General features: G+C 42.5%; 1 protein-coding gene across 1 annotated transcript; it reads left to right on the top strand.

The window, feature by feature from the left end:
* Window positions 1-76,038: 76,038 nt before the first annotated feature.
* LOC122939663 lies at window positions 76,039-120,927 on the top strand. The gene is made up of 4 exons (XM_044295821.1): window positions 76,039-76,155; window positions 105,812-106,004; window positions 118,700-118,853; window positions 120,183-120,927. The coding sequence occupies exons 3-4, from the start codon at window positions 118,840-118,842 to the stop codon at window positions 120,856-120,858; spliced, it is 690 nt and encodes a 229-aa protein (XP_044151756.1). The 5' UTR covers window positions 76,039-76,155; window positions 105,812-106,004; window positions 118,700-118,839; the 3' UTR covers window positions 120,859-120,927.
* The last annotated feature ends 23,252 nt before the right edge of the window (window positions 120,928-144,179 follow it).

Raw genomic sequence — 144,179 nt, 5'->3', positions numbered from 1 at the left:
CAGGTATATCAATCCCTTTAATCAGTATTTGTGTAAGCAGGTGTATTGCAGGCCTCAATCAATTTTTGGTGGAAGCAGGTACATCAATCCCCTTCATCAGTATTTTGTGGAAGCAGGTATATAGAACCCCTCAATCAATATTTGGTGGAAGCAGGTATATCGCAACCCTCAATCTGTATTTTGTGGAAGCAGGTATATCAAACCCCTTATTCAGTATTTTGTGGTAGCAGGTATATCGTACCCCTCAATCAGCATTTTGGGAAGCAGGTATATCAAACCCCTTAATCAGTATTTTGTGGAAGCAGGTATATTAATCCTCTTAATCAGTATTTTGTGGAAGCAAGTATATAGAACCCCTTAATCAATATTTGGTGGAAGCAGGTATATCGCACTCCTCAATCTGTATTTTGTGGAAGCAGGTATATCAAACCCCTCAACTAATATTTTGTGGAGGCAGGTATGTCACACCCCTCAATCAGTATTTTGTGGAAGCAGGTATATCACACCCCTCAATCAGTATTATGTGGAAGCAGGTATATCGCACCCCTCAATCTGTATTATGTGGAAGCAGGTATATCAAGCCCCTTAATCAGTATTTTGCGAAGGCAGGTATATCGTAGGCCTCAATCAATATTTGGTGGAAGCTGGTATATCAATCCCCTTAATCAGTATTTTGTGAAAGCAGGTGTATCGCAGGCCTCAATCAACATTTGGTGGAAGCAGGTATATCAAACCCCTTATTCAGTATTTTGTGGAAGCAGGTATATAGCACAACTGAATCAGTGGTTTGTGGAAGCAGGTATATCAATCCCCTTGATCAGTATTTTGTGAAAGCAGGTATATAGAACCCCTTAATCAATTTTTGGTGGAAGCAGGTATATCGCACCTCTCATTCAGTATTTTGCAGTAGCAGGTATATCAAAACCCTTCATCAATATTTGGTGGAAGCAGGTATATCGCACCCCTCATTCTGTATTTTGTGGAAGCAGGTATATCAAACCCCTTAATCAATATTTTGTGGAAGCAGGTATATCACACCCCTCAATCAGTATTTTGCAGTAGCAGATATATCAAAGCCCTTAATCAATATTTGGTGGAAAAAGGTATATCAATCCCTTTAATCAGTATTTTGTGTAAGCAGGTGTATTGCAGGGCTCAATCAATATTTGGTGGAAGCAGGTATATCAATCCCCTTAATCAGTATTTTGAGGAAGCAGGTATATAGAACCCCTTAATCAATATTTTGTGGAAGCAGGTATATCGCACCCCTCAATCAGTATTTTGCAGTAGCAGGTATATCAAAACCCTTAATCAATATTTGGTGGAAGTAGGTATATCAATCCCTTTAATCAGTATTTTGTGTAAGCAGGTGTATTGCAGGCCTCAATCAATTTTTGGTGGAGGCAGGTACATCAATCCCCTTAATCAGTATTTTGTGGAAGCAGGTATATAGAACCCCTCAATCAATATTTGGTGGAAGCAGGTATATCGCAACCCTCAATCTGTATTTTGTGGAAGCAGGTATATCAAACCCCTTATTCAGTATTTTGTGGTAGCAGGTATATCGCACCCCTCAATCAGCATTTTGCGGAAGCAGGTATATCAAACCCCTTAATCAGTATTTTGTGGAAGCAGGTATATTAATCCTCTTAATCAGTATTTTGTGGAAGCAAGTATATAGAACCCTTTAATCAATATTTGGTGGAAGCAGGTATATCGCACTCCTCAATCTGTATTTTGTGGAAGCAGGTATATTAATCCTCTTAATCAGTATTTTGTGGAAGCAAGTATATAGAACCCCTTAATCAATATTTGGTGGAAGCAGGTATATCGCACTCCTCAATCTGTATTTTGTGGAAGCAGGTATATCAAACCCCTCAACTAATATTTTGTGGAGGCAGGTATATCACACCCCTCAATCAGTATTTTGTGGAAGCAGGTATATCGCACCCCTCAATCTGTATTTTGTGGAAGCAGGTATATCAAACCCCTCAATCAATATTTTGTGGAAGCAGGTATATCGCACCCCTCAATCAGTATTTTGTGGAAGCAGGTATATTGCACCCCTCAATCAGTATTATGTGGAAGCAGGAATTTTTCAGGTTTCAATCAATATTTGGTGAAAGCAGGTATATCAATCCACTAAATCAGTATTTTGTGGAAGCAGGTGTATCGCAGGCCTCAATCAATATTTGGTGGAAGCAGGTTTTTCAATCACCTTAATCAGTATTTTGTTGAAGCAGGTATATAGTACCCCTTAATCAATATTTGGTGGAAGCAGATACATCAATCCCCTAAATCAGTATTTTGTGGAAGCAGGTATATTGCAACCCTCAATCTGTATTTTGTGAAAGCAGGTATATCAAACCCCTTATTCAGTATTTTGTGGAAGCAGGTAGAAGCAGGTATACCAATTCCCTTAATCAGTATTTTGTGGAAGCAGGTGTATCGTAGGCCTCAATCAATATTTGGTGGAAGCAGGTATATCAATCCACTTAATAAGTATTTTGTGTAGGCAGGTATATTGCACCCCTCAATCCGAATTTTGTGGAAACAGGTATATAGAACCCCTTAATCAGTATTTTGTGGAAGCAGGTATCCCGCACCCCTCAATCAGTATTTTGTGGAAACGGGTATATCAAGCCCCTTAATCAGTATTTTGAGAAGGCAGGTATATCGTAGGCCTCAATCAATATTTGGTGGAAGCTGGTATATCAATCACCTTAATCAGTATTTTGTGAAAGCAGGTGTATCGCAGACCTCAATCAACATTTGGTGGAAGCAGGTATATCAAACCCCTTATTCAGTATTTTGTGGAAGCAGGTATATCGCACACCTCAATCAGTATTTTGTGGAAGTAGGTATATCAATCCCCTTGATCAGTATTTTGTGAAAGCAAGTATATAGAACCCCTTAATCAATTCTTGGTGGAAGCAGGTATATCGCACCTCTCATTCAGTATTTTGCAGTAGCAGGTATATCAAAACCCTTAATCAATATTTTGTGGAAGCAGGTATATCGCACCCCTCAATCAGTATTTTGCAGTAGCAGGTATATCAAAACCCTTAATCAATATTTGGTGGAAGCAGGTATATCAATCCCTTTAATCAGTATTTTGTGTAAGCAGGTGTATTGCAGGCCTCAATCAATTTTTGGTGGAAGCAGGTACATCAATCCCCTTCATCAGTATTTTGTGGAAGCAGGTATATAGAACCCCTCAATCAATATTTGGTGGAAGCAGGTATATCGCAACCCTCAATCTGTATTTTGTGGAAGCAGGTATATCAAACCCCTTATTCAGTATTTTGTGGTAGCAGGTATATCGTACCCCTCAATCAGCATTTTGGGAAGCAGGTATATCAAACCCCTTAATCAGTATTTTGTGGAAGCAGGTATATTAATCCTCTTAATCAGTATTTTGTGGAAGCAAGTATATAGAACCCCTTAATCAATATTTGGTGGAAGCAGGTATATCGCACTCCTCAATCTGTATTTTGTGGAAGCAGGTATATCAAACCCCTCAACTAATATTTTGTGGAGGCAGGTATGTCACACCCCTCAATCAGTATTTTGTGGAAGCAGGTATATCACACCCCTCAATCAGTATTATGTGGAAGCAGGTATATCGCACCCCTCAATCTGTATTATGTGGAAGCAGGTATATCAAGCCCCTTAATCAGTATTTTGCGAAGGCAGGTATATCGTAGGCCTCAATCAATATTTGGTGGAAGCTGGTATATCAATCCCCTTAATCAGTATTTTGTGAAAGCAGGTGTATCGCAGGCCTCAATCAACATTTGGTGGAAGCAGGTATATCAAACCCCTTATTCAGTATTTTGTGGAAGCAGGTATATAGCACAACTGAATCAGTGGTTTGTGGAAGCAGGTATATCAATCCCCTTGATCAGTATTTTGTGAAAGCAGGTATATAGAACCCCTTAATCAATTTTTGGTGGAAGCAGGTATATCGCACCTCTCATTCAGTATTTTGCAGTAGCAGGTATATCAAAACCCTTAATCAATATTTTGTGGAAGCAGGTATATCGCACCCCTCAATCAGTATTTTGCAGTAGCAGGTATATCAAAACCCTTAATCAATATTTGGTGGAAGCAGGTATATCAATCCCTTTAATCAGTATTTTGTTTAAGCAGGTGTATTGCAGGCCTCAATCAATATTTGGTGGAAGCAGGTATATCAATCCCCTTAATCAGTATTTTGTGGAAGCAGGTATATTAATCCTCTTAATCAGTATATTGTGGAAGCAAGTATGTAGAACCCCTTAATCAATATTTGGTGGAAGCAGGTATATCGCACTCCTCAATCTGTATTTTGTGGAAGCAGGTATATCAAACCCCTTAATCAGTATTTTGTAGAAGCAGGTATATTGCAGGCCTCAATCAATATTTTCTGGAAGCAGGTATATCAATCCCCTTAATCAGTATTTTGTGGAAGCAGGTGTATCGCAGGCCTCAATCAATATTTGGTGGAAGCAGGTATATCAATCCCCTTAATCAGTATTTTGTTGAAGCAGGTATATAGAACCCCTTAATGGGTATTTTGTGGAAGCAGGTATATAGTACCCCTTAATCAATATTTGGTGGAAGCAGGTATATCACACCCCTCAATCTGTATTTTGTGGAAGTAGGCATATCATGCCCCTTAATCAGTGTTTTGTAGAAGCAGGTATATCGCACCCATCAATCACTATTTTGCGGAAACAGGTATATAGAACCCCTTAATATTTGGTGGAAGCAGGTATATCAATCCCCTTAATCGGTATTTTGTGGAAGCAGGTATATAAAAAAACGTAATCAGTATTTTGTGGAAGCAGGTATATCGCACCCCTCAATCTGTATTTTGTGGAAGCAGGTATATAGAACCCCTTAATCAATATTTTGTGGAAGCAGGTATATCGCACCCCTCAATCAGTATTTTGTGGAAGCAGGTATATCAAACCCCATAATCAGTATTTTGTGGAAGCAGGTATATTGCACCCCTAAATCAGTTCTTTGGAGGGCAACATGTATACCACACCCATTGCAAATAGTTTTTCCAATAGCACTTGTCCCTCTATATACCTGCGGTATCGCAGCAGAACCGCATACAACTGCTGCACAATACAAATGCACTATATACTTTCTATGTTAGAAAGTATATTATAGGTATATCACACCCCTCAATCAGTTTTTTTGGGGGCAACAGGTGTATCACACCAGTTGCAATTAGTTATTCCAATAGCGTTTGTCCCTCTATATAGCTGCGGTATCGCAGCAGAACCGCACAATAACCGCACTGCTGCACAATAAAAATGCACTATAATATACTTTCTATGTTAGAAAGTATATTATAAGTATATCACACCTATCGATATTACACCTATACCAGTCCTTAAAAGGACTTTTGTGGCCCTATTAGCTAGCGTTTGGTGTCCCTAACAGTCTGGCTCTGCTCCACAAAGCAACCTCTCCATACACTGGCAAAACACAGAATGTAAAATGGCTGCCAGATCGGGTTCTGTTATAGGGTGGGGGGGTGTCCAGTTGCTGAAACGTCTCAATTGGCTGTCCTGTCTCACCTGATGGATACGTCATGGGTCAAAGTTCGGCGCAATGCAAAATAATATGGAGCATGTGAAAATCGCCATATGTGCGCATGTTCAGCGAATCGCAAATGCACAAAGTTCGCCGCGAAACGACCGCCGAGTGAACAGCAAGTCCATCTTTATCATCCATAATAGAGAACGGAATAGTAAAGAAATAGGAGCTAAGCCTGAGGAAGGAACTTGTCCTTTCTGAAACACGTAGGACTTTCATTAACACACGGCATTTTCCTACATGATACCTCTCTGAGTTAATTAAAACCTCAGCAACAATCACTAATTATGATTTTAAAAAAATGACCATGATAAAATGGTCCATCTTTATGGCTGCCTTGTCTGTCTGAAATCTGACCATTAAGAACAGTTTGATTTGTATGGGGGCTGTTAGTCCAAAATCGGACATGCCCTATTTTTTGATGGCCAGTATTCAAGGTCTGTTAACATAATGTATGTGTGAATATGCCCATAGACCTCCAGTTGTCCGGAAAACAGCCGTCAAATGGAAAATTTTCACTGTCATGTTAATAAGGCCTTAGTCCCCGCTTGTTCCAACGCCGCAGTTCTGGTTCTCTTTGTTGATGTTTGCATACAAGGCTGCAGTGGTGATTTAGCCATATACTGAGGTGACCATTGCAGCCTTGTCCCATATACCTCAGAGGACAGTGACTGGCTGCAGCAGTTATGTGAGGTATACAGGTGAGGAGGTGCTGTGCTGTGGTAAACAGAGTTGTGTCCGGTGTCTATGTACAACTCACCAAGAAGTAAGTACCATATACCACATTACCTATTAAAGGAGGTTTCCCCAATTAGAAAAACATGGCTGCTTTCTTCAGATAACAGGACCAACCCTGTCCATGGGTTACATCTTGTATTGCAGCTTGGCTCCATTGGAGTCAATGGGACAGAGCTCCAATACTGCATACGACTGTGAGCAGGTGTGGTGATATTTTTGGAAGATGGCAGCCATGTTTTTCTAATCCTACACAACTCCTTTAAAGAGGATCCAACATGTCTGTTTTACTAAATACATATATCCAGCATAAAATAATAATAATAAGCACCATACTAATAGCATCACATTGAGATGTTAGGGGAAGATTCTTAGGGTATGACCACATGGCGCAGTCATGAATTCTTAATGGCGGTCTGAATTCTGCTTCCCCTTCAATCCCACGCAGACATTAAGAATTCAGACCGTCTATTCAGTGCAGTCTTTATTAGTTAAATATCAGACAGCTGCAGCTTAATTGGTCGCACGGCTCTTGACTGCAGCTGGCCGTGACCTGACCGGATCACGACCGCGCCATGTGGTCGTACCCTTACCCTAAGTTCACACCTGAGCGTTTTACAGCGCGTTCCTACGCGCTGTAAAACGCTCAACAAGGAGAAACCAATGCTTCCCTATGGGAATGGTTCTCACCTGGGCGTTTTACAGCGCGTACGATCGCGCTGTAAAACGCCCGACGCTCAAAAAAGTTCTTGAGCTTCTTTGGGGCGTTTTGTCGCGCGTACCCGTACATAGACTTTCGGGAACGCGCGACAATGGGCGTTCGCATGTCTCTGTATGCGCGATTGTAAACGCCGGTACAATCGCGCATACAGAGCGCTCGTTTCAGAACACTCAGGTGTGAACCCAGGGTTAAAATGCAGAATGACAGTGACCAAGAAAGTCACTCTTCAGTCAAATAGACTTCATTCTCAGTATGACAGATTTGAATCATTACTTATTTCCAATACATTAAGTATTGTGCAGACAGCCAGAAATATCAGCATGATGAATCACCTTCACTTTTGTAACTGGGAGACTACTACTGAATGAGCTAATGTTTTACTGGCAGAAATGAAGGCTGAAAAATGAAATCATTGCTGGGGGGCATTAAAAACACTTGTTAAAACAGCAGAGACTTTCATTTTATTTGAAAAACATTTATGTATATAATCTCACCTGCATCTTTTGTCACAGCAGCTGTATAGCCATAGGTATAGATATACATTCCACAAGAGAGGGACTTACCACCCCTATGCCTGATGGCTATGTTACAGTAAGGCTGGGTTCAAACGGGCGTGATGGATTTGTTCAGGATGCGTCCCGGGTGTCTTGCGGCAAACCTGCGCGAGTAGGTACACAATTTCAGTCAGTTTTGACTGCGATTGTGTTCCGTTGTTCAGCTTTTATCGCGCGGGTGCAATGTGTTTTGCACGCGCGTGATAAAAAAATGAATGTGCTACCCAGACCCGAACTTCTTCACAGAAGTTCGGGTTTGGGTTAGGTGTTGTGTAGATTGTATTATTTTCCCTTATAACATGGTTATAAGGGAAAATAATAGCATTCTGAATACAGAATGCTAAGTAAAAAAGGGCTGGAGGGGTTAAATTATTTTTTAACCCCTCCAGCCCTATTTTACTTAGCATACTTAGCATTCTGTCGTGTCCTTGCAACCGTGCGTGAAAATCGCACCGCATCCGCACTTGCTTGCAGATGGTTGTGATTTTCACACAGCCCCATTCACTTTTATGGGGCCTGCGTTGCGTGTAAAACGCACAATATAGAGCCTGCTGCGATTTTCACACAACGCACAAGTGATGCGTGAAAATCACCACTCATGTGCGCAGCCCCATAGAAATTAATGGGTTTGGATTCAGTGCGGGTGCAATGCGTTCACCTCACGCATTGCACCCACACGGAAATCTCGCCTGTGTGAAGCCTAAGTGTCTTTTAGGGTGGGTTCACATCATGTTTTTCCCATCCGTATACAAAAAATGTATACGTTAAAAGGATGCCTCAGACTGATGCCATACAGTTCTATTGTAAAAAAAAAAAAAAAGTACTGTATACTTTCTTTTTCTATTCTAAAAAAAAGTATACTTTTTTTTTACCAGACTCTGCAGGATACAAGAACGTGGTTTGCTTAGTTTTTGTATCCTTTTTTTCTAATGTATACGTCAAACGGAGTTATAAAACGTGATGTGAACCTACCCTAACACAGTTAATATCTGTGCAGCCAATCAGCTTTCACACTCTTTACTATAGCGATAGCATAGAGACTTTTAGCTAACTATTGCTGCTTGGATTTCCTCTTCCAAACTATTTTTGATTATTCCAGATTAAAATATATGGTGACTGCTTATATCAGGCCGCTGGATTTAAGATAATCAGTGTTTTACTGTAAAATTATCCACGATTCATATGTTTAAACCTCTCCAATCAAGTGAGCTATACATTAAAGGGATTGTTCCACAAAAAATAGTCTGCAGTTTTCAAATCAGCACCTGGACTTAAATACTTGTAATTGCATGTTTTTTTTAAAAAAATAGCACAGTCATTCAATAAAATGTATCTGCATTGCGCCACCTGATGTTTGTTCTTATTTTCATTCCTCTGTCCACCTTGGATGCATGTGCTCAGTTCCATCCTTTGACTGCCTCCTGATCTGTAACAGGGAGAGTGCTGCAGCAGAAAGGATATGCCTCCTGAGCTGCAGCAGAAAGGACAACCCCGTGCTACAACAGAAAGGATACGTCCCCCTGAGCTGCCAGCTTGATACAAATCTGGTAGAGCAATTAGAACAATGAATGTGGAGATCTCTTGACCCATGTGAGGTACAGGGCAGGTTCTAGCTTTGTTAAGAGATTGTCATGTGTTATATGATGTCTGATCTTCATTTTTACTGTGTAAACCAGCGGTCCCCAACCGCCGGGCTGCGGCCCAGGACCGAGCACTGGAAGATGGCTTGCCGGGCCGCGGCAATCAGGGCCGTCTTTAACGCGTTACTAATGAAGCGCTTCCATTATGGAAGCGCTTCATTAGTACAGGGGGACCAAGAAGCTGTGAAGGATCTGTACTCACTGCTTCCTGGTCCTCGGCTGTCGGCTGTGCAGGGCTGGGGGCTGATAGATGGCTAAAGGTTGGGGGGTTGATCTGAGGCATTGGGGGTCTGATCTGAGGTCTGATTGACATTGGGGTCTGATTAGGGCTGTCAGCAGAGGTCTGATTAACATTGGGGTCTGATTGCTGGTCTGACCTGAGGTGTAATGGAAAATATTTTTTTCTTATTGTTCTCCTCTAAAACCTAGGTGCATCTTATAGGGCGAAAAATATGGTACAGTGCAGCAGAGACCAATGCAGCAGAGACCCTAGTCAGTTTATATAATTCATTATATAGTGTTATATATTTTATTATGCACCTTGTGTTTTGTTATGCGCGTGAATTGGTCAGCGCCGACTAGCACCCCCTAAGCCCCGCCCACCCCCTAAGCCCCGCCGAGAACCCACGTCCCCTTCCCCCCACCCCACCCGTTCCCCTGGAAAATTGTATGAAATTGCATGAAACTGGTCCTTGGTGCAAAAAAGGTTGGGGACCACTGGTCTAAACCATAGGCTAACAGAGTCCCTGATTTCAGAGAACTGTGTTTTAGTCTTTGACGCTGTGGCATTTCAGAGAAAACATACAGTGGCCGGGAATGGGGAAAATGTCCTCTGTGGAGAAATCTGTCAATCAGGCAGAGCCACAGACTGATAGATTTATCAACGTTCACGCCAAAAAATGATGTAAATAATAGCACAAATCTTCTCCACTTCATTCGCATTTCTGGAATATCTTTGCTCTTCTGGGGCATAAACTGCTAGAAAGATGTTTCAAATGTATTAAGAGGCCTGTGCTTCTTAATATAATTGGAGCATATAACTCCAGCACATATTTTTAAAGGAAACCTGTCACCATGATTTTGCGCATAGAGCTGGGGACATGGGCTGCTAGATGGCCGCTAGCACATCTGCAGTACCCAGGTCCCATAGCTCTGTGTGCTTTTATTGTGTTAAAAAAACTTTTGATTGATATGCAAATTACCTGATATGAGTCCTGTAGCCTGGAGATGAGTCAAGCGGAAAGGAGCCCAGCACCGCCCCGCGTCCTCCGAATCTCCTCCTTGCTGGCTGACGTCACAGAGCTGGAGCGCCGAAATCTCGCGATGCGCGAGCTAGCGCATGCGCAGTGTCGGCATCATGTTCATTCCCTGTACTGGCATCAGCACAGGGAACGAACTACGCATGCGCTAGCTCGCGCATCGCAAGATTTCGACGCTCCAGCTCTGTGACGTCAAACACAATAAAAGTGCAGAGAGCTATGGGACCTGGGTACTGCGGATGTGCTAGTGGCCATCTAGCAGCCCATGTCCCCAGCTCTATGCGCATAATCATGGTGACAGGTTTCCTTTAAAGTCTGGTGTATGAAACATCAGTTTTAATAAATTCCCTCTTTCCTTTTTCCTGGCATGTTGTAGCGTTTCAAGATAAAGCATAGTTCTCTGTACTGAGGAATAGGGTTGAGTGAATCGAAGTATCCGAAGTGGACTTGATCTGAATTTCAGGAAAAATTTGATTTGCCGCAAAGCCAAATTGCCTCATGCTTCGTGGTAACGAATCAATTTTTTCCCCCTGAAATGGCATTAAAAAAAATACATAGTCACCCCATCCATTTGAGCATGAAGAGGCAGCCGTGGCCATCTTGATCTAGTGCGTGGTGACGTATGACATCACCACACCAGCCAGTTTGATGACGTCATGATGACGTGACGCAACACGCAAGATTTTGCGTGGGATCTTCAATCAAGATGGTCACTGTGGCCTTTTTGTGCTCAAAATAGATAAGGTGAATATTTTTTTTAACTGATTAACCCCTGAAAGCCCTAATTTTTCATCTCTGATGTCGCGATTAGTGATGAACGCGGCTTCTGAGGGGTTCAATGATGGGGGGTGGCGCAATCGCCGTTCCCCATCATTGCGCCCACTACTTACTTGACAGTTGAGACGCATGAAACTGATGACAGATCCCCCTTTCCTCACTTTATACCCCTCTTCCGCTAGGTGAGGGGTATATTAAACTAGCTGACATTAGCGATGTGCTAATGTCAGCTGAACCTAACTAGCCTATTCCTACTTGTATCTATGCCCCCGTTACTCCAGAAATATAACTTTTATAATATGCTAATTAGCCTCTAGGAGCAGGGGGCGTTGCCCTTGCTCCTAGAGGCTTCGTTCTCCCACCTCTGGCCACGCCCCCTGCACTTGATTGACAGGGCCAGGCAGCCTTGGTCTCCTCCTGCTGGCCCTGTCTGCCATGTATCTCGCGCCGTCCCGTTCAGTGTTCGGTGCAGGCTCAGTGAGTGAAGGACGAGCGTCAGGAGGAGACCAAGGCTGCCTTGCCCTGTCAATCAAGTGCAGCGGGGCGCGTCCAGAGGTGGGAGAACGGAGCTTCTAGGAGCAGGGGCAACGCCCCCCTGCTCCTAGAGGCTAATTAGCATATTATAAGAGTTCGATTTCTGGCGTAAGGGGGGCATAGATACAAGTAGGAATAGGCTAGTTAGGTTCAGCTGACATTAGCGATGTGCCAATTTCAGCTAGTTTAATAGGGTTAATTCTGATGACAGAAACTCTTTAAAGTGTCTTGGACAGGATGTGCAGCCTCTGGCTGTCAGTGCAGGGATACATTTCTGTGTTCTGACAAGTAAAAACGCTATTAAGTTAGTTACTGTTAGTGACAATTGTCTGTGACAATTCCGGCTGCCTTTCGGTATGTTTGCCATGCTGCTGCGGGACCTCTGGCCTGCCCCCATTATAGTCATTGGCGCCGGAGAAGACTTCCGGCGGCACGGTGCACTAGCGGCAGCACAGATCAGGCAGGCTGTTCTCCTGCCGGAACAGCCTGCTGTAGAAGGCTGCCGCTAGTGTTAAAGTAGCCTAAGGTAGTCATAAAAGTGATTTTATTATAATGTCAGTTTAATTGCAGTACAAGGTAATCCAGTGTATTCATGCAACGTAGAAGATTATATAACATTGAAATGAATGAATTTGCTTAAAAGGGTTTTCTAAGATTTTTCTTTTTACTGATGACCTATCCTCTAGATACGTCGTCAATATCTGATCGTGGGGGTCCGACAACCACAAAGCACAGCGCCGTATATTGTATAGCGAGCGGCTGTACTTGGTATTGCAGCTCAGCCCTATTCACTTGAATGGGGCTGAGCTGCTCCCAGGCCACGTGACTGATGAATGTGAGGAAAAGCTGAGAGAAGGCCATGGTGCTCACAGGAGAACCGCTGCCTTCTCAAACAACTGATCGGCGGGGGTCCCGGGTGTTGGATCCCCACCGATCAGATACTGATAACCTATCCAGAGGATAGGTCATCAGTAAAAAAAATCTTAGAAAACCCCTTTAATGTAATAGGATATATTTTTAAAGCTACAGTATGCCTTGCATTAGAAAGATATCCCCCATGCTGTGTGATTTGTGTAATTTCTAGGACACTGGTAACAGGATACCTAACTTAATGGTAGCTTTGCATGCCCCTCAGGGCTAACAGATTGTTACCGGAAAGGAAGCTGGACAAAATGAAAAGGCAGGGATTGTAAGTGACATCAGCATTTTCCTCCCTGGTGCCGCTGAACGCGTCACTGCGTTCTCCATTTGTCTTTCTTATAAGAATAGTAAGGTGACTTTGACAATGTGAGGCATATGAATCCTAAATTTAGACTCACTTGCATCACTAATGTAATCAAATCCAAGTTTTGTGCCATCATTAGTGCGCTTTAAATACAAAGTCACAAGGGATGTCATGACCCACATTTTAAAGCAGTGAAGAAGAAACTTGTATGGTTATAGTGAGCTGGGAATGGTGTAGCATCGCCCTTGTGTGTGCATTCATTTAACCTGAAATCTGGTCAATACTAATTATAAGATAATACTAATTATAAGATGCCAATGTGTCGTCGTATGTTTTGGTAACACTTCAATTTTAATGTACCCATATTTTAACTAGAATACCACTGCATTGTAGTAAAAAGATTTCATTTAATATGTACTTTTCCAATGTAGAAATAATCCCACAGTTATCAGAACAGGTATGGGGACCACTATGTACAGAGAGGATTCATTTATTCATGTACAATGTAGGTACCGTTTATCTGTGCAGTGTGACATGATACATAAACAGAGACTTAGTGAAAATATGAATAACTAAATGCATTGTTTTAGTTTATATTTCTGGAACTATGACTTTACCATTAAACCTCTGAGGACATTTTCATTTTATTTTTATTTTTTCATTTTTTATTCCCTGTCTTCCCAGAGCGATAGCTTTTTTTTATTGTTTTGTTCACATAGAAAATGGGTTTGTTTTTTTGTGGTACAAGTTGCACTTTCCAAGTTCACCATTTAATATTGCATACGATGTAGTGGGAAGCTGGAAAAAAAATTCGGAATGGGGTAGAATTAAAAAAAAAATGCAACAGCGCATAAATTTAGTGGGTTTGATTTTTACAGCTTTCCCTATGCAGTAAAACTGACCTATTCCCTTTTTCTCCGGGTCAGTACGATTGCAGCCATACCACATTTTTATAGTTTTTCTTTAATACATTTATATAGTTTTTCTTTAACCCCTTCCCGACCACAATCCGTATATATACGTGATAGCTGCGCATACCCCGTGCAGCTACCACGTATATAAACGTTCTGGCAGCTCTTTAATCCAAGCGCTGCAAAGCGCTTGGATTAAAGCTTCTGCCCCTGCCCTGCTGCTGTCACGGACAGCATACAGTGCAGTAATGCCGGCAAGGGACCAATCAGAGTGGCCCCTTGCTGGCAATCGATCCGATTGGTTAGTCTGTGCAGACTAACCAATCGGATCGAGGCAGTGAAAAACTGCCGGTCTTAGGCTCTGATCTCCGATCTGTGCAGCCCCCCCGATCTGTGCAGCCCCCCCATCTGTGCCCCCTCGATCTACGCCCCACCTTGTGTCCACCTGTCTCCACAGTGCCCTGATGTCCGCCCCTCCTTGATTCCGCCCCCTCCCCGCCCCATACATTCCTCCTGCTGCCCCACCTCCCTCAATGCTGGCCGTGACACCCTCCCCCCCCCCTTTCCAGCGCTAGAGCATTGCAAGAGCATTGCAAAGTATAGTACAGCCATCAGCCCCACTGGATCTTCAAGATCCAAGAGGGACTTGATAAACAAATAAAAAATTTGAAAAAAATAAATAAAAGTAAAAAAATGAATTGCCTTTTCCTATAAAAAATGAAAAAAAAAAATACACATATTAGGTATCCGTGTCCGTAACGACCGTCTCTATAAAGATATCACATGATAGACCACGTCCAATAAACACCATAACAAAATAAAAGAAAAACTGTGTAAAAAAAAGCCATCACAAAAAGTGCAACAGCAAGTGTTTATAAAGGCGTATGACCCCCAAAATAGTACCAATCAAACCGTCACCTCATCCCTCAAAAAATGATATCCTATTTAAGACAATCGCCCAAAAAATAAAAAAGCTATGGCTCTCAGACTATGGAGACACTAAAACATAATTTTTTGGGTTTCAGAAATGCTATTATTGTGTAAAACTTAAATAAATAAGAAAAATTATACATATTAGGTATTGCCACGTCCGTAACGATCTGCTCTATAAAACTTTCACATGACCTAACCCCTCAGATAAACGCTGTAAAAATAAATAAATAAAAACAGTTTCAAAACAGCCAATTTTTGGGTCACCTTGCCCCATAAAGTGTAATAATGAATGATCAAAAAATCCTATGTACCCAAAAATGGTACCAATAAAAACCTCAACTCTTTCTGCAAAAAATGAGCCCCTGCACAAGACGATCGGCAGAAAAATAAAAAACATATGGCGTTCAGAAAATGGACACACAAAAACATAATTTGTTTTTCAAAATTGCCTTATTATGTAAAACTGAAACAAACAAAGAAAGTAGACATATTTGATATCATTGTGTTCGTAACAACCTGCTCTATAAAAATAGCACATGATCTACCCTGTCAGATGAATCTTGTAAAAAAAAAAAAAAAAAACTGTGCCAAAACAACTATTTTTCAGTTACCTTGCCTCGCAAAAAACTTAATATAGAGCAATTAAAAATCATATGTACCCCAAAATAGTACCAATAAAACTGGCACCTCATCCCCTAGTTTCCAAAATAGGGTCACTTTTTGGGAGTTTCTACTGTATAGGTGCATCAGGGGGGCATATATGGCATTCCTTTCCTTCTGCGCCCTGCCGCGCGCCCTTACATCAGTTTACGACCACATGTGGGGTGTTTCTGTAAACCGCAGAATCTGGGTAATAAATGTTGAGTTTTGTTTGGCTGTTAACCCTCAATGTGTTAATGAAAAATTTTTAATAAAATGGAAAATCTACCAAAAAAGTGAAATTTAGAAATTTCATCTCCATTTTCCTTTAATTCTTGTGGAACACCTAAAGGGTTAACAAAGTTTGTAAAAATCTGTTTTTAGTAACTTGAGGGGTGTAGTTTCTACAATGGGGTCATTTCTGGGCAGTTTCCACTATGTAATGCCTCACAAAGTGACTTCAGACCTTAAAAATTGGGATTTGGAAATGTTCTTAAAAATTTTAAGAATTGCTTCTAAACTTCTAAGCCTTCTAACATCCTAAAAAAATAAAATGACATTTCCAAAATGATGCCAACATAAAGTAGACATATGGGAAATGTTAAGTAATAAATATTTTTATTATGTATGACTTTCTGTTTTAGAAGCAGAGAAATTGAAATTTAGAAAATTGTGAATTTTTCAATATTTTTTTATAAATTTGGTATTTTTTCATAAATAAAGGTGAAATATATTGACTCAAATTTATAACTATCATGAAGTACAATGTGTCACGAGAAAACAATCTCAGAATTGCTTGGATAAATAAAAGTGTTCCAAAGCTATTACCACATAAAGTGACGCATGTTAGATTTGTAAATTTTGACCTGGACACACGGGCATCAATGACCCTTGGTCATGAAAGGGTTAATATTGAAAAAAATATAAAAAAAATGTCATTGCATCACCGTATTCTGACCACCACAGCTTTTTCATATTTCCATCTAAGGAGCTTTATGAGGGCTCATTTTTTGTTGGGTGGTCTGTAGTTTTAATTAATACCATTTTGTATGACTTTTTGTATGACTTTTTAATCAATTTTTTTTTAGGCCTTCATCTTAGAGAATAAATATGTTTCGATGTTAATAGTTTGGGCATTTTGGGACGTGGCATGAATATGGACTTTATTTTTTTATTGTTTATTTATTTTTATTATGGGGAAAGGGGGACATAATTTTTTTATATATTTTTATTTTTTTACTTTTTTAAGCCCCCTTAGGGAACCTGAACATGCAATCATTAGATTGTTTCTACCATACACTAATGTGATTTAATACATTCGTATTTGGGAAATTCAGGATATTCCAATGCAGTACTACCACCTGCAGGCCTACATTGGAATATACCTGTGATAAGACTCGTAGCCTCATACAGGCTCCAGCCTTAAACCACCAATGAATAGCTTTCCCAATATCAGCACAATAAAGCTGTGCGGACCATGGTAGAGTAGTGCTCCCAGCGAAAATCACCTCAGATGCCATGGTCACAATTGAGAACAGTATCCAAAGCGGTTAATTGTCTGAAATCGGCATTATCGCCAATCGCTCGGATGTCTGCTATGTGAAACAGCACCTGGCGGCTATAGTGGCCACTCCACTTTGGAGCAGATGCCTTCTTTAAAGAGACATCTGCCGTACATGTATAGTGCATGTATTTAAGTGGTTAAAGGTAACCTGTCACCTTCAAAGTCATATTTAACCTATGAGCAGTGTCTTACAGAGCTGAGGAGATTGATATATAGATTTGTGAGAAAAGTAACTGTATTTTTATAACTTGTATTTTATTAATTTAAATCTCTGCACTGTCTAAGATTAGGAGTCCAGTGGATGGTCCTACTTAGATATTGACAGCTATCTCATACAGGGAATACTAAACATTGTGTAGGACCACCCACTGAACTCCTAAGCATAGAAAGAGAAGAGTTGTAAATGAATAAAATATTTCTCCTGCAAAACGATGTATCAGTCTGCTCAGCTCCTCCTGCTCTATAACATGCTGTTCACCAATAGGACTGCCTGTTCATGTTGGCAAGTTCCCTTTAAACAGATTTGTTCACCTTGCCTTATTTAGTGTTGTAGTTACAGACCATATATGTCTTATTCTAGAACAGCCAAAATAAACTACTCAACCAGATGGTCTCAGTCCAAGAAGGTTTGGTCTGACTAACTTGAGGCCCAAAGTCTGACATAATAACTAGACCAAGCCACAGCAGTCTATGAGATTCAGCAGAGCATAATATGGTCTGTATGTGCAAAGATGACATCAGAGTTTACAATGTAATAAACCTTTTTGCTGACATTGATTTCTGGAGAATTTTCAAACGTTGACAGATACAAATAAAACCACACATTATAAAATAAAAATATCATATTATACCCTAATACTCAGATATTACCTGAAAGCCAGTACACTGTTGAAATGCCACGTACCACTTTATACTCATGTATGATTTCATATTATTTTAGCAACAAATTATGATGTTTCATAAAAAAAAAAAATAATCCTGTGTGTGACCAAAGCAGAGCCTGAGATGGACAAGATGTGCAGAATTCATGTATGTAAACTTCTTCTTATATCTCATCTGTGCTTAGATCTATAGCTTCACAAAATCATCAACGGAAGAGACCCCAAATCTCCATGATCCTGATGCTGGCAAACATATAATCATGGTAGCAACAAACGACCTAATTAGACACAGGGAAAGCTCATCTACTCACAACTGCTTAGCTTCTCACCGCATAAGGTTACCTATACACGATATAGTCCAGCAGGCAGAATCTGCATGTGGATCACCACTGATTGCTTGCCGGCACACGCCTCAACATGCTGTTTGCCAGTGCCGAACCTCACTGTCTACAGTCAGCCTTAAGGTGGATTTTCATGGGGCAAGGAGAAGCCGATTGTCGGGAAGGAAGCGTTCCTTCCTGACAGTCGGCTGCTCATTAAGTGTAGGTGAAGCGCTGCATTTACATGCTGTGATCATCTCCACAGTATGAGAAAGAATGATTGCTGCTGCTATTACTCATCCCCATACAAAATCACTGCTCCTGGGCAGCAGAGTGCTGTTTAGCACGATCTGCTGTCCGGGAACTATGAATGATGTGTCAACACCTCCGATCATTTCACCTAATGAACAAGCGTTTTGCGATCTGCTACACCTTTTAGGCAGATTATCGGGAACGAACATTGGGCAGTGTAAATCCACCTTTAGGAGTACAAAAAAGCCTCCCCCCTATTAGGAACAAAGAACATTTTCTAAACTGTAGAAATGTGGATTCTGATTGGTTGACTTTTAACCTAAATATTGGTTCTGGAGGCCCAATGTTCACCATCTACAGATAGGTTCACAAAGTTCACTTTTTTTTATACTGTTCTACTGTCAGTCCTCCTTACATCTGGATTTGGCTTAAAAAAGGCACCAAAGACCACCAATTTTTACTTATACAGACCTGGCCAACAGGAATTTTTTTAACGTATTTACAACAATTTTGTGGACTAAAAAAGTTGCACATTAAAGGGGTTGTCTCTCTCAGTCACTAAAGTGAGATGAGACACAGTCCTGGCTGCCAGCTGGCCAGGAAACATCAGAGCGCTCCTGCGCTCACTGTTTCAGTAGCTGTTTCAGTATTATGAGAGCTACGGAAACAGTGCAGAATAGCAAGCTATGCAGTTTCCCTAACTCTGAACCTGCATAGCTTGCTGTTAATAGCTATGCTGTTAATGGAGACATATGACAATGACAACCCCTTTAAGGCTTGCCATCTTTGTGGCATATTATGCGACTTTTTGAGCTTCTCCTTCCAGAGGGCGAGGCTTAGTAGGAGGACGCAGAGCCAGCCATGGCCCACCAGATTTATTTTAATTTATGCCAGAAACTGCCATAAATTGCAGTTGAAATCTATGCCAGCTCATATCTGGCACAGATTTGAATTTCTGGTAAACAGACTATCGGAAGACAAAATTTTGTTCGGAGGGGCCTCTGGACAAATGCGATGCATCTTACACCAATGGTCTTTTTACTAAGACCAGTTTTAGTAACTCTTACCCAGTGTCTTCTGGAAGTTCACAAGTCAAATATGGTCCAAGTACCAATTGGTAAGGGAGACCTATAAGTAAATTTTACTGTCATAACACATTGCACTTGCCTTGTTTCACAGAGTTATACATGGAAAAAAGAAATCTGAGAATGGTTTTGTTTTGATTGTTCTCACATTAAAGTACGCCAGTCTTAGTAAAAAGTCAGCTGGAGTAAAGACCCCCATACACATTAGTGTATTGTTGGCCAAACCCACTGAGAATGGCGGATTCAGTTGACACTCTAATGTGTATGGAGATCACCCAACTCTGTCCTGACGGATGATGTCAGCAAAGAGAAGGATTTGGTGAAATGACTATTTTTGCCCAATCCTTTGTTCTGAAGTGTCTGACAGCAGCTCTCTCCACCCTCCTCATAAAATACACATACACGTTCAGCTAAGCTGAAAGTGCATGTGTATCAGGAAGCCAGGAAAAATAGCTACAGTTTTCGAATGTGTATGGGGGTCTTAAGATGTGGCAATTTATCAAGAGGTGCATGGCCCTTAATAGATTTAACGCATCATGTGCTGTCCGTGCACCAGAAACTGAAAACTGTGCCAGTCCATTGTAAATTCAATTATAATTTATGCTCGTTTTCAGGCATACATTGTGTTAAACATGTTTGTCCAAAAGGGGTCAGGGCGGCCCCTTCCACTAAGCATGCCTACTTTTATTTTTTTCAAAAAGTGTGGTGAGCAGTGGAAACTTTTAAAAAGTCACACATTTCTGTATACCATAGGACGGCCATGAAACTTTGCTTTGGCTCTGAATGTCTATCTGATTCTGAATTCCATTATGTCAACAGAAAAAATGAATGTGTGACAGTGGATTGTAACACAATTTACTGCAATCTTTTATGGCATTACATATTCAGTTTACCCTAGCATTTTAGTATGTGGTTTCTTGGGCGATTTACAATTCTACTGTAATGATTGACATGCATATAATTATGTTTTTGTAGATCTTGTGTTTCAACATATGTTTTCGACATTGGTCTGCCAACTCAATAACCATCTATAAAAACAGCTACGTATGTGACGTGCATGCATCCCAGATAACCACAAGCATAACACGTCAATCAAGCTTAAACATGTAGTTGCATATTCCGGAGAAAAATAACTTATTTGCTGTATCCTCCCTCCCTTCCACCTCATTTGCTTGAGGCTGAAGTATTGGGTTTTATAAGTGAATTAATGCCATCATGACTCATATGCTGATCCTCCCACCACTGCTTTTAACTCAAGGAAACAGCACTGACTGAGCAAAGTAAAACAATGGTCTCACAACTGCTAAGGGAAATTCCATTATAACAAACTATTAAGTTGTGTTGTACTTAATACAAACACTGATATGAAGCACCATTTCCCAGTATCAAAGTATGCATGCACATACATGAAGGTGGTTGACGTCAACCTAGGGTATTGATAAATTACATCAGTTTCTTAGAGGAGAACATGACCCTTTAAGCACCTTCATGTTCAATATCATTTATACAGAATACATAGGCTATGAGGCTAAAGCACTGTTGGATGTTGTCTTTCATAAGGGAAGACAAACACGACTAGTTAGGGTTGTATTACACCAACAGATTATCTGACCAATTTCTGTCCAATCAGACCGATAGTTGATGTGTATAACAAAAGATCTGTGTGTGTAAATGGCCATCTGACCAATGATTGGTCAGAAAATCTGTCAAATAATCTGTTAGTGTAATACTTAGTCCCAGTTGTGCCTCTAATTTATGAATATCTAGAGAAAAGGGTATATTAGACAGGCAGATTTTCTGCCTGATAATCACTAACGAGTGCCCCTATTAACTCTCATTAACAATTATCTGGTAGTCTAATATTGCCTCAGCTTGCCCGATGAACGAGCAAATGCTCTGATTTTGCCGCCGGCAGATTGTGCTGTGTAATCGCGATCTGCCACCGGCACACCTCTGACCTGCATGGGGACGATGGCATAGTGTTTGCTCCTTCCCATGCTGCGGAGGACATCACTGCATGTAATAGCAACGGTGTCCTCTGCTAGCTATCTGGCGACTTCTGGGAGGGAACGCTTCCATCCCGACAATCGCTTGCAGCATCGGGGTGTCTAATAAACCCTAAAGATCAAGGGATGGAAATGTGAGTGCTGCTGTCATATAAAAGTACGGTCAAATTGATTATCCATCTGTTAGCCAGTAACCATCTCAAATCTATGTCTATCTCCTATATAGAGCTCACATATGTTAACACACTAAAGTCTAAAAGTAACCATTTGGATGTTAACTTAGGTTCACCACCAATGTTTGGCCTTACAGTAGACTGCATACCTCTGGCTTCTATTGGGAAAACAAAAACCTTCATTTTTATGATTTGTGTGCTTTGGCTCATTGTCTTGTTGCAATCTCTTCAGCTTGAGATCATAGACTGCTGCCCTTACATTCTCCTGTAAAATGTTTTGATACACCTTAGAATTCATTGTTCCTTCAATCATCACAAGGCAACCAGACCCTGAGGTATTTAAGCATCTTCAAACTATGATGTTCTGTCCACCATGTTTCACATTTGATATTAGATCTTGGTGTTGGTGCGCTGTGTTCATTTTCCTCCACAGATTGTGTTCTGCAGTTGTGCTAAAAAGTTTTGTCTCATCTGTCCACATCTCATCTGTTGCCAGAAGCACTGTGGAACATGCAGGTGGTCGTGGGCCAACTTGAGAGGGACTGTAATGTATTTTTCGATCAGCACCAACTTATTCTGTGTCGTCCTTTCATTACGCTAAGTTTGGAGGAAAAGGAACACACCAACACTAAAATCTCATCATAAATATGATGATAGAGGGGACATCATGGTTTGGGGCTCTTTGCTTCCTCAGGGCCTGAACGCCTTGCAATCATTAATAATTGGTAGAGTTAGTGCTTTGATATTAGCGTTGATCTGTCATCTCTGTTTCTGGTTCCTCCTGGACAGGAAGTTTGACATGCCATCTACATGTATGTCACTGTTGTCAGGCTATCAGTGACCATGTGCCCCGTCTGCATACTGTGGTCATGTACCCTGCCTGCAAACATCACTGCTGAAGTCATTTATTGGCTGGCATGTAAATAGAAAGTGACACTTTCAGTCCATCTGGGACCAGAAGCAGAGGAGAAGTAATCTTGGCACTGGAACCAAAGTACTGGTGACAGGTAAGTCATTTTTTTTAACCTGTGCACCCTACCTGGTCATATGAAAAAGTGATTCCCAGTCTCAGTGAACCCCTTTAAAAGGGTTGGCCGGGTTCAGAGCTGAACCCGGACATACTTCCATTTTCACGCAGGCAGCCCCCCTGACTTGAGCATCAGAGCAGTTCATGCATCGATGCTCTTCTTTGCCCTGTGCTAGATCGCGCAGGGCAAGGGCTCTTTTGTTTACAATAACACACTGCCGGGCGGAAGCTCTGATGGGCGGACTTTAGCGCCCGCTAGGGCAGCGCTATAGACCGCCCATCAGTGCCGGTGAAGTCACCGGGCTTGCTGGCAGCCCCATGGAGAGCCTGGTTCATCACCAGAACTTTTGAAAGTGCCTTTGCCCTGCGCGATTTAGCGCAGGGCAAAGGAGAGCATCGGAGCATGAACTGCTCCGATGCTCAAGTCAGGGGGGCTGCCTGGGTGAAAATGGAGGTATGTTCGGGTTCAGCTCGGAACCCGGACAACCCCTTTAACTAACATCGGGTTAGTGGTTTTCTTTGTTTTATTATATTTTATTACATTGGTGATTAAATATTATTTTAAGAGGTGAGCCTTGGGAGCGGGTATTTTTGTTCTCCATATTTTTTATAATTATTGGATTTATAAAGATTAGTGCACTCACCCATACTGACATGGTAATTGCAGGATTCTTGCTCTGCACTCACACTATGTACAAACCCCTGTGTAATGCTGGTTGGTGGTATTGTTCCTGTCAATTTAGCTTAGGTCAAGTAATCTTTAGAACGATTATCTAATTTGTACATTCATCTCCCTAAACCCACCTGTCTACATGTGCAAATATAATACCATCTGCTATTGTTATCACAGTATGAATGGAACAGTATATTTTAGTCAAAGCGTGCGGGTATAAGAATATTTTTACTGATTGATATTCCCCCTGAAGTAAAAAGCTAAATTAGCTTAAAAAACATATAAGTGGCTACATACATAATATTCTAGTTTATAATAATCTGAAACAAATATGTATTTACATGAAAAAGCATAACTTTGGTTCAGTTGAACAGTGGGATGTCCAGGTTCACAGCCCTCTGAAAGCAGCCTGAAACAGCACTACACACTTAATATGCATGATTCTTGGTCAATGGGTCAACTGTTAAAATAGTTCAAATGCATGCATATGTGTTTAAAATAAAGAAATTCGATTATGAGACCCAATGGTTTCCAGGACTGGTGAATGATTCCAATTTTTTTGTACAGTGCTGTACAATATGTTGGTGCTATATAACTGAGTGGAAATAAGTGAGTAAATAAGTAAAATACTATATCACTATAATTCACAAAATAATCCTGTACCCTCCTAATAGGGTTGGGTTTCCATTCAGGGAATAGGTCATAAATGGAGGAACACGTGTAAAGGAAAGTCTACTCGTGTTGAATCCACTCCTGTTTTGGGCTTTAAAAAGTGCATAAAAACCTGGATGTGGAAAACCAGCCTAAAACTTCCATTGTGACCTAATTTGAAAGTGATTAACTATATAAAAATAATATTTTACCAGCTTCATTAAAATTATGATCCTCTTGGGTCAGGGTCTCTAATTGAAAAGAGATAATTAGTCAAATCGCTTGTGCCTTTGAAGCATTATCTAATTAATAAGTTCCAGCAGAACATGACAAAACCTTTTCTAGTTCCAATAGTTATAGAAATCTTTCTGTGTGCTTTACTCCAATATTACAGAGATGGATACAAAATACATAGTTAGATTAAATGTGCATGGTATGTCCCAAGGTATGCAACTGTGTAATAGGCAGTATACGTTTTGTGTATATGCAGTTGTACTGAAATGCATGAAAGCATACTCACTTACTTCTCAATACAGTTGGGAGTGGGGATTCTCATGTACTCTTTTGACATATGTATGATGATTTATATATGTGCACACATTGGATATAATTGAACCCTGTACCACAGATGTGGATGTCATGTGAATTGAGATTTAGCCAGCACCAATGTGAAATACAGTAAATAGGCAGATGCTGAACTACTCTCACAGTAGTGCATAAACTATCAAATCCAACTGGTAGCAATGAGATATAGTTTCCGGTAGCTTGCTCAAGAACACAATGTGCCTTACATGTAGGGGATGGAATTGATGGTGTTGAGGTCAGAGCTCTGTGTGGACCAGTCAAGTTCTACCAAATTTTGTGCAATGGGGGACAGTCATGCAAAAAAGGGACAAACTGTCACCACAGTCAGGGGAATACAATTGTTCAAAATGTCTTGATATGCTGAAGTATTAAGCTTTCCCATCACTGGAACTAAGGAACATAGGCCAACCCCTGAAAAACAACACTATAGCACTATTCCTCTTCCATCAAACTTTATAGTTGGCACAATGCAGTCAGACAGGTATCATTCTCCTGGCATTCACTAAACCCAGACTCATCCATCAGGCTGCTAGAGAGAGGAGCAGGATTTGTCAGTCCACAGAACACATTTATACTGCTCCATGGTCCAGTGGTGGGATGCTTTACACCTGTCTATCTGATGCTTGGCATTGTGCTTCCATGAAGCTTCTTGTCCATAATTTTTGTGCTGATGTGAATTTCAGAGGAGATTTGGAACTCGGCAGCTATTGAGCCAGCAGAGTGTTGGCAAATTGTATGCACTATGCTCCTCTGCACCTGGCAACCCCTCTCTATAACTCGACTTTATCTGACACTTTGTGGCTTGATTTGCTGTGCGTCCACCTTGCAATAATACTACTCACAGTCCATCGTGGGATATTCAGGAAGCAAGACATTTTACAAAGTAACTTGTTGCAGTGATGGCATCCTATTACAGTACCACTATTGAATTCAGTGAACTCTTTAGAATGACCCATTCTTTCACATATGTTTGTAAAGGCGGACTGCATATCTAGGTGCTGAATTTTATACACCTGTGGCCATGGGACTGAATGAATCACCTGAATTCAATGATTAAGGGGTGTGCCACAATACTCTAGTCCACATAATATAGTAGAAGTAAAGGATTTTGATGGCGGCTTTGGGCCCCTAGCACAATTCTACAATTCTTACCAGTGACTGTATTTGTGAATTATAACCTCCCTACTGATCCTCAGCTGTGTCACATGACCAACACTCTGACTCTCCAAAACACACAGCATCTTATGTAGTTTCTCTATGTATTCCTATGGGACCTTCAATTTTAGTCTCATAAGAATGAACAGAGAAGTAACTGACTTATTGTCCCCTGTCAGTTGGAGATCAGAGAGCTGGTCACATGACACAGCTGAGGATCAGAAGGGAGGTTATAACTCATAAATAAAGCCACTGGTAAAAAGACTACCTTCACTACAATTTACATCATGCACCTTTCTAATGGGGCAGAGAATAAACATTTTTGTGGGAGTCCTTCTTTAAGGGTTGTAAAGCTGCTGAAATTCCATACAAGTCTAAAACCTGTATGGATAAATAGTAGCAAATAGTAGAAAATATTTTGCTACACTATATCTGTCACGGCTGTGTCACCGTATTGTTGTTGTTTGCCGTGATACGTTTGCTGTGCAAGCTGTTTGCCAGGGGCAAAGTTTTGTTGTTGCAGCATGTTTTTACCTTCCTCCCTTCTCCTGGTTATTTCCCTGTCTGGTACTGGTGGGGTTAACTACCTGGCTGGGTGTGGCCACTAGGGGTTTATATTGTCTGGCTTATAGGCTGGAGTCAGTTGTGCTCCAGCCTTTGTTGGTGCTGGAGCTTTGCTCCTTTCCTGGGTGTTCCGTCTTCCCAGTCCTTGAGGGCCACCTAGTGGGACATCAATGTCTTTCCGTTATCTTCCCATTGTCTCTTTCCTTTCACTATTCGTTTTGTGGTATGGTATTGTTTATGTATGGGTGGGTGTTGTGATGTCTTGTTTGGTGTTGCATGTCTGGTCTGTCTATGTTGTATGCTCAGTCCTGCATGGATGCTAGACATCTCCCTGTGTATCGGTGCCTTCGGTGAGAAGGCCCCAAGGTTCCCCGGAGGGGGAACTACAAATCAGTAAGCAGCTCTGCCTGGTGTCTTCATGCATCCTGCCCGCATGGGGGTCCAGGCAGTTACTGGTGTGCTGGTTCCTATGCTTGGTGTTTGTACTGTGTCCTGTTTGGTGTGTGGGCTCCAATACATGTGCTGGGGTTCCAGTTGTGTGGCTGCAGCAGGTAAGTATGTTGTTATGGTTCTTACCTGTCGATTTACTAGCTGTTCACAGTGTCCTCTTTTCCCTGCATCTAGGTCGGGTGAGACTCCTGTTCTTCTGTATCTTGGAGGAACAGGTCGTCTCACGCCCCTTTATTATCTGTAGGGCTGTTCAGAGATTCCAGGGTCCAAGGTTCCTGGGTATGAGTCGTCCTACCATCTGGGTCCGGTCATACGGTGTGAGGAGTCAGGGCCAGGATTAGGGTGGTTGTAGGAGGTGACCTGCTCCCTTTTCCCTGTGTCCAGGCCTAGTTGTCATCCCCATGGTGTTCGGTGGGGAGTTTCCCCCACTCCCCACCATGACAATATCCATCCGTATGCTAAACAGCTTGGATTTCTGATGATCAATACATTTTACCTATATATATGGTAGATACAGATGTACTTTTAAATACCAAGTCATGAGAATAAGAGAGTTTTGTGCACTACTGATGTTTTAGCACAAAAATGTCACATATGTTGTATATTGTGTAGCTAACTCACAGTTCTGAGATTAATTTGGTCAATAGAGGTTCTCAGCCTTAATGAGGTTGTCCCACGAAAAATATTCAACAATTTTCAAACCAGCATCTGGATTTGAATATTTTTGTAATTAAAAAATTAGCATAGCCACTAAGTTATTCAATAAAATGTATCTGTATAGCAATACCTGCTGTTAGTTTTTTCTTATTTCTTTGTACTGCTCACTAAGATGGCCGCACATGCTCAGTTTCATTCTTCAACTGCCTCCTGAGCTGTGATAGGGAGAGAGCTGAGCCACGCACCCTGTGCTGCAGCAGAGAATACTCTCCCCTTGAGCTACCAGCCTGATATAAATCTAGCAGAGCAATGAATGTGAAGATCTCTGGATCCATGTGAGGTACAGGGATGGTTCTAGCTTTGTTAGAAAAAGATTGGCATGTACTATATCATGTCTGATTGAAATTTTTTACATTACTCATGGGATAAATGATAAAATCAAGTATTCCCTGTTCACTGACAGCACACATCTTGAAAATGAAGAGGAACTGAAACAAAAGACCGAAGAACATGAAGAACATGTACAAAAGTAGTACACCTGTTTTCTGGAGTTCAAAAGTAGCACATTTTTGTGCATACAGGATTTTGGGCTCTGTGCTTTGTGCTCTGTGCATTTTTTAAGTTGTTGGAGCTTAGCTGAGGGGCAGATACACACATCCAGCATATGAAAACGTTGAATATATGAATTATTTTAAATTATATTGCACGTTCAGCAAATGTCAGTTTATTCAATAAAAAAAAAAGCCCAAACTCATTAGCTCAGTATTGGAAGCTTTCAGTCACAGCTCATACAGACTAGTTATACAGTATTCCGGAAAATAAAGCAACTCGATACAAAAACCTAATATGAAGATCCTATATTAGACTTTTTGCTGTGAACGTAAATAATATCTTCACTTGTTATCCTTCAAAAGTGAAGGAAAAAAAGGAGAAAACACGAGGAACAAACACTTTGCTGAGATTTACACACAGCTTTTGTACACATCTTTGGAAGCTCTGTTGCAGATGCCATCATAGTTAAAAGGAATGTGAAAATAGACCCTAAAGGCCCTTTTACACAGACCTGGCATGAATGTTTTTAAGAATGTTCATTTGGTCAATCATCAACCTGTCTAAACACCTCACCTGACAAATGAGCAAACACTTGTTTATCGTCTGACTTGATCTTTTATGCAGCCTTCAAATTCATTGTTTGTCAGCAGCACATCTCAGTACAAACATGCAATGTGCTGCCAACAATATGCAAATGTATGGATGATCGTTCTAACATGCAGTTGGCATCGGGCCATGTAAAGGCCCTTTAAATAAGAGCTGATCTGTTGTGTTGACAGTCACAGCTTATGGCCCCACATCAGGCCATGTAAACGGACCATTGTTCTGAATGATACTAGTGACATTTTATATAACATATAACAAGTCAGATTAAGAGCTCATTCAGACATTTCATTTTGTAGGTTTACCAATTACTCGAAAGCGCTGTGAACTATGTTGGCGCTGTACAAATAAATGATTATTATTATTGTACATGGTTGGGGTACAACCGCACGGTCAGGTTATCTGATGCAATTTGGAAGCCAAAATCAGGAGTGAATAAAAAAAATAAAAGAGAAGTTTTATCTATCCTGTGTACTTTCTCAGAAGTTCTGAACGGGAGAAAGGGGACTCGCGGCGCTACCTTAAAGGAGTTGTCTGGGTTCAGAGCTGAACTCGGACATAACCTCATCTTCACTCATTTACCGTGCATGAGTGGAGCATCGGAGCATTTCTTGCTACGATGCTCCCCCTTGCACTACGCTGCATTGCGCAGATATGAAGAAATGAAGAACTTCTACTGATGGCTATACTTCTGGCTTTGATTAAAAATAATAATAATACATTGAAAATACTGTGCATGAGACTACCCTTAAAGGGGTTGTCTCACTTCAGCAAATGCCATTTATCATATAAAGTTAATACAAGGCACTTATGTATTGTTGTTTTCCATATTGCCTCCTTTGCTGGCTTGATTCATTTTTCCATTGCATGATACATTGCTCATTTCCAGGGTTGCAGCCACCGCTGCACCCACGAGGTGGCTGGGACGGGCTCTAGTGCGCATGTGTGCCTAAGCGCACTACCACTGTCCCGGCCACTGGAGAGGAGGAGCTTTTTCCTATAGTGTGTAAGTACGGCCACTGCTGCTGGATTGCAGGGTGGTCATTACCCAGGATACGAGCAGTGTATAATGAATCAAACCAGCAAGGGAGGTAATATGGACAATCACAATACATTAGTAAGTGCCTTGTATTAACTTTCTCTATATGATAAATGCAATTTTTTTCTGAATCCCGACAACCCCTTTAATAATGATACATCATTTTGCTAAATGAATAGATTCCAGTATGGATATCATGTGTCATCTAAAAAAAAAGCTTAAAGTCACTGCCAATATTTTTTTTCACAAAATAGACAAATACACTTCTTGTCTAGACTTTCCCACACAGTGTTTGATCACACAGCCTCACCATACTTTAATTAAATGGGACTTTCCGGTGACACATGTATACGTGTCAAATATTGCCTATCACCTGCTGTATGTGTTTTATGTAGCCCTAAGCTATAAGCCACACTTTTTCTGTAATTCTCTCAGAAAAGAGAACTTTGCCCACCTACCCTTAACTTACTATCACTGTGCTGCAGTTTCACAGACATATCATATTATTGTAAGAATATACAATCATTTGTTTCATGATTTTTTCTTGTTTTAAATATTAAAACATTATGCCGAGTTTAGATAAGGCAGGCAAATAAAAGAACTAATAAAACAAATAAGAAAGCTGACATAATTGCATTACTATGCCCCAGTGTGTCTGACCGTAATACCAGATAATTATACAGGCTGCTCTCTTTCTCTTTTTTATATGGTGGGCAGCAATTACAGAGACATGCAGGAGGGTCTAGTGCAGGGATCAGCAACCTCTGGTACTCCAGCTGTTCTGAAACTACCACTCCCAGAATCCTCCTTTCACTTCTAAGGGAGTAACAAGAACAGCCAAGTGTGCATGCTGGGAGTTGTAGTTTCACAGCAGCTGGAGTGCCAAAGGTTGCTGATGCCTGGTCCAGTGGTTGGTAGCACTTCTTGACTTTGCATCATTTCTAATAATATGGAGTGGTGGTCACAAGTACAGTCAAATTACAGTAGTAGGTTTGCAACATATGTGGACAGCATAGTATGATTGTGCTGTATGTACACATTTGCTATAAAATGTTTTCTTGTACCTTATAGGGAATCTGCTCATTCTGGACTTTGAAGTCAAGGAGGCGGTCCTATCGGTGATTGACAGCTATATACAGAGCCATAGAGGGACGGCTGTCAATCACTGATACGATCACCTTCTTGTCTTCAAAGTCCAGAATGAGCAGCAATTTAAATTGAAGTTATACTGAATCTTTTTCCACACACCTATATATCAATCTGCCCAGCTTCTCCTGCTCTTTAACATGCTACTCAGACACCATGTTCAACTTGACAGATTCAGCTCCTCCTGCTCTAAAACATGCTGCCTGTAGATTTATTTGCATTTTCATTGTGACAGATTCCCTTTAAAGACAGATTTTTGAGGTCTTCAATATCTTACAAACCTAATACATGCATATATAATACACTATGTGGGTAATGGAATGCCTACATTATGATGATACCCTTCTCATAAATAAGTATTTAGTATTACAAACATTGAAATAAAGGGAAAAAGTGAGATTTTCCCAATTCATTGAAAACAAATGATTTGTCATTCATCATTGGATCCCTTCATGCTATTAACATGAGACAATAATTTCTCAAATTCGAAGGTTTGAACAAAAATTCACACCATAATCAGTTTGTTTAATAAGCATTTAACTCCATATGTAAGACCAACCATCTTCTATCACAAAAGATAAATCTCCTTTCCGTTTCCTCCCTGAAAAGATAAAGCTCCTTTCCTACCCCTTAAATACCTATTAGCTACTGCTAGCTGCTCAAGTTAGGCCAATATATAGGTTTGCGAAAAATCTCCCGCAGGGAATCCCATCAAAGGCATATTTTTCCTTCAAACTAGCTACCGTGGAAGGCCACTTATCAGTTGTGCCCAGCCACTTATTTCAGGCCGGGAGCTGGACACAACTGACATACGTGTACTGCACTTAAAGGGGTTGTCCGGGTTCAGAGCTAAACCCGGACATACCCATAATTTCACCCAGGCAGCCCCCCTAATGTTAGCACCGGAGCATTTCATGCTCCGATGCTCTCCTTTGCCCTGCGCTGGATCGCGCAGGGCAAAGGATCTTTTATTCAGAATAACACACTGCCGGGAGGAGGCTTCCGCCCAGCAGTGTGTTCGGTGACATCACTAGACATTTTACGCCCCAAAATGAGCAGGGGCGTGAACACTAGCAACCTCACCACCACCAGCATAATCCGCCCCATGGCATCAAAGCACCATAATAGGTGGGCATAATGCCTGAGTCCAAAACCAGTGTCTGCGGGTCACACCACTGCCTCCTCTTCCCCTGTGTTATGTGCTGTTCAATCCCCTGTCCAAGATGCAGGCCCGGATGCCTCCCGCCATGCATCTGGACCTTCGCAAGCACCATCAGCTAGCACATTTACTTCTGTGTCCCAGCGCAGCGTACAGATGTCCGTACCCCAGGCCTTTGAACGAAAGCGCAAATACCCAGCCACCCACCCACAGACCATAGTACTAAATGCGCACCTTTCCAAATTGCTGGCCCTGGAAATGTTGCCATTTAGGCTTGTGGACACTGAGGCTTTCCGCAACCTGATGGCGGTGGCCGTCCCGCAGTACTCTGTCCCCAGCCACCAATATTTTTCATGGTGTGCAGTCCCAGCCTTATACCAGCATGTGTCCCGTAACATCACCCTTGCCCTTACCAGCGCAGTTATTGGAAAGGTCCAGGGATGCTACTTTTCCCTGACAGCACACTGAGTGAACGTTGTGGAGGCCGGGAGCGAGTCGTACCCTGGGATGGCACAGGTGCTACCGATGCCAAGGATTCCGGGCCCTAATTTCATCAGGGTTTCTGCCACCACCTACGTTAGTGGCTCCAACCCCCACTTCTCCTCCTCCGCCTCCCCCTCTACTTCCACCTCAGAATTCTGCTCTTGCAGCACCAGTTAGACATCAGTCGGTAGCTGGAAGCAGTGTAGCACTGCAGTGGGGAAGCAGCAACAGGCCGTGTCTAAGCTGATTTGCTTAGGTGACAAACAGCATACCACCGCAGAGCTTTGGCAGGGGATAAGAGACCAGACTGAGCTGTGACTCTCGCCACTCAATCTAGAACCAGGCATGGTTGTGTCTGATAATAGCCGTAACTTGGTGGCAGCTTTGGAGCTCAGTAAGCTCACACACATACCATGCCTAGTCCACGTCTTCAACTTAGTGGTTTAGCGGTTTCTCAAGACCTACCCCAATTTGCCTGAGCTACTGTTGAAGGTGCGCTGCGTGTGTGCCCACTTCCGCAAGTCATCTAAAGATTCCGCCTGTCAACGCTGCAGCAGTGCTTACAATTGACAGCTCACCGACTGTTGTGCGATGTGAGCACCTTCTGGAACTCAACATTCCATATGTTGGCCAGGCTTTGTGAAAAGCAGAGGGCAGTAGTCCAAGATGCATCCAGACATCCTCCCCATGCTGTTCCTGAACCAATTTCTGACATTTTCCTATGAACCAGATACCCTCCCCTCGGGTTCTCCCATTGACTTCCATTTTCAACCCGAGCACCCAAACACTTTGGTGCTCGATCAACACTAATAGCATGCAGTATTTTTTGTCGAACAAACTGTGCTAGATCCCTGGAAGAAGCAATCAGCGTTCGGGCAGAGGGCAGCCTGTTTGGTCTGTATTTAGTGCTCTTTACTTTTCAGTAATATTTTCTGGTATTCTTGCTCAATTCAGGGCTGTGTACTATATAGCATATTGTTTACCAGTACTTTCACTGGTGTTATATATACTGGTGATGACCCATCTACCATGGCTCCCATCTTATATGTGGGTGGGTGCTATGTACTTTTTTTGTTATGTATTTTACTGGTAACTAATAAAGATGTATTCATGTATTCTCTATTTTGTGTACAGGGGTGCACCACCAGTAAGGCTAGGTGAGGCAATCGCCTCAGGCAGCACCAGGTAGGTGCAAGAGGGGGGTAATGGAAGGGCCATGCGCAATAAACCCTTTCATTGTGGCAAAAGGGTTAGGTTAAGAAATTGACATAGGGGGGCACCATTTCAGTTTTCGCCTCAGGCAGCAGAAAGGTTAGGTGCACCCCTGCTTGTGTATGGTATTATTTATGTAAGCATTGAAGATTTGAGTGGTTATATAACAACTACAGATATTTTTTTCAGATATTGAGCCCATTGTTGCTAAGGATACTAGTCTAAAAAAAATGTAGAATACTGTTCATTGGACAACCCCTTTAATTTTCATTCTGAGCTTACAGCCCAACATGAACAGTTTCTGTATTTTTTTACTTTTTAAGTTTATTATATTTTAACAAGTAAAGGAAGTGGATTGGCACTCACTTTTTGATGCTAATAAATCTTCACTTTATTGCCATAAACAAAATACAGGCAAATGTGACACTTTTAGGATAAACATCCTTTTTTCAAACAGGCACGTTTAGCCTAAACGCGTCACATTTGCCTATATTTTGTTTATGGCAATTAAGTGAAGGTTTATTATCATCAAAAAGTGAGTGCCGATTAACTTCTTCTACTTGGATGTATGGGCCTGCAACCCAGGATACAAGCACCACCTTCTTCCAGAGTGACGAATGATTATTTATACAAATTAGATTTTAATAAACAAAGTTGAGTTATGATAAAAATTCTCAGTTTGTATTTTCTTAGATATTTCTTATGTGAATGTCCATTCATGGCAGAAATGTTTATAAAATATGCCAGCCAAAAATGCTAACAGTACATTTCTTATAGATTCAAAAATAATGGCATTTTTAGCTGAACATTTAGCATTTACAGACTGTCCTTCTCGAGCTGACACGTTATGAACTTTCAGAATGAACAATTATCTCACTTTGACGGGGTCATCTTTCATTTCAAGTTGTTCTAGGTCAGTGAACTGGATAACACCTCATTTGGAAACTGCTTGGCTTAATCGATCATGTTCTTAATAACTGTAGACTTTGTATGTTTTTATACATACTTTATTCCTAATTTTATAGACTTTATTCCTATTTTTTCCACTAATTAATATGTAATCATTAAATGGAACAAATACACTTGTATTGTAAGTGGATAGAGACTAATGGGGATGTGTTTTTATATGAAGGCTCACAGACAACTTTCCAGGGTTAAAAGTGAAGACTGAAATGGAAGTGTTTGGCAAATGCTGGTGACCTTTGCATCACTCAGGAGCATCTTGTGATGGCCCGGACACTGTTTATGACAGAACTGCCTGTGACTAGCTCAGTCTTGTTGTTTAGGGTCTCACTGTCATGGTCTTACCTTCTCACTGTTCTCCTTCGTTTGACATGTGCTGGCGGCCATCTTGGTTTCTGGGTTTCTTGTAGCCTCCCACCCTGCGGCTCCTCCTCCTTCCCACTGGGAGGAGCTGGATGCCTAGCTCATATATATAGAAGGTCTGTGGCTTCAGTTCCTTGCTTGGTCCTCCTGTGTGCACATGCTTCAAAGACTGCTGCTGCTTCTGGTTCCTGATCCTGGCCTCGTCTGACTACCCCGTTGGTTCCCGATCCTGGCTTCGTCTGACTACCCCGTTGGTTCCTGATCCTGGCTACGTCTGACTACCCTCCTGGTTCCTGACCTCCGTCTACGCAAGACCCTGCTTCAGTTTAGCCATCCGTTTGGACTTTAGCTACGGCTTGATTTTCAATAAAGCCTTCTTATTCCACCTATCTCTGTTGTACGTCTGGTTCATGGTTCCATGACATTAGGACCAAGCCATGAATTCTGACGGTACAGGGCCATCCTCGCTACCTACGCTGGTTGCCAGACTTGATCAGCAGGATCACCTGTTGGGTCGGTTCGCTGTGGCGTTACAAACCCTGCTTGAACGCACGGCTCATTTAGCTTCCGTTGCCGATGGGTCGGTTGTCGCTCCTGGGCCCGCTCCTACTGCCGCTCCGGTTGTTGCGCCAGAGTCTACCCCGACACCTGTTGCTGCACCTGCGGTGTTTCGGGGTATGACCGGTTCTGCCCCCCTTCCACAGCGCTTTGGGGGAGAGCCAACTCAGTGCCGAGGTTTCCTCAACCAGGTGGCCATTTATTTCGAGTTGCTGCCACATGCCTTTCCTACTGAGAGATCAAAGGTGGGCTTCTTGATCTCGCTGCTCTCGGACAAGGCCTTGGCCTGGGCCAGCCCTTTATGGGAGAACAACAATCCGGTGGTTGCCGAGTTTTCCGGTTTTGTTGCTTCTCTTCGGAAGGTATTCGATGTGCCGGCTCGTGCTGCCTCTGCTGCGAAGCTCCTTATGTCCATCAGACAGGGTTCACGATCCGTAGCTGAATACGCCATTGAGTTTCGTACCCTGGCAGCAGAGGTGGGCTGGAATAATGAGGCTCTGGTCGCTGCTTTCTCTCATGGTCTCTCGGATGCCTTGAAGGATGAGATTGCAGCCAAGGACCTACCAGTGGAGCTCGAGTCCCTTATTTCTTTCCTGATTTTGATTGACACCAGACTCAGGGAGAGACCTTCCTTTAAGGAGAGCCTGCGGAGGCCTTCTAACAGATTGGCGCCTACGTTTGCTGTCCCACCCGTGCCTCCCTCTCCTCCCACGCCTCCTGGGGATGACTGGTCTGGGGGTCAACCCATGCAGCTGGGGGTTGCTCGCCTGTCCGAGGGGGAGAGGGTACTCCGGAGACGCGAGGGCCGATGCATGTACTGTGGTCTCGGTGGGCATTTTCGGTTGGCATGCCCGAACCGTCCGGGAAACGCTCGCACCTGAGATCCTGTCGGGGGCAGATCTTGGGTGGAGTCTCCTCGTCCCCGGTTTCCCGTGTTGACAAACCACTGATTACTGTTGTCCTCTCCTGGGTCGGGGGCTCGGTGACGACCCAGGCGTTGGTGGACTCTGGTGCTGGTGGCTTGTTCATTGATAGTGTGTTCGCCGCCGCCAATTCCATTCCTCTGCAGCCTCGAGGTTCCCCACTGGCTCTTGAGGCGATAGACGGCAGACCCCTTCTGCCGCCACACGTGACTCAGGAGACCCTTCCAGTGGGGATGGCCATTGGTGCCGTTCACAGAGAGTCGGTCTGTCTCCAGGTTATTTCGTCTCCACACTACTCGGTGGTCTTGGGGTACCCCTGGCTCCAGAAGCATAATCCGACTTTCGATTGGAGATCGGCCGAGATCCTCTCGTGGTCACCGCAGTGTGGGGCTAGTTGCATCCATGGGCCTGTCAAGTTGCTGTGTACTTCCTCGGACTCTCTGTTGCCTCCTGAATACGAGGAGTACCGGGATGTATTCGATAAGGTGCGTGCGGTTGCCCTACCTCCGCACCGCCCATACGATTGTGCCATAGAGTTACAATCTGGTGCCGTTCCTCCTCGTGGCAAAGTCTATCCACTGTCGGTAGCGGAGAATGAGGCCATGGAGGAGTACGTGAGGGAGGCGCTTTCACGCGGACACATTCGCAAATCCTCGTCCCCGGCAGGGGCTGGATTTTTCTTTGTGAAAAAGAAGGGCGGTGAGTTGAGGCCTTGCATCGACTACAGGGGTCTCAATCGCATCACGATCAAGAACGCTTACCCGATACCCTTGATTTCCGAGCTGTTCGATCGCCTCAAGGGGGCCACGGTCTTTACCAAACTCGACCTGAGGGCGGCATATAACCTGGTAAGGATCAAGGCGGGCGATGAGTGGAAGACCGCGTTTAACACCAGGACCGGTCATTATGAATCCTTGGTTATGCCCTTTGGGTTGTGCAATGCGCCCGCAGTCTTCCAGGAATTCATCAACGATGTTTTCCGTGACCTGTTGCAGCAGTGTGTGGTGGTCTATTTGGATGACATCTTGGTATATTCTGCATCCATGGAGGCCCACATTCTGGATGTCAGACGAGTGTTGCAACGCTTACGAGAGAACAAGCTGTTCGGTAAGCTTGAGAAATGCGAATTTCACCGATCCCAGGTAACCTTCTTAGGTTACATCATTTCCGCTGAGGGGTTCTCCATGGATCCTGAGAAGGTTTCGGCTGTCTTACAGTGGCCCCAGCCCAGTGGGCTTCGTGCCCTGCAGCGCTTTTTGGGCTTCGCCAATTATTATCGGAAGTTCATCAGGGACTTTTCCATGCTAGCCAAGCCTCTCACGGATCTGACCAGGAAGGGCAGTAATCCTCAGGTCTGGCCGCTCGAGGCCATCCGAGCCTTTGAGGCTCTAAAGTCCGCCTTTGTGTCGGCTCCGATTCTGTCGCATCCCAACCCTGGGTTGCCTTTTGTCCTCGAGGTGGACGCGTCTGAGACGGGAGTAGGCGCCCTCCTGTCTCAGCGTAGAACACCAGAGGGTCCTCTGCTTCCTTGTGGGTTTTACTCCCGGAAACTGTCTTCCGCGGAGTGCAACTATCAGATTGGTGACAGGGAGTTATTGGCCATCGTGCAGGCCCTTAAAGAATGGAGGCACTTGCTCGAGGGCTCGGTGGTTCCGGTTCTCATCCTGACGGACCACAAGAATCTGACCTACCTCTCTGAGGCCAAGAGATTGACACCACGTCAGGCCAGATGGGCTCTGTTCTTGTCACGTTTTAATTACGTGGTCTCCTACCTACCCGGCTCCAAGAACATCAGAGCGGATGCCTTATCACGGCAGTACTCCGAGCTGTCCGGGGAGGAGTCGATTCCGACTACGGTCATACCCCCGAATCAGATCCTGGCTGCTATTCGCACCAGCCTGACCTCTCCTCTGGGTGAGCAGATTTTGGCGGCTCAATCTGGTGCTCCCTCTGGGAGACCCAACGGCAGATGTTTTGTGCCTGAGGAGTTGCGCACTCGGTTGTTGCGAACCTACCATAACTCCAAGGCCGCGGGGCACCCTGGAAAGAATCAGCTGTCCTGGGCGGTTTCACGTCTGTTCTGGTGGCCTTCTCTACGTTCCGACATCGCCGCATATGTAGCGGCATGCTCCGTTTGTGCCCAGAGTAAGTCCCCTCGGCACCTTCCGTTGGGCCTTTTGCAACCCATAGCCACCGGGGAGCGTCCATGGTCACACCTGGGGATGGATTTCATTGTGGACCTTCCTGCATCCCGAGGCCATACGGTCATTCTCATGATTGTGGATCGGTTTTCCAAAATGTGCCACTGTGTTCCTCTCAAGAAGTTACCCTCTGCACAAGAGTTGGCCTCGATTTTTGCCAGGGAGGTCTTCCGGTTGCACGGTTTGCCCAAGGAGATTGTGTCGGATCGGGGGAGTCAGTTTGTGTCCAGGTTCTGGCGCGCCTTTTGCTCCCAGTTGGGGATTCATCTCTCTTTCTCCTCGGCCTACCACCCTCAGTCCAATGGGGCCGCAGAACGATCCAATCAGGCCTTGGAGCAATTCCTTCGTTGCTATGTCTCCGATCACCAAGACAATTGGGTTGACCTCCTGCCTTGGGCTGAGTTTGCCAGGAACACGGCGGTGAACTCTTCCTCTGGGACGTCTCCCTTCATGGCCAATTATGGGTTCCAACCTGCCGTGTTACCGGAGGTATTCTCTCCCCAGGATACTCCGGCTGTGGAGGATCACCTTTCCGTCCTACGTACTTCTTGGGTACAGATCCAGAGGTCCCTTGAGGTCTCTGCGCAACGCCAGAGACTCCAGGCTAATCGCAGACGAGCGCCCGCTCCTTCCTACCAGGTCGGAGACCGTGTATGGTTGTCCACCCGCAACCTCAACCTTCGAGTGCCCACTCCCAAGCTGGCGCCTCGCTTTGTTGGTCCCTTCCGAGTGCTTCACAGGGTAAACCCGGTAGCCTATGCCCTTGCGCTTCCTCCTGGCATGCGGATCTCCAACGTGTTTCATGTCTCCCTGTTGAAGCCATTGGTGTGTAATCGTTTCACTTCCTCGGTTCCTCGGCCCCGTCCGGTCCAAGTGGGCAATCGTGAGGAATATGAGGTGAGCAATATCCTGGACTCACGCCTGGTCCGCGGTCGGTTGCAGTTTTTGGTCCATTGGCGTGGTTATGGTCCAGAGGAGCGTTCCTGGGTTCCCTCCACAGATGTCCATGCTCCTGCGTTGCTCCGAGCCTTCCACGCACGCTTCCCTCTGAAACCGTTCCTTACTCCGCGGAGGAGGGGCCCTTGAGGGGGAGGTACTGTCATGGTCTTACCTTCTCACTGTTCTCCTTCGTTTGACATGTGCTGGCGGCCATCTTGGTTTCTGGGTTTCTTGTAGCCTCCCACCCTGCGGCTCCTCCTCCTTCCCACTGGGAGGAGCTGGATGCCTAGCTCATATATATAGAAGGTCTGTGGCTTCAGTTCCTTGCTTGGTCCTCCTGTGTGCACATGCTTCAAAGACTGCTGCTGCTTCTGGTTCCTGATCCTGGCCTCGTCTGACTACCCCGTTGGTTCCCGATCCTGGCTTCGTCTGACTACCCCATTGGTTCCTGATCCTGGCTACGTCTGACTACCCTCCTGGTTCCTGACCTCCGTCTACGCAAGACCCTGCTTCAGTTTAGCCATCCGTTTGGACTTTAGCTACGGCTTGATTTTCAATAAAGCCTTCTTATTCCACCTATCTCTGTTGTACGTCTGGTTCATGGTTCCATGACACTCACCCATCATAGCTAATGCATGTCATATGGGGTTATGTTCACATTATGTTCTTCTGTCATTATAATAATGTGACTATTTAAAGGTCTACTAAAAAAGTGCTTCATGAGATAAAAAAAAAAAGAACTGCTTTTAAACCAGGATAACCTTGTTTACTAGATAAGGCACAAAGCATAGTGAATTTTATTGATGTTTTGATTATTACAAATGATTTTTATTGTTCTTACTTTTCTTACTGCGGCCATGCTTACACAGAAATTTTAGAAGAAACAATGTGCTTTCCCACGAGATCTCCAAATAATACTTCTCAACAGCTTGTAAAAACATATGGAATATGATAGGTTCTTCAACCATCTCCTATCGGTCAGCCATTCAGTTCCTCTGCAAGTTACCACAAGCCCTAAGCACAACCAGGTGCTTTTTATCTGTGTTTGGTTCTTTAGAGATGAACATTCTGCAGAAGAACTGGAGTAGCAGAATTGTAGTTATTCATTCTGTTTAATAACAGACCTGAGATCAAAGTGATCACACTGAATCTTTAGTGAAATATTAATCAAATCCTAGGTTTGTGCTGCTAATATTACTTACACAATACTCAAAGCTTTTTGCCAGTTCTCAAATACACAGACTTGAAATTATATTGAAAATTACAGCTAAACTAATGTTGAAAATAGAATAATACACGTGGAAAATATTAGCACAATCAAAGAGTTGTGGAAAATGATAAACCTAGTACAGCAACTTTGAATAGCAGAGTTCGATTATATCTAAAGGAATGAAAGGAGTGTGATTCAAAGTGACTAACCCATTAGTATAAGGTATCACAGCTAGAACAACAGATAGCAAATGAAAATAAAGAACTTAATTTATGGATTAAAAGCATACACATACACATTTTATAATGGTCAGCTAAGCATGCAGTCGACAGACAGCAATCTTTTCTTCAACACATGCCTACTCAGCTCAGAATGTGCATGTGTCCTGACAGGGGAGAGGTGAGAAAGCTGGTGCTGCTCCTGCCCCCCCATTCCCCCCCCCCCCCCCACAGTCATGGCAGTGGAACGTGAGCTCAGAGGGTCTCCCCGGTTAGACTTTTGTGAAGATGGGCGATGGCGCATGTAGACAGCGACCAACTGACTACAAAGGATGTCTCGATAATAGTTGAGTTTTTCATCCCTCTCAGAGGGTGTTAAGAAGGCCCCCATTTTGGACCGGTAGTGAGGTTCTAACATTGTGGCGAGCCAGTAGTCATCCCTCTGTCGAATGGTGCTAATGCGTCTCTCACTAAGCAAACAAATCAGCATGCATCTGGCCATTTGCGCAAGGGACTCAGAGGGAATCCCTGCCTCCCTCTCCAATGCATACTGCCACGGTCTGTCAGGGTCATCTGCGTCGTCTTCTTTATCGCCCTCTAGCATCTTCTGCTTCTCTCCTGTCGCCTGGGCAGATACACCACCTAGTTTTGTATAGAATTCCTGGATGTTTATGTCCTTCTTTTTGTCCACCTCCTTCTGTGCTAGTTCAGCCTCCACAGGGCTCAGGTGGCCATGAGATGTATGTGCCTCGTCTTCTGTCCCCTTGCCAGTCAGATTTATCAGTATCCCCTCCAGGACATGAGGGAGTGGAATGACATAATTTATCCCGTACTCCTGGTGACTGACAAATAAAGTGGCCTCCTCAAAGGCCCTGAGCAAATGGCAGGTGTCACACATGAGCTGCCACTATCTAAAGTTACACTGGGGAGTAGTCCTGTCTGTCTGCATCATCAAGAAGTCAGTCAGATGTTTCTTCTGCTCATACAGACAGTCCAACATGTGGAGACATCACATATAAGTTAATGTTGGGGAACACTATTCTGGCTTTGCAGCTCAAGGAGGGCGTGTTGAGCACAGTAAGAGTGGCTGAAGTGCATGCACAGTTTCCCTGAAATTTTCAAGACAGGAAAAACGTGGGTAGATCCGGAACTCGAATAAACTCCTTTATTGACTCAGAACATAGAAAAATATTAAAACTACTGCCGCTGGAACTGGAGAGCAGAAGGGAGAGATAGTGTAGGGATTGAAATATTTTATTTTTTATACTTGTTATAGACCCAAAAGTCCTTTTAAGGACTATTGTGTGTGGCAGCAATATATATTTTTAGCGCAACCTGCACTAAATTGTTAAAACTTGTTAGAGACCCAAAAGTCCTTTTAAGGATTATTGTGTGTGGCAGCAATATATATTTTTAGTGCAACCTGCACTAAATTGCAAAAAATTGTTAGAGACCCAAAAGTCCTTTTAAGGACTATAGTTGTATCTGGCAGCAATATATATTTTTAGCGCAACCTGCGCTAAATTGCTTGCAATTGTTTGGCCGCTGCAGACAGTGACATTATCTGCGCTACATCTCCTGTATAACATTTGCGTATCCGAAATATCAGTGACATTCAGTCTAATTTATTTTCTGCTGGTGGCAGCGACATTACCTGCACCACATCTCCAGTATAACGTTAGCGCATCCGAAATATCAGTGACATTCAGTGCAATTTTTTTCGCCGCTGGTGACAGCGACATCATCTATCTGCACTACATCTCCTGTGCAACGTGTGCGCAGCCTAAAAATATCTGTGACATCCAGTGTACTTTTTCTGTAGACTGTGTCCACTGCGGTACATCTCCTAAGCTACATCTCCTGTATAATGCTTGCGTATCCGAAATATCAGAGATATTCAGTCAAACTTTTTTGCAGCTGGTGGCAGCGACATTACCTGCCCTACATCTCCTGTATAACGTTTGTGCATCCTAAATATCAGTGACATTATTCAGTGTAATTTTTTTATTAGCCGGTGGTGACAGCGACATTACTTGTGCTATACCTCCTGTTTAATGTGTGCACATTCTAAATATCAGTGACATTCATTCAGTGTAATTTTTTATTAAGCGGTGGTGACAGCGACATTACTTGCACTATACTTCCTGTTTAACGTGTGCGCATCCTGAATATCAGTAACATTCATTCAGTGTAATTTTTTATTAGGCAGTGGTGACAGCGACATTAATTATGCTATAACGTGTGCGTATCCTAAAAATATCTGTGACATTCTGTGTACTTACAAAACCTGTGCTACTGTATGTGTGACATACTTGCAAACATATATACCATTTAATATGCGCAAGGCGAGCAGTAAGGGACGGGGAAGTGGCCGTGCTGCTGATGGTGCACGCAGAGGCTGTGGCCCTGGGCGTGGTGAAACTGTGCCTGCCACCAGAGCACAAGAGACACACTCATCCACGATTACCTAGCTTCATGTCTGTCATGTATGCCAGTTTGTAGGGCGGCACAGGACACCACTCTCGAAGTCACATCAGTGCGACCAGGTGGTCGGTTGGATTGCAGCAGATAATGCTTCCAGTCGGTTAAGCACCACCCTGTCTTCCACAAAGTCCATTCTCAGTAGCCAAGAGTCTGGTCAACAGAATCCTCCGCCTGATACTCCTTCCACCCACCATGGAGAGTCTTGGCAAACAAGTGATCCCACACTTGGATATTCCGAGGAGCTGTTTTCATAGCCATTCCTTAATTTGGGCCTCTCGCCAAGCCCGCTTGAAGAGGGACATGAGGAGATCTTGTGCCCTGATTTCCAAACTCTGCAGCATCCACAGTCAGAAGAAGATGACGGTGGGGAACAGCAATTAGTGTTTCACAAGGTGGATGATGATGATGAGACACAGTTGCCAATAGGGCAAACGCAATTAGTGTCTCAAGAGGTTGATGATGAGGATGAGACACAGTTGTCAATAACTGAGGTTGTTGTTAGGTCAACAAGTCAGGAGGATGACCAGAGTGAGGTAGTGGAAGAGGAGGTGGTGGACGATGAAATCACTGACCCAACCTGGGAAGATGGCAAGCTGAGCGAGGAGAGCAGTACAGAGGGGAAGGGATCCGCAGCACCGCAACAGTCTGGAAGAGGCAGTGGGGTGGCAAAAGGGAGAAGGCAGGCCACACCAAACAGGCCCGCAACTGTTCCCCGGAGCACACCCTTGCGACAATCTGCCTTGCCAAGGGCTAGGTGCTCCACAGTCTGGCGCTTTTTTTAGGAAAGTGTGGACGATAAAAGAAATGTCATTTGCAACCTGTGCCGTACCAAAATCAGCAGGGGCGTGAATACTAGCAACCTAACTACCACCACCATGATCCGCCACATGGCATCAAAGCACCGTAAGAGGTGGGCAGAAAGCCTGGGTCCACAACCAGTGTCTGGGGGTCACACCACTGCCTCCTCTTCTCCTGTGCTGGCCAATCCCCTGTCCAAGACACAGGCCCAGATGCCTCCCGCCATGCACCTGGACCTTTGCAAGCACCATCAGCTAGCACATCCAGCACAGCGTACCGATATCTATACCCCAGGCCTTTGAACAAAAGCACAAATACCCAGCCACCCACCCACAGACCAAAGCACTAAATGCGCACCTTTCCAAATTGTTGGCCCTGGAAATGTTGCCATTTAGGCTTGTGGACACTAAGGCTTTCCGCAGCCTGTTGGCGGCAGCTGCCCCACGGTACTCTATCCCCAGCTGCCAATATTTTTCACGGTGTGCAGTCCCAGCCTTACACCAGCATGTGTCCCGTAACATCACCCGTGCCCTGACCAACGCAGTTATTGGGAAGGTCCACTTAACGACAGACACATGGACAAGTGCCTTTGGCCAGGGATGCTACATTTCCATGATGGCACACTGATTGAACGTTGTGGAGGCCGGGAGCGAGTCGTACCCTCAAATGGCACAGGTGCTACCGACGCCAACGATTGCGGGCCCTACTTCCATCAAGGTTTCCGCCGCCACCTATGTTAGTGACTGCAACCTCCCCTTCTCCTCCTCTGCCTCCTCATCCACTTCCACCTCTGAATTATCATCTTGCAGCACCAGTCAGCCATCAGTCGGTAGCTGGAAGCAGTGTAGCACTGCAGTGGGGAAGCGGCAACAGGCCGTGCTTAAACTGATCTGCTTAGGTGACAAACAGCACACCGCCGCACTGCTGTGGCAAGGGATAAGGGACCAGACTGAGCTGTGGCTCTCGCCACTCAACATACAACCAGGCATGGTTGTGTTAGAAAATCACCTTAACTTGGTGGCGGCTTTGGAGCTCGGCATGCTCACACACATACCATGCCTAGCCCACGTGTTCAACCTGGTGGTTTCTCAAAAGCTATCCAAATTTGCCTAAGCTACTGGTGAAGGTGTGACGCGTGTGTGCCCATTTCCGCAAGTCATCGACAGCTTCCACCGGTCTGGCTTCACTGTGGCAGCGCTTGAAATTGCCAGCTCACCGACTGTTGTGCGACGTGAGCACGCGATGGAACTCCATGTTCCACATGTTGGTCAGGCTTTGTGAGCAGCAGAGGGCAGTAGTGGAATACCAGCTGCAACATGGTCGTCGCATTCCCAGTCTTCTTCCGCTCTGCACAAGCGACGAGTGGGCATTGATGTCCGACCTCTGTGAGGTTTTACGCAACTTTGAGGAATCAACACAGATGGTGAGCGGCGATAACGCTATTATCAGCGTAACCATTTCCCACTTCTGAGTCTACTTAAACGCTCACTGCTCACAATTAAGGACGACACTTTCCATGTGGAAGAGGTGGAAATGGGGGGAAAAAAGTACTCAGACCACCCTGAGTTCACCTTCTCAGCGCAAATTGGATGATGATGAGGAGGAGGAGCAGGAGACGGTTGCCTCCACTACAGAGGGTAGTACCCATGGAAGTTTTATTCCATCTGTTCAGCATGGATGGGTAGAAGAGGAAGAAGAGGATGAGGAGATTGAGAGTCATCCTTATGATGAGGACAGCAAAGTCTTGTCTGTTGGGACTCTGGCAAACATGGCTTACTTTTTGTTAGGCTGTCTTTCCCGTGACCCTCGCGTTGACCTGGTTGTTCACCCTTCTCGACCCTCACTACATGGAGAACTTCTCATCTCTCATTCCTGTGGTGGAGAGGACGAGCAAAATGGTGCAATACCAGAAAGTCCTTGTGGAAAAATTGGTCCAAAAATTTCCAGCTGACAACGCTGGCTGCAGAGTACCTAGTTCCTTGGCCAACCGAGGAGGGGATACAAGGGGAACACACAGCAGTTCCAACATAGGGAGGGCAACACTAGCCAAGGCCTGGGACAGTTTCATGACATCCCGCCAGCACCCTCAACCTGATGCACGGCTTAGTGTCACAAGGAGGGAAACATTTTGGAAGATGGTAAAGGAGTACGTAGCAGACCGTGTCAGCGTCCTCAGTGATCCCTGTGTGCCTTACAACTATTGGGTGTCCAAGCTGTACACGTGGCACGAACTGTCGCTCTACGCCTTGGAGGTGCTGGCCTGCCCCGCCGCCAGCGTTTTATCAGAGCGTGTATTTAGTGCTGCTGGGGGCATAATAACTGATAAGCGCATCCGCCTGTCAACTGAAAATGCTGACCGGTTGACTCTTATAAAAATGAACAAGGCCTGGATTGCCCCTGACTTCTCTACTCCACCAGACAAAAGCGGCTGAACAAAGGCACTCTAAATGTGGCTTTTATCGTGTATTGAATTCACTGTATTCCCATGCACCCCTTCCATCACTAAAAAGTGTTTATGGTTCAATCTCCCTTTTCTCGTCCTCTTCCTTCATCATATCAACATGCTTATTAGGCTGCGCTCGCTCCTAATGTTTTAGAGGGTCACCAGCAGGCCCTCACCCATAATATTTTTGAGGGTCACCTGCAGGCCCCTAACTATAATGTTTTAGAGGGTCAGCTCAGCAGCAGACCCTCACCCCTACATTTTTAGATGGTCAGCTCAGCAGCAGGCCCTCGCCCACAAACATTTTTAGCTGGTAGCTGGTCAGCTTGGTCGCAGGCCCTTGCCCACAAAATCTTTTAGATGGTCAGCTCGACAGCAGGCCCTCGCCCATAATGTTTTAGATGGTCAGTTCGGCAGCAGGCCTTCGCCCACAATTTTTTTAGATGGTCAGCTCGGCAGCAAGCCCTCGCCCACAAAATGTATTAGATGGTCAGCTCGACAGCAGGCCCTCGCCCATAATGTTTTAGATGGTCAGTTCGGCAGCAGGCCCTCGTCCAAAATTTTTTTAGATGGTCAGCTCGGCAGGAAGCCCTCGCCCCTAATGTTTTAGATGGTCAGCTCAGCAGCAGACCCTTACCCCTAATGTTTTAGATGGTCAGATCAGCAGCAGGCCCTCACCCATAATGTTTTAGAGGGTCACCAGCAGGCCAGCAATCATAATTTTTCAAGGGTGGGTAAGATGCCCTCCTTAATGTGTAATAAAGGGTGTATTGGAGTGCTGGTTCCTTGTAATTTTTGGCAGCCCTTTCCCTTAGTGCATAGGCTTTATGAGTTTAGGAGTCACACTACCTGAACTATTGTACCACAATGTGAATGAGGCTTTCCATTATGTGATATACAGGTTGTATCGGAGTACCTCTTCCTTGTAATTTTTGGCAGCATTTGCACTTTATATACACGTAAATATACAGGAAAGAATGTTTCCTATACATTTTTCCTCTAAAATCGATTTTATCTTCGGTTTGGTGCGTATTATTGTCAGTCTGTAAAAGTGGCGTACTACTCGGACAACATTATTCCCAGCAGCAACCTGGGAGTCCAAGATGCATCCAGACATCCTCCCCATGCTGTTCCCAAACTATTTCAGTGGTGTTTCCATCAATTTCTGATCTTTTCCTATGATATCATATCCTTCAGAGCAGGGGGTGCCTGGTCTAATGCTCGGGTTCTCCTATTGACTTCCATTGTCCCGAGGTGTTCTACTCGAGCACCCGAACACCCGAGCACTTTGGTGCTCGACCAACACTATCCTTGACCATAGTTAGAGCTCCACACGTCAGCAATGGCATGAACTGTACATACATGTGCAGGGCTGGTACAGCTTTATAATGGCTTAAGCCAGGCATCCTCAAACTGCGGCCCTACAGCTGTTGTAAAACTACAACTCCCACAATGCCCTGCTGTAGGCTGATACCTGTAGGCTGTTCGGGCATGCTGGGAGTTGTAGTTTTTCAACAGCTGGAGGGCCGCAGTTTGAGGATGCCTGGCTTAAGCCATCAGTTCTCTGAAATGTTTAGAGTCCACGATATGGAACGGAAAGGACTGTAGTACGAGAAACTTGCCGCTTTTTTAGACGCCAGTCTTAATAAAACCTCATAACTGGCGGACGATCCCCCAAAGGTATGAAGAGGCGCCGGCCTCTCCATAACTTTGGCGCATCCAGCAGCAGTTCTAAATGTTAGACAGCTTATCAGGCATAGGAAATGATTAATGAGATGGGCCCATCCCCTTCCCATGCCACGCTCACAATTGTAGACTTGGCATGAGTGTGGAAAAGTCGCAGATAGCGGTGCAACTAACCGTTGCATTGACATCTGCACCCTAAATACGCCTAATTTAGGCATATTTCAGATTAGTAAATGACCCTCTAAGTATTAATAGCACAGGTAGTAAAGTATATAAATGCGCCTATTAGACCACCTGTTGACAATAAGTCTGACACACAGTAACTCTATGATAAACAGAACTGATTAAGTATTAATGGCACAGCAAGTGAACTAGATAAACGCGCTTATGCATTATACTGCCTGTTGACAATGAATCTGATGCAGAGTAAGTCTATGTATAACTGAACAGATTAAGTATGAATGGTGCAGCAGATGAACAAGATAAATGCGCCTATATATTGTACTGCCTGTTGACAATGAGTCTGATGCATGGTAAGTCTATGTAAAACAGAACAGATAAAGTATGAATGGTGCAGCAGGTGAACCAGATAAATACGCCTTCATATTAGACTGCCTGTTGAGACTAAGTCTAATGCACAGTAAGTCTATGTATAACAGGACATATTAAGTATAAATGGCGCAGCAGGTGAACTAGATAAACGTGCCTATATATTAGGTGGCTTATTGATGCTGAGCCTTATGCACAATAAGTTTATGTATAAAAGAACTGATTAAGTAAAAATGGCGCAGCAGGAGAACTAAATAAATATGCCTATATATTAGACCACCTGTTGACAATGAGTATGATGCACAGTAAGTCTATGTATGACAGAAAAGATTAAGAATGAATGGTGCAGCAGTTGAAAAAGATGCACAGGGCAATTGCACTGAGCCTGCATTGTCCCTGCAGACTCCCTATGCTCTCCCTGTATTGTCTAAAAACTCTCCCTACAATCTCCCTACACAGTCCCTGCACTGTCCCTGCACTCTCCCTATCCAATACTCGAAAATTAAAAACTTTCTAAAACACTGTCCCTAGTGCTTGCCACATTTCGCCCTATGCTCAGTTCACAGTGAAATGGCAGAGACCACGTGGGATGTGGCTTTTATAGGTCTGTGACATCACAGGGGATGGCTATCTGCTGATTCGCTGGCTGCACAGCATTATGTGTCATATCATGTTCCTGGGCTTCTTACTTCCACTTTCTAACACGTGTAGCTGCCATTTTAGGAAAAAAATATTTGTTACCACAAATTTAATTTTTCCTGTAATTAGCATCAAAGTCGAATTAATTTAACATCAATTCGCTCAACACTAGTAAAGAGCCTAGGGCCTATGATACACTTAATCTGCCACTGTGAGTAAGCCACTCCTGGACACTTCTTGCAGCTGCTTATAACACATAGAGAACAAAAGGATCAGGCAGTTGAATTCCAACAGATCTTTATCTCACCCAATATCTGCCATCAGGGGAGGTTGGTAGGCCGCATACACATTCAATGGTCAACATTTATCTGTTTATGGCCACCTTGACAATGCTACACCCATACCATATGCAGCTCTCTCATTGTGTAGCTGCACCAGTAAAATAAGTGTCAAATACAATATTTCAATCGTATTTATAACTTTTTATTACATATGATATTTTGACACAATCATTGGGACACAATATCAGCTGTGTCTTACTGACCTATAAATGTTAACAGAAGGTCAGTGAGAATGGGGTAAGGGTTGGGACAAGTCAAAGTGATTCTTTTTCAATGAATTATGTATGACAGGTGTAAGAAACATGCCCTAAGGAAAAGGGATGAAAAACCAACGTGGACGTCAATGAAAGACAGTGTATATGATAAGAGATGTCATGTTATTTTACTGACTTAATATCACTATTGTAAAGCATATATATTCATAGCCGGCAGCAATGTATTATGAGCTGTATGTGCTTTGGAATGTAGCCCCTAAGGCTCAACTGATTTGTTATATCCCCAGCTGTATTTTATAAAAGATTTAATGTCCACATCTGACTTATGTCATGCTGTGTCAGGCAGCAAAGCATATGAACGCAATGACACTGCCTGGATACAGTCCACAAGACCCAGTGGTCTAGTTAATCATACTACATATTCCTATCAACCGATTATTTTTTTTCTCAGATATAGAATTGACTGGCATAAGTGGCATAATAGACTTCATCCAGAGGTAACCTAAGGACATTTGCATGGCTGTATTAGCATAAGGAGCCCCAAGCTTATGTTGTCTCCACAAGGTAAGAGGTATAGAAATGTCTAAAGGTCCCAAAACAGTTAAAATAGTTAATTCTACCAATTCCCCAATAAATACACATGCCAGACTAGGTCTCTTGCAGATAATTATCTAATGCAAAAAAAGAAAGAAGCACTGGGCATGTTAAACTCTAAAATGCCTGATCTTTCTTTCCCCCGACATCTGCCGTTTGGGAGATCCTGGTGACCCCTTATTCTGTAAAGTCACTTTGATAACTTTAAAAAATACTTTTCCTCTCTCCTACCTAGAAGGTAACATACACTTTTGACTGTACTGTATATGAGCAGCAACCTAGCAGAGAACATGAGGGGACAAGAAAAGAGAGGTAGTGGTGGTGGTCCTCATGGACCTCACAGTAGCTGGTTCCCTCTTCCTCGCTTACAGTTACGCCTTGTTATTGTCTACACCCTGCTGGGGGTCTCCTGCCTTATGGAAGGTGGGTTGCCCTTGGCGTTGTAGTGGTGCAGTATGATAAAGACAGGAGACTCAGATCAGGTTGAAATAGTGAACTCACAGTCTTTACTGAGATGAATGGTGCAATTTACATCCATATGTAACAGAGGTTCAAAATCATAACAAAAAAAACTATTCAGACAGCGTCCTGGCTGAAACAAGGTCCCTAGTTCCTTTGGGATGCATGAGATATAACTCCTTGAGCAGGAACTCCTTACAGCTCCAACTGACAGGTGCACAAGTCCAAAGTTTTATCTGTGGATCAGAAAAACTATGTGAACCTTTTCTTTCAGTATCTAGTGTGAACCCTTTGTGCAGCAATAACTGCAACTAAAACATTTACGGTAATTATGGATTAGTCCTTCACATTAGCCTATTCCTCCAAACAAAACAGCTTTTAGTCTGTTATGTTGGTTGGTTTCCTCCCATGAACTGCTCACTTCAGGTCCTTCCACAACATTTCTATTGGACTAAGGTTAGGACTTTGACTTTCCAAAAGTTTAACTTTATTATTTTTTAACCATTCTTTAGTAGAACAATTTGTATTCGTAAGATCGCTGTTTTTCTGCATGACCCACATTCTCTGGAGACTCAACTCATAGACAGATGTCCAGACATTAATTTGCTGGTTTAACCCCTTAAGGACTCGGCCCTATTTCACCTTCTGGACTTTTTGCAAATCTGACCAGTGTCACTTTAAGTGCTGATAACTTTAAAATGCTTTGACTTATCCAGGCCATTCTGAGATTGTTTTCGTCACATGTTGTACTTTATGACACTGGTAAAATAAAGTTAAAAAAAAAATCATTTTTATTTATAAAAAAAATACCAAATTTACCAAAAAAATTTAAAAAAATTCAAATTTCCAAGTTTCAATTTCTCTACTTCTATAATACGTAGTAATACCTCCAAAAATTTAAGTTATTACTTTACATTCCCCATATGTCTACTTCATGTTTGGATCATTTTGGGAATGATATTTTATTTTTTGGGGATGTTACAAGGCTTAGAAGTTTAGAAGCAAATCTTCAAATTTTTCAGAAATTTTCAAAAACCCAATTTTTAGGGACCAGTTCAGGTCTGAAGTTACTTTTTGCGAGGCTTACATAATAGAAACCACCCAAAAATGACCCTATTCTATAAACAACACCCCTCAAGGTATTCAAAACTAATTTTTACAAACTTTGTTAATCCTTTAGGTGTTCCACAAGAATTAATGGAAAATAGAGATACAATTTAAAAATTTCCCTTTTTTGGCAGATTTTCCATTTTAATAATTTTTTTCCAGTTGCAAAGCCAAACCAAACTCAATATTTATGGCCCTGATTCTGTAGTTTACAGAAACACCCCATATGTGGTCGTAAACTACTGTACGGGCACACGGCAGGGCGCAGAAGGAAAGTAATGCCATACAGTTTTTGGAAGGCAGATTTTGCTGGACTGTTTTTTTTTTTACACCATGTCCCATTTGAAGCCCCCCTGATGCACCCCTAGAGTAGAAACTCCATAAAAGTGACCCCCATCTAGGAAACTACACCCCTCAAGGTATTCAAAACTGATTTTATAAACGTCGTTAACACTTTAGGTGTTCCACAAGAATTAATGGAAAATAGAGATACAATTAAAAAATTTCACTTTTTTGCAGATTTTCAATTTTTTATTTTTTTTTACTTTTATAAAGCAAGGGTTAACAGCCAAACAAAACTCTATATTTATGGCCCTGATTCTGTAGTTTACAGAAACACCCCATATGTGGTCGTAAACAGTTGTACGGGCACGCGGCAGGGCGCAGAAGGAAAAGAATGCCATACGGTTTTTGGAAGGCAAATTTTGCTGGACTGTTTTATTTAAACCATGTCCCATTTGAAGCACCCCTGATGCACCCCTAGAGTAGAAACTCCAAAAAAGTGACCCCATTTTAGAAACTACGGGATAGGGTGGCAGTTTTGTTGGGGTTATTTTACCAAAATATTATGGTTATTTGTTTAAGTTTTATATAACAAAGCATTTAAAAAAAAATATTCTTTAGTGTCTCCACATTCTGAAAGCCATAGTTTTATTTATTTTTTGGGCGACTACAAGACATAAATATGTCAACTTTTTTTATTTATGTAAGTTTTACACAATGATTTCATTTTTGAAACAAAAAAAATCATGTTTTAGTGTCTCCATAGTCTGAGAGTCATAGTTTTTTTCAATTTTTGGTGTGATTATCTTAGGTAGGGTATGATTTTTGCGGGATGAGATGACAGTTTGATTTCCACTATTTTGGGGTGTGTATGACTTTTTGATCGCTTGCTATTACACTTTTTGTGATGTAAGGTGCTTTTTTTACACCGTGTTTATTTAAAAAAATTACGGTGTTCACCTGAGGGGTTAGGTCATGTGATATTTTCGTAGAGCAGGTTCTTGCGGACTGGGCAATACCTAATATGTATACATTTTTTATTTACTTAAGTTTTACACAATACTAGCATTTTTTAAAGCATCTTTTAAACAAAAAAAATGATGTTTTAGTGTCTCCATATTCTGAGTCATAGTTTTTTTTATTTTTTGGGTGATTGTCTTAGGTAGGGGCTCATTTTTTGCGGGATCAGGTGACGGTTAGATTGGTACTATTTTGGGGGGCATATGCCTTTTTGATCACTTGGTGTTGCACTTTTCGTGATGTAAGGTGACAAAATTTTTTTTTACACCGTTTTTATTTTTTAAAAATTATGGTATTTATTGGACAGGGTGGATCATGTGATATATTTATAGAGCCGGTCATTATGGACGCGGCGATACCTTATATGTGTGTGTTTTTTTTTATAAAATAAGGGGAAAGGGGCTTTTTTTTTCTTTTTTTACTTATATTATAAATTTTATTACTTCATTAATTTTATTAAAAATTTTATTTTTTTTAACTTTTTTTCTTTACTTTATTTCTGATGTTCACTTTTGGGGGTCTGATCCCATCTGCAATGCATTACAATACATCTGTATTGTAATGCATTGCCTATTCGTGTACTACAGTGAGTAGTACTCCTCGGCTCCAGTAGAAGGCAGTTCCCGATGCCGTGCAAGGCATTGGGCAGCCTCTGCACAGCATCGGGCTGCCTTCTGAGACATCGAGTCCCCGCCACAGCAGCGCGGGGACTCGATGGGCTCACCCGAAACAAATGTAATTAATCCGCACGATTGCCGATACGGAGGGGTCACAGGACCCCCCCTCGGCATTGACCCAGGGGTCAATGCCCCCCCCAGCACCCCCCCTCGGCATTGATTTCAGCAGGCACCCAATTCCAATCACCGGTACGTCATGTATCCTTAAGTACCAGGGCATCATGACGTACCAGTACGTCATGTGTCCCCAAGAGGTTAAACCAAAAAGTTATATTTAGCTCTTATCCATCCACATAACATTGTTCCAATAGTCTGCTGGTTTGTACAGGTGATATTTAGCAAGCTGCAGAGGACAGCAATGATCTTTTGTGGAGAGGAGCGGCTTTCTCCTTGTCATTGTGCCATGCATATCATAGACAAAATGGGATCCACTAAATTCTTGTTTATATAGCATTATAAAATCTGTAGAGTTTTCAGGTTTCTAATATCGTTTTGCTGATGGGTAAAATTATATTTGCTTATATGTTGTAATTATGTTGTCTAATTGTAAAGACTAACAAATTGCCCTATGGGGAAGTTGTGCACTTTTGGATGCCTGGAATTCATGCCAAAGTGACAGTCATACTTGGCTTAACTATGAGTTTTAGTTACGATTCTCACTAGGACAACCCATGACGTTGCTATTGACGTGCATGGCTAAAATACATTCTTCTGTTGTAGCGGTTTTTCGTTAACGTTTCATTATGGTTGTAATATATGGTTTCATTCTACTTTTCCCATGCTGCAAACATGTTAAATCCTATAATTATCCCTTGAGTGCATTGAACGGTCTGCTCAGAATACTTGACAAAATATAGCTGGTAAATGAACCACTATAGCTGCTGAGATGCAAAATGATTAAAAGGTCAAGCAATGGTTTAGGCTTTACGCTACTCTGCAAGATGCTAGTTACTATTTATTACTGCATAGATTTAGAAGGTTATTTAGAAAGCTGGGAATTTTTTATACTCAGCATTTCTGTATCCTATCTCAGTATAGACTTTGCACTTTATTTTTATAGAGAGGATAAATCTCCAAGACCATAAATTCTTATGGTTATAATAATCCAACATGCAACGAAAATAAGAGCAATGATCAATTAGCAAGAAACTTACTATGCAGACACAAATTGCTGGAGCACTAAAGGCATCCGATAGGTCTCCTGACTTGTCTTAGTAACTACTTTTAATCCCCGTGACAAGAAAATGCTGGAGCAGCTTACTAATACGCTATGCCCTTTCTCTTTTATTCCTCCAGGAAGTGTATTAATGAATTGATAACTAGGTGTTACTATTTAACCTTGTTCATAAGTGATGTCTCTACAAAATCAGAAATTTCCCAAAGTAACTATAAGTATCTATCTGCCAGATAGAGAAGCGTGATTTGTCACTCCACAGAACACGTTTCCACTGCTCCAGAGTCCAGTGGCGGTGTGTTTTACACCACTCCATCCAACTCTTGGCATTGTGCTTGGTGATATAAGGCTTGCATACAGCTGCTTTGCCATAGAAACACATGCCATGGAGCTCTTGGCACACAGTTTTATGCTCATGCTAATGCTGGGAGGTTTGGAGCTCTGCAACCGAGTCAGCAGAACTTTGGCAACTTTTATGCACTATGCACCTCAGCACCTGGCGACCCTGCTGTGTAACTTTAGTCGTCTGCCATGAACATAACATCTGGATTCAATGATTAAAGGGGTTGCCCGGCAACCCTCCATTCATTTCTATGGGATTGACGAACATAGCCGAGTGCTGGCACGGCTATTTCTGTAAGCCCCATAGAAGTGAATAGTGGTGGCCATACTTCCGCTGTGTGCTTCCCATTCATATCAAAGGGACTTCTGAAAATATCCAACCAAGCACACTACTCAGATATTTATTTAGGGTGGCCACGCATGCGCAGTGTGCCCTCTGGCACATTGAGAGCTCCGCTCTAAGGATAGGTACCTGCACCTATCAGACATTGGAGGCATATCTTAGTGATATGCCCCTAGTGTCTAAGATGGGACAACCCCTTTGAGGGGCCACTCTGGGAGTATAATACTGATGAGGATAGGTCATCAATATCCGATTGGTGGGGGTCTGACTCCTAGCACCACCACTGATCAGCTGTTTGAAGAGGCTGTGGCCCGCACAGCATGCCAAGCTTGGTATTGTTGCTCAGGCCCATTCACTGGCCTAGGAAGATGCCGCAGTGCTCACTGCAGCGCCGCCGGCTATTCAAACAGCTGAATGTCAGGGGTACTGGGAGTCAGACCCCACCAATCAGATACTGATGACTGGTCCTGAGGATAGGAAAATCCCTGCAAAATTGTGTCACAATTCTTTTACACATATAGTACAGTTTATTTGCAGCATTTTTCTGCACTTTTGCATTTTATACTAGTATATACTGTAAGAAGGCACAAGGAATCATCGTGGATGATAGGTATGTGGCACTGAGGTTTTCATGTGTGGGATGGCTCTTACTGAGAGTAGTCAAAGTGCTGGGTCGGTGATTACTCCCCACGGTCTGGGCCGGGTTTTGACAGGCCTATAAAAAACAGCCAGCAGTGTCAGGTGGGTGGATAACTCCTCTCTGACACTGGAGCTGTGTGAAACTCTGCTGAGATCTGAGGCCTGCGTGTGGGCTGAAAGCTGAAGACAGTGTGTCGGGTGAGCAGGCCACCTAAAGCCTGTAGGTGGACTTTCTGAGGCTGAGCATTAGGCCTGTTGTGGATTAAACACCCAGGATCAAAGGTGAATGTTTTTCTGTATGGACTGTTTTGGGTGTGAACTAACACCAATACTGAAAATGGACAGTCATATTGTGAACATGCAACTACTGTGAATAAACACTGCAGTTTTTGAGTTAGAAACTTGTCTTTGCCTCTATACTGCACTCGCTTGTGCTTTCTACCAGAGCGAATCCCCACAATACAAAGGATGGTAATCCCACTGCATGTAAGAAATTGTATGATACAAATTACCTAAATGCCTATAAATAGACTATATATCTTTATTTAATATGCCTTTATTGAATTTACCTAGTACAACATTGTGTACATGTTCTGCTTAATTAGTTTATAATTATATACTTTGCTTGTATTATTGCATTTCCACATAGCCATTGCATGAAATATGATCATTGGATTCACATATTCTTTTCACAGGTTGAATGTATCATTCACGATTTTTTCAAAAACACACAAGCATAACACAGAATTTGTAGAATAGACTGAACTATGACTTTGATGTGAGGACCTTCTGGTGGGCGAACCCTGTAAAAAATTATATAATTATATATGAGGGCCTGCTGGTGAGTGGACCCTGTCAAAAATTAGATGTGAGGGCCTGCTGGTATCCCCTGCAACAGCTCTGTGGTGGTGTGCTGTTTGTCACCTAGGCAGATCAGCTTTAGCCCGACCTGTTGCCGCTTCCCCACTGCAGTGCTACACTGCCCACTGCTTCCATGGTTAAGTGGACCTTCCCAGTAACTGCGTTGGTCAGAGCACGTGTGATGTTAAGGGCACATGTTGGTGGAAGGCTGACACGGCACACCTTGAAAAATAGTGGCGGCTGGGGACTGCGTAACGAGGGACGGCTGCCGAAATCAGGTTACGGAAAGCCTAAATGGCAACATTTCCAGGGCCAGTAATTTGGAAAGTTGCGCATTTAGTGCTATGGAAAATTATAGATAAATTATGGAAAAAATATATTTGTTGTCAGTAATATTTTTCCCAAAATCTGGCCCTGACACACAGACGCTATTGCAGCACAGATGTGACAATTCACTGCAGGGAGCATTTATAGGATAATTATGTATAAATTATGGAAAAATATATTTGTTGTCAGTAATATTTTTCCCAATATCTGCCCCTGACACACAGACGCTATTGCAGCACAGATGTGACCATTCACTGCAGGGACCGTTTATAGGAAAAATGTGGATAAATTATGGAGAAAATATAATTGTTTTCAATAATATTCTTCCTATATCTGCCCCTGACACACAGAAGATATTACTAAACAGATGTCACAAGTCACTGCAGACACCCTCTATAGAAAAAGAATCGCAAAGTATGGAAAAATAAAATCGAAGACTACTTAGCAAGATTTAATTGCTGCCACCACATACAATAGTCCTTAAAAGGACTTTTGGGTCTTTGAAGTGTTTTAAAATTGAATAAATTGCGATCACAAACTCCCTACACTATCAGTCCCTTCCTAAGCGCAGCTCTCCATGACTCACATTGAGCCAAACCCGCGCCATCGGGTGCTATAAAAGCATCCGATGACGCGTTCCGGCCAGCCAATCACTGTAATGCCAGTAGCCAACATGGCTACTGGCATTACAGTGATGGCTACACTTACCTGCACGTTTATTGGCTGCTCAGCAGCCATAAAATGTGCGGGAAGGATACTCGAGCATGGAGCGCAAGCACATGCGATACTCGGCCTAGTACCGCCATGTGCCGAGCATAGCGATGCTCGAGCCGAACAGGTATTCAGCCGAGCATGCTCGCTCAACACTAGTATTCAGACTTTAGAGGACACACATAAATTAAAATGTTTATATATAATTTAACTCGCTGTTTTATTCATTTGTGCCTTGCTAATTTAAAGAGCATCTGTCAGCAGATTTGTACCTTTAAAACTGGCTGACCTGTTATATGTGCGCTTGGCATGGGACTGTATCATATAGAATACTGGTGGGAGAGGACTGGTGTTATTTACATAGAACTGCATGGCATAGAAGACTGGAGGGAGAGGACAGGCATTTTAATGTATGGGGGCACTACAGAGAAGATTATAACTCCAGGGGGTATGGCAAGAGGCATTATAATTACAGGGGACAGTAGTGGGGAGCATTACTACTACTGAGAGCTTCATAGGAATGCCTTATTGATTGGCCTTATTTCTATTAGGGGTGCCCTATAGGAGGGCCTTATTAGTACTGAAGGCACTGTAGGGAGCCTTATTACCACTGGGGGTACTATGGGGTGGGGCCTGGCACTAATGGGTGGGCTTTAGCGGTGACCAAGCCTGTAAAGCCGTCCATCTGTGTCATGATGTCACCGGGAACACTGCTAGGCGAAAGTCTCCGCCTAGCAGTGTAAAAATTTAAACAAAGTAGCCCTTGCCCTGCGCTTTACAGCGCAGGCCAAGGGAGAGCATTGGAGCATGAAATGTCAGAGGGGCTGAGTGGGGGAAGAAGGGATTATTTCCGAGTTCAGCTCTGATCCCGAACAACCGCTTAAACGGCACCTGACAGCATATTTGTACCTATGAAACTGGATGACCTGTTACATGTGCACTTGGCAGCTGAAGGCATCTGTGTTGGTCCCATGTTCATATGTGCCAGCATTGCTGAGAAAAATAATGTTTTAATGTATGAAAATGAGCCTCTAGGAGCAACGGGGGTGTTGCCATTACTCAATAGAGGCTCTGCTCGCTCTGCAACTGCCACGCCCTCTGCACTTTGAGAAGGCCAGGCATGATGATGTGCTCCCTTCCTGGCCCTGTCAATCAAAGTGGTGAGGGCGCAGAAGTTGCAGACAGTTGCAGAAAGAGCAGAGGCTCAAAGTGTAATTGCAACGCCTCTGTTGCTACTAGAGGCTCTTTTGCATATATATATAAAAAAAAAAAATATCACATCTGAGCACATATGAACATGGGACCAACAGAGATGCCTTTAGATGCCAAGTGCACAATCAACAGGTCAGACAGTTTCATAGGTACAAATCTGCTGACAGGTGCCCATTAAATACTGATCAGTTTTTTAAATATAGACTGTGCTCTCTCTGATGTATTGAAATGGAGTTTAGAGGTGACAACAACTATAGGCATTCATTATAGTCCATATGAGTTTGTGACCTTGGAATGTCAGCTTTTTTATTGAATACACTGCAGCTCAAATTTAGCATTGTCCTTCAAGAGGTCTTGTGGGTTTAGGGGAATAAAAGTTCAATAGTCAGCAAACTTACTAATGTTGTCTTCCAAATCTGCATTTTCTGATCTTGCTACAGGGAATGCTACAGAAGTTCAGATATGTTTTTCTTATGTTATTCAAGAAAGATAATCATGTCTAGCAATGGGCAGAAGGGGACACTTTTTAGGTCAATCTGTTGGCAATGCAGGGTAACCTATCTCGCCCTGAAAGTCCCTACACCACTAAAGTCAAAAAAGAGAGAGCGCAATATTTGACTTGACGGCCCTTGTATCAGAAACCTAGTTCTGCATTACCCTGGTAGTCCCTACAATGGGATGAACAGGAGAAAGAGTTGGCATAAACCTGCAGTTCCACTGTTGCATATAGATAATCAACCAGTATCAATCAAATAAAACTTGACTCGAGACTATACCAGACACAAGTCAAACTATTTCAACATGTTTCCTCGCTGTATTGTTCATCAGGAGACATAAATAAGTAACTGCAGACACAAGTATAAACTAAAGTAAAGTTCAGGAAACATAGGAAGCCAGTTTAGCACGAGAGGAGGTAGTATTTAATGTAGGTTTCTATCCTAAAGAAATTGTCTTGTCGTTGGCGGACAGGCACAAATAATTTTGTACAAAATGTATTTGCCAAGAATCTCGCTTTTAATAATGTAGCATTAGTACATTTTGTTTAGTGAGTATGGCATATAATTTTCTTTATTATTTGTGTATGCAGAGTGCTTTTGCATTGTGTTTGTTTTGGCTTTAGTGCTTTCAGCCATGGCGACGTCCACCTGCGCACTGGGATGTGCTAACTAACTCCCATTTTTATTTTTATTTTACAATTACTTTCTAATTTATTTTAATTAAAAACGTTTCCTCTTTTAGATTCTAGGTACCCACCCTTCTCCACTGGCTTTAGGTAAACACAGCAGTCATTGCGCATGCCATACATACAATGTTGGTAAAAGTTAGAAGCTGTGACCTTGTGAGCTAGGTTGTCCAGAGAAAAAGTGGTCAGCCATAGTTTAGGTGACTTTGGGGGCACTATGCGGATAATAATTCAATATCTATACCAGAGCACCCCCAATAATTACATGATATTTATAGTTATCCTGTTCAAGCATATGTGCTACTTCAACCTTCGCACCCCTTATATCAATAGCATTATTGCTGGCAAATATTTTGTATTAGGGCCCCATAGATTGAAGCCATACAGTCCTGATCAAAAGTTTAAGACCACTTGAACAATGGCTAAAAAATCATATTTAGCATGGCTGGATCTTAACAAGGTTCCAAGTAGAGCTTCAACATGCCACAAGAAGAAATGGGAGTGAGACAAAACATTTTTCGAGCATTCAATTTAATGAAAACAGCGAATAAACTGAAACAGGCTGGTTTTCAGCTGATCAAAAGTTTAGGACCACACCTCCAAAAAAAACCTAAACCCCCCTCAAAACAGAAATCCAACTTCCAAACATGAACTCAGTAATGAGAAGCTCCGCCATTATTGTTTACCTCTTCCAAAATTCATTTCGGCATGCTTGATGCAAGCGTTTCCATGAGGTGAGTGGGAACATTTCTCCAAGTGGGGAAGACGGCCGCACGAAGGCCATCTACTGTCTGGAACTGTTGTCCATTTTGTAAACTTCCCTTGCCATCCATCCCCAAAGGTTCTCAATTGGATTTAGATCAGATGAACACGCAGGATGGGCCAAAAGAGTGATGTTATTCTCCTGGAAGAAGTCCCTTATTCTGCGGGCATTGTGTACTGTAGCGTTGTCTTGTTGAAAAACCCAGTCGTTACCACACAGACGAGGGCCCTCAGTCATGAGGAATGCTCTCTGCAACATCTGGGATATAGCCAGCGGCCGTTTGACGCCCCTGCACTTCCTGAAGCTCAATTTTTCCACTGAAGGAAAAAGCACCCCAGACCATTATGGCGCCCCCTCCACTGTGGCGCGTAGAAAACATCTCAGGTGGGATCTGTTTGTCATGCCAGCCATGCCAGTAACGTTGGAAACCATCATGTCCCATGTTTGGTGCTCTCTTGCAAAGTCCAAACGAGCAGTTCTGTGACGTTCAAGGAGACAAGGTCTTTGAAGACGTTTTTTGTTTTTGAAGCCCTTCAGTCTCAGATGCCATCTGATGGTTATGGGGCTGCAGTCAGCACCAGTAAGGGCCTTAATTTGGGTCGAGGATCGTCCAGTGTCTTGACGGACAGCCAATTGGATCCTCCGGCTCAGTGCTGATGAATTTTTTTTGGGTCTTCCACTTGACTTTTTTGTTCCATAACCCTCAGGATCATTTAAGAAATTCCAAATGACTGTCTTACTGTGTCCCACCTCAGCAGCGATGGCGCGCTGTGAGAGACCCTGCTTATGCAGTTCAACAACCCGACCACGTTCAAAAAGGGAGAGTTTTTTTGCCTTTGCCATCACAACGTGTGACAACCTGACAGAAAATGACAATGAATCCACATCTTTGCACAGATTTGGCCTTTTAAAGGCATGTGGTCCTAAAATTTGGATCAGCTGAAAAACAGCCTGTTTCAGTTTAATATTTTTTTTTCAATTAATTGAATGCTCAAAAAATGTTTTGTCTCACTCTCATTTCTTCTTGTTGCATGTTGAAGCTGTACTTGGAACCTTGTTAAGATCCAACAATGTAAAATATGATTTTTTGCCATTTTTCAAGTGGTCTTAAACTTTTGATCAGGACTGTATGAGGGAGATTTATCAAAACTGGTGCAAAGGAAAACTGGCCTAGTTGCTCATAACAACCAATCAGAGTACGCCTCTCACTCTCCAAAGGAGCACTGAAAAATGAAAGGTGGAATCCGAACAGCTTTAAATATTTTTTATTATGAAGGAAACAATATTTCCATACAAGTACATATCCAAAACATTGTTACTTTTAGTGATGGACGAACATCAGCCAGGACGGTTCGCGAACGCGTGTTCATGATCAAATGTTCGCGAACCGCTCGTTCGCGGCAGGCCCCTTTGACTGTAATGGCAGGCGAACTTGAAAAACCTTCAGGTCATATTTGCAGCCACCAAATACTTACTAGAAGTGGACAAATAGTCCCACAATATGGACAGTGACATACCAGAGGGGGATCATTGGCAGAAATTCCCACAAAAAATATGTATTTTAATCAGGGGCCATTTTTATACGTCTTAAAGGGAAACTCTCAAAAATGTGCCCTGCTGGAGCCTAGAAAATTTTAATTTTAGGCCACAGGAGTACAGGTCCCAAAAAGTAGGCATTTACCTGACAGAAAAGAACTTGTGATGATGTGGCTGGAGGTACATTAGGCGGTCACTGGATAAAATTTTACTGTAGGCCAGTACAGGCCCCCACAATAAGGCATTCACCTGACAGAAAAGAACTTGTGATTATGTGGCTGGAGGTACATTAGGCGGTCACTGGATAAAAATTTAACTGTAGGCCAGTACAGGTTCCAGAAATTAGGCATTAACCTGACAGAAAACAACTTGTAATTATAAGGCTGGAGGTACATTAGGCGGTCACTGGATAACATTTTTACTGTAGGCCACTGGAGTACAGTCCCCAAAAATTAGGCATTCACCTGACAGAAAATAATTTGTGATGATGTGGCTGCCCTTAAACGACACTGCACCAAAAACAGGAATGCTACTGTAAAGGAAATCACAGAATGGGCTCAGGAATTCCTCCAGAAACCATTGTCAGTGAACACAATCCACCGTGCCATCCGCCGTTGCCAGCTGAAACTCTACAGTGCAAAGAAGAAGCCATTTCTAAGCAAGATCCACAAGCTCAGGCGTTTTCACTGGGCCAGGGATCATTTAAAATGGAGTGTGGCAAAATGGAAGACTGTTCTGAGGTCAGACGAGTCACGATTCGAAGTTCTTTTTGGAAATCTGGGACGCCATGTCATCCAGACCAAAGAGGACAAGGACAACCCAAGTTGTTATCAACGCTCAGTTCAGAAGCCTGCATCTCTGATGGTATGGGGTTGCATGAGTGCGTGTGGCATGGGCAGCTTGCATATCTGGAAAGGCACCACCAATGCAGAAAAATATATTCAGGTTCTAGAACAACATATGCTCCCATCCAGACGTCATCTCTTTCAGGGAAGACCCTGCATTTTTCAACAAGATAATTCCAGACCACATTCTGCATCAATCACAACATCATGGCTGTGTAGGAGAAGGATCCGGGTACTGAAATGGCCAGTCTGCAGACGATTGAACAGTTAGAGGCCTGTATTAGACGAGAATGGGAGAGCATTCCTATTTCTAAACTTGAGAAACTGGTCTCCTCGGTCCCCAGACGTCTGTTGAGTGTTGTAAAAAGAAGGGGAGATGCCACACAGTGGTGAAAATGGCCTTGTCCCAACTTTTTGGGGATTTGTTGACACCATGAAATTCTGATTCAACATATTTTTCCCTTAAAATGGTACATTTTCTCAGTTTAAACTTTTGTTCCGTGATTTATGTTCTATTCTGAATAAAATATTAGAAGTTGGCACCTCCACATCATTGCATTCAGTTTTTATTCACAATTTGCATAGTGTCCCAACTTTTTGGGAATCCGGTTTGTATATCGAACCCCTTAATAGGTATTTTGTGGAAGCAGTTATATCGCAGGCCTCAATCAGTATTTTGTGAAAGCAGGTATATCAAACCCCTTAATCAGTATTTTGTGGAAGCATGTATACGGTAGGCCCCAATCAATATTTGCTAGAAACAGGTATATCGAACCCCTTATCCAGTATTTTGTGGAAGCAGGTACAGACGTGGACAAAATTGTTGGTACCCTTTGGTCAATGAAAGAAAAAGTCACAATGGTCACAGAAATAACTTTAATCTGACAAAAGTAATAATAAATTAAAATTCTATAAATGTTAACCAATGAAAGTCAGACATTGTTTTTCAACCATGCTTCAACAGAATTATGTAAAAAAATAAACTCATGAAACAGGCATGGACAAAAATGATGGTACCCCTAACTTAATATTTTGTTGCGCAACCTTTTGAGGCAATCACTGCAATCAAACGCTTCCTGTAACTGTCAATGAGACATCTGCACCTCTCAGCAGGTATTTTGGCCCACTCCTCATGAGCAAACTGCTCCAGTTGTGTCCGGTTTGAAGGGTGCCTTTTCCAGACTGCATGTTTCAGCTCCTTCCAAAGATGCTCAATAGGATTGAGGTCAGGGCTCATAGAAGGCCACTTTAGAATAGTCCAATTTTTTCCTCTTAGCCATTCTTGGGTGTTTTTAGCGGTGTGTTTTGGGTCATTGTCCTGTTGCAAGACCCATGACCTGCGACTGAGACCAAGCTTTCTGACACTGGCTAGTACATTTCTCTCTAGAATTCCTTGATAGTCTTGAGATTTCATTGTACCCTGCACAGATTCAAGACACCCTGTGCCAGACGCAGCAAAGCAGCCCCAGAACATAACAGAGCCTCCTCCATGTTTCACAGTAGGGACAGTGTTCTTTTCTTGATATGCTTCATTTTTTCGTCTGTGAACATACAGCTGATGTGCCTTGGCAAAAACTTCGATTTTTGTCTCATCTGTCCACAGGACATTCTCCCAGAAGCTTTGTGGCTTGTCAACATGTAGTTTGGCATATTCCAGTCTTGCTTTTTTATGATTCGTTTTCAACAATGGTGTCCTCCTTGGTCGTCTCCCATGTAGTCCACTTTGGCTCAAACAACGACGGATGGTGCGATCTGACACTGATGTTCCTTGAGCATGAAGTTCACCTTGAATCTCTTTAGAAGTCTTTCTAGGCTCTTTTGTTACCATTCGGATTATCCGTCTCTTAGATTTGTCATCAATTTTCCTCCTGCGGCCACGTCCAGGGAGGTTGGCTACAGTCCCATGGATCTTAAACTTATGAATAATATGTGCAACTGTACTCACAGGAACATCTAGTTGCTTGGAGATGGTCTTATAGCCTTTACCTTTAACATGCTTGTCTATAATTTTCTTTCTGATCTCTTGAGACAGCTCTTTCCTTTGCTTCCTCTGGTCCATGTCGAGTGTGGTACACACCATATCACCAAACAACACAGTGATTACCTGGAGCCATATATATAGGCCCAATGGCTGATTACAAGGTTGTAGACACCTGTGATGCTAATTAGTGGACACACCTTGAATTAACATGTCCCTTTGGTCACATTATGTTCTGTGTTTTCTAGGGGTACCATCATTTTTGTCCATGCCTGTTTCATGAGTTTATTTTTTTACATAATTCTGTTGAAGCATGGTTGAAAAACAATGTCTGACTTTCATTGGTTAACATTTATAGAATTTTAATTTATTATTACTTTTGTCAGATTAAAGTTATTTCTGTGACCATTGTGACTTTTTCTTTCATTGACCAAAGGGTACCAACAATTTTGTCCACGTCTGTATATCGCAGCCCTCAATCAGTATTTTGTGGAAGCAGGTATATCAAACCGCCTAATCAGTATTTTGTGGAAGCAGGTATATCTCAGGTCTCAATCAATATTTGGTGAAATCAGATATATCAAACCCTTTAATCAGTATTTTGTGGAAGCAGGTATATCACACCCCTCAATCAATATTTGGTGGAAACAAGTATATCAAACCCCTTAATCGGTATTTTGTGGAAGCAAGTATATCGCAGGCCTCAATCAATAATTGGTAGAAACAGGTATATCAAACCACTTAATCAGTATTTTGCGAAACAGGTATATCACAGCCCTCAATCAGTATTTTGTGGAAGCAGGTATATCAAACCCCTTAATCAGTATTTTGTGGAAGCAGGTATATCGCAGGCCTCAATCAATATTTGGTGGAATCATGTATATCAAACCCCTTAATCAGTATCTTGTGGAAGCAGGTATATCGCAGCCCTCAATAAGTATTTTGTGGAAGCAGGTATATCAAACTCCTTAATCAGTATTTTGTGGAAGCAGGTAAATCGCAGCCCTCAATAAATAGTTGGTGGAAACAGGTATATCAAACCCCTTAATCAGTATTTTGTGAAAGCAGGTATATCGCAGCCCTCAATCAATATTTGGTGGAAACAGGTATATCGAACCCCTTAATCGGTATTTTGTGGAAGGAGGTATATCGCAGGCCTCAATCAATTTTTGGTAGAAACAGGTATATCAAACCCCTTAATCAGTATTTTGTGGAAGCAGGTATATCGCAGCCCTCAATCAGTATTTTGTGGAAGCAGGTATATCGCAGGTCTCAGTCAATATTTGATGGAAACAGGTATATCTAACCCCTTAATCGGTATTTTGTGAAAGCAGGTATATCACAAGCCTCAATCAATATTTTGTGGAAGCAGGTATATCAAACCCCTTAATCAGTATTTTGTGGAAGCAGGTATATATCAGGCCTCAATCAATATTTGGTAGAAACAGGTATATCAAACCTTTAATCTGTATTTTGTGGAAGCAGGTATATCGCACCCCTTAATCATTATTTTGTGTAAGCAGGTATATCAAACCCCTTAATCAGTATTTTGTGTTAACAGGTATATAGCACCCCTCAATAAATATTTGGTGGAGGCAGGTATATCAATCCCCTTATTCAGTATTTTGTGGAAGCAGGTATATGACAGCCCTCAATCAGTATTTTGTGAACGAAGGTATATCACACCCCTCAATCAGTTTTTTTGGGGGCAACTGGTATATCACACCAGTTGCAATTAGTTGTTCCAATAGCTGCGGTATCGCAGCAGAACCGCACACAACTGCTGCACAATACAAATACACTATAATATACTTTCTATGTTAGAAAGTATATTATAAGTATATCACACCCCTCAGTATATCACACCTATTGATAGCACACCTATACCAGTCCTTAAAAGGATTTTTGTGGCCCTATTAGCTAGCGTTTGGTGTCCCTAGCAGTCTGTCCCTGCTCCACAAAGCAACCTCCCTCTACACTGGCAAGACACAGAATGTAAAATGGCTGCCAAATCGGGTTCTTTTATAGGGTGGGGGTGTGTCCATGTGCTGAAACATCTCAATTGGCTGTCGTGTCCCACCTTATGGATGAGTCATGGGTCAAAGTTTAGTGCATTGCAAAATAATATGGCTTCGGCAGACATCGCCATATGTTCGTATGTTCGGCGAATGGCAAACGCGCAAAGTTTGCCGCGAAACAACCTCCGGGGGAACCACAAGGCCATCTCTAGTTACTTTATTTTTCATCCCAACCTCATAATACCCTCCCTACCCACCAACCCATTGCGGTGCATCTCTCTAAGAAAAGGGGGAAGTCAAAGAAAGAGATTTAGAATTTCCAATCCCCCCATATCTTAATCCATTTTTCCTCTATATTCCTTTGTTTATAAAGAACTTTTTCATATCTTTTAATCTTGTTGACCAAGTTGAGCCATTTTGTCACATTTGGAATATCCCGTGAAAACTAGACCCGTGTAATCAGAAGTCTTGCCAAAAACATTACCTTTATCAAAATAATCTTTTTATATTTTAACAATTTACCCTGGACAGATCACCCAATATCCAGCACTCCACCATAAAAGGAATTACAACTTTTAATTTTTGGGTAATAAAGTCAACAATCGCTGACCAAAATTCTTTTAGTTTTGTACAAAGCCAAAACATATGGATAAAGTCAGCTCCTGCTGCATCACAACGTAGGCAATTGGATTTATTCCTTAAACCACATTTATTAAGCCACAGTGGCGTAACGTAAACTCTATGTAAACTATTAAATTGAACTAAAATATGATTAAAGTTGTGAGACACTAGTCTTAAGTTGAACAATATATTCTCCCAATCATCTACTTGTAAAGTTGAACTTTCAACTCCCCAGGCCCTTTGTCCAGGAAAGCATATATTATTAAATAGTGTTTTAACTAGTAATTTATAAAGTTGAGCAATCTTAACCTTGTGACCTAGACTACCAATTAGTTGATTTAAAGGTGTAGAAACATCTACCTCTAACAAAATTTTCCCTTTAATACTGTGTAGTGCCGAACGTAACTTAAGATACCTATCACGTCTGGTAAGGCAGGTACCAGATGTGCGGCGCAGAGGGAAGGGAGACCGGGTGCCCTAACACAAGGAAGAGGGAGGAGTGGTGACCCCTACTCACCTAGCACTGGCACCTGGCTACCCTGACGTCCCTAGACAGGTTGCTCACCTGTATGCCGATCACATGCCTCGTCCCTGGCTTACCCTGAAAGAAGCCCTAGGTAGTGAGAAGGGAGGTAGGAGCACTAGTCCTCACCACTGACACCTAGGGTAACAATAGGGAGTGGACAAACAACACAAACACCACATGTAATCCCCGAAGGGATACGACAAACATTAGGAAACAGACTGGAGAGAACCGGAGATCCAACCGCACTGGTTCCAACAGCTCCAGCAGGCTCCACAGCAACACCACCTGAGGTCAGAATGGAACAAATTTCTACAGCTGAAACTCAAAAAAATTAGAATATTGTGCAAAAGTTCATTTATTCCAGTGATGCAACTTAAAAAGAGTTGCATTAATGCAACTTAAAATTAGAATATTGTGAAAAGGTTCAATATTCTAGGCTCAAAGTGTCACACTCTAGTCAGCTAACTATTCCATACCCCCTGAGCAAATGGTACCTGAGATTGTGACTTTGGGGTTCATAAGCTGTAAGCCATAATCACCCAAATTACAACAAATAAAGGCTTGAAATATCTCGCTTTGCATGTAATCAGTCTATCTCATATATTAGTTTCCCCTATTAAGTTGCATTACTGAAATAAATTAACTTTGCACAATATTCAAATTTTTTGAGTTTCACCTTGGCAACAAGGGAAGTAGGAAGAGAGAATATATAGTGGCTGGGAGTGGCAGACAAAAAACAGCTGAAAGGAAAACTACCGATACCTAGATAGGACAAAAAGGATCACAAACCAAAACAGGAAAACCTGGACCGGAACCCATTCTCACCACTAGGTCATGGAGCGATCCCTAGAATTCGGGCGAGTATCCACCAGCTGAGACCTTCTGACCCCAGGCACCACAGGGTCAACGATAGGTCGTGACACCCTCGTGACAATACCTAAACCAAGGTAAATTACTTATATTCTCTCTTTGTGCTAAGTCAAAAAATAAAAGTATTTCCCCATTCCTCACTACCTGTGCAACATAAAGAAAATTATTTTTTTGCCAATAGTGATCACCTGCCAATTCAACTAAAACCTGTAAATAATAATTGTGCCATAAGGGGGTACAGCCCAAAGAGCCCTTTATCCCCATCCAGCCTTACTAAACAATTTCCGTGCCTCTCTGTAGTCCTGTTGTATATTAGATACATAGCTGTCCGGATTCCAATAAGGTAAACATAGTATCATAAGAAGATCTATTCACCAGGGTCTTACATAGTGGGCTTTTCTTCCATTCACAATAAAGCAATAACTGTGCAGCTATAAAGTAAGTATTAAAATATGGAAGGTTCAGTCCTCCCATTTCTATTGACTTATAAAGGTAATCTACTTTAAGTCTTTCCCACTTTCTTCCCATATTAGATCATTAATATTTCTCTTGGTTAGTTTAAAAAATGTATCCTCAATCCATATTGGAGAGTTCCTCAGGATATATAGGAACTAGGGTAGAATTACCATCTTAATTAGGGATATTCTATCAGCTCTAGATAGAAGTCTCAACCATGTCACAATTTTGGATCTAGTTTTACTTATCAAGTGAATCAAATAATCAAATAATCTTCAATCTTAGGGGATATCATCAAACTAATTATTCAAAGGAATCAGAACTCTTCAAGATGTTCAAGGAGCCCTCATTGGAAAGCTGAAGTCTGTCTACGGGCATGAGAGTGGTTTTTAACCAATTAATATCAAGACCTGAAACTTTGCCAAAGGATTTAACTAACTATCTGAATAATTCTTGGAAGTGTAATATTAGTATTATGTATAAAAAATAATACATCATCTGCATATAAGGAAATGTCCAATGTCCCATTTTTTTTCTTTGCAGTCTGCATTGGAGGTGTGGCTGACTCCATTGGTCGTACACTCCTAACTAACCTGTCTGTCCCATAGAATGATTTTAATCAGTGCAAGTATAAAGCTGTAGCCTGCTCTCCCTGTATTTATTGGAGGTCCAGGAGAGGTACAATACAGAGTGCATGCTTCTGGAGCTTGCATTCCCTGAATTTAATGGAGGCCATTGTGGCGCCAAAAGAGGTATAATATAGTGTGGGCAGAGCATACATGTGGAACCTGCATTCCCTAAATTCAATAGAGGCCAGTTGAGCACCAGAGGAGGTAGTAATTACTGTAGGTTCCTGTCCTAAAGAAATCGCCTTGTCGTTGGCAGATAGGCACAAATAATTTTGTACAAAATGTATTTGCGAACAATCTCACATTTATAACGTAGCATTAGTACATTTTCTATAATGAGCATGGAACGATTGTATTTATTTTATTATTTGTGTTTGCATTGATTGTTTTTGCTTTTGTGCTTTCAGCCATGGTGATGTGCACCTGAGCATTGGGATGTGCTGATTAACCCCCATTTTTTTATATAGATAATTACTGGTTCAAAACATAGAACAGGATAGAATCAATATCTTCCAAATCTAAAGAACAAAGAACATTGCTGTGCAAGGGTGGCTGCTGTAAACCCCTTGCATTGAGATTGGTATACATTAGGAGGACATAGGGTGTTAAACAGGAGGGAAGGTGGTAACAATACATTCCTGAAGATACTGGGATTGATTGAAGATAATAAGCATACTGAGCATATTCAGACACCATGCTGAAAGAGGCCGGCTGCATTTTGGGGAAAACTGACAGTACAGGGAAGGAATAAAAGCAGTTGCGTCATGTACACCTAGGGCTGAATATACTGCAAATAACTGAAGATACAATGTCCCCTGAGACTTTTCCTCCACTTCTGCTTTTGTTCCAACACAGGCTTAGAGTTTCCCACCGCTCTCTTGGTCAGTGATGTGTGAAAGAATGGTCTGTCTGGCTCAGTTTCTTAAGGTGGATTTACATGGCCCGGATAGCGGGACGATTATTGGGAACAAACACTCGTTTGTTGGTTGAAATGATTGGAAGTGCAGACACCTCAATGATCATTCCCAGGCAGCAGATTGTGCTGTCTAAACTCTGCTGCCCAGGAGCAATGATTTTATATGGGGACGAGCGATAGCAACATCAGTCACTTGTGCTCTTACTGTGGAGATGATCGGTGCATGTAAATGCAGTGCTTCACCTCCACTTAACGACAAGCCAACTGTTGGGAAGGAACGCTTCCTTCCCGACAATTGGCTTCTCCTCTGAGCATATGAATGCGCCGTTAGCTAGTCTAAGCTAGCCATGGCTGAATCTAAATTCTGCCGAAAAATGCAGAAAGGGTTAACAAGAACAGAATTGCACACCTATGGTTGTTTGCAGAGACATCAAAGCATCCATATAAGAGAGTCAGGAGCTACTACTGCCATCATTGTTGCTGCCCATACACAGCTATTGGGAGAAGGCTACACTGTTATATATTTAGGAACTGTGCCTTTTGCTACAGGATTTTTGCTGCTATTTGTACCACTGCTTCCATCATCCATCTAGTAAAGAAAGACTTTAATGCAATCAACGGGCCTGGTTATTGTTTCAACCTGTCGCCACCTCTGCATCTGCCCCTTTTCACTGGCCAAAGATCAAGTCAATTATCAGGGACCGACACAGGTACAAACACCTATTCACAATAATTGTCCTGTATAAGGCTAGGTCTACGCGACAACATTTGTCGCACGACAATAAGATAGGGAACAACTACACTGCAACATTTTGTCGCACTAATGTCACACAACAATTTTTATAATGATAGTCTATGGTGTCGCAATGCGACATGCTGCGACTGCGACAGTCGCAGAAAAATCCATTTCGAATTGGTTTTTTTTGCGACTGTCGCGTCGCAGCATGTCGCATATTGCAATGCAATGCAACACTGTAGACTATCGTTATATAAATTGTCGGGCGACATTGGTGTGAAGAAAAAATTGCGCGACAAATGTCGTTGTGTAGACCTAGCCTAAAAGTGTTGCTGTGTAAAGGTGCTGCAGATCACCTGGCAAACGTGCATATGTTCATCACGTCATTGCATCTTTCATGCAACATTTAGCAGCCATCATCCATCCCCTTACTGTAAATTCAGCTCTATTGCGACTCAGTGACTGGGTAGTGATCGGGTATGAACAGTTTGTTTCGATCATTGTGAATCGCCCTGTGTAAAAGGGACCTTATTCAAGGATTGTCTGTAAAAGTGCAATATATGGACAAAAAGGAAGTCAATATCGTATGTTCATACACAGGGCCGGACTGGGGATAAACACCAGCCCTGGAAAAAGTTGCATACCAGCCCCACAGCATTGCGTCATTATTTACTTGTTTATAAAAGGGGAAAACTTTCATTTTAAAACACGTGTGAACACGAATATGAACTTTGCCCCACAATAGCTCTTTTGTAGAACCCCCATTGTTCATATTATCACAGTAGACCAGCTTTTCCCAACCAGGATGCCTCCAGCTGTTGCAAAACTACAACTCTCAGCATGCCCAGACAGCGTTTGGTGGGAGATGTAGTTTTGCAACAGCTGGTGGCATCCTGGTAGGGAAACACTACAGTAGACCATTATCCCATCCAATTGGGTCAGAACTAAGAATAATCAAAGAACTTTACTTTAAAGAATGGAAGACACAGTTTCAAACTCTTACTTTATATTAGTTACTCAACACACACAAAACCAGTAGTTGATGAATAGTGCAAAAAAAAACTTGAGGGGAAAAAAGAATAAACCTTTTGAGGTAAAAAGTGCAAAATGTTATACTAAACCATGTGACCATGGACCATGCTGGTATAACCTGGGCATCTGTATATAATTATATATGTACAGCTGAAATAAGTTATACATCTTCTTGTATATAGTGAATGGACCATGTTGGTATAACCTGGGCATCTCCTGTATATATTTATATATGTACAGCTGGAATAAGTTATACATCTTCTTGTATATAGTGAATGGACCATGTTGGTATAACCTGGGTATCTCCTGTATATAAGTATATATGTAGAGCTGGTATAAGTTATACATCTTCTTGTATACATTGTATAACTTATACCGGCTCTACATATATAATTATATACAGGAGATGCACAGGTTATACCAGCATGCTCCATATCAGTATCACTGTATTCAAGAAGATGTATAACTTATACCAGCTGTACATATATAATTATATACAGGAGATACCCAGGTTATACCAACTGTACATATATCATTATATACAGGAGGTACCCAGGTTATACCAGCATGGTCCATTAAAGATTTATAATTTATACCAGCTGTACATTTATAATATCCAGATGATGCCTAAGTTATTCCAACTTAGTACATATTTAATTTATACTCAGATATATAGTCCTCCTGTAAGTACCTGGGGCAGTGGGATCTGTGCTAACCTTGTGCCTAGTTGGCTGAGTGCTGATTCTGCTGGCTCTTCAAGCCCTGGACGGCATGGACCAGGAGCGTGGAATTGTGGATGGCAGGCAGTGCCAGTGAGCATTAAACAGAATGGCACCCGTTCACGCCTGAACTAAAGGTACGCGCCGTCGGATGTGCCACTCAAGCAGCAGCGCTGATGATGTGTGACATCACGTCATACAGGACACTGTGCGATCCTGTGCTGCCCCGACCTGCTCTCTGTGATCAGCACGGCCGGCCGTAGCTACACCGGCCAAGGAGCCTCCTCACTGTCGGCGCGGCAGTCAGCTACACGCCTACACCGGCCAAGGAGCCTCCTCGCTGTCGGCACGGCCGGCCCTGAGGCAGTCAGCTACACGCCTACACCGGCCAAGGAGCCTCCTTGCTGTTGGCGCGGCCGGCCCTGAGGCAGTCAGCTACACGCCTACACCGGCCAAGGAGCCTCCTCGCTGTTGGCATGGCCGGCCCTGAGGCAGTCAGCTACACGCCTACACCGGCCAAGGAGCCTCCTTGCTGTCGGCACGGCCGGCCCTGAGGCAGTCAGCTACACGCCTACACCTGCCAAGGAGCCTACTTGCTGTTGCCTGCGGCCGGCCGTGCGGCAGTCAGGGCTACCGGCCTAACGGGAATTTTCCCGGTGTCCCGGTAGGCCAGTCCACCCCTGTTCATGCAGACGAGTTATAGTATAGTATATACAGTATAAGTATATGAACTGTATATTTGGTAACAAGAGCTCAGCTGAGTCCATAAAAAGAACAAAGCCAATTTAGAAGCAATATCTTATGTGTTCAATTAATGTTTGACTCCATACTTAGTAGTAAACATCGGTAGCATAAATCCAAGTGGAAATGAGCGATCATTCAAGTAGAGAACTTTAAGAGAACCACCTATTCATAGCCGTGGCTGTTAATATCTTTCACAGTCCTGGCACATTCTTCTGTTGTGAGCAGGTGCAAGCGGACACTTTCCCCCTAGAACTAAACTGACAAAAATGGATCAACATCAGAAAAGACATTCATTATGTGAGTGACACAGAGTAACATTATCTGAATATGAGCAATGACACCTTCACAGGAAGCAGCAAAAAGTCTGTGGTTTCTTCTTCTGAGCAGAGAAAAAAATACTAGATTTTTTTTTTAAACTCGTCTGAAGAAACACTTACGGAAACACCTCCGTACAAAAATATACAAGCAATAACTTGCAAGCAGTTTCTTTAAAGATGACACATCTCTACCTTCATATAATTGTATAAAAGTGAGCCCTTTCCATGGTAAGTGTATATTTTTTTGCTTTAATCAGACCATATTTAACGGCTTTCCGTTGTTTGATGGGTTTGCCTGAAGCGACTCCTTATGCTAGGAGTTCACCTTATATGCATCCCCATTCATTTCCTTTGGTGGAGCTTCTGTTGGATGTATATATATACAAAGCATTGTTAGGAAAAAGTATAAAATAACAGGAAGCAACCTTGAAACTCCCACCACGTTCATGTTTGGAAACAATAACTTGAACCAGAAAAGAGATTTACCTTCTAACATAAAGGAATAAATGGAACTCTAAGGCCCAAATATTTGCATGACACACAATACTGCAGTATATTTGAGTTACCTGCCTGGAAAAAGTCCTGCAACTGGTCATTGCTCACAAATTCCCATAATAGTTTTTTTCCATGTTTCGTCTGTTCCTCGTAGTTTGGTATAATAAATGTATTCTGCACAGTTTGATGGTGAGCTCCTTCATATGACTTACATTGTGAACCTAACAAAATGTCAGCTCATGAATGTTCCTAGGGGGTTTCTCCCATGCCCAGCCCCACTAGAATGCATCCTCTACATGCTAACAGATCTTTGGCCTGCACTTCAAATTCACCTGCAATGTTGAGTGAATATTAGTGCTCAAGGGCCTTACTGAAGCTCCAGCCTTAAAAGGGACAACCAATATTTATTTATTTTGATGGCTTATCGCTACGGTAAGTTATCAATATCTCATCAGCAGGGGTCTGACATCTCGCACCCCCATCACTTAGCTCCTCCAGAAGTAGGTGCCGGAACTACAAAGCTCAGTCCATTATGTAGTGGATGGAGCTGATTACTGCAGAGCTGCTCACATTCTCTTCAATGGGAGGAGAACTGCAGTAACCAGATCTGTCCACTACTGGTGGAAGGAGCTGTGTCTATTTTCGGCACCTACTTCCAGTGATGATGCTCTTTCAGAACAGCTGATTAGTGATGGCATCTGTCGGACCCCTGCTGATCTGATATAAGCCTATTCCAAAGATAGGCCATCAATATCAAAATACTGGACAATCCCCTTAACACTCATTCAGACACAGGCAAACATCTTAGATTTATTAGTCCTAAATGAAAGTTACTGATAAATGCCCACTGAACACCAAGAATACAAGAGGCATCATTTAATTGAATATTCCAAGAAGCTGCATATTTTTTCAGAACATCAACTGAGTGTTATTTGATTTTGCCTTGTAGCATTTTGGTCTTAAGGCTTTTTAATATGGACCAATGCACAGACAATCATTAGGAACTAATCAAACGTTCCTGATGATTGCCTTGTCATCACTGGAGCATTAACATGCAGCAATCATCTCCTCTGTATGGGGATGAGCGAATGCTACAGTAATAGTTCGTCCCCATACAAATTTATTGTATACACAGGGCAATGTGTTACCCGCAAATTATGTTTTTTTATGTGCTGCATACAGACGCAATCACCCAATAAACTGCCATTTTCTTGTTCATTGAGTGATTGAGTGATCCCCAGCCCATGCAAAAGGGTCTCTAGGCTCAAATCCAGCCAGGAGAAACACCTGAATCAATTAAGGGTCCATTCGCACGTCAGTATTTTTCTATATCCCGAATTTCGGTCATTTTTTTGCGGATCCGTTGTTCCTGAAAATGTTTCCTTATGTCATCCGTTTTTTGCGGATCCATTGACTTTGTATTGTACCAGGATCCGATTTTTGCGGACAATAATAGGACAAGTTTTATATTTTTTCGGACATGCGGAATGGAACAACGGAAACGGACAGCACATATTGTGCTGTCTGATTTTTTTCAGGACCCATTGAAAATGAATGGGTACGCAACTGGTCCGGATCTGTTCCACAAAAAACGGAACAGATACGGAAAGAAACAACAGACGTGTGAATAGACCCTAAGGCCTCGTTCACACTTCAGTGTTTGGTCAGTGATTTCCATCAGTGATTTGTGAGCCAAAACCAGGTGCAACTCTAAACACAGAACAGGAGCAGATCTTTCCCTTCTACCTCATGTCTGTGGAGGCTCCACTTCTGGTTTTGGCTCACAAATCACTGATGGAAATCACTGACCAAACACTGAAGTGTGAACGAGGCCTAAAGGCAGTTTCCTCCAGGTACCATTTAACAGGTTAATTGGCCTCAGTTTGTGGATGAAAAAAGGACAGCCGATCCTTCTAAATCCATGCTAAATAAATTAACATTTTGCAAAAGTTTCCCTATTGGTATTTCCATATGACTTTGTTTCACTTGTCTTGTGGGCCTTGGACATCTGTAAAATGCAAAGGCCTTTAAAGTATGGTTAAGTATGTCAGTCACAGAGCAATGAAATGTTGTCAAATGTATTGTAGTAGATGGTTTGCTATAACTGTATTGGACCTTTTATTTGCAAGATAATATTTTAGAGGCTCAGATTAGCTGTAAATCTGTATCATACTACTACATTTATTCAATGTATATTTAGTTTACAATATCATATTTGCTTATGTAATGGATCAGCTCTGAGAGAGATTTTAAAGGTAGCAGCCATAGTGTGGCTGAGGATTGTCTACCACGTGGCGGCAAACTGCGGTAACATGTAGTGTTATGGCAAATTAGTACAGTATTCAAGACTGTGAAAAGAGCATACCTGCATGCCCACTGACAATCAATGAAAGCCTCATGATGCCGTAATTTTAGGCGGCAGCTAGGCCATTCATGGCCACTATGTCTGAAAACCTTCTGCCTATTAAATAGGAAATGCTCAGGGAAGCCTTAAAGGGGTTGGCCACTTTCTGGTTATTGATGACCAATCTGTATATAAGATGACTATATGGCACTTATTAATATAGCCTTTGTGGAAATTCTGCATCATTTTCTATATTTCATAGGGTACACAAAGTCTTTTGTGCTGTCCACACAGAGGTTTGTGCATAAAATGGCTGCTGATGGGGGGGCATGTGACCAGGCAAATCGCCTCCATGTGATGTCTCCTCCATTCAGATACACTGCACCTGCCATCTGCACTTGTTCTGTTTGTCGTTTTGTGCAGGTGCAGTGTGTCTGAATGGAGAAGACATCACATGGAGGTGATCTGCCTGGTCACATGACCCTCCTTCAGCAGCCATTTTATGGACAAGACCTCCATGGACAGTACAAACGACTTTGTGTACCTTATGAAATATAGAAAACGATGCTGAATTTTTACAAAGCTATATTAGTAAGTGTGATATAATTATCCTCCTTGGTCAACAATAACCAGAAATTGGCCACCCCCTTTAAGTATACACTAAATTTATCAAGAATGGCATTTCATATACCAGTCAAGATCTAGTTTGTGCTGGAGTGAGTACATTATTAAAGGGACTATCCAGAAATTACAAAAATATTAATCCCAGAGTCCATAGCCTGAAATTAACAAATGTGTCAGGGCAGCAGGGAAGTTGAGGGCTGTCGACACTTCTAGTGTCAAACAATCGGGTGGAAAAAATACATCCAGTTCTTGTCTCTTCAAATGGTTGTCGTGACCATTAGCTCATTGGTCAAAATTGGCTGATTCACAGACATAAATGTAATATGCATGGCCTTCTTTAGAACCATCATAAAGTATAGTCATTTATAGTCTGTCTGGGACATAGTTGGTAAAGACATATAGGCTGTCACAGAGTCTATAGGCTGCTGACTGGTAGAATTGAAAGCATAGGGGAATATCCTTGTTTGAATAATATGTTTCTAGTGAAAATCGGATCCTCTAATCTTGAAAAATGTTTTTTTTTATATCATTTTTATGGAAAAAGGTTTTTATTTATTTATACAATGTCATTTTAAAAAATACATTCCCTTTAAGTGTATGTACGAAATCGATGATTTTCCCCCAGAAAGAAGTCTTACACCGGTAACGCATGTAAATTGTAGTGTTCTACGTAAATGAGATGAATGTAGCTTGTTTGTTTTTTAGGGTATAGAAGTCCTTCATAGCAAGAAATAGATGACAGACTGATACTTATGAATGCTATCTTCCTAAAAGTTATACATGTGATGGTGTAGCGCATGACAACAAATAGAATGAACCTGAAACCAACTCGTACATCAAAGAGTGAGAAAAAGTTTACGATTCTTAGCTGCTGATGACAATAATGGCTGGCCCAGGGGTGCTGAATGACACTTCCTGCACGTTAGCTTAAGCACTGGCTTCTAGAGAGCATCATTCCCTAAAACATTTGGACATCAATTAGACTTGCTTAAATCAATCCTCATAGTTCATTGGAAGGTGTTAAAATGAACTTGAAATGAGATAAGAATAAGAGAAGTTGTTTCTGTATCTCTAAGGCCTCTTTCACACTACAGTTTTTTGCGTTCCGTATACGGTCCGTTTTTTGCGTTCCGTATACGGTCCGTATACGGAACCATTCATTTCAATGGTTCCGCAAAAAAACGGAATGTGTTCCGTATGCATTCCGTTTCCGTATTTCCGTTTTTCCGTTCCGTTGAAAAGATAGAACATGTCCTATATTTGGCTGAGAATCACAGTCCGTGGCTCCATTCAAGTCAATGGGGCCGCAAAAAAAACGGAACACATACGGAAATGCATCCGTATGTCTTCCGTATCCGTTCCGTTTTTTGCGGAACCATCAATTGAAAATGTTATGCCCAGCCCAATTTTTAATATGAAATTACTGTATACTGTATTTGCCATACGGAAAAACGGAACGGAACAACGGAACGGAAACGGAACCACAACGGAAGCAAAAAACGGAACAACGGATCCGTGAAAAACGGAACGCAAAACACTGAATGCAACATACTGTAGTGTGAAAGAGGCCTAAGACTTGGGCTACAGGACTATCTGGGCAACACCCATCTTGAGACCAAAGATCGCTGCGTAGGAATGCAGCATTAAACAGAGTGGGGTCGCAATGTGACAAGCTGCAACAACCACAGAATTGCAAAAATCCAGTCCTGGAGTCGTGGTTGCGGCAACTTGCGAGTTGCGTTGCGACGCCATTCAGTTAAATGCTGCAAAGTGATCTTGTCATGTAGCTCGAGGCTAAAAGACTATGGAAAGAGATGCACACATGCTCAGTCATCAGCCCATGCACCTTGCTGCCATGGTCATCCATAAGAAAAGAAATAGGGTACAAGGATCTCCCATTTTAGTTGTCATTGTGGTCTCAATAGTTAGACCTCCGCTGATATAATATTTATCGCCTATCCTGTGAATATATAAGTATATTGTGGTTAGGGAGGAACAGTGGAAAAACTTCTTTAAAGGTGTTGTCCAAGAATACCTAACTGTTTACTGATGCCAGAATCCTGCCTCCAATATTGAAAGATTTGTACTTACCTACTCCCTGACGCTCTGGTCCTGTACACTGGCTCCCACAGGTTCATCTTCCGGTCCCTGGTTTGTTTACTTCCTCCCAGGAAAGGCCATGATCACCTGCTCTGCTGCAGCCACAAACTGGCTTCAGAGGTGACGTGTCTCTTGTGGATCTATCACTGCTTAATCCAGTCATTGGCTGCAGCAGAGCAGGTGACCATGTCCAGGAGGAAGTAAACACGCCTCAGACTGGAAGATGAACACATGTGAGCCAGCAGACAGGCGTAGAGCAGCGGGGGCAGGTACGTTATAGCGGAGGCAGGCTGTGGAAATCAGCTAAAAGTTAGGTATTCCCGGACAACCCCTTTAAGTTAGAAGGTGAATGGCGTGGTACTTCCTACTGGTACCTTCTCTTTGTACCCTAATACAGTGTTGAAATGTCTATACCACTGACAGTGTCCAAAATGCAGCACCACAATCTTTCCAAATAGTGGCATAGGGTCCCCAAATTACAACGTCATTTACGGTACTTACCCAAATAAATCAGCATAATGACTAAATTGGAAAAGGCAGCTGCGTCCTATGCAATTGTCTATAAGATTGGTTACAAAGTGTGGGACTGACTTTGTAAAGTCTAGGTACCCAAGTCATAAGGGCCTGCAGTGCCTTCAATCTGCCACAGATTGTGCAGCAAATCAGCAGATTCTCCACATTATAGAGGTTTAATCTTCTGTGAAGATCTGTGACAACTTTGCACCATAGTTGACATTCTGTGGATTTAAAAAGCTGGAGCATGCTCGTTTTGCCACACATATTTTTCCATGTATTGTACTGTATTGCTGCAGCTAAAAGCATGTAAATTCAGCCTTTAGGTCACCTCTAAAATGATTTTTGACAATAATTTCTCTAAGGGCGTCATCACTGGACAACGTCCTATAACGTACATATATACACACAAGAAATGATGCTCACTACGGTTTATTAAACCATTGTTGTTACACAAATGTAAAAACGAATTATTTACAAATAATTAAATAGAGAAAGTTACATCCCAGGAAAAACAAAATGAAAGAGGAAGAAAAGCAGAGAGAAGAAACTAAATTATATAATATACTAGCAGAAGGACCCGGCTTCCCATGAGTATACTTCATCTATTTTATTTAATGTTTCTGTGTGTCGTTAAAAGATATTGAGAGTATCCCCCATAACAGTGACCTCTACAGCACCCCACCCCTTTAACAGTGAACTCCACAGTCCCCCACCCCTTAACACTGCCCCCCAACAGTGCCCCGCCACTTTAAAATGGGACCTCCACAGCAGAAAATCCCCTTAACTTTGACCTTCACAGCAGCCTGCCCCTTTAACAGTGAGTTTCACAGCACTCTACTCCCGTGACAGTGACCTCCTCAGGGGCATGCCCCCTTAGCAGTGACCTCATAGTACCCTGCTGACTTAACAGTGACCTCCACAGCAGTTGACCCTTTAATAGTTGCCCCTGCCCCCTTAACAGTGACCTCCACAGTGTCTGCCCCTTTAACAGTGACCTCCACAACGCCCTGTCCATTTTAACAGTAACATCCACAGTGCCCGCCTCTTTAACAATGACATCCACAGCGCTCTTTCCCTTTCCTTTATTAGTGACCTCAACAGTGCCCGCCCCTTTAACAGTGACCTCCACAGCACCCACCCCATTAACAGTGACCTCCACAGTGCCTACACCTTTAACAGTGACCTCTACAGCGCCCTGCCCCTTAGACAGTAACATCCACAGTGCCCATCTCTTTAACAATTACCTCCACAGTGTCGGCCCCTTTAACAGTGACCTCCACAGTGCCCACCCCTTTAACAGTGACCTCCACAGTGCCACCCCTTTAAAAGTGACTTTTACAGCGCCCGCCCCTTTAACAGTGACCTCCACAGTGACCTGCAAAGTGCCTGCCCATTTAACAGTGACCTCCACAGTGCCCGCCCCTTTAACAGTGACCTCCACAGCGCCCTGCCCCTTTAACAGTTATGTAATGTAGGGAGCGGGGGCACATCAAAAATAGAGCAAGAGTGCCGGCACACGGTACAAATACACAGTATGGTACACAAAAAAGAAAAGAATACCGAGATAGTAGCCGCACATCTATAAAAATATCAAATTTATTTAAAGCAACAGACACAGTTTTTCTTATTTTAAATATTCTCTACTCTTTTACCTTGTTGATTCCCTTTATGTATTTAAAAGTTTCTATCATATCCCCTCTGTCTCGTCTTTCTTCCAAGCTATACATGTTAAGGTCCTTTAATCTTTCCTGGTAAGTTTTATCCTGCAATCCATGTACTAGTTTAGTAGCTCTTCTCTGAACTCTCTCCAAAGTATCAATATCCTTCTGGAGATATGGTCTCCAGTACTGAGCACAATACTCCAAATGAGGTCTCACTAGTGCTCTGTAGAGTGGCATGAGCACCTCCCTCTTTCTACTGGTAATGCCTCTCCCTATACACCCAAGCATTCTGCTAGTATTTCCTGCTGCTCTATGACATTGTCTGCCTACCTTTAAGTCTTCTAAAATAATGACCCCTAAATCCCTTTCCTCAGATACTGAGGTTAGGACTGTATCACTGATTTTATTTATATTCTGCTCTTGGATTTTTACGTCCCAGGTGCATTATCTTACACTTATCAACATTACATTTTAGTTGCCAGATTTCTGACCATTCCTCTAGGTTTCCTAAATCCTTTTCCATTTGGTGTATCCCTCCAGGAACATCAACCCTGTTACAAATCTTTGTGTCATCAGCAAAAAGACATACCTTACCATCGAGGCCTTCTGCAATTTCATGAGATCTGCAATTTCGCTGATAAAGATATTAAACAATATGGGTCCCAGAACAGATCCCTGAGGTACCCCACTGGTAACAAGACCATGGTCTGAATATACTCCATTGACTACAACCCCCTGTTGTCTGTCCCTCAGCTACTGCCCAATCCATTCAACAATATGGGTGTCCAAGCTCAAAGACTGGAGTTTATTGATAAGTCTTCTATGTGGGACAGTATCAAAAGCCTTACTAAAGTCTAGATATCTAGATAAGCAATGTCTACTGCACCTCTGCCATCTATTATTTTAGTCACCCAATCAAAAAAAATCTATAAGATTAGTTTGACATGATCTCCCTGAAGTAAACCTCCACAGTGCCCGCTCCTTTAACAGTGACCTCAACAGCGCCGCCCCTTTAACATTGACCTTTACAGCGCTGCCCCTTTAACAGTGACCTCCACAGTGCCATCCCCTTTAACAGTGACATCCACAGTGCCCGCCCCTTTAACAGTGACCTCCACAGTGCCTGCCTCTTTAACAGTGACGTCCACAGAGCCCACCCCTTTAACAGTGACCTCCACAGTGCCCGCCCCTTTAATGCTAGGGCTACACGACGACATGTGTCGCGCAACATTTTGTCTCAACAATTTTTATGATAGGCTATGGTGTCGCACTGCAACATACGACATGCTGCGACTGCGACACGACAGTCGCAAAAAATCCATCCAGGATGGATGCATGTAGCAGCGTAGTTGGGCAATATGAGTTGTGCGACTTATTGTCGTCCTGTAGCCCTAGCCTAAATCTGACCTACAGCAGTGAAGAAAAATGGCTGGGTTGTTATGGAAACCTGGAGTAAAACTGTGTCTATGGCAGTTGGGATTTCAAGAGAAAGTCTTGCAGGCTTGTATTGGCTAATGCAGGTAATTTTTTGAGAATATCTCAGGAACGGTACGTTCTAGAGAGCTGAGACGACCGTTGTGTGTTTTGCGGTGCGCAAATTGCGGATCCGCAAAGCACGGATGGTATCCGTGTGCGTTGTGCAATTTGCGGACAGCCTTTGATATAACTGCCTATTCTTGTCTGCAAAACGAACAAGAATAGGACATGTTATATTTTTTTTGCAGGGCCACGGAACAGAGCAACGGATGCGAACAGCACACGGAGTGCTGTCCGCATCTTTTGCGGCCCCATTGAAGTGAATGGGTCCGCATCCGAGCCGCAAAAACTGCGGATTGGAGGTGGACCAAAACAACGGCCGTGTGCATGAGGCCTTATTCATATAAGAGACTAGCAGAAGGAACTGGCTTCGCAGGGGTATATTCCATCTATTTCATTTAATGTTTGTCATTAAAAGATATTGACAGTATCCTCCATAACAGTGACCTCTACAGCACCCCGCCCCTTTAACAGTGAATTCCAGAGTCCCCCACTTCTTAACACTGACACCCCCACAGTGCCCCGTCACTTTAAAATGGGACCTCCACAGCAGCCTATCCCCTTAACTTTGACCTTCACAGCAGCCCGCCCCTTTAACAGTGAGTTTCACAGCACCCCACTCCCTTGACAGTTACCTCTTCAGGGGCCCGCCCCCTTAACACTGACCTTCACAGTACCCCGATCCCTTAACCCCTCAGCGCAGAACGCCGTACATGTACGGCGGGGGATGCATTGCCAGAATGCATTCCGCTGTACATACACGGCGGTATGATCGGGCGGGCACCGGAGCGGTATGCGCCCGATCACTGCAGGGGTCCGGCAGTCCCTGGTAGCCGAGCCCCTGCTGTATCCGCCAGCATGGCTGTTTACAGCCATGCCGGCGGATTAACCCCTTCTATGCCGCGGTCCGCGCTGACCGCGACATAGAAGTTGTTTGCGGCAGGTGAGTGATCGCATCGAATCCCCGCGCTGCTGTGGCGGGGACCCGATGCGTGACAAAGCAGAAAGATGCCGTGCAGAGGCTGCCCAATGCCTTGCATGGCATCAGATACTGCCTTCTACAGGAGTCGAGGAGATCCAGCCTCAGGCTGGGTCTCCTAGGCAACCTGTTAGTGTATGACTCAGTGTCATACACTAACAGGCAATGCATTACAATACAGATGTATTGTAATGCATTGCAGAGGGGATCAGACCCCTAAAGGAGTGGGACAGAAATAAAGTTTAAAAAAAAATAAGTTAAAAAAAGTGTTTTGAATAAAAAAAATAAAGTTTCAATTAAAAAAAAAAAAACATGCCCCATTCCCCTGATTTTCTAATAGAAAATTGAAAAAATTAAGAAAAACCGCACATATTAGGTATCGCCACGTCCGTAACGAACGGCTCTATAAATATATCACATGATCCACCCCATCCGATAGACACCATAAAAATTTTAAATAAAAACTGTGTATAAAAAAGCAATTTTTGTCAACTTACATCACTAAAAGTGAAACACCAAGCGAGGCATATGCCCCCAACAATAGTACCAATATAACCGTCACCTTATCCCGCAAAAAATGAGCCCCTACATAGGACAATCTCCCAAAAACTGAAAAAACTAAGGCTCTCAGACTATGAAGACACTAAAACATAATTTTTTTTTGTTTCAAAAATGAAATCATTGTGTAAAACTTAAATAAAAAAAATATTTATATATTGGGTATTGCCGCGTCCGTATTAACCTTCTCTATAAAAATATCACATGACCTAATTCCTCAGGTGAATACCGTAAAAATAAAAAAATAAAAACGGTGTAAAAAAAGCAATTTTTTGTCACCTTACATCACAAAAAGTGTAATAGCAAGCGATCAAAAAGTCATACGAACCCCAAAATAGTGCCAATCAAACCGTCATCTCATCCCACAAAAATCATACCCTACCTAAGATAATCGCCCAAAAACTCAAAAAACTATGGCTCTCAGACTATGGAGACACTAAAACATCATTTTTTTGTTTCAAAAATGAAATTATTGTGTAAAACTTAGATAAATAAAAAAAGTATATATATTAGGTATCACCACTTTTGTAATAACCTGCTCTATAAAAATATCACATGACCTAACCCCTCAGGTGAATACCGTAAAAAATAAAAAAAGATGTAAAAAAAAGCCATTTTTTGTCACCTTAGATCACAAAAAGTGTAATAGCAAGCGATCAAAAAGTCATACGCACCCCAAAATAGTGCCAATCAAACAGTCATCTCATCCAGCAAAAAATGAGACCCTACCTAAGATAATCGCCCAAAAACTGAAAAAACTATGGCTCTCAGTCTATGGAGACACTAAAACATGATTTTTTTGTTTCAAAAATGAAATCATTGTGTAAAACGTACATAAATAAAAAAAGTATATATATATTAGGTATCACCGCGTCCCTAATAACCTGCTCTATAAAAATATCACATGACCTAACCCCCTAGGTGAATACCGTAAAAAGAAAAAAGAAAAACGGTGTAAAAAAAAGCAGTTTTTTGTCACCTTAGATCACAAAAAGTGTAATAGCAAGCGATTTAAAAAGTCATACGCACCCCCAAAATAGTGCCAATCAAACCATAATCTCATCCCGAAAAAAATGAGCCCCTGCACAAGACAGTCGCCCAAAAAATAAATAAAACTATGGCTTTCAGAATGTGGAGACACTAAAGAATCTTTTTTTTTTTCAAATTCTTTGTTATGTAAAACTGAAACAAACAAATATAATATTTGGTATTGTCGCGTCCGTGACAACCTGCTCTATAAAAATACCACATGATCTAACCTGTCAGATGAATGTTGTAAATAACAAAAAATAAAAATGGTGCCAAAACAGCTATTTTTTTGTTACTTTGCCTCACAAAAAGTGTAATATAGAGCAACCAAAAATCATATGTACCCTAAAATAGTACCAACAAAACTGCCACCCTATCCCGTAGTTTTATAAAATGGGGTAACTTTTTTGGAGTTTCTACTCTAGGGGTGCATCAGGGGGGCTTCAAATGGGACAAAAAAACTGTCTAGCAATATCTGCCTTCCAAAAACCGTATGGCATTCCTTTCCTTCTGCGCCCTGCCATGTGCCCGTACAGCAGTTTATGATCACATATGGGGTGTTTCTGTATACTACAGAATCAGGGCCATAAATAATGAGTTTTGTTTGGCTGTTAACCCTTGCTTTGTAACTGGGAAAAAAAATAGTAAAATGGAAAATTTGCCCAAAAATTTAAATTCTGAAATTTCATCTCTATTTCTCAATAACTATTGTGGAACACCTAAAGGGTTAACGACGTTTGTAAAATCAGTTTTGAATACCTTGAGGGGTGTAGTTTCTTAGATTAGTAGTAGTTTCAAAATTAGTGGAGCATATAAACAAGGTAAAAAAGGGAGGCTCACCTTAAAGAGTTGTGCTATGTAGATAAAATGTGTCCAATTGAAGGGTATGCTGCCGTCGTATCCAGAAGCTACAGGAGATGGGGCCCAGCCTTCTCCAAAGGAACTCGCAATATACAGATGACTGGATCTCAGATTGGTGCAAAACACACCTCCTCAGGACACTGGTAAAGAAATATTCTTCTGTATTGCTTATTGCAGGTTCTGGCTGGAGGCTGGGCCTGTGTGTGGGGGACTACCGAAACGTGTTGTTTTTATTTGGCAAAACGAATATGCACGAAAGAAGATTTCTTTACGAGTGTCCTGAGGAGGTGTGTTTTGAGCCAATCTGAGATTCAGTCATCTGTATAATATGAGAGTGAATGACACATGTTATCATATGTAAAGTTAACATTTTAATGCTGCTTTTTTTGGAGGACATATCTGCACATTTGTATTGATTTCTTATCTACGTATCTTTTAGTTTTATCCAATCTAGAATACATAGTTTTATACTGTCCATTGTTTATTAGTTTTATTTGCAGTCTATTAGTTGCCAGATATAGAGTGCTCCCCCACCCCTTATTCAATACTCATTCCTTTTATTTCGGTACTGGGGGTACCGCGCGTTGTGCACCTGGTCATTTTCTGATATTTTGGTCGAGCCACTTACCATTACACATATCTAGAATATGCAGTATTACTAAAAGCCTCAATTAGATCACAATGTGACATTATTGTCCCTAAGTGCATCCTGACCTAAATCATGGACTTACTAATCATGTCATTGTAGTTATTGCTAATCATGAAATATATTGCATATATAGTTTTTATGTCTTAAAAATTATATTTATTGTATAACATTTTTGTAAAAAAAATAATCATATGTATATGATAATGAAACAAATTGCTAACAAAACTGTGATTTACTGTTATACATAGCATACAGAACGTACTTTTATAGAAAGCCCCCTGTGTTTTAAACCATGCTTCTATTATGATGTAAAAACAGTATGACCTTTACAAAGCTTCTGCTAGGAAAAAGCATATCACGCACCCTCGGGCATAACTAGATTCATGCACTATCAATTTGTGTAGAAGAGCTATAATTGAACTGATTGCAGTTGCCATGGTCGGAAACAACTAATGATATTATCCACTCACCCAAATATGGATAAGAAAAACTAAATAACATTTCTTCTATCCTAGGTTCATTCAGAGGTAAGGCTCACAAATGTAGCCAGATGGACTAGTACAGAAAGTATATTAGTAAATTTGTATTACAATGATATGATTGGTATACTGTCTCTTGTGCCATGTGTAAACCTTCTCAAAGTTTTACATTCAGTATGAAAATGTGCAGTTTACGCTGTGGTTATTAAACCCCTTTGTATACCTTGATGTAACTGTAAGGGCTTGTTCACGCGACCGTTGCCCCTCCGTTGCCGTATTGCCGTATTGCAGCCCGCATTTGCAGATCCGCAATTAACTTCAATGGGTCAGCAAATCCAGAGATGCGGAACGGAATCACAGAACGGAACACTGCGGAAGCACTACGGAGTGCTTACGTCGGGTTCTGTTCCATACTTCCGTCCTGCAAAGAGATAGAACTTGCTCTATCTTTTTTCAAGTTGAATGGGTCTGGATTCATCCCGGCGGCCGTACGGAGGTTGCCCGTGCATTGGGGACCGCAAATTGCGTTCCCCAATGCACGGAACGGCCCACCTATGGCCGTGTGAATGAGCCCTAAGTGGAAGGTGCGCGAGGGGTGTAGGGAGCAGGCTTGTGAGTTGAATCCACTCCATACAGAGCAGGTGTTGGCTATGTAATACAGTTGAACTCTGCCCTTAATGAGCAGGGTCAGAGATAACTCCAATCTTGGACATTTAACCCCTCAGATGCTGCGATCAATAGTGGTTACAGAGGGAGGGGGCTACCCCTGACCTCCAACAGGAGGTCCAATTAGTTGTTATGGCAGCCTTGAGCAGCAGAGCATAATATGAGGATAATGGGAAAATCCACACGGACTGCAATAGTATACTACTGCAGTCTATGGTATTAATGATTGATTGCATGTTCAAGGGACAACAAAAAGTAAAATGAAATCTTTTTTTTATATTTTAAAAAATGATCTCCATTCCCAATATTACACAAAAAAATAAACAATATAAAATGAAGATAATTGCATTTCTCTCACAAGTAGGGGGCTTCTCCCTTCTGTGGAAACCACCAGCACTGTATGCAGTGACCTCACCTCCCTTACTTCCCACTATGTCTTTTTCTTTTAATTAATTAATTAATTAATTAATTAAAGTTGAGAGGAACAGATCATTATGTACCCAGCCAGAAGCCATAATGAGGGCTCAGGTGGCCCCCTGGGCATCAGCCCACTGGGAAATATCCATTGAATGGATGTAATAATTAGACATATGGCCAGCCGCCATACACATTAGATAGAAGTTGGTTGATGGTTGAACAGCAGTTTAACAAACTGGTGAACAATCACTTTGCAGACCAAGCGATTAACAAAAGATCTCTTTTGTTCAAAAACAATCTTTTTTTTATAAAAAGATCTTTTATCCGATTGTAGGACGAGAATTTTAAACATGGGCAACTTCTTTTTAGACGATTGTGGTCTGTCATTGGTTGGCTGAAATGATCATTCATTGTTAATTTTGGTCAACATTTGGTTTGGTTGGAATCATTTGTTTTAATCAACTTTAGACTAATGTATAGTGTATCACCACTATAGATGAGTGACTTCGGTTTTCGGGAAAAATTTGGTTCGATCCGAATATATTCGCGGTGAATTACATTAAAAAAATGGCTATTTTCTGGCTGCTGAGAGCCTTTGTAGTGATGTAGAACATTGTGCCTTGTAGTAACACGTATAGGGAGTCTGCTTTGGTAGTGAAATAATACTTTGAGTCCCAGGGGCGTAGCTAAATGCTCATGGGCCCTGGTGCAAGAGTTCAGCTTGTCCCCCCCTCTTCCCTCAGTGCTTTGTGGCCAGTGGAAGGGGTGCACCTAGCCTTTCAGCTGCCTGAGGCAAAAATGGAAACGGCAACCTTCCAATTCCAAATTCTCAACCTAACCCTTTCCTTCAAATCCTGCTGTTAAAGGGGTTATCCAAAATCTAAAACATGAACCCCAATGCCCAGGCCCCTCAAATGGATTATACCTAACGCACTCCCCGGCCCCGCGTCGCTTTTGATCCCCGCACAGTCGTCGCTGCATCTCCCCGTCACGTGGATCAAAACATCCGGTGACGTTGGGGGGGTGGGGGAGTGCGGATTGCACCCAATAACAGGCCCCGACAGGGAAGAGTCTCCCTAGCATCGCTGGTGATGATAGGCAAGCTCGTCCCTGTTGCAGCCTGCTATTGACAGCCTACCTATGTCAGAAAGACTGCCCCATAACTACTCCAGAGGTATTCCCGGCGATACCCATGGGGCAGTCTTTCTAGGCCCACATACAGGTCCGGGATTTATGTGACTTATATTTCATTTCTGCCAGTGCTCCAGACTAAAAAAAATACCTGGTAGCCATTGGCTCCTGAACTGAAAAATTTAGGAGCCAAATCAAATTTTTAGTCGCCAAATCGAAACCGAATCAAAATTTTGGTATCGTGACAACGCTACTCCGATCAGATCGGCATAGGGTTGTTTTGATACCAAAATTTTGATTCGCTTTCGTCACCATAAAGTATTGCGATACTCAATACCGCGCCAAAAAAAAAAAAACACACCAAAAAAAGCCGCGTGCATTTCGCATATTATGAAATGTTTGGCCCATAATAGAACAGTCCTATCCTATTTTTTGGGGTGACAAGGTGACTAAAAAATGGTGAATGCTCACCGCATAGGAGATATTTTTTAATAATTTAATAGTTTGGACAGCGCTATGTAATATGTTTATTTATTCTTTATATATTTTATATGTAAAATTGGGAAAGGGGGGATTTAAACTTAATATTTTAGGGTACTTTCACACTAGTGTTTTTCTTTTCCGCATAGAGTTCCGTCCTAGGGGCTCAATATCGGAAAATAACTGATCAGTTTTATCCCCATGCATTCTGAATGGAGAGTAATCCGTTCAGGATGCATCAGGAGGTCTTCAGTTCAGTAATTTTGACTGATCAGGCAAAAGAGAAAACTGCAGCATGCTACGGTTATATCTCCGGCAAAAAAAACTGAAGATTTGCCTGAATGCCGGATCCAGCATTTTTTCCCATAGGAATGTATTAGTGCCGGATCTGGCATTCAAAATACCGGAATGCACCCGCACTAAATCCGGACCCATTCACTTCTATGGGGCTGTGCACATGAGGGGTGATTTTCACACATCACTTGTGCGTTGCGTGAAAATCACAGCATGCTCTATGTTGTGCGTTTTTCACGCAACGCAGGCCCCATAGAAGCTAATGGGGCTGCGTGAAAATCGCAATCAAGTGCGGATGCGGTGCGATTTTCACTCATGGTTGCTAGGATGAAAGTCTATTCACTGTATTATTTTCCCTTATAACATGGTTCTAAGGGAAAATAATAGCATTCTTTAATACAGAATGCATAGTAGAAGGTCAATATAATAAACATTGGTGGTGCAGTGCTGCCCCCCCAACACCCCAGTATGATAAACATTGGTGGCGCAGTGTGCTCCCCCAATATAATAAACATTGGTGGTGTAGTGCTGCCCCCCCAACACCCCAGTTTGATAAACATTGGTGGCGCAGTGCGCCCCCCCAATATAAGAAACATTGGTGGCGCAGTGCGCACCCCCCCAACACCCCAGTATAATAAACATTGGTGGCGCAGTGTGCCCCCCTCAATATAATAAACATTGGTGGCGCAGTGCGCACCCCCCAACACCCCAGTATAATAAACATTGGGGGCGCAGTGTGCCCCCCTCAATATAATAAACATTGGTGGGCACAGTGCGCACCCCCCCAACACCCCAGTATAATAAACATTGGTGGTGCAGTGTGCCCCCCCTCAATATAATAAACATTGGTGGCGCAGTGCGCCCCCCCCTCAATATAATGAACATTGGTGGCGCAGTGGGCAGTGCCAATGAGGGTTAAAAAATAAAAATAAAAAATTAACTCACCTCCTCCAATTGATCGTCTCCTGTTCTTTCTTAAGGACCTGTCAAAGGACCTGTGGTGACATCACTGTGCTCATCACATGATACATCACATGATTCATCACCATGGTAATGGACCATGTGATGAGCTCAGTGACTGTCACCACAGGTCCTGAAGAAAGAACAGGAGACCGGCAGCTACGCGATCAACTGGAGGAGGTGAGTTAATTTAGTAAAATATTTTTTTAACCCTCATTGGCACTTCCCACTGAGCAACCAATGTTTCTTATACTGGGGAGGGGGGCACACTGTGCCACCAATGTTTCTTATACTGGGGTGTTGGGGGGGCACACTGTACGGGGAGTCTAAGAAAGAATCGAATGAGTCACTAACTAAGTCGGATCTTTAGTTCTTTTCACCTGTGACTCATTCGATTCTTTCTCCCTGTACTTGTCAGTGACTTCAGAGCTGCTAGTGCTTGCCTTGCCTCAGCTCTGATTGGTTGGTAGGCGGGGAGGGGAGGGGCTGGCAGAAACAGCTTCCACTCTAGGATCAGATTACACTCCTCCCGAGCCCATCCCCTCCCTGCTGCCAGCGTCTCTGCTGTTGTGTGCTGTGACTCACTGACTGAGACTGAGGAGAACATCGGCGGCGGCGGGGCAGAGAACTATCAGCTCCTGTGCCCGCCGCTGTTATACTGCAGAGCTGCCGCGGAGGGTCTAGTCGCAAATGGCGACAAGACTAAAAAGTCTTGTCGCCATTTGTAAATTCTAAGTCGCATTGGCGACCATTTTGGTCGCCATCTGGAGCCCTGTCTGTATTGTCTTATATTTTTTGATGCTGCATTATTATAATTACTTTGATACTAGATTTGATTGCGTATTTTATACCAGACTTTATATGTTTGGTCCATATTTGTGGACTTTGGTGAGCTGGTTGTCTGTGCCTGGTTTTATTCATACCGGCACATCTCTCATTGTATACAATTTTTAAGTGTTTGTTTGTTTATCCTTTATAATAAAATTGCTTAATAGATTTTATATCTATTAGCTGGATGTGCAGCTTTTTGATGTTTTTTTGGTCTTTCGGTTGCTCATAACTAAAATATGTAGTCTACAGTTTTTTCGAAGTTTGTATTCTGAGTGCTATGATGGAATACATACTATGTAGCAAGATGTATGCAGAAATTATATAGCATATCAGGTTTCAGCATCAGTATGCTTTTCCCAAAACACTTTGTGCACGTATGTATCCTGGTCCTTTCCAGTAAGTTTTTTTTTCTCTCAAGAAATACTTCATTTACGAGCAAATTCCCTCAAGTGGGAAAATCCAGACAATAACCTGGACATTCACACAATAGGTAGCTATCTAACTTGGTTCTTATTGCCAACACACCCAATCACACGTAAGTGCCAATGAGCTCATCATCTCTGGAGTGAACCACTACTTTGGCGGTGGTGTTAAGATCTCACATGTGTGTAAAGTGTAAACAATCGAGTTTATTAACAGTTACTTGGGGAAAGAGAAATGAAGAAGTGGTAAGCCTTAAGTTATACAGCATGAAAGATAACCAATATATGTTATTATTACTTCCATTTTTCTTATACTATGTGTATACTTTGTGCTTGAAATTGTTTTTTTTTAGATCTAAATAAAAATGTCAATTTAGACATCTGTTATTAAGCAAATTCAGATATCAGTTAATGGTAAACAATTACACATTGTGCATTCTGTGAAACCATATATATTATCAACTAATATCCAATGGACAAATAGCTCTCAAAAATTCTGCTAAACAAAATGTATTGCCTTGGATCTTATTACTTTTCTCCAGTGAAGCTCACAATCGAATTTCCCTATTTTCTACCTGCACACATGGACAATTTTATAGGAAGCAAACTGGTGGCCTACAGATGGGGAACTAGAGAAAATTCAGCTACCATCCATAGTTGAGTGAACTTGCCCAATCACAGAGGACTGATGTTCTTACAGTGAAAGCAGTGGCGTAGCTAGAAATGACTGGGCCCCACAGCAAATTTTCAAATGGGGCCCCCTTAGTCCAGTAATTTTTTCGCAACCCCTTCCTTTCATGCCGCCCCCATTTCTGTGGCTAGTAAAGATCGCTCTCTCAGACCAGGCCCGGCAGCTGTTCCATCCATTTCCTACACTGTCTATACTGTCACCATATATAATTTCATTGTGTAATACTGTTGAGGGGGCCCTGACAAAATCTTTTAGTCCTCCTCCTCCTGGATGGGCCCCTTCTGGGTCAGAGCCCCCTGCTTCCCCTATAGTTACGTCCCTGGACAGTACTATTAAGTCACTGCATGGCTGTCCTGTTCTTTTACTCAGGGGCGTAACTATAGGGGAAGTTTCCTCCGGGTACTCAGTTTCCTCCCACACTCCAAAGACATACTGATAGAGACCTTAGATTGTGAGCCTCATTGGGGACAGTTGGATGCTAATGTCTGTAAAGCGCTGCGGAATATAGTAGCGCTATGTAAGTGCATAAAATAACTTGCACACTACTAGAATATAGCATATAATGGATATTGCCTACTATATTACTCACTGTTATGATGTGTGTTTGGTGTATATGTACAAAGAAAAGTACAGCATAACGAATAATTTTTCTAAAGATATACTGTATACTATACATAATACAATTTATAAAAAAACAAACCTTTAGAAATGTTACAAAGCAAAGCAAAGCTACAAAGTAATATGTTTTCTGTCTATCATGTTTATATGGTTTACAGTCGAGCAAAAAGAGGCTGTTACATCTGAAAGACCAATTTTCTCAATGCAGCCCTGCCAGTAATCAGCTGCTCTCCCCAGGGAATGCTATGGGCACCCACACATTTCCCCTTCACTGAATTCAAGTATGTATGATGTAATCAATGGTGACACCCAGTCTCCCAAAACAGTGATCTCTCTGTCTAGCAGCTCTCCCTTCTGACTAACAGGTCTGGTAGCAGGGGGCACCCCTGTATGATTTCCTTATTGAGCATCTGCTTTAGTTATTCAAACAATTTTTTTTTTCTGTTCTTCTGATGGATTAAAAGAACAGAAAATTAAACAATAGATGTGAACTCTCCCTTACTTACATACAGTATAGGTTGAAAATTTACAAAAATTGTTAGCCTAAAGTTTATCAAAATGGACGATTTCAACCGAATCAAACATTTGTCGGTTGAAATGTAACAATCTTTTGAGCCGACTGATGACAGACTATCATGGTTTGAAAAGAAGTCAGCCATATTTAATATTTTCCTCCATTCAAAGAAAGATCATTCGTGATTGCCCAGTTTCTTTGAATGTGTATGGGCAGTTTGAACAACTGTACCGTCCAATATAGACTAAAGTACTTATGTTGGACGAACTGGCCAAGAACTAATGAGTGCGTGGAGCTTCAGACATGATGTCGGGGAAGACAAGGATCAGCTGTAATGAATATTTTCACCCGATTCTTTTGTTCTCCTAAAAGATAAGCCGCCACCAGAGGTTTTCCGACAGCTGATTTCTCCAATTTCCTCATAGAGTACACATACAAGTTCGGCAGAGCTAAATATGTTTGGGGAAGTCGTGAGCGAGTGAGGAGAGATAGCTGTCAGCCAAACAAATTGATAGGCCAACAGCTAGAATGGATATGGCCATTTTCAAATATGTATGAATGTGTCTGTGAAAGGAACATTCACCAGATGATCTTTTCAACTGCTGTTCGACCATCAACCAACTTCTATCTAATGTGTATGGTGGCTGGTCACCTTTACAACTTTATTTTACCAACTTATCTAACAAATTCTTCCATTTTCTGCTCTATTAGTTTTAAAGCCCATGTGCTAATGAAATGTTGACTTTTGTCTCATTGTGCATATAGGAGTCTGCCAATTCAAATAAACCTGCTGTTTACTTACCGAAAGGGAACTCTAAACGTATTAACCTGCAACTGTTAAAGTCAATTCTTACTCCAAAACACTCATGTGTAAGCAATTCACTGAATGAGAAAGTGTCTTATTCACTATAAATGAGAGGGTGTGTCGGATAAATCACTTAGTCTATCATGCAAGGTGTCGTGTGCAAGAGGCATTATGGTAGCTCATTGACTTTCTGTGGCTTCATACCATACCGTACATAGTATTGCTATATGGGGACAATGCAGAGCGCCATTCTCTGCTGGATTAATATGGAATACGATAAATAACCTTTGTTTTGCTCTGTATGAATTCAGCAACATATGGAGATATAGTAGATCCCACAGAAGTCTATTGGTGCCCTACGATAATGTACATGAAACCTAACATATCCCCTTGAATGCCAGTTTAGTTTGGCAAATTTTGAAAAGTCATAGGTGACTTTCTCAGATAGATGCAAGGTATCTCCCTGGTGTTTAGAGCGTCCCTACTATTTTTATGCTTTGAGCAATGCAGTGATGAAACATTAGTCAAATTAAAATGGCAAATCAATATATATTGACATATTTAGTCAATTTTTCGACTACATTGTATAATTGTTAGGAAATCTAACTATAAAATAGTTTGAATAAAGACATTTTCAAATATATCTAAAAAAGTTACCAGTTTATGGAAGACTTGGAAATATAGTATTGTTAATTGACATGGGGACTTATTAGGATCTCTTTTACACAAATATAATTACAGAAGAGTCTGTCCAGCTCGTGCTACCAAAGGGGGAAAAGATTTGGAAATAGATATTTTTTTATCTCCAAGTGTTTTTGAGGGTTTTTCATGGTATCATCAATGGGAAGGTGCTTCTTTCTCAGGTTTACATTATTTTTTGCGAGGTGCTCCACCCCTCAATCATCTGCGGTCTGTATCTCAGTTATGTCACTGTACTTACCTTCTGGATTTTGGAATGTGATATTCTTAGATTTGTGTCTTCATACCTTCTCTCTCTGGCTTAAAGGAGGCTGATAGAGTCTAATAAATGCTCTTCCAAGTTGGACATTAATTATGTAGAGAAAGTTACAAGCCACTATAGACTGCTCATTTCTATGGTTATGACCACCGTGCAATCTATCAACGGTGGCCGTGCTTGCCCACTATAGGAAAAAGTTCCGGCCTTTCTGGTGGCCACCCCATGGGAGCTAACATAGGCTGGTGCTTTTTTCTATAGTGTGCAAGCACTGCCAACTCTAATGGATTGCAGGGTGGTCGTAACCATGGAAACGAGCAGTGTATAATGTGATGGAAAAATGGATCCGGCCAGCAAAGGAGGCAATATGGATAATAACACATTAGAAAGTGTTTTTTATTAACTTTCTCTACATAATAGATGCTATTTGCTGAAGTGACACAACCCCTTTAATATCGGAGTGTTTTGCAGGGACTTACAGTATTTAATCTGGACCTTGTGTTGTTGGATTTTTGACCATTGATATTTGTTGGACCTGGATTATGAACGTTATTATATATTTTTTAAATTAAGTATGCCAATTTGTATTAAATACTTACTTCCGTATTTATTTGCTTAGTATCTGATTAATATTTATTTTAACATTTCTAATATTTATTTTTACTATTTATTGATTTATTATTATATGTATTAATTGCTATGTAGCATGATGACTATTTACTCTGGCTATCGATGTGGTGTGCCAGAGTCCCTTACTGCAACCTGTATTGTTTCTTTATTGTCACAATATATTGTGAAGTTAGTTTTTAACTTTTTCTGCGCATATTACCTTATCTACATATTTTAGTTTTGTATGGTCTTCTATTTTTTATTTTACTTTTTTCATTTTTGATTTTTATAGTTTTACATTTATTACTGGTATATATTATTTTTACTACTCCTATTGGTCTGTGTATGTATTTTCACTTGTATATTTAAATATACACAATCATGTGTCTGCTGCTTTCAGTGAGGGTTTACTTATATACTGTACATTTGTTACATGATTTCCCAGACCAGCCCTGGGAGCCCACAAACCCACCTCTGTCATGTCACAGGGACTGTTATGGCATACTTTACATGTACTCATACAATAGATGCAAAAATTATATATGGACTAGGCCTTCATTCTAATATGATAAAATCTGACACACTCAGCCAATATATTTTGATCAAAACAAATCTGTGCCTGCCTACCAGCACCAAGGTGGTCTCAGTCAGGTAGGTTCTACTCTAAACCTGCCTATGCCGTTGGGCATCTACATTGATGAGAGCAGACCCTGCTGCTCCTAGTTACTATCGTGCATCAAGCAACTAATGAGAGGAGGAGCACGCACAGCCATATGTACCACCCAATCAAGGTCACCTGCGGGATAAGTGGGGCAAAAAGTGCACAAGAATGCTCCTCCGAAGATAAAATCGGAGTGCATTTACACATGAAGGTGCCACTCCTTCAAGAACATACATAAACTACAAAAATCACGTGAAAAAGATACAAAACATCCTGCAAGATATGATATGCAGATGTACATGGCTACATTTATAAAAGAAAAATCATGTAAAATAATGAACTAACAGAATAGATACAAATATTATATATGGACTAAGCCCTAATTTTTATGTGATAAAATCTGAGACTCTCAGCCAATATATTTTTATCAAAACCCATCTGTGCCTGCCTAGCAGCGCCAAGGTGGTCTCAGTCGGGCAGGTCCAAATTTAGACTTACCTATGCCATTGGGCATCTACATTCAGCAGAGCATCTATTGTATGAGTGCCTTATTTTCCCAGAATTTTTTTCATACTTTACATGTACCCTAATGCAGGGGTCTCAAATACAAAACCGACAGGCAGCATGCGGCCTCTGAGTCAGTTGTCGGCAGCCCACAAGTGTTCCCTTAAGCTCAAAAGTCACGCAGATTCTATAGTGTACTGTTAACTTATATGTATATATCAGTATCTAGATGATATCATCACTGTGCATCAACAACAATAATGACATAATAAAGTAAACACCCCTTGCACCAAAGTTGGACAAAACCCCATTGTGGCGTACACCCGCTCCTCTAACCTTCTACGTTTTTCATCTGGTGTGCCGTTCCCTGTATTAATAAAGTGTTATTATACTGCTTCACCACTATGATAAAAAGTTATAAAGCCAAATAACAGGTTACACTGCTGAGTAAATCAATTTAATGTTATGTTGTCTGCTTCTCTAGGTTTTTTTAACTTCTTTTTTATTACAAGATTCTGTGTTTTGTAAGATAAACGTGATCTGGTTAAAAACAGTAGTGTTTTCTGCAAACTGAAAATTCTGCCCAGTAAAATATTTTGCATGACAACTGCATAAACATTTTGTTTAGAAGAAAATGGATATTAAAGAAACTACCAATTCATGGGTTTTAGGAACGTTGCAAATGGAAATGACAACTGTTTATAACATTGATTAGAAACTCACAGAGACATAATAAAAGTTTTGATCAATGGGGTCTGAGTGCTGAGACCCCCATATATCATTAGAACACAGAACCAGTCGCATATCACTCTTTCTCCTTGCTGCAGGCAAAGAAGAGAGATGGATTCAACGGAAAGTTTATGAGCCCATCTTGATTCCTCTCCTGCAGTGAGCACTTCTCTCACCTCATTCTAGAAATTGGTGCGGGTCTAAGCACTCAGACCCTCACTGATCAATGCTTTTGATATGCCTCTATGACATATCAAAAGTTTCCTGAAAACTCAGTGACCCTTTGAATTCTATGAATACCAGAAGAAATACAATCTGTTTTGTATGTATCTAAAGCCCTTTAGCATACAGCCACACGTTCAGTATTCCTGATAAAGCTTTGGAAGCCAAAATCAGTAGTGGTCCACACAGATACTATTGTATATTTTGGACTATAAGACACCCAGGACTATAACATGTGCCCAGGGTTTAGAGGAGAAAAATAAGAAAATAAATATTTAGCATCAGACCTCAAATCAGACTTCAGATTAGACCCCAAAATCAGACCCCCAAGCTCCATCAGGCTCATATCAGACCCCCTAACCTCCATCAGCCTCAGATCAAACCACCATCAGCCTCAGATCAGACCTCCATTAGCCTCAGCTCGGAGCCTCATTAGCCTCAGCGCAGACCCCCATTAGCCTAAGTCCAGACCCCCATCAGCCTCAGTTCAGACCTCCTTCAGCATTTGGACTGTAAGACACACTGCCACATCATATGTCTTATAGTGCTAAATATATGGTCCTTCTCCTTTGTTTTGAATCCACTCCTGGTTTTGGGCTGTAAAGGAAACCTGAACATGTGGCCGTACCCCTTATTACCATATTTCCTACCTCATGTGCAGGAGGCTGTATGGCAACACAAATAATCCTTGCAGATCCATCCACCGAGTGCTGCAAAGAGAATACCTCGGTAATATACCATACACGGTTTTTCTGCTGGATTTGTTTAAAATAACATAAACATGTCTATGAACGATTCAATGCAACGCTCCATGCATATCGTATGTGATAGAGCATGCCATGATATTTTTTCTTCTAAAATCCATTAATAAGGCCCTCCATTTGAAATTTATGGCCACAATGATACTGTGTGGTAGTGGATGGAGAAATCCACATGCTAACCTTCATTTTTGAGGAAATGAAAAATTAAGTAATTGTCACCTATAATATCTGTAACAATATGATGGATCCTGGAATACAGAGCATGGGATTAAGCACTTTGAATGCAAAATAAAACAAATTTTCATTACTTTTAAACCCCTTAAAGCCAAGCCAGTTTTGGCCTTTAAGGATCAGGGGAGCTTTGTAGTTTTTGCCTCTTCGCAGTTTGTTAGCCATAACTAACATATCATTTAGACATTATTGTCAGGCAGATATAAGGTATCATTGAAGTTATATGAATTTTTACACTGGCAGAATGCATAAAACAGCTAAACTATAATTCTCTTATTAGATTATTATTATTGTTAATTATGCTGTGACTGCTCTAGTGACCACATGACATTGTGCATTACAGGGTTTAATATAACAGGCTAGGTAAAAGTCTCATATACTGTAGTATACTGTATACATGTCATTAAAAGCTGTAGAATGCATTGCTATGCGCATTTAACTGTAGATAATCCTTTATTGTTATAGGAAATGCAGGCTAAATGGCTTTGTCCTTAATTCACCACATTACAGCAGAGAGGAGGAGATCATTGAGGTGGGCCTGCGGTGCAGACTTCAGGTAGAACAAACTAAGATTACAAGAGAAAGTCTGTCTGCACACTGCAGTTAAGCTATTCATATTGACATTATACTAGCCATGCCGAGGGCTCATACAGACTTCTCAAACAAAAGATAAGCCTGGCATTTCCTATGTAGGATTGGCGGCCAATTCACCACTCGTTCATTTCTCTCTATGACTTTGCACTAACAAATGTTCAGTGTCCTGTTTAATGACTTCATTCTGTAAACTGATTACAAGGTGGAGTTCAAATGCTTTATTTATGCAGCCTGATCATCCTCATTATTAAAACAAAAAGTCTCTTCCTTATTACATTTCCATTTTGACCAAGAATTAGACAATACAAGACCAACATGCATTCCAAGCTTTTTTTTCTCATAGAGGTCATAAAATAGGAGATTTCTATGATTCTAGGATTTATACATACTCGGTGGTAATGTTTAACTTGTGTTGACATGGGTAAGGCCATATTTTGTTTCCTCAGCAGATTCACAACCACATAATATAGATTTTAGGATTTTTCATGTGCACAGATGGCTCAGATCAATGGGACAAAACAATCAATTTATTTTTAATATCTGAAAAGTATTTTGCTTATGCATATCACATAAAATATGGAAGTCAATTGGCTAAAAAAGAGTATGTCTGCTCCCACTGTCTCCTGATTCCATCTGGAGTCACTTAAGTGGACAGTAAAGTGCTACCTGATTATTATCTAATGCACACTTTATACTTCCGTGAGTGACCCAAAACTGCATCGTGTGGAGAAGGCATAAAAAGCAGCATCTAAACCTTAAAAAAGTCCCATTGGGACAATTCCGGCCCATAATGCCTGCAGGGCCATACAAGCCAGGACAAAAAAAAAAAACTCTTGCACTGTAGGGCTCAGACTCTCATGCTTCAAGCCTATGTTATAGGGTCACCCATTATTTAAATGGGTACCACTTAATACCGTAGTGGCAGCATGCCACTCACAGGTGATTGATGGGGGTTTCAGTTGCTGGACCCATGGTGATCAGCTAATATCCCATGGTCCAATTAGGTTTGTCCAGATGTGTATAAGACAGCTATCAGCCACATCGATCTTCCCCAACTTCCTTGAATGCTCAGTAGTGAGAACATTAAGCAGGTTCCAGACACCTTTCAGACAGCTTCCATTAACCTGTTTGATCCCTGTTTCCTCCAAGGGCAGTCAGGCAAAGACTTGTAATTTCTGACAGATCTCATGTTTATGGCCAGTTTTATTGTTTAATGGCCTATAAGGAGCTAATGATATTATCAACAGCCTCAACAGATTAGGATGCATTGGTCCATATCTCCATAGCTACTTTATTGTTAGGTTCCTGCCTTTTGTATGTTGGTGATATGAAAACTGCCCATCAGTTTTCCCTAGGTTTAGTAGCTGCATGATTAGAAAAAGAAGTAAGATTAAATAAGTCACCAGTAATGTAGATGTAACGGTCACGTCCACACACACACACACACACAGGGGGAAGGATAGTGACCACTGCGCTCCACCCTCACCCCTGGCCCTGCCAACTTGACTCACGAGTCCTGGTGACAGGGGACAACTGGACGACAGTCTCTTACTTAGGATATGTGCAGGGAAGACAGACAAGACACAGACAAGACAAAATACGGAACGTGAACGGACCGGGTCAGAACCAAGAGAGCTATGCAGTACAAAGGGTTAAGCAAAGAATGGTCAGGAGAAGCCGGGATCAAATACCAGGGGAGTAGAGAAGTAGCAGAGGAGTCCGCAAAGAGTAGTCAGGTGGGAGCCGAGGTCACAATACCAGGAGATATGCGCAGTACAGGGGGAGCAGGCAAAGGATCGTCAGGGAACAGGATCAGGTGAGTATTCAGTAGTCCAACAAATAGCCAAGAACCTAGAATTAACAGGCAACCTGTGGCCAGCAGGCTGCCTGTATTTATAGTGGGGTCTGAGGGTCATGTGACGTGGCCAGCGTCACATGAGCGACAGACAGACGAGTCAAGCACCGAGTGATCAGCTCGGCGCTCAAGGCAGACCTAGGAGCAGGGAGTCTCCCAGCTAGCAAAGCCGTCCTGGGAACGAGGCCAAACACAGATCATTGCTCCCGAAGCTAAGCAGCAGGTCTGCGGCTGATGGGAGACCGAGTGCGCCTTTGGCGCTCCGTGACAGCAGAAGTGGCTATATACTTACCATAATATAATCATAAGGAAAGTACCAGTAATTTAGAGGTTGCTGAACATAAAACACGAAAAGCCTCAGCATACATGTGGTACTCAAGAGATATACAGTTTGGATGATATTATGATTGCATTTACCAACTGTAGGAAGGCGCAAGGGGCCGTCATTGATGGAAGGTATGTGTCACTGAGATTCCTGGCCTCGGTGAGGTAAGAGCTGGTAGTTTTAAGTGTCAGTGGCAGCTAGTGCTGACTGACACTGTTTGTTGTTAGTATGGGTGTAAAGCCGATCCGGGCCGACTCTTACTGGGAGTAGTCAAAGTGCTGGGTGGGTGGCTTCTCCCCACGCTCTAGGCCGGGTCTTTTTTTTGGCCTATATAAAACCCAGCCAGCAGTCTCAGCTATGTGTGGCTTATCCTCCATCTGACAGAGAATCTGGGGAGTCCCTGTGTTTTGGGACCTGTGAATTTATGCCATGCTAAGGGCATGAGAGCCGCATGCCGGGAAACAGGCCCCTAAAGACTGCTGTGGACTGCGGGTGTAAAACTTCTAACCAGGTGAAGATTTTGTTCTATGGACATTGCATGGTGTAAACAAACACCAAGACTGTAAACGGTCATTTTTGTTTTTCCTTATGTGTGAATAAAAAACCGAACTGTTTAAGTTAAAGACTTTGTGATTGCCTCTATACTGCGTCCGCTAGCCGGTCTACCAGAGCAAAACCCCACACAACCATTTTATTACTTCATGGGAATATAACATTATCTGACATACAATTATTAAGATACATTATTTTCTTAAGACTGTTTTAATTTTTTGTTTAGTTTTAGAATGATGTCAAACCTGAGGAAACTGAATTAAACAAGGAAATCCAGGAAATGAAAGTCCAATTTTAATGTGGCTCAACTAAAGCACCTTGAACTAAAGTCAGTTAAAGCCAGCGTGGATTTCCTATGGAGATTGCTATCAAGTGAGAATATTACATTGTCTGACATACAAAGGAAGAGCTAAACAATGGTAAGCAACGGAGTTATGGCACAAATGTACATGTAGTATGATTTGGTGCAATTCAAGCTTCATATTTTCTTTGACTTGTAAGGGAACAAAATACTTAGCATATAAACTGTGAAGTATGATTTTTAATCTCCTGAACTGTTTTATTGTTAGGATTTTTGCTATAGAACATTACATATAAAAATAATATAGTCTACAGAATAAAAATATAACATACAGGTGCATAGTCTCATTTTCTGAAATACTGACTTCTGGGTTTTTATTAGCTGTAAGCCATAATTAGAGTCCGGCGAATAGAAGTATCGAAAGTGGACTTCGATCCCAATTTTAGGGAAAATTTGATATATCATGAAGCTGAATTTCCTACTCATCTCATCCACTTGCTCGGATAGAGGCCGTCCACTCCCATCTTGAATGAAAAAAAACAAAGGACATCACCACGCGTGTCCAGAGTGATTACGTAGTGTCATCATGCTTGCCGCAGGTCCTTTGGCAAGTTTTCTTCAATCAAGATGGGAGTGGATGGTCTCTCTGTGAGCAAACGGATGAGGTGAGTATTTTTTTAAACCCCTGATTAACCCCTGAAAGGCTGAATGTGAGTCACAGACGCAGCAATCAGCGGTGAATGTGGCATCTGAGGGGTTAAATTGTAGGGGCGGTGCAATCGCCATTCCCCGTCATTGTGTCTGTTCCACACAATGGAAACTGATTTGTGATGAAGTAATTCGTAACAAATTGTATTTCTTGTCAAAGAGCGACAAAGCAGCCAAAAAGATTTTTCGAAACTTTGCTCATCTCTAACCATAATCATCAACATTAAAAGAAATGAACGCTTGAAATACACTGCCTGTCCAAAAGAAAAGTCGCCACCTGGAGTAAACAAAGCGAATAGTTATGAGCCTCCTATTGAATAATAACTGCATGGGTGATTATCTTTCAGCTGGCAATAAGTTATTTAACCCCAAACTGGTGCAATTAGTTGCTTCTCATTTCTTAAACAAGCATGTCAAAAGACACATCTCGTGGTCGTGGAAAAGATGTTAGTCTGTTGAAGAAGGGTCAACTCATTGGCATGCATCAAGCAGAGAAAACATCTAAAGAGATTGCAGAAACTACTAAAATTGGGTTAAGAACTGCCCAACCCATTATTGAAAACTGGAAGGATAGTGGAGACCCATTGTATTCGAGGAAGAAATGTGGCGGGAAAAAATCCTGAATGATCATGATCGGCGATCACTTAAACGTTAGGTGAAATCAAATCGAAGAAAAACAACAGTAGAACTCAGAGCTATGTTTAATAGTGAAAGTAAGAGCATTTCCACATGCACAATGCGAAGGGGATTTAAGGGATTGGGACTGAACTGCTGTGTAGCCGTAAGAAAACCACTAATTAGTGAGGCAAACCAGAAAAAAAGGCTTGAATTTGCTAGGGAGCATAAAGATTGAACTCTAGAGCAATGGAAGAAGATGATGTGGTCTGATGAGTCCAGATTTACCCTGTTCCAGATGATGGGTGCATCAGGGTAAGAAGAGAGGCAGATGAAGTGATGCACCCATCATGCCTAGTGCCTACTGTACAAGCTTGTCACAAAGAGGGGTAGAGGGTAGTGACCACTGGCTCCACCCACACCCCTGTCCCTCCCTACTTGCACCACTCGTCCTAGGCAACGAGGTACAACTGGACGATGTTCCCTAGCCTGGATAAGTGCAGAGGGACATACAAGACAAACAACAGATATGTCAGCAAGCCGAGTCAGAACCAGGATGTCACTAAAGTACAAAAGGATAATCAAGGAGAAGTCAAGTCCACGCCAAAGGTCAAGCCAGGAGAAGCCAATAAATGCAGGGAGCAACCGGGGACGAAGTCGGGAACGGAGCCGGGAATCTAGCCGCATGTCACGCTGAACAAGTTCAGGAAGAGACTGAATTCACAGGCAACCTGTGGCCAGCAGGCTGCCTGTTAAATAGTCACAGGCCTATTCTCCTGAATCCAGCCTAGCACCGAGTAATCAGCTCTGTGCTCAGGCTTACCGCAGTTGCCATGGACGCGAAGGACGCTGACTGCGCCAAGGGTATACGCGCGGCCAGATCCTCCCCGTCCCTCATTGCTGTGGAGACGAGGGCGTAGCGCACGTCCTTGTTCCGTATGAACTGCAGAGCACTGACAGGGGTGAATAAGGGGAACCTGCCATCGGTGCCCCGTGACAAAGCCTGTGGGGGCAGTGCTATGATCTGGGGTTGCTGCAGTTGCTCAGGTCTAGGTTCAGCAACAGTATGTGCTCCAAGAATGAGGTCAGCTGACTACCTGAACATACTGAATGACCAGGTTATTCCATCAATGGATTTTTTCTTCCCTGATGGCATGGGCATATTCCAAGATGACAATGCCGGGATTCATCTGGCTCAAATTGTGAAAGAGTGGGTCAGGGAGCATGAGACATCATTTTCACATTGGGAATCTTTGGGATGCGTTGCAAGGGCTCGGCGTGATGACGTGAATACGTTGCGTCTCGTTCTCCCCCTCCACTGGCCTCCTCCCTCTAGGCTTTCGCGTCTGCCCGAACAGCTGATGCTGAACAGCTGATGGTTCATGCTGCGACGCTGCGCTGTGTCTCTTCTCTCTGCTGCGGGGTCTCATCTCCTGTCCCTGGGTCCGGCCGCCTGGTTGTTCCGCTTCTCATCTTTCATCTGCCGATGTGTGGTGGGTCCTTCTGCTCCTCTGCCTGCTGCCCGTTGTGCCTCTTCATCGGCTCTTACCGTATGGCTCTGCCCCGGAGGCGGGCTTCGACTGTTTGATCGCTCGGCCGCCTCGCCACCTGCTGCTGTGCCTGCTGCGGACTGCCTGCTGCCCTGGTCTCCATCCTGTTGGTGACCTCTATTTGAACTGCTGCCATCCCTCTCTCCGGCTCCGATATTTTGATACAGCTGCGGAGTGCATCGCGAGTAGGACTCCTTCCTCCGGACACGTGAGAAAACAGCTTAATTCTGACTTCTCTAATTTTGTCCCCCTCAGTTTGCTGGTTTTCCTGCTATATTGCCATACGGAGGAGATAGTTTTTTTTTGTTTTTTTTTCCTCTGGCTGGAATTGTTTTTGTCTACTCTCTCTCCTTCTTTCCTGGCGAGGGAAGGGGGGGGGATTTAAAGGGGAGAGGAATGAAAAAAAGGAAGGAAAAAGAAAAGGGGAAAATAAAAAATTAATAAAAAATAAAAGGAGAAGAAAAAGGAAGGAGAAGATAGAGAAAAGGGGGAAGAGGTAAAGAAGGTGAAAGAAAAAAAGAAAAAGTAATAAAAAAAAAAACATAAAAAAGGGGGAGCAGAAAGGGACAAAAGGAGAGACAATAACAGGCGAGACAAAGAAGCAAAGGGATAAGGGGGGAAGAGGAAGGGGGGAAAAGGGAGAAAGGAAAAAAAAAAAGAGAATAAAACCTTCTATGAAAGAATGGCCCCAAAGCGACGCTCAGTCCACTCCTCCGTAACCAAGTTGGGGTCCAAGACTCCAGAGAACAGAATTGATAAATTTCTGAAATCACCTCTCCCAATTGAAAAGAACTCAGCTAAAACAAAACCCTCTGCTAATTTGAGAAAATTTGCTAAAATTCCCCAAAATTATGAACATTCTGAGGACGGATTAGAGGACGCAGACCAGGAGGTAGGGGAAGAAGGCCTCTTTGCACAAACACGAACTGAATACGATCCATCTCTCTTGGATAAAATCCTTGGCGCCGTGGAAAACAACGGCATTTTAGTGCAAGGGATGTCCACTCAATTGGGGTCAATGCAGAGCGACATCCCTTTAATAAGAGATGACCTAGCAAAGATCCGTGATCGAGTCCTCAATATGGAAAAAACTGTTGTCTCTCTGCAAACCGACATGGACATGCTAAAATCTAAAACTATGTTTCTCGCCTCAGAAAATCAAGCAATCCAAAATAAGTTAGAGGACCTTGAAAATAGGTCAAGGCGAAACAATGTCCGAATAATTGGCTTCCCAGAAGGAGCGGAAGGTCGACACTTAGAGGAACAACTTAAAGACGTGGTTATGCACAGCCTAGGCAGCGATAACTTCTCCTCTGGGTTTCAAATAGAAAGAGCTCATCGAATCCCAGGAGGGAAACCTGGGGGCGATGCGTACCCACCTTGCAGGCATGGGGTTTCCCCTTTTTTTTTTTTTTTTCTTTTCTCTTCTTCTATGGTTGTAATTGATGTCTATTAGAATGGTATCTTGGAATGTCAGAGGGCTTGGGGAAAAGGTAAAAAGACAGGCGATTATGGATGCATTAAAAAGATACCTTCCAGCAATCATCTGCATAGTAGAAACTCATCTAACTAAAGAAACTGTGTCCTGCCTGACAACGGGATGGTATTCTCAATCTTACCACTCTACCTTCAGTGGCTCCTCTAGGGGGGTTTCAGTTCTCATCCATAATTCCATAGATTTCACCCTTATAAAATCCCATATAGATGATCAGGGTAGATTCATTTTCCTTCATGGTGAGCCGTATGGATACAGCTATATCCTCGCTTTTTTTTATATACCCCCGCCATTTTCAATGTACCCACTGACCCAGTTGATGCTCTTTTCTGAAAAGAGACCAGTTTCTCGGCTGATCTTGATGGGAGACTTTAACGCGGTCATGGACCCTAACAGAGATAGATTTTCATCAGATGCAGAAAGGCGGAGGAATTCTTGTAATTCCCCGCTGCCCCAGTTCTGTTCGGAGGTGGGGGTGGTGGATATATGGGAACATCTTGGCGGAGGAAAGAGAGTGTATTCCTGCGTCAGCAGGGGTGGTAGAGCAATGTCTAGGATTGAGCTAGCATTTACTAATGAGCGCAACTTGAGCAATATCCGCAAGATGCGATACGGAGTAAGAACAATTTCGAACCACTCACCCGTTTTGATTGAGGTTTGCACTGGGGAGAATAAGGATATTAGGGGGTTAGGATTTAAATTGAATCCATACTGGCTCACTATTATGGATAATCTCCAGTCCATCAAACTGCTGATTTCTTCCTTTTGGGAGGTGAATCTACCCTCTGCAAACATCAACATGGTATGGGATGCTTTGAAAGCATACCTGAGGGGGGTTTTCATAAGTGAGATTTCTGCAGTAAAGAGAACATTTAAAAGGAAGGAGGAGGAATTGGCTAAGATTGCGGCATCTGCAACTGATCGATTCACCAGGCAACCCACTGAGTACAACAGGGAAGAGATGCAGAAGGCTAGCTGCTTCTTGGAGAATTATGTAACAGAGAAGGCAAATCACAGGGTATTCTTTAAGGGGCTAAATTATCTTTCCGAGTCTGGACGACCGGGTAAGCTTTTAGCTAGAATAATCTCACAACAAGATAAGAAAAATCAATCTATTACTTCGATCCGGAACACAGAGGGGGAAATTATAATAGATTCAGAAGGAATCAGGAACACTTTTTTGCACTACTTTGCTCAGACATATAAACCCTCTTCTGGTTTGACATCTGAACTGGCGATGCGGTTCTTGGAGAAAATTCCACTCTGCACCTTAAATGAAGCTCAAATAGAATATCTGGAAGAGGAATTGTCTCTCTCTGAGCTGCAGGAGGCCCTTGGGTCCATCTCGGGGAACTCATCGCCAGGATTGGATGGCCTGCCATATCAGGTTTACCGTAAGTATAGCGATGTGATTCTCCCTCAGCTGCTAGAGGTTTTTTCCCAAGCAACACAGGGAGGGGGATTACCAAACTCTATGATGGAGGCTCTCATTGTTTTAATTTTAAAAAAGGATAAAGACCCGGTAGAATTGAGCTCCTATAGACCAATCTCCTTATTAAACACTGACGCTAAGATACTATCCAAAGCTCTGGCTAGGAGGCTTTCGCGGGTCATATCCACCATTATCCACCCAGATCAAAATGGCTTTATGACAAAAAGGGGTACTCAGCATAATTTGCATAGATTATTTACGAATATTCAGTCCCCGGCGCTCGCTCCATCCTGTCGTTGGACGCTACCAAAGCCTTCGACAGGGTGGAGTGGACTCTTATCTGGGAGGTAATGAAAAAAATGCGTTTTGGCCCAAAATTTATGGCAATGATTCAGTTGTTATACAACTCCCCAGTTGCCAGGATTAGGATTAATGGGACGACGACAGAGAGTTTCATCTTAGGAAGAGGTACCCGTCAAGGCTGTCCCCTCTCCCCCCTGCTATTCAATATTTACATTGAACCTTTAGCGACTAGTATAAGGCAGGACCCAAAGGTGGCGGGTTTCGGCATAAAGGGGAAGTATGATCGTGTTTCACTTTACGCAGACGATATCCTGGTTTTTATTCATCAAACAGACACCACTCTCCCTCGTATAATGGACCTGGTTGGTCTCTTCTCCGATCCTTCTGGCTTGGAGATCAACTGGGATAAGACCATTCTCCTTCCTATAGACGAGCTGCGCGGCGAATGGGATAACCAGTTAACGATCTCTGATTTAATAAAGTACCTGGGGATAACAGTTTCTGCCAAACCGCATGAATATTTACAACTAAATCTGATTCCTCTGTTGATGAAGTTGAGGGCTAAAATTAAGATATGGCAAAAAATTCTGCTTTCTAGAGCGGACAGAATTTCATTAATAAAAATGGTAGTACTGCCCCAGGTTCTCTACATTCTGCGCAACTCGCCTGTATGGATTGCAGATAAGTATTTCAGATTGATAGATCGGATGCTCAATGATTTAATATGGGGGAGGAAGCACGTGAGACTAAAGGCACTCTATTTTTCTATGCCCTATGATCGGGGAGGTCTTAACCTCCCCTATTTTAGGGGTTACTTTATGGCCTCCCAACTATGTCTTTTTAATGACTGGGAAAATAGCCCTCTCTGCAGCAGAGTGGTGAAAGACTCAGGATTCTCGGATTTCTTTACCGTACTGGAGTCTGATTATCTATTAAACACACTGAGTGGGTACACACTTTTCTGCAGAATGGCTATGAGGACTTGGCTGGCCATAAGGAGTTGGTGCGGAGTTAAGGTGTCACTTATTTGCACCCCACTATGGCACAACTCAAAGCTCCTTAATTTAAATGATTTAAACTGCTGCCAGTATTGGAGGACCAAAAATGTTCAGTATCGACACCAAGTGGTCAGTGATGGACAAATATTGCCCCTCATGGAACTAAAGCAAAGGGCAAATTTAGGTGAGGTGGCTTGGTTTGCATATTTTCAACTGAGGTCAGCACTATCTTGCACTTCGAACAGTCACTTTTTTATTGATACTCCTGTATTTTTACACGATCTAATTTGTAAGAAAACTGACACGAGAATTAAAGTATCACATTGCTATAGGCACTTAATGAACAATTTTTTTTCGGATGTTCTCTCTCCAGGACAGAGAGCCTGGTCCTCTCTACTTTCAGAGGTGGGCGCTCCAAACTGGGAGAACATGGGGGAAAGTTTAAAGTTGGCTTCACATAATTTCAATCACATCGTCGTACAATTTAATATTTTGCACAAAATTTATGTGACACCCGTATGGTTATATAAAAGAGGCTTTAGGGCCTCCTCTGACTGCCCACGCTGTGGCGATCCCGGGGCAGATCATTTACATCTGTTCTGGGACTGCCCAATGGTGAGCAGATACTGGAGTCTGGTCCAAAATAATCTGGCTCGTAAACTTAACATTTCTGTCCCTTTGTCCCCCAGGATATGGGTCCTGGGGGATTTATCGGAGCTTAATTATCAGCCTACAAAACGCTGACTGTTGATCAAGGTTATGTTCTTGGCTAGGCTCCTTATCACTAGATTATGGTTTTCCTCTTCCGCTCCAGAATGCAACAACTGGCTGGGCCTAGTTGAGAAAGTGAAAACCTATGAAAAGATTTTGTACAAACAAAGAGGATCCTACTTGAAGTGGAATAAATTGTGGAAAGACTGGAACAGGGCTAATTAATCAGAACCCTTCTCCTCCCTTTGGTTTTTTTCTTTCTTTCCTGCAAGGTGGGGTCGGGTGGGGTTGGCGAAGATCCTACGAGTCTGGTCTCTTCTATGTGTACTGCACCGGAGTAGAATATGAAGTCATATTGGAGTATTGGAGTATCTCTAGGAACGTTGGAGGATGGCAGGACCCTCCGGCATTAAATAATGGAAAAAACTTAAAGAAGTTGCTTTGCCCATCCGCTTTATTAAGCTTAGGATGTTGGGCGGATCCTGTTGTCCTTTCCAGCAAGAGATCTCCACCTGTTTTTTAAGCTTTATATAATTCCTGACATCTGTATGAAATTAATGTCACTCATGTTCATAGATTAGAACTGACGGACTTATGGATTTTATAATATTATAAAGTAATATGGATATAAAGTTTTGTATTATAACAATAAAATATTTGAATATAAAAAAAAAAAAAAAAAAAAGGGGGGGATCTTTGGGATGTGCTGGAGAAGGCTTTGCGCAGCAGTAAGACTCTACCATCATCAATGCAAGATCTTGGTGAATAATTAATGCAACACTGGATGAAAATAAGTCTTGTGACATTGCAGAAGCTTATCAAAACAATGCCATAGCGAATGCGTATCGTAATCGAAGCTAAAGGCTTTGTTTTGGTGGCGATTTTTTTTTCAGACAGGCAATGTAGATAGCTCACTCTGTATGTAATGAATCTATATATGAGTTTCATCTTTTGAATTGAACTACTGAAATAAATAAACTTTTTGATGATATTCTAATTTATTGAGATGCACCTGCACACTTGCTCAGTTAGTGTTCAACAAATCGAAATATCAAAAGCAGAATTCAATGCAAAGTTTTGGAAGAATCTGATTTGCCACAAAGTCAAATTTCCTTGCGCTTTGTTGAAACAAAACCAGATTTAAAAAAAAATGAAAGTAAGAAGCCCGGGAACGCAATATGACACATAATGCTGTGCAGCCAGCCAATCAGCAGATAGCCCTCCCCTGTTATGTCACAGCCCTATAAGAATCCTCATCCTGCATGGTCTCCTCCATTTCACTGTTTCAGAAATTGTAGAATATTGGATAGGGAGAGTGCAGTTTTTAGACACTGTAGGGAGGCATGGGGACACTGCAGGGCAGTGCAGGTTGAGTGTAATCACTGTGTGCATCTTGTTAAACTGCTGTCACAATCCCAGTTAATCTGTTAGTTTATATATAGAATTACTGTGCCTCAGTATTAAAGAGCGGTCTAATATATCACCGTGTGCATCTTGTTCAACTGCTGACACAATCTCCCTGTTAATCATAATAGTTGATATATAGAATTACTGTGCCTCAGTATACCAAATGACCTAACCCCTCAGGTGAACAGAGTAAAAAAATTATAATACAGAGGCGGCTCAAAGCTGCTACTGCTTTGCTCATCTGTCCTGGTCCCCTGGCTCCTGCTCTCCTCCTCTTTCTGATGGGCCCGGCCTCTGGGGTAGCTCTATCTTAGCCTGCATGTGCTCCCCTAGCTCTTGAAGGACCAACATGAACGCACCTTAGTTCACATGGCTGGTCACCTGTGGGTACTTAAGGCACCTTCCCTAATTGGAGGGTACCTGAGCAATAGGTTGTCTAGCTTGTTAGTTCCCTGCAAAGGTGGGTTGTATTCTTTTGTCTGCCCATGTACTGATTACTGCCCATTTCCTGGATTCACACAAATTATGCCAGCCCTGACCTTTGCCTGATTCCTGACTATGTGTATTGCCTATTCTCTCTGTGCCACAAACCGGTGTCTCTAATCCCTGTGGGTGAGCAGCCAACCACACTGGGCCTATTATAAGAGGTAGCAGTCTATGGTTCCCCTGCAGCAAAGTCCAGATCCCTGTACAAGGGTTAAAAGGTGAAAACCATGGGACTGCCAGGATAACGCTCTTAAGAATAGCCCAAATCCAAATCTGTTGGTTGACATAGTGGTTTCACATCCACTGTGGCAACAAATACACTGGATCAGATATATGCACCTAGAATCTTATTTCCACCAGAATTTGTAAGAATGCTCATTGCCCAAATATATAAAGTTAATGCACCACAACTTGTACCTATTTATGACATGCTAGGCATGATTGTCTGCTGTAACGGGCAATGGTTGTGGAACCACTGTGCTAACTAAATGGTTTGACTTTGGGCGAGACCTATGGGCATTATCCTGGTGGTCTCTTGGTATTCGCCTTTAACCCCTTATACAGGGATCTGGACTTTGCCACAGGGGAGCCACCGGGCTGTTATCTCTTTGAATAGGCCCAGGATGCTTGGCTGTTGACCCATGGGACACAGAAACAATATGGTGAACAGGCACAGGTCAGGAATCAGGCAGACAAATGGATAATTGTGCAGGCTCTAGTTAGCTAGCTAGAGAGAAACCTACCAAGATCATTGCAGAGTCAAGGAAGTGAGGTCAGCAGCACAGTTGCAGTTGATTTGTAGTTGGCCATGCAGCATCTCCCAGAAAGAAGATTAACTCTAGCAGTGCAGAAGACTGAGGTACATTGAATACAAGCTGTAATTCACACACAGAAAGCTGGTACTTGTGAGCATAGGACTGTGGCGGCCATAATCTGCCATTCTAACATCTACAAGTCAACTTTTCTCCCTTCTTTTTATCAAATCTTACATGGCATCTTATTTGGTCGCAGTCTTGGCACATCTTGTGGTCAAAAACTATACTAGCCCCAAGGTGGTCTGAAAGGTGTTGGAAAAGTTTGATAGCATAAAGCTTTGGGGTGCATTGTGTTACATCTTCCCTTCAGAATGCTTTATACAACAGACAAACACTTTCTAAAACAAAATCACAGCTTCACAATTAGGCCTCTTTCACACTTGCGTTGTGCGGATCCGGCGTGTACGCCACTTGACGGAATTACACGCCGGATCCGGAAAAACGCAAGTGTACTGAAAGCATTTGAAGACGGATCCGTCTTCAAAATGCTTTCAGTGTTACTATGGCAGCCAGGACGCTATTAAAGTCCTGGTTGCCATAGTAGGAGCGGGGAGCGGGGGAGCGGTATACTTACAGTCCGCGCGGCTCCCGGGGCGCTCCAGAGTGACGTCAGAGTGCCCCATGCGCATGGATGACGTGCCATGCAATCACGTGATCCATGCGCTTGGGGCGCCCTGACATCACTCTGGAGCGCCCCGGGAGCCGCACGGACGGTAAGTATGCTGCTTCCCCGCTCCCCGCTACACTTTACCATGGCTGCCAGGACTTTAGCGTCCCGGCAACCATGGTAACCACTCTAAAAAAGCTAAACGTCGGATCCGGCAATGCGCCGAAACGACGTTTAGCTTAAGGCCGGATCCGGATCAATGCCTTTCAATGGGCATTCATTCCGGATCCGGCCTTGCGGCAAGTCTTCAGGATTTTTGGCCGGAGCAAAAAGCACAGCATGCTGCGGTATTTTCTCCGGCCAAAAAACGTTCCGTTCCGGAACTGAAGACATCCTGATGCATCCTGAACGGATTTCACTCCATTCAGAATGCATGGGGATATTCCTGATCAGGATTCTTCCGGCATAGAGCCCCGACGACGGAACTCTATGCCGGAAGACAAGAACGCAGGTGTGAAAGAGCCCTTAACAATCCAAATATATACTAATCATAAGTCTAAGGCCTCATGCACACGACCGTTGTGTGCACCCGTGGCCGTTGTGCCGTTAGACTTTTTTTCTGGGTCCGTTGAAAACTCGGCTTGTGCACCGTTTTTACACCGCGCCCGTGACCCGTGATTCCAGGCCGTGAAAAAAATATAACCTGTCCTATATTTTTCACGGCTAACGGATCGCGGCCCCATTCAAGTCAATGGGGCCGTTAAAAACGCGTTTGCACACCTGTTTGACACCCGCGTCCGCGCCCGTTTTATTTATTTCATTTGCCATGGGCACTCTGGCAAAAGTTGTGGCAATAAATTAAAAAAATATATATGTACAGGAAGTTTAGGGTCACAGGTTATGCTAATTTCTAGCCACCTGTGTCTGGAAGCTTCTGTGTGTGGTGAGGCAGCCATTAATTTCCCAGACAAAATGCCTAGGTGGAATGTTGAGAAATTAATCACCCTGGTCCAGGAGAGGCCTGAGATTTGGGATACCCGCACCAATCTGTATATGGATCGTACCAGAAAAGATGCTGCGTGGGAGCAGGTGGCCCGTAGCCTCCGCAGAAACGATTGGGCCAAAGCAGATAGCAGAGGCCGTGCTGACTTAGGTAAGTGAGAGCAATGTAGTTGTGCTGTGCGTGCCCTCTGGATGGCAACCAGATTTTGTTTTTAACCCTGAGTTCCCTATAGTGTTTTCTGTGCGGTTCAGCTTCATTTTCCATAAACGGCTGCACATGGTTTGTTAAAGTGACGTTTATTACATACCATACAACACCATTTCAATGTGTAAATGGCTGTCCCTCCCTTTGCTCCAGCATACAGTTCTCATGTTTATAATCACATGTTTGTGCCCTTTTTGTCCCAGACACATGTCCTTGTATTTGAGCATCTTAGAGTTGTGACCGACACTTTTTTTTTTTTAAGTTAGGGCCACAAGGCTTACACGACTAGTCTCCTCCATCTTGTTCGTCTGCATTAGTATCCAGACACCTGCTGGACTGTACCATGTGCTGTTTATTCTGTCCTTTTTTGTTGGTACCTTGTTATTCCCTATTTGCTCCCTTTTTTGTAAAATGACATTTTATGCTGGTTTGTTTGGATCCTTTTAATTTGTTTTTTATTTTTTGTTCATTATGAACAGTGAAACAAACCAAAACTCGCTGGGCCAGTTGCCGGGACCAATTTCGGCGCGAGGTCTCCAGCAAGGGCCGTAGTGGAGAGGGTACCTCCCGGAAAAGACCATATATCTACACTGCCCAGTTGCAGTTTCTCAAACCCGTTATGGACTTGAGGCCGTAAGTAAATTATGATTTGTTGTTCCATTTCTCATTGTGCTTAATCTTTCAATTGTGTATGCCTCACCTAATGTGTACACGAAAGTAATGGGTTCATTTGTGTTGTACTTTGGAAGGCATATACTTTCTGGGGGCCTGCCATGTACAAAATGTCACAATCCCACATTTTTAGAAGGCACACGCCAAGCATGCCTTCATAGCTGTAAGTTAACCAGTCCTGCTTGGAGTTGACGTTGTGCATCAGATGGTGGGCATCAGTTTGCACATGCCTGGGGTTGGTTGTGTTCATCACTTTATGTGGAAGAGTCACACCAGTCAATCCCGCTGCTGAGCTGTATGATGAGACGACACGTGTAGTGCGCATATAGCACCCCCTCTCTGTTTGGTTCCTGCTGCAGCAATTTTGGGCAGGTCCCAGAACATAGATGTTTTTAATATTGAAAGGATTTCACAAACGACAAGCCAAGTGCACTCTGCACGCATTATCTCATCATACAGATGTTCTGCGTGTTTGGCTCCTGTTGGTCTTACACCACGATAATCTTTGGAACTTTTCATAGGGATAGGTCATTTATACCTCAAAATGTGCATGTCTCCCGTTTTGATGCGAGTCCTGATTAGTATATCAGTTTTTTGACATTAGCGGGTGCTTTTATAGTTCCCATATAGATACCTTTTTTTTAATGACATGTCGGAATTTGATACCCTTTTCGTATTGCCCACGTCATTTACATTGCTTTCAATGTATGGCACCAGGACCAACATTGATTCCTTGGTTTGTTCGTGTACAATGAAAAAAAACCAAAATCCTATGATAATGGTTTAAAATGATGTTCCTTCGAGGCTTGACCAGCCGTATCTGAATGACTGCTCTCATCATGCACAATTGTGGCCCAGTACATGTTATTAGTTAGCCGTAAAAGAAGTTCAACCAGTTAGACCCTACGTCTTGTATGTTGGTATGGTTGAAGCAGGCCACATACTGGTGAGATGGCGTCAATATCCGCACAGGTTTTGTGCCTGGAATGAGTATTCCTCTTCTTTCGCTGGACTGCTTCAACCAGCAAACCATGGTTTACCATTACATTACCATTAGCGCTTTACCAGTTGTGACCCATCTTGCCCTATATATTGGAAATACATTAGGAATTGCACTGTTCACATAGATGCATGTGTTTATTGCGTATTCTCTTTCATTATGTTGTATGGAGCCACTCCATATATATATAGTGTATGTATACGGCTGATAACACCTAATATCACTGTTCATTTTCTGTAAAGTTTCTTAAAAGATATCTAATTGAGTTTTTACATGTCTTTGAAAAACAGTACTGTGGACAGTCTGGAACCCTCTGAGGAGTCTGCTTCGGATGGGAGTGAAACTCCCGCTGTTTTTTCACCTGAAAGAAGTCCCGAACCAACGCTGGCAGAGGACCCGGAGGATTCTTCACAGGGCCAGCAACAACAACCACTCTCCAGTCCACCCCGTGTCAGGCAGCCGCAGCCAAGATGCCGCCGCCAAGTCCCTCCCTCCACCTCTGTGCCAGAGAGTCGGGAGGTTATTGACGCACGCGTCATTGATTTTCTGGCACAGAGGCGGAGTGACGGAGTGGAGGAGAAAATGCTCCGGGGATTAGGGCCCCTGATGAAGAAAGTGCCGGAAACAGAGTACAATGAGTGCGTGGCTTCAATTGCAGTAGTCTTGAAGCTGTTTGCAATCCCAAATCATGGGGACATTCTGAGTAGATTAAATACCTGGAAGAAGGATCTGGAAAGTGAGGGGCAACCCCAAATGCCCGGACAATTTGCAGTTGAAAGGCAACCGACGCAGGCGCCTTCTTTTGCACCACACCCCCAGTACGGGCCACCCCATGGCCATATGCAAGGGGCAGCACAGGGCATTTACCAGGGCAGTTTGCCCACTGTCCCACCACAGCAGGCTCAGGGAAGGCCACGGTCCTCCTTTCCTGCAGGGTCTTTTACTCAGGACCTGTTTGAGTTGTAATTTTTTTATTTGGTGTTGGTTTTTTAGTGTAAAATTTGATTGTTGTGTTTTTTTGAAAACAATGTCGTACCTTACCTGTTTTGGTGCTGAATAGTTTCAGAAAAAATTATTTTGTGCACCCAAAATGTGTCTGCTTTTTATTTTAAACATTACACAAACCATTGACCTTCTCATTTTGTCTTTTAAATGCCAAAAAGCACATGCACAGTATCTCCAAATGAAAAACTTTATTAAGATGCACCGCACCTTTAAATTTCATTACTTTCAAGATGAGGTATTAGAAAATGTTATGGACAAAAGACTCGAAGTATAAAGATGAAATAGTCTAACTAAATTTAGACCAAAGCATCATATAAAATAATGTGTAGATAGAATAAAATATGCGATGTCCACAAAATCTCAGCACGCAAGCCCACGTCAAGGGTCCTCATTACCTTGCGAGTCCCTACACTCCACTAATACAATAAATTCAAGTAATCTATCTAGAAAAGAACAAAAAACTAACGAGCCCAGAAGATTTCAAAAACTGCCACGAATAGCGTCCCTCTGCCATGGCAAGGAACCCTCTTGGCTGTGAAAGTAGTCTGCAAAGAGTTCACGAACTGCAATGCCTGCAGTCCCTGGTCGTCTATGCCGGGTCCTTTCCAAGCCCAAATCTGAAGACGTTGGAAGATCTTCCAAGTCTACAGAAGAGGAAGCCTCGTGAATCCTGGTGAAGTTGTGCAGAACAACACAAGCTTTAATCACCAGGGTAGGATTCTCTGGATCCATCTGTATGGATGACAAAAACACCCTCCACTTGCTAGAGAGTATCCCGAAAGCGCACTCCACATACCGACGGGCACGAGTCAACCGGTAGTTGAAGATACGCCTCCTGACATCCAAACCACGCTTTGGAAAGGGACGCATAACATGTGGAGTCAATGCGAACCCTTCATCCGCCACAATGACAAATGGAGCCAGCGGACCTGCATATCCGGGAAGTCTACTGGACTTGCCATCCATTGCCCCAATGCAGTTTGGGAACTGAGCAGAATTTTGAAAGCCCTCAGCGATCCGAAGCCAATCGTCCACCTTGGGCTGCGGCATCACCGTCTCTCGGAGTTGCTGCCAGATGACATGGCAAGTGTGTCGAACAATTCTCGAGATCGTGGAGGTTCCTAATAGAAACTCGAAATGCAGGGATGCAAAAGAGTTCCCAGTGGCAAGGAATCTGTTGAGAGAAAAAAAAAAAAAAAGTAACGGAACAACAGAGTCTGGATTCCTTAACAATGTTCTATACACTACATGATTTTTAACCACACTATGTCTAGTGGAGCGTAACCTATGGGAAGGGCCTCTCTGTGTGCGCCCACACCCATTGTAAATTCGAGGGTTAACAAATATACACCCTAGACTTTACAGAGCATTGATCTGCCGAAAGCACACAATTCAAGCGACAGGCAGCATGGAATTAATTCATGCATTGTCTAGCAAATGGTTAAAAACCAAAAGGCACAACTATATTGTACTACAGTATTCCTGCAAAATTGTCTGGTGTGCTTTGGGCAGTAAACAAGACAAATGATGGATGACCAGTCGCAACTCTGTCTGAAAACGGCTTGCCATCACTGCACCATGTCCATGGTTGCTTAAACAAAATTATGTTGGCAATGGGGAATACAAACCATACCAAAGCATCATTTGGGGTGGGCCAGTACTAACACTAATTTAACAATTTTAACAAAAACAGTGTTTCTTCCCTTTGGAATATGCAGATAGTTATGTGCAAGGTTAGAAATCTGCGAGCAATAGGCATTATGTGAACGTTACAAGGAAATCTGAGGGGTTGGCAGCAGCACAATCCCCTAAAAAAGTGAACAGACTGGGATATAGACTTCTAATAGGGTGGTACACGCTGCTAGCGAACCTGACAGAGTGACCCAATTCGTTCACACACTCCTAAACACAAACGCATACACCTGTATTTGGTGAAAATTGTCTAGAAGCCAAAAAAAGCATGTAACAGCCTGCAGTAACATGGCTGAGTGACTGACTAAAAACACAATTTTAGGCTACTTTCACACTAGCGTTCGTCGGTCCGCTCGTGAGCTCCGTTTGAAGGAGCTCACGAGCGGACCCGAACGCCTCCGTCCAGCCCTGATGCAGTCTGAATGGATGCGGATCCGCTCAGACTGCATCAGTCTGGCGGCGTTCAGCCTCCGCTCCGCTCGCCTCCGCACGGACAGGCGGACAGCTGAACGCTGCTTGCAGCGTTCGGGTGTCCGCCTGGCCGTGCGGAGGCGTGCGGATCCGTTCAGACTTACAATGTAAGTCAATGGGAACGGATCCGCTTGAAGATGTCACCATATGGCTCAATCTTCAAGCGGATCCGTCCCCCATTGACTTTACATTGAAAGTCTGAACGGATCCGCGCAGGCTACTTGCGCACTTGCGAAATTTTTTAAAGTTATTAATGCAGACGGATCCGTACTGAACGGAGCCTCCGTCTGCATTAATATGATCGGATCCGTTCAGAACGGATCCGATCAAGCGCAAGTGTGAAAGTAGCCTTAACCAAACTACAGGCGAATGGCGAGGAATCATGGAGTGTCTGGAGCCCTTTAGATGAACACACGTTTTAAAGCTGCTAAAATAAACCAAACCCAAAACAAAAGAATCATATGTGGCAGGTTTGCAAGAAGTTAAATAAAAAAATACACCCCCCAATAAAAATAGGATTAAAAAAGGTGACTTCAGGAAACAGTAGCACATGTCTCACAGCAGCCATTTTCTAGCACATGTTCCCCCTGACACAAGCACTGCACATTACTGGTGCAACTTTACAAGTACTATACTGCTTACCTCAACGTGACAATGAGCCTTACCTCATATTGGTGTCCATAAAGGTAAGGACAGTACGTAGAGATGACAGCAAGCAATCAAATGTACCCACTGACATCCGACAGAAGGCAAAGAACTTCTCTGGATGCAGCCGCAGATCTTGGTAGAGGGTATGGAAGTGTCCTTTCCGGTAGCGTTGGGAAACAATCGGATGGACCCAAAAACGTCGCCTTCTAGTCGGTTCATCATTCAACAAAGGAGGGCGCGGACCCCATTGCCGAGAAACGAGCCAATGCAGTAAGACCTCTTCCTCTGAATCAGACATGGTGATACAGCAAAGAGAAGCAGCCAAAATAACCTCTGTACTCTGGAAAGACTACAGAAAATGGCCACAAATGCATACTCAGGTGCCCCTGATTTATACCAGTATCCTGGGTGGAGATATTAAAATGCCATTTTTTTCACCATTCCAGGATTTCTGACGGGCCGCAAAAAAACGGTAACACGGACACACGGAAGCGCAACGGAAGCAAAAACGGCCACGGAACAACAGAACCACATTTTGCGGGACGCTAAAAAATACTGTCGTGTGCATGAGGCCTCACTCATTGAAAATATTGATTGCATAATCTCACTAATTCTCGTTTGGCACCACATATTGATTTTCCTCTTGTATAATTTAAGTCTTTAGATATTTCAACATTCTTATTCAGGATGTTCTGTGTCAGTAATACAAAGCTGTCAAGACCTAGCCCTTAATAGAATGGTAGGGTAACCTAACCACATGAACCTAATTTAAAATTTGACCTTATGACACAATATATTGTTTCTTTCTCTAATTTTAGTTTCTGTATTGCATTGTTAGTGACAGTTGCACTATGTTTGTCACTCTGGTACCAGCAAGATATATAAGATTACAATTGTAGTTGTGAATAGGATATTTAAAAGTATCATTCATAGCAAAGACCTGTAAACCATGTGTTCTTTAGGACATGTTATGGTTATTTCAACCCACCTTATGCCTTACCATTGGAGTTTTATGTGCATATGTGTCTTTTCCTTCGTGTTTTTTGGCTTGTAAGAAATGGCATGTAATTTTTTTTTACTGTAACATTAATGAGGGAAATGTAAACAAAGTACATTGTTTGCCAGAACCGTGAGTAGATGTGGCACCGCCAAATAGCTTTTACACTTGAGATTTTTTGAGCAGGGGCAGGAAGCAAGGGAAGTGGCTGCTACTGGGCCCGAACTCAGGAAGGGGCCGGCAGGAGGACAATTAGATTTATTTTCAGGTTCCAGGGAGTGGTGAGTATGGTGCTCCTAGTCCTTGCACTTGTATTAATCCCTGTTCTTCTTCTCCGAGCGCCAAAACTACACTGAGTCCTGGCAACGCACAGCTTCAGGACAGGGTGTAGTCAAATCACAGTGTAGTGCGTGCCTAGATGGAGTGCTACATGAAGAGCATAGGCGACTGCAGGAGGAGAAGAGAGGTGAGTATTATTTTTTTGGTCCTGTCTGAGGTCTGCATTAAGGGGGCCGAGATGTGTGTGGGGAAGTCTTTAAAACATTTCCTGTGAGGCCCAGTCAGTTCTAGTTAGGCAAATAGAATTGAGGATTAAAGGTGTTTAAACATCAGATTGATGGAGGTCTGACACATGCCCCCCGACCCCCCCCCCCCCCCCCCACACCGATCAGCTGTTACCTGCAGCCATTTCCAGTAATCCCTGCAGAACAACCACTGAGAACCCAGCTGGAAGCACAGCTATGCTCAAAGTGTAGAGGCAGTGCCATGTTATTGCTGCTCAGCTCCCATTCACTTGAAAACGAGCTGAGATGCTTTAACCTTGCATGCCCGCTTGCACAGAGAAAGAACCCCTTTAAGTGCTCTAAAGAAAAGCTGGCTAAATGAGTTACCAGTCCTAAGATCTACCACAAGGAATGTGTTTTCCTACTTGCAAGTGGCAGTTTTTCAGGTTTACTACATTGGTGACAGCTTTAGCTGAAGCAGACAGGCTAGAATCAGAAAAGCCTGCTTACAGAACTAGAATTAAAGGGTTATTCCCATCCTATAAAATAATGGCATATCTCTAGAATCACGTTTTGATTGTTGGGTGGTGCAAACTCTAGGAGCCCCACAATCCTGAGAGTGAAGGGGCTGCAGCACTTAGTTAGTATTTAGCACTGCATGCTGAATCACCTTAAAAAGATTTTTTTTGCACAGCGGTGAGATCAATTGTAATAGAGTGCTAAGCCCCTCTTAGATCGCCCAATAATCAGGCCAATATCAGCCATAAGTGTTCATAGGAACACTCGTTCAACGAGCAAACACTTGTTTGTGATTGAGGGGCATCTTTCATCGGGATGCCCCTCAACCGATTATTGGCGGCACATCTTCCTGTGTAATCAGGGATGCACTGCCCATAATGAATAGAAAAGAAAGTGGGAGGAATGACTATGGTACCAATTGTTTCTCCGGCATTCATTTTTCATCTGCCTGTGTAATCAGGCCACTGAAAACAAGCGCTGATGGATGTTCTTACATTGGGCAGTGTAAAACCACCCTTAGACAACCTGAACTGGGAAATTAGAAAAGTTCAAAAGGAAAATGGTAGTTATTACCAGTAGAGACATTTGCATATACATTAAACATGCCTACCTAGTATATGGCTCTCATGAAAGCCATCATTAAACAATTATGAGACTCCTGGCAAGCCACTTCAGAAGATGGAAATGTCCATCAAATCGTCAGTCATGGTTTTTAAAAACACCAATCATAAATTAGTGAGCAAGGAGATGAAAGAAAACCGAGTTGCAAAAATATCCCTTAGGGTAAAAGGAGTAGTAGTCTACTTCAACTAAGGAGATAGTAACAAACCATTTGATGCTACCATAATTTGGTCCACTGATAAGAAAATAGCCATGGCACCAGTTGAATTACAGGTTTACCTTATTATACTAAACTAGCAATGCTCTGCAGTCTCTATTACCACCCACTATCTACATTGTATCCTCAGTTGAGGTTGTGATTGTTTGTATCCCCAACTAATTTACTCTTTGTGACCATAAAGTACTTTCTCTAGTTCATCGTCTTCAATGTCAAATTCCAGTCTTTTGCAATTACCTATTGAAAGTCTGAAGGAATTCCAATTGCTCTATCTTAAAGAATGTAGGGACTTGCCTGTTAAATTGAGCACTTCCAATATTCCCTCACCCAAAATAATTAAGGAGCACAGACACTCAAGAGCAATAGTTCAAGCACATTGTTTATTTCCTCGAATTCCATTTTTAACATTCGCATACAGATATTTAACAAGGCTTTGGAATAGTAGATGATGTTTATTACTACATAATTAACTGCCTTGTCTATATGTTTAATTGACAAAATAATGTTGGAAAAAGTCACAAGAAAAACTGAATGACTAAACAATTAAAAAATGTTTCCATAATAAGCAATAATGGGTTGAACTAGATGTACAGGTGTCAGTCATACTTTTCCGAAAATATGAAATAATGTGCCCTCTGCTATACATTATAAGGTCTCATGCACACGACAGTGTTTTTTCACTGTCAGTGATTTGGCTTTAGTGGTCCGTGTCCGATTTTGCTTCAGTTGTGTTTCCTTGTGTCTAATGAAAAGTGTAATTTTATTGCACCAAGGTCTTGTAGAAAAAAACGGACGCGGACACGGATGACATACCAGTTGTGCATCCGTTTTTTTTGACGGACCCGTTGACTTGAATGGGTCCGTCCATCGTTTTCCACTGAAAAGAATAGAACAGGTTATATTTTTTTGAAGGACTGGAATCACGGATCACTGACACGGAGAAAAAACGGAGGACTATCAGTTTTTTTCACAGCTCCATAGAAATGAATGGGACCTCCTCTAAACTGTGAAAAATGACGGAACGGACGTGGATGCACACAACGGTCGTGTGCATGAGGCCTAACAAGGAGTTATTATTTGTTTTTAAATGTCATTAATTCCAGGACACTGTACATCTAAAAGGGGGTATAATATCTAATATATAAAGCTGAGTGTATGTGTGTATGTCCGCTAAAGGAATCCGAACCGTCGCATTTACAATCACGAAAATATGGCACACAGGTACATCAGGTGTCCGGGAAGGTTTTAGACTGGGTCTCAGCTTCTAGTATGTACCGTTCCTGAAATATTTCCAAAAAATCCAAACACACATGGCACTTCACATGAACTACATTAGTCAATAGAAGCCTGCAGGTCTTTCTCCTCATATCACAAATGCCATACACACAGGCACGTGACTCTTATCAGCCAATAGAAGCTCGCAGGCCCTTAGTTTCCAAATACACACAGTTTTTTTCCACTGCTGTAGGTCAGCTTTAAAAGGGGCAGGGCGCTGTGGATGACACTGTTAAGGGAGCGGAGTGCTGTGGAGGTCACAGTTAAGGGGGCAGGTAGGGTGACCATTCAGGCCACCCTCAAAAGATGGACTTAAAACCCCTGCCCCCAGGTCCTGCTAAGTCACAACCCCCGGTTAGGCCACACACCGTCCCACTCCACAGCCGATGGGGATTGAAAAAATGAAGGTAAAAATCAAATTCAGCTGCAGGGGTGGGAAGGAGGGTGACTTTCTCCCTGCACATCACGCTCAGGCAGCACAGTGCTGTTCATAAGGACATCCCTGTGTCCGTCCAGGACCTGCACCGGACGGAGGACAGGGAGTCTGAAAGACGGACTGTCCCACCTAAAACCGGACCTCTGGACACCCTAAGGGCAGGCTGCTGTGGAGGTCACAGTTAAGGGGACGGTCCACTATGGTGGTCAGTGTTAATGGACAGATTACTGTAGAGGCCACTGTTAAGGGGAAGGGGTATTGTGGAAATCACTGTTAAGGAGATGGGGTACTGTGGAGGTCAATAATAAAGGGGCAGCCACTGTGGAGGTCACTGTTAAGGGGACAGGATGCTGTGGAGGTCACTGTTAAGGGGACAGGGAATGGTGGAAGTCACAGTTAAGGGGACGGTCCGCTATAGAGGTCATTGTTAAGGGGCGGGGTGCTGTAGAGGTCACTGTTAAGGGGACGGGATGTTGTGGAGGTCACATTTTAAGGGAATGGAGCTCTGTGGAGGTCACTGTTAAGGGGACGAGTTATTGTGGAAATCACTGTTGAGACAGGGTACTGTGGCGTTCACTAATAAAGGGGCGGCCGCTGTTGAGGTCACTGTTAAACCCTTCCTGACCAGGCCTAAGTCCCCTTCCTGACCAGGCCTAATTTTGAAAATCTAACATGTGTCACATTGGAACACTTTTACTTATCCAAGCCATTCTGAGATTGTTTTCTCGTGACACATTGTACTTCATGACAGTGGTAAATTTGAGTCTATATATTTCACCTTTATTTATAAAATAATCCAAAATTCACCCAAAATTTAGAAAAATTAAAAAAAATGTAAATTTCTATTTCTCTGCTTTTAAAACAGAAAGTTATACCTCATAAAATATTCATCACTTAACATTCCCCATATGTCTACTTTATGTATGTTTACAAACTTTGTTAACCCTTTAGGTGTTCCACAAGCATTAAAGGAAAATGTAGATGACATTTCAAAATGTAAATTTTTTGGCAGATTTTCCATTCTAATCCATTTTTTTCTTTAACACATCGAGAGTTAACAGCCAAACAAAACTCTATATTTATTACCCTGATTCTGCGGTTTACAGAAACACCCCACATGTGGTCGTAAACTGATGTAAGGGCACACAGCAGGGCGCAGATGAAAAGGAGCGCTGTATGGTTTTTGGAAGGCAGATTTTGCTGAACTGGTTTTTAGGCAAGGCAACTAAAAAATGGCTGTTTTGGCACTGTTTTTATTTTTTACAACAATTATCTGACAGGGTAGATCATGCACTATTTTTATAGAGCTGGTTGTTACGGATGCAATTATATCAAATATGACTACTTTGTTTGTTTCAGTTTTACATAATAAATAATTTTTGAAAAAAACATTATGTTTTTGTGTCTCCATTTTTTGAACGCCATATTTTTTTTTATTTTTCTGCCAATCGTCTTATGCTGGGGCTCGTTTTTTGCAGGAAGAGTTGACGTTTTTATCGGTACCATGTTTGGGTACATATGATTTTTTGATCAATCATTATTACACTTTATGGGGCAAGGTGACAAAAAAATTGGTTGTTTTAGCATAGTTTTTTAATTATTTATTTTTACAGAGTTCACCTGAGGGGTTAGGTCATGTGACTATTTTATAGAGCAGATTGTTACGGACGTGGCAATACCTAATATGTATGCTTTTTCTTATTTATTTAAGTTTTATGCAATAATAGCATTTTTGAAATCCCAAAAAATTATGTATTAGTGTCTCCATAGTCTAAGAGCCATAGCTTTTTTTATTTTTTGACAGATTGTCTTAGAGTTTTATTTTTTGAAGGATGAGGTGATGGTTTGATTGGTACTATTTTGGGGGGCATACGCATTTTTGATCGATTGGTGTTGCACTTTATGGGATGTTAGGTGACAATAAATGGCTTCTTTGGCACTGTTTTTATTGTATTTTTTCTACGTTTTTCACCTGAGGGGTTAGGTCATGTGGTATTTTTATAGAGCTAGTTGTTATGGATGCGGTGATACCTAATATGTCTACTTTTTTTTTATTTTATTTAACTTCAACACAATAATAGCAGTTTTGAAGCAAAAAAAAAAAAACATTTTAGTGTCTCCATTGTCAAAGTCATAGTTTTTTTTATTTTTTGACGGATTGTCTTAGTTAAAAGAAAAATCCAGCTCCACGTCATAGCAGGAAAAAGTTTATAAAAAAAGATGTTTTAGTGTCTCCATGTTCTGAGAGCTATAGTTTTTTTATTTTTTGAGCGATTTTCTTATGTAGAGGCTCATTTATAGCGAGAGGAGGTGACGGTTTTATTGGTACTATTTTGGGGGGCATACTCATTTTTGATCACTTGGAGTTTTTCTTTACACAGTTTTAATTTTATTCTTTTATGGTGTTTATCAGACGGGGTGGATCATGTGATATATTTATAGAGCCAGTCGTTACGGATGCGGCAAAACCAATTATGTCAAAATTTTATTTTATTTTTTTCTATTTAAAAAAAATAATATTACTTAATTGGGGATTTATTTATTTGTTTTACATGTGAAACCTTTTTTATTTTAACCACTTAATTTTTAATTTTTTTTTATTTTACACCTTGCGTCCCCATAAAGTCATACAAGACCTCTGGGGGACATTTAACTTCCCATTTATTTATTTTTCTTCACTATTGATTTCTCCTGTAACTGGGGCTGACATAGTAACCCCAGTTACAGTAGAAATACACCCCCCAAAGAGGCTGTACAGCGGAATACAGCACTTGTATAACCTCAGTGCAGGGCTGATCAAGGTCTATGGAAGACCCGTTAGCTCCTCCACTCATCCGGCCACGACGGTCACATGACCACTGGGCCGGGACAGGAAGCGCACAGCGCTTCCTGATCTGTATACACAGCGATCTAGAAGGCAGGGATACCTGGGGACTGTCCCTCCCTCCCCACTGTGCGCGGCTGCCGCTGACCACCAATGACAAAAGAGGAGGAGGGGAGGGACTGACAGTAAATCATTGAGTTTCCACGATCTCAGTGAGCTCGTGAAAACTCAAATTTGATGGTATATTCTAACCCCCAAGCGTTCCAATGGTGACAGGGACACTTGCCTGGGGGTTAGAATATACAGGGCCACGCCGCTCACAGTAGAACATTTAAAAACTAATCAGTAACTTTATTAATTGGTGATCTCTTTACTGTATACCTTACTCTGTCTTAGCTTCGGTAACAGCAGGCAGTGCGGACGGGCGGCGCTTACTCACTGACGTCACGCGCCTGCTCCTCCCACTAGGCGGCGCAGGCGCGTGACGTCAGTGAGTGAGCGCCGCCCGCCCACACTGCCTGTTGTTACCGGAGCTAAGACAGAGTAAGGTATACAGTAAAGAGATCACCAATTAATAAAGTTAAAGTTACTGATTAGTTTATAAATGTATTCCTGTAAGCGTCGGGGTGGGGGGGATCTGTGGATGGCACCGTTTAGTGGAGGGGGGGGGGGAATCTGTGGATGACACCGTTTAGGGGAGGGGGGGGAATCTGTGGATAAAACCGTTTAGGGGAGAGGGGGGGAATCTGTGTATGGCACCGTTTAGGGGAGGGGGGGAATCTGTGGATGGCACCGTTTAGGGGAGGGGGGGGATCTGTGGATGGCACCGTTTAGGGGAGGGGGATCTGTGGATGGCACCGTTTAGGGGAGGGGGGGGATCTGTGGATGGTACCGTTTAGGGGAGGGGGGATCTGTGGATGGCACCGTTTAGGGGAGGGGGGGGATCTGTGGATGGCACCGTTTAGGGGAGGGGGATCTGTGGATGGCACTGTTTAGGGGAGGGGACTCAGCTCCCTGCTGTTGCGTGCACAAAGCACAGGGCAGCAGGGAGAGTGTAAAGTCCTATTCACCCTAATAGAGCTCTATTAGGGTGAATATTACAAGGGTTCTAGCCCTTAAGGAGGCTAATAGTTATTAAATAAAAAAATAAAAAAATGTTTAAACACGCCCCCCCAAATATAGAAAACAATATATTGCGATATATATCGCATATGCTTAAAATTATATCGCAATATAGATTTTAGGCCATATCACCCACCCCTACATCCACCCATAGGACGTTTATATCCTTTGGGCAGATGTGAAGTGGTTAAAGGGGAGGGCGCAGTGGATGTTACTGTTAAACATAGTAGTAACATAGTAACATAGTACATAAGGCCGAAAAAAGACATTTGTCCATCCAGTTCGGCCTGTTATCCCGCAAGTTGATCCAGAGGAAGACCCCTCTCTAGTAGCTATAGCCTGTAATATTATTAAGCTCCAGAAATACGTCCATGGCCCTCTTGAATTCCTTTATTGTACTCACCATCACCACCTCCTCAGGCAGAGAGTTCCATATTCTCACTGCTCTTACCGTAAAGAATCCTTTTCTATGTTTGTGTACAAACCTTCTTTCCTCCAGACGCAGAGGATGTCCCCTCGTCACAGTCACAGTCCTGGGGATAAATAGCTGATGGGGTAGATCTCTGTACTGACCCTTGATATATTTATACATATTAATTAGATCTCCCCTCAGTCGTCTTTTTTCTAAAGTGAATAACCCTAATTTTGATAATCTTTCAGGGTACTGTAGTTGCCCCATTCCAGTTATTACTTTAGTTGCCCTCCTCTGGACCTTTTCCAGCTCTGCTATGTCTGCCTTGTTTACAGGAGCCCAGAACTGTACACAGTACTCCATGTGTGGTCTGACTAGCGATTTGTAAAGTGGTAGGACTATGTTCTTATCACGGGAATCTATGCCCCTTCTGATGCAACCCATTATCTTGTTGGCCTTGGCAGCAGCTGCCTGACACTGGTTTTTGCAGCTTAGTTTGCTGTTTATTAAAATTCCTAGATCCTTTTCCATGTCAGTGTTAAGGGGCAGGCCGCTGTGGAGGTCACTGTTAAAGGGGCGGTCACTGTGGAGGTCACTGTTAAGGGAGTAGGGGACTGTGAAGGCCACTATTAAAGCGGCAGCGGGGTACTGTGAGGTCACTGTTAAGGCAGCGGGGTACAGTGGAGCACACTGTTAAGGGAGCGGGGTACTGTGGCAGTCATTATTAAAGGGGCAGTCTCTGTGGAGGTCTCTGTTAAGGGGGCCAGGAATGGTGGAGGTCATTTAAGGGCACTGTACCCTATGGGCAGTGTTAAGGGGTGGGTGCTGTAGAGGTCACTGTTAAGTGGGCGGGCCCTGTGAAGGTCAAAGTTAAGGGGGTGGGCTGCTGTGGAGGTCCCATTTTAAGGGGACAGGGCACTGTTGGGGGTCAGTGTTAAGGGGTGGGGAGCTGTGGAGGTCACTGTTAAGTAGTGATGGACGAACATCTGCCGGCACGGATCAAATGTTCGCAAACCGCAAGTTCGCGGCGGGTCCCATTCATTTTAATGGCAGGCGAACCTGAAAAACCTTCAGCTCATATTTGCAGCCAAGAAATAATTACTAGAAGTTCACAAATAGTCCCACAACATGGACAGTGACATACCAGATGTATTATTCAAATTTGAGATCTCCATTCATAATTCTCTTCAATGCGAAATATCGGCAATATAATTTTCGCGTACACGCATGCGCAAATGCACTATACAGTACCCAAATGCACAATAAAGAAAGTATATTTGTATATAACACCCCGCTTCAATCAGTTTTTTGGGGGGGACGACTGGTATATCACACTAGTAGAAATTATTTGTTCCAATAACGCTTGTCCCTCTATATACCTGCAGTATCGCAGCAGAACCGCACACAACTGCCGCACAATACAAATGCACTATAATATACTTTCTAACATAGAAAGTATATTATAACATTGTACAAGGAAGGCAATCCATTAGAATATACATAAAGATAAAACGTAACCTTTAATAATGTTACTATGAGGGTCCATTCACACGTCCTTAAGCGTTTTGCGGATCCGCAAAACACGGACACCGGCAATGTGCATTCTGCAATTTGCGGACCGCACATCGCCGGCACTGTAATAGAAAATGCCTAATCTTGTCTGCAATTGCGGACAAGAATAGGACATGTTCTATTTTTTTGCGGAAACGGAAGCACGGATGCAGAAGTGCGGATCCGCAAATGTGGATGCGGACAGCACATTCCGGCCCCATTGAAAATGAACGGTTCCGCACCCATTCCGCAAAATTGCGGACCCATTTTGCGGACGTGTGAATGGAAAAGATATCCCTCAAAATGAAAATAAATTAAATTATTAAAGTTAAGCAAAACGCATAGATGTGGTAGGCAATAACAAGTGCTCAGCGGCACAAAATAAGAAACCATATGTCCTACCACAATCCGGGGAGTTCCAGTGCACATCCATGAATCCCGGAGGGAAAGCAAAAAACATCTATCCCTGTGCTAGATGATGATGTGGTATTGAAGGACAGGGTGGGCAAAGAACTGTCCCTGATATTGCCCTACATGGGGGTGCTATTCTGGTCCTGATAGCCTAACCACAGACCACCCGCCTGATAAGAGCGATAAGAGTCCAGAACCTTACCCGATATAAAAATGGCCCTAGCAAGCCCCTAGCCCCTAGGCCCCTGACTTCCAGGTGATCACTATATAGATCTATGTGTTTTTGACTCATTATAAAAGTATATTATAAGTATATCGCACCCCTCTGTGTATCACACCAATCAATAGCACACCTATACCAGTCCTTAAAAGGACTTATGTGGCCCTATTAGCTAGCGTTTGGTGTCCCTAACAGCCTGTCCCTGCTCCACACAGCAACCTCTCCCTACACTGGCAAAACATTGAATGTAAAATGGCGGCCAGAACAGGTTTAGGGGGTATGTCCATGTGCTGAAACATCTCAATTGGCTGTCCTGTACCACCTGATGGATGTGTCATGGGTCAAAGTTCTTCACAATGTAAAAGAATATGGCGGGCGCGAATATCTCCATATGTTCGCATGTTCAGCGAATCGCGAACACACAAAGTTCGCCGCGAAACGGACCGCCAGGCGAACCGCAAGGCCATCTCTACTGTTAAGGGGGCAGAGTAGTCTTTAACTCTGTTAAGGGCAGTCTTTAACTCTATACTAATGAAGCTCCTCCATTATGGAAGCGCTTCATTAGTACAGAAGGACCAGGAAGCGGTGAAGGATCTGTACTCACCGCTTCCTGGTCCACGGCTCGGCTATCGGACGTGCAGGGCTGCGCATAGCGTGAGGTCGCTCTGTGACCTCACACTGTGCGCCGCTATACACAGCCAGCCGACAGCAGAATGAAGAGGATCGCGATGGTGACCAGGAGCAAGAGAGGTAAGTGTTTTTATTTTATTTTATTTGCACTGGGGGCTGATGGCTGACCTGGGGGACATATGGCTGACATGAGGGGCAGACATAAGGGGCAGACATGAGGGGCTGACATATGGCTGACATGAGGGGCTGACAAATGGCTGACATGAGGGGCTGACAAATGGCTGACATGAGGGGCTGACATATGGCTGGCATGAGGGGCTGACATATGGCTGACATGAGGGGCTGACATATGGCTGACATGAGGGGCTTACATATGGCTGACATGAGGGGCTGACATATGGCTGACATGAGGGGCTGACATATGGCTGACATATGGCTGACATTGGGGGGCTTATGACTGACATTGGGGGGGATTATGGCTGACATGGGGGGATTATGGCTGACATGGGGGGATTATGGCTGACATGGGGGGCTTATGGCTGACATGGGGGGCTGATAGATGGCTAAAGGTTTGGGGGTTGATCTGAGCCATTGGGGGTCTGATCTGAGGTCTGATTAACATTGGGGTCTGATTGCTCGTCTGACCTGAGGTGTAATGAAAAATATTTTTTTCTTATTGTTCTCCATTAAAACCTAGGTGCATCTTATATAGTGAAAAATACGGTACAGTGCAGCAGAGACCAGTGCAGCAGAGACCATAGTCAGTTTATATAGTCGTTATATAGTGTTATATATTTTAATATGCACCTTGTGTTTTGTTATGCGCGTGAATTAGTCAGCCCCCCACCCCCTAAGCCCCACCCCAGAACCCCCATCCCCTTCCCACCCCACCCCCACCCGGTCCCTGGGAAAATTGTCTTGCATGAAACTGGTCCTTGGTGCAAAAAAGGTTGGGGACCACTGCTGTAGATGACACTTTTTAACAACACACATAAACATTAAATGAAATAGATGAAATATATCCATGTGAAGCCGGGTCCTTCTGCTAGTATAATAATAAAAAAAACTAAATAAGCACAATAAGCATGAACTTGTTAACAGACAGGAACAGAAGCAATGAGGTCTCTGCCTGTGTGGGTTTAAAATCTACATAAGATGGAGGGAGGAGACAGTAGTTGAGAGTAGAAGCTCCTCATATTTTAGTGTAGTGGCAGCAGGGGTATTGTAGGTTGTAGACTTTTCTGAAGAGGTGGGTTTTCAGGTTGCTTTTGAAGGTTTGGATATTGAGGGAAAGTCAGTTGTGCTGGCATAGTGAGTTCCAGAGTATTGGAGATGTACTTGAGAAATCTTCTAGAAGACTGGATGAGGAGCAGACAAGAACAGAACAAAGAAGGAGGTCTTGTGAGGATCTGAGTGTCACATATGGTAGGAAATAGTGCAGCCCTGTACTCCACCCACACCATTGTCCCTACCTACTTGAACGATCCACCCTAAATGGTGGACCCCAACTTGGCAATGGTCCCTAACTTAACTAAGTTAAGAGGGATAAACCTAGTGGGGTGAAAGAGTAGTCAGACAAAAAGTGCTCAGAACCAAACAGGCAAAACCAGGACCAGATCAGAATCCCAAAAGCTAAGTCAAAATCAGGCCAGGTCCAAACCACAGAAATATGTCAGAACCAACACAGGATACAAACACAGAGTCAAATACCAGGCAGGGTCAGTGCCAGGAGATAATGTCAGAGTTATAAAGACAGCCAGGATTAAGGTCATGGACAATTCAAAAGTCAGAATAACAGGGATCCAAACAATAGTAATACACACTAGTGAGGCTAAGAAGACCAATTACAGGCAAGTGTGGGCCCAGAGAGGTATGTAAATAGATGACACTGAGACTTTGTGTGGGGATGTATTGGCAGTTTAGGTCAGAAATTTAAGGAGGTGAAAGATTGCAGATGGCCTTTTGTGTTATTGTTAGTATTTTGATCTAAATTCACTTAGCAGTGGGAAGACATGAAGACAATGGGGAGAGGTGGAGGACAAATGAGGAGAGAGGTGAATTAACCGGGTAGCAGAATTTTGAATGGATTGAAGGGGAGCAAGAATGTTAGATGGGAGGCCACAGAGAAAGATGTTGCAGTAGTCCAGGCAAGAGGTGATAAGGGCATGCACTAGCATTTTAGTTGACTTACTGTTGAGGAAGGAATAGATTTGAGAAAAGTTCTAAAGTTGGAGGAAGCAGGAGGTGGCTTGGAAGTGTTGCTTCAAGGACAGGTCAGAATAAAATGTTAAGGTGCATTTACATGGCCCGAGAATTGGGCAGATTACCGGGAGCAAAGCGCTTGTTCATCGTGTGATCCTGTTGTTTATGCAGGCATCACCGATCATGGCTTCTGGGAACAGATCGTGCTGTGTAAACAGCGATTTAATGCTCAGAAACCATGATTCTGTATGAGGACGAGGGATCACAATAGCAATCCCTTGTCCTCATATAGTAAAGAGATCGCTGCATGTAAAAATGTTGAGAGAGAAGGAATAATGTATAGCTGAAAGACAAGCTGGGTTTCTTGATAACAGGGAAGTGACATCTGGGCATAGAGGTGATAATGAACACCATGAGACTCTATAAGCTGTCCCAGAAGAAGAGTAGGGGTCCAGGACAGAGCTTGAGGAACACCAACACAAAGGTCTCTTATACACGAGCACTGCAAATTCCACATGAAGTAGGTCCTGTTCACATCGCTTGCAGAAGTTCGATGTATTTGCTCTGCTCACTAAAACAAAAGGTGGAATTTTAGATGATGAATGGTAACACTGCAGATTACTCAGATGTCTCCAATCGGCTTCCTGAAATCCACATTTTGAATGTAGTTAGTTACCACTATTGGTTGTTAAAGGCAACATCATCCCTTCCTCAATCTCCTCCTCAATCTCTTTCAGAAAAAGGAACAAATGGTGACATCCAATAGTGAAGTATTCCAACTCTGCAAGATTTATTGTACTAAAAGAATTCAAATGTGAAAGTGCCTGTCAATAAAAAAAAAATCAGCTGCTCCTTGATAGAGCTGAACCAACCCAGGTTTCACTTCCATTTTATTCAGGCATATTTCAACAGTCTAAAGTCCACCAATTTACCCACCCTTCCCCTTTCTGTTACTTACGAGAGGGAGAGGGAAAAAACAATACAGTTATTAAAATATATCCAATACATAACATCTCACTTAAGACGGGTTTACAGACTTGGACTGGCCCACAGGGGAAGAGGTGAATCCCCCGGTGGACCCCTGAGTAAGGGTGGGCCCCCAGTTCCCTATGCCCTGCACAAATGTCACATGGCACAGTAGACTATACTACATACAATTGGGTAGCATACAGAATCCATATAAGAACTGGGTAGATTATTTAACAAGCTGCTCTATTAGTATAGAGCCATTGGGTGGCTGAGTTGACTTCTAGGCACAGAGGCAGGCCAGCCATCCTTCCCCCGGAGAACCACCTTCTCAAAGTCAATAAGAGGCTCCTATAATCAGTCATCAGTTGCAATCCCTTGCTGCTGCCTGCTGTTGTGTGACCATGTATTCACGGCAAAAGCCAGTCAACAGGATACTGATGAGGGCTACAGGACAGAACAGTCTGAGGCACAGGCTAGGCATCAGGCTACTACTGAAAAAATGTGTTTGCCACAGTTTTTGTGACTGAAGGGGGGGGGGGGGGGTAGGTAATATTTGCATGTAGCTACAAAGTGGACCACCAGAATGTATTTTACTGGTGGGCACCCCAGTTAAACATTGTGGGGTTACATGGCCTGATGGGGCAGGTGATTGGAAAGAAGCATTACTTCCCAACAGCTGCCTGCTCGTCAGTGGAGGTGAAGCACTGCATTTACATGCGATCCCTTGCACTGTATGGGGATGAGTGATGGTTACTGCTATCGCTCATTCCCATACAGATTCATTGTGTTCAGTGCCCAGATAATTTAGATGTCCGCATGAAAGATTGTTCCACCCAATGAATGAGCATTTTGGTTGTTCATCGAGTTAAATGTAGCACCTGTACGGGGGTAGATTATCGGGAACAAGCGTTCATATGATTGGGCAGTTTAATGCACCTTTAATTATAAAAATCTTTTACCATTTATGATTTATTAACATACAGAGTTAAAAAAAAAATGTTTGCTACATTATTTAAAATCACCTTACCAAGACTCCAATCAAAAACGAATTCCCAATCCTAATCCTTACATCACAAGTCACATGGTTAGTCCCCACCTACCACATTACCTTGTAATAAGTTATAATATCATGAAAAATTCAGGATTCCCTAAGTAATAGAGGCTCTTCCCATAGTATAAAGAAATTGGAAAAAAGAACAGAAAGAAAGTTTGAGCCCAGCCCCCCTAAATATTATACTAAACAAGGTTTCAAATCAAAATCAATGTTAAGGCTGGTACTCATCCAGTATATCCACTGTACCTTCTTCTGATTGATATACCCGACCTTGGAACTTCAGATCTTTTGTGGTACAGTCATGCAATTTTCTTTTTATTCAAAGAAATACTATGGGGGACATTTATCAAGATTGGTGCTCAAAAATTCCAGTCTTGATCCCCCTTGAGCTGGAGTAAGAGGCACCTAATGTATTAAGAGGCAGATGCTTTTTAATAAATTATGTGCATCTCTGCCCCTCCGTGCACCAGAAGCTAAAAACAAAGTCAAGTTATAGTAAATGTGGCAGGCCATGGAAAGCCCCACCTCTCCTGCTAAACCCTGTCCATTTTTTTGCCGCTTTAGAAAAGAAGTGAAAAGCTCAAAAAGCTGTAAATTATAATTTTGTACTTTTTTAAGCCACAATGGTGGCATAATAGCTTCGGTAAATGCCCCCCTTTGTTTTTCAAAACCAATATTAATATTATGAATATAATCTTGAATCCTTGTCTTCAATTTCCGTAGATTTCATCCTATATACTGGATGCCACACGGCACTTCAGTATATATATATATATATATATATATATATATAACTCCTACATGTTCACAGGTAATATCACCTCTTAATTGTTACTCAGCATTACCCATTTCCACTCAGACATAAGGTTCAGTTAGTGGTGTAATGTATATAAGGTGCCATGGAAAATTTTATACCATCGCATTCTAAGTTTTACTATGGAGACTCATGGTTACTTCTGTTATTTGCATTACCTATCGTGTGTGGCGTTACTTTTCGCATTTTTCTTGTGATGTGACAGCCCTACGTTATTCTTGTACTGTTACTTCATGTGCATGTGACATCACTGTTGGTATAATTCCAGTGTTGTAATATCGCTGAGTAGATCATTCCTGTACTGTGACATCATTGTCTTTATTATCTCTGTATGATGACATCAGTCATGTGTATTTTGCAAATGTGTGCATTGTCCCTATACCGTGGCTTCACTGCGCACACGATTCCACTATTATTACATCACTGTGTACATTATGCCTGTACTGTGACATCAATATGTGCATTCCCTGTACTATGATGGTATATCAATGTCTTGTATTGGAAAACAGAATTGTGATGGCACACTCACATTTGGTTGGATAAATAGTATTTATTAGTTACAGTTAGGTATTCAATTGGCTTATTTAATTATATTTTTAATTTTTAATTGTTTATATGTATAAAAAATTATCTGGACATATGTTAAAAGATATAATAAAAATGAAAGAAATAGGTAAAAGAAAAAATAAATAAAAAATAAAGTTGTATCTGGTGTTCAAAATATTGAAAGAGTCTATTCAATGAGTCCTGGAATATAGAGTCATATAGTTGGGATGTTTTTCTGGAGTATTTGTATTCTTCAGTCCATGTACAGTGACCTTGTAAGTAAAAGGTAATCCAGTATGATTTTGATTCAAAAGTAATCGTGAAAATAGTAGAAAAGCGTGAAAAAAAGGAAATAAGGTAAGAAAATAGTGCAGAATTGGTGCTGGTTCACTCAAATATATATTGTGCACGATAAAAAATATAATAAAAAATTGGATAATCAGTACTGATTATAGAATATAATGGTGTGAGTGATATTAAGAACAATGTCAGATATTTACTGGTAGGGAATCTGCATTGCTTGTTCTTCTACTCGTTGGATTTACCAATATTGGAACATCCGCCCTTTAATGGTAGAGACGGTACCTTGCTGGTAATATATATAGAAGTAGTCTTTTATATATTATATAGTTTCCCGGTGCAGTCTATTCATATATTCGTCCTGTTTAATGGAATACTTAGTAATTAGAAGGTTGTACTTTACCCCTCTTCTTCCGTTACGGTGTACTCCTTTGTGCAAGGACCTGCGTGGCGTCCCACGTGATCTCTCGCCTTACCATGTGATGCTGCACGTGATGATGATGCGGGTCAACGTCACACGGTGATGTGGTTCCTGATTGGCCAATCTCTTTTGCTGCGGGGTATTTGAAAAGATTCTCGCTGAGAAGAATATGTTCTTTGCGGAAGTTAAATAATTCCAAGTGGTGGATATCCTTTCGTCCTCACTGCTTCCTTAGACCAGACGCGTTTCGGGACACTTTTGGTCCCTTCCTCAGTGGTTTGTGTTGTATCAGGAGCGAGTGAGGATTTAAATGCTGTTTGCTTTAAGGGGCGTTGCCTTCAATTTGATTGAGTTGCTTGTAAATCCTGGTTTGGATTTGGTTTGTTTAAATCCTGGTCTGGATTTAGTATGTAGAAAGAATGAAATGAGACTGGGATGCATATAAAAGTAGAAATAGATAAAAATGAATAAAAATGAAAATAAAAATAGAAATGAACTGATGTTTGTTCACATTATTTGTGTTGTTCTATATTTCTTGTTAGGAGTAATCTGTATTACTATTATAAAAGATCCATGTATGTCTTGGATCTCATCCCTAGATTTATGCTCACTGTTCTTCCGCTATTTGGTGATTGCGGTTCTTTTGCAAATATGCGGTTACAGTGCGTTTCCCCCCCCCTTTTTTTTATCAAGTGTTATTTGTTACTTGAAGTCAAATTGTTTGATTTAGGTGGGGAATCTGGTGACTATGTCGTATTTAGTCACAGCTTTATTATTTGGGTCTTTAGTGAATGGTATTTGTTGTAGCTTCATTATCTTAGGTCGTCTTATACTTACAATTATAGTTTGGTAGGTGTTTTGTATATTCTGATCTGCGTAATCTTGAGCTGATTGGCTTTCTTATTTGTATCTGTGTCAAAAAAGAATGTTATACCTTTGTTGGTATTCCTATGTCCATTACGGTTTTGATGCGGTTAGTGTGCGTTTTTTCGAAATATTGGTATTTATGAGATTTTTCAAGATTATTTTGAAATCGGGATTACTTGTTCTTTTCATGTAGATAATTAAATGGATTCCTGCTGTTACTTGGTTTGATTTTAATAATTGTTAATAAAATAGACTTCATTTTTACAATTTCTTTGGTGGTTTCTGCTATTTTGTGCATCTGATGAGTGTTTGGAAGAGATATTTCATGATGCGTGTGGGCAGAGAGGGGCCTAGATGGGAGAGGAGATAGGGGTGCTGGTAACAGCCTGACCTCTATCTCACTTTCCCAGGGAGGCATCTCCCCAGGGTCACAGGAATCCAAAAATTTCCAATTCCGCGTTTAGCCCTGCAGGTACTAGGGTGTCAAATTCATAGATTCTTTTGGATTCATTGCGTGACATATTGCTTATATGATTACCTCCTCTCCATGGTTTGGCAATCTTTTCGAAAGCTGTGAATTTGAGAGATGATGGGTCGCTGTTGTGGTATGTTTTGTAATGTTTGGATAGTGTGTGTTGTTCGTATCCTTTTTTGATGTTTGCTATATGTTCTGATATTCTTTTTTTCTGTTGTCTTTTTGTTCTACCAATGTATTGTTTGCGGCATGGGCATTCCAGTAAATAAATGACGTCTGTGGTATTGCATGTTAGACATTCTTCTATTTCTAATTTGAATGAATTGTGAGTGGAGCACACTTGTAGAGTTTTTTTGGGAAAATTTGTCACTTTGCAATTATTGCATTGCCCACATCTGAAAAAGCCTTTCATAGATAGCCAGTTGTTATGTACTTTTTTCGCTTTATGTTTTATCGTGGGAGCTATTTTTAGTCCTAGATTAGGAGCTTTGGTGTAAACTATTGGTGGTATAGTATTGAGTATTGGACCTATGGTCTTGTCTTTGAGTAAGTGATGCCAGTGTTTATTAATGATTTTGGCGATATTTTTATGTTGGGCATTGTAGGGCAAGATTAGTCTGGCTTCTTCTTTTTGTTGTATGAAAATTTCTTCTTTTTCTTTAAAGAATTCCTGTCTATCCATTTTTTTTAACTTTATTTAGTGCGTTGTCAAGTAATTTGGCTGGGTATTTTTTATTTATAAATTTATTTTTCATTTCGGTGGCTTCTTCTTCGAATTTGGTGTTGAGAGTGCAGTTCCTTTTTAGTCTTCTGAATTGGTTTGTTGGGATATTGTTTAACCATTGTGGAAGATGGCAACTGGAGAATAGAATATGGTTGTTTTTCATTACCGGTTTTTCGTAGGTGCTACATATTAGTTTGGTGTTTTCTATTTGGATTTTTAAATCGAGGAATTCTATTTGGGTTTTAGTTGTGTTAGATGTGAATTTTAAATTGAGATTGTTGGTGTTGATTTCGTTTAGAAATGATTGTAAGGAGCTTTCAGTATCTTGCCATATGAATATCACATCGTCAATATATCTTCT

This window comes from Bufo gargarizans, chromosome 5, assembly GCF_014858855.1.
Source record: "Bufo gargarizans isolate SCDJY-AF-19 chromosome 5, ASM1485885v1, whole genome shotgun sequence".
Taxonomy (NCBI): Eukaryota; Metazoa; Chordata; class Amphibia; order Anura; family Bufonidae; genus Bufo; species Bufo gargarizans.
The sequence above is the reverse complement of the archived record's forward strand: the minus strand, read 5'-3'. Positions and strand labels throughout refer to the sequence as shown.